We start from the raw sequence: 144,179 nt of genomic DNA, 5'->3' as shown, positions 1-144,179 counted from the left end.
AGCTTTATTTAAAGATAAGGACTTACATACTTTTTAAAGTCGAGATTCCTTACTATATTCTGTCCTATATACTTGCTGTTGTTGCTTGCTGAACTAATTTTCAAAAATAAATGTTTTTCAATTATTATGGGGATTTTAAGTTAAATATATCAACTCAAGAAATATTGCTAATCTAGAACAAGTAAGGTTCTCCATACTCAAGGTTCACAACCTTCCATTGAACCATGACAATAGCATGAAGTATCTCAAGATTTTTCTAATTCTTTGTTCTTGTTTTAAATTCATTCATTGTTTAATTAATGTTCTTTCACCATGTATTGCATGTTAAGCTCTGTACTAGGCCTTAGGGATGCAACAATGAACCAAACAAAACTCCTGCTCTAGTTTATGTCTAGTTCATTAAAGAGTTTTCCAATGATGACTCTGGTTAATTGAACCATTGTATAGAATGATAACAATTTGGTACCTGGCGCCTTAACCCCATGCCTTTACTGACATACTTCCTTTTGTTGTAATACAAGGGGCTGTCTGTCATACTGAGTGCCAAAGTTTCATCTCCTACAGTATTTGGTATACTGGCCTTCTCAGTGATTTAATTTATCTAGTTACTAGAGGTCTGATACATGAAATTTGCGCAAGAGTAGGTATTCCTTCTCCCAGCTGTCAGCACCGGCTTCCCTCTGGCATCTGGGACCTGGGCTTCCCTTGCAGCCTTGGCTTCATCTGGAAGGATGTTCAGTCTAATTAGCATATTAACTTTTATTATTATATATTAGTGTGTATTTCCTGTTATCTATTCCACTGGGTATGCTGATGAAACAGAATTGTGAATCCCCAGGCACAGCTAACCCAGAGTAGGTGGGTCTCTCCTCTAAAGGGAAGAGTATGTGCAAAGGTACAGGGTTAAGAAACCCTTTTGCAATTAAATAATAATAAGTGAAGACAAGAACAAGGAGGATGTTTTAAAGAAGACAATGATATGAACTAATTTACATGAAAAGTATTTCCTCTGCATGTCAGGTGAAGACAGATTGGAGGGCAGCCAGAAGTGGAGAGAAAAAACTAAATAACAAGATGCCCAGAAAAGAGAGGTCATGGGGAGACAAAGAAACAGCTAGCATATGAAAGAAAAACAGGCATCACCAGAAAAGGAAGTAAATGAAATGGAGGCAAGCAACCTGTCAGAGAAAAAATTCAGAGAAATGGTCATAAGGTGGCTGAAAGAATGGAAGACAAATTTGACAATATGAGTAAGAACCAAGAGAAAATGAAGAAGAACCAAGAAGAAATGAAAAATGACATTGCTGCTATAAAGAACTCAATAGAAAGCATCAAGAGTAGAATAGAAGAAGCAGAGGAACGCATCAGTGAGCTAGAAGACAAGTTAGGAAAAACACCCAAGTAGAGCAGCTTCTAGGAAAAAAAAAATTAAAAAGCAGGAGGAGAGCCTAAGGGAACTTTGAGACAACACAAAACAAAAACAGCACCCATATAATAGGGGTTCCAGAATGAGAGGAAAACTGAGCAAGGAATAGAAAACCTGTTTAAAGAAGTAATGACAGAAAACTTCCCTGATAGGGAAGAAAAAACTCATACAAATCCAAGTAGCTCACAGAGTCCCAAGCAAAATAAACTCCAAAAGACCAATGCCAAGGCATATTATAATTAAACTGGCAAACACCAATAACAAAATAAGAATCTTAAAAGCAGCCAGAGAGAGAGACAGAAAGTTACCTACAAAGGAACCCCCATCAGACTAGCAACTGATGTCTCAACAGAAACTCATCAGGCCAAAGGAAATGGAATGAAATACACAAAGTCATGCAAAGGAAGGGTCTGAATCCAAGAATACTGTACCCAGCAAGGCTATCAATCAAAAGTGAAGGTGAAATTAGGAGCTTCACAAACAAAAAAGGACTAAGGGAATTTATTACCATCAAATCAGCAATGCAAAATATATTAAAGGGTCTGCTGTAAAAAAAAAAAAAAAAAAAAGGAATAGGAAGCAAAAAAGGAACACAGGAGTAAATAATAAAAAATGGGGCAACAAACAAGTATCTATCAATAATAACTTTAAATGTAGATGGATCAAATGCCCCAATCAAAGACATAGGATAATGGATGGGATAAGACAATGGTTGGCAAACACATTAGTTAACAGAGCCAAATATCAACAGTACAACGATTTAAATTGCTTTTGAGAATCAAATTTTTTTAAACTTAAACTATATAGGTAGGTACATTTTTATTAACTTAATTAGGGTACTCCTAAGCAAGACTTTGCTAAAAATTCAAGGGGCCAAAGAGCTCCCTGTGGCTCACGAGCCGCAGTTTGCCAACCACTGGGATAAGAAAACATGACCCATATATCTGCTGTCTACAAGAAACCCACCTCAGGAAAAAAGATGCACACAGACTGAGGGTGAAGGTATGAAAAAAGGTTTTTAAGACAAATGGAAATTAAAAAAAGCTGGGGTAGCAATACTTATATCTGACAAATTAGATATCAAAGTGAAGGACATAAAAAGAGATAAGGAAAGCCATTTCATAATACTAAAGGGAGCAATCCAACAACAAGAAGAAATAACTCTGGTAAACATATATGCACCCAAAACAGGAGCACCCAAAACAGGAGCACCCAAATGCATTAAAAAAAACAAAAAACCTTTTGGAGGATATCAAGGGAAAGATTGACAGCAACACAATCATATTAGGAGACTTTAATACCCCACTATCACCATTGGACAAATCCTCTAAACAAAAATCAGCAAAGGAATATCAATCCTAAGTGACTCAATCGACATTTTCAGAACATTTCGCTCCAAAGCCACAGAATATATATTCTTCTCAAGTGCACATAGATAGACCATTTTCAAAGATAGACCATATACTGGGTCATAGGCAGAGTCTCTTCAAATTCAAGAAGAGAAGATAGAAATTGTATCAAGCATCTTCTCAGATCACAGTGGCATAAAACTGGAAATCACTACCATAAAAACAATCCAAAAACATTAAACACCTGGAGACTAAATAGCATTCTATTAAACAATGACTGGGTTACCAGAGAGATCAAAGAAGAAATAAAAAACATCATGGCAACAAAGAACAATGAAAACACAACAATCCGAAATATTTGTGACACAGTGAAAGCAGTCTTGAGAGGGAAGTACATAGTTCTACAACCTACTGCAAAAAAAAACAAGAAACAATGGTAATAAGTTACCTAACCCTACAACTCAGAGTTAGAAAGAGAACAACAAGAAAAGCCCAGTGTAAGCAGAAGGACAGAAATAATAAAGATCAGAGTGGAGATAAACAACATGGAAACCAAAGAAACAATACAAAAAAGATCAACAAAACCAAGAGCTGGTTCTTTGAAAGGATAAACAAAATTGATGAACCTCTATCCAGGTTCACCAAGATGCAAAGAGAGAGGACCCAAAGAAACAAAATCAGAAATGAAAGAGGTGTTGTAACAACTGACCCCACCAAAATACAAAGGATTGTTTTTAAAAAAACAAACAAAAAAACAAACAAACAAACAAACAAAACTATGAACAATTCTATTTCAACAAACTGGACAACATGGAGGAAATGGATATAGTCCTAGAAAAATAAAGCCTCCCAAAACTCTTATCAGGAAGAATCTAAATACCTCAATAGGCCAATAGCTATGGAAGAAATTGAAGCAGTCATCAAAATCTTCCAGCAAGAGGAAATCCAATATGGCGGCATAGGTAAACATCTAAACTGCTGCTGCGCACAACATTTTCAAAACTACAACTAAAAGACAAAACATCTATCACTCAGAACTATGGGAAAGCTGGCTGAGTGGAAGTTCTACAACTAGACAGAAAGATAAAAGAGTATTCAGGGCACAAGTGCTGAAAAACTGAGGTACAAGGGCACAAGCAATATGGGCTGGCAGCAGATCCTGGCTGGCGGCAAGCATTACTTTCTTCAACCTGAGCTCCCAATCTCTCTAAAATCCAGTTTCTGGGGAGAACCTGAACTGTCTGCCATAGGGTCGGAAAGTGAGGGTGGCTTGCTTCCAGAGCTGCACACAAGAATAATTGTTTGCTGTGCTGGGGCGCTAGTGTGGAGACACAGTGGGAGAGGCAGAGATGGCTCACTGCCAGCCATCACTCTTTGCCATGCCCTAGCCTAGTGATGCCCTGCACAATTTACAAACATGCTCAAGCTCCAAGCAGTGGATATTTGCATATGAATGGCCTTCTCTATTGCAGTTTAACCTAGCAAACTTGTAACCTAGTGCGGACAGTTCCAAAGCCTTCAAGTTCCAAGCAGGGAGAATAGGACTGTGATTCTCACTGTAGCTCCTGCAGGGAGGCCTCAGACAGTAGCTGAACTGTACCCCATTGGAGATCCAGAAGTCAGTACCTAGTGGTCAATGTGAGACACCAGATTTCAACTCCTCACATCCATAAGTGACACATTCGGAAGGTGGACTCAGTGAGCACCAAAGCCCCACTGAAATAAGGCCTACACCATAAGTGTGTCTCCAGCGCAGCAGTTCTCCCACTATAGACACATCCAGTCCTCACAGCCAATTGGCCTGGAGGTCAATTCCTCCTAGTGTACCAACAGCAATCAAGGCTTAACTACACCAAGACTTTGCACTCAGCCCACAAAAGGATGTATCAAGAGCAACCACCTTGGGTGATTGGGGAAGCTGAGCTACTGGCCTCTATAGGTCACCAACCACGCAAAGCCACTCTATCAACACAGGGAGGCAGCCAAAATGTGGAGACACAGAAACATCTCACGAATGGGAGAGCTGGAGGAAAGTAAACTACTAGATAACACAGTTCAGAACCACATTTATAAAGTTACTCAAGAGTCTTCTAAAAACCGCTGATAAACTTGAAGAGACCTTCAAAGATATTAATGAGAATGCCAAAAAAAAAGAAAAAAGAAAAAGAAAAGGACCAGTCAGAAATTAACCATACACTCTCTGAAATAAAGAATATACAGAAACTGAACTGTAGATCAAAGTACTCCAAGAGTCAAACCAAAGATCTGGAATATGAGGAAGCAAAAAACACCCAACCAGAGAAGGAGAAAGAAAGAAGAATCCAAAAGTGTGAGGATACTGTAAGGAGCCTCTGGGACAGCTTTAAGCATACCAACATCCAGATTTTGGGGGTACCAGAAGAAGAAGAGAGAGAATGATATCAAAAGCCTATTGGAAGAAATAATGACAGAAAACTTTCCCTACCTAGTGAAAGAAATAGACTAACAAGTTCAGTAAGTGCACAGAACCCCAAACAAGAGAAATCCAAAAAGGACCACACCAAGACACATCATAATTAAAATGCCAAGGGCAAAAGACAAAGAGAGAATATTAAAAAGCAGCAAGAGAAAAACAGTTAGTTAGTTACCTACAAGGGAGTACCCATACAACTGTCAGCTGATTTCTCAACAGAAACTATGCAGGCCAGAAGGGAGTGGCAAGAAATATTCAAAGTGATGAACAGCAAGAACCTACAACCAAGATTACTCTACCCAGCAAAGCTATCATTCAGAATTGAAGGTCAGATAAAGAGCTTCACAAATAAGAAAAAGCTAAAGAAGTTCATCACAACTAAACCAGTATTATATGAAATGCTGAAGGGTATTCTTTAAGAAGAGGAGGAAGAAGAAAAAGGTAAAGGTAAAAACTATGAACAACAAAAAGACATTAAATACATACCTACCAGCAAGTGAATCTAAAAATCAAGTGAATAAAAGAAATCTGAAGAACAGAATGGACTGGTGAATATAATAAAATCAGGGATATAGAAAGAGAGTGGACTGATAATTCTCACGGAGAAAGGGGTGTCAGGGAAGAGACTGGACAAAAATCATACACCTATGGATGAGGACAGGGTGATGGTCGTGGTGGTGGGGTAATGGCAGAGGGTGGAGTGGGAACCGGGTGGAGGGGAGCTATGGGAGGAAAAAGGAGAAACAATTGTAATAATCTAAACAATAAAGATTTATTAAATTAAAAAAGAAAGAAAGAATTCAGAGCCAAGACTCAAACTATAAGAGAACATTTATTTGGAGAATCATAGTGGGAGAAGAAGTGATTTTTAGAAGAAATGGGCTTAGGAAAGAAGTGATAGAGGTAAAGGAATGTCCCTTGGAGCTTAAGAGTGAAGAAGGTAATGGTAAGGTGCCTGGAGGCTCAGCCCATCTGAGATGGGGTGAGGGAAGGGGAATGCCTGGGGTGCTTTCAGGAGGGAGAGGGCATTGGGTCCTCTGTCCGAAGGTTTTTTAAGGGTGTAAGTGTTAGGTCCAGGGGAAGATCTCAATAGAATATTTACAGCTTTCTAGGTGTGCTCTTTCAGGGTTGGGGTCTCATGGATTGATTGGTCAGTGCTAGAGCAGGGGGTCATTATTGAATTCAGCTGGTTCTGAGGTCAGCCTTGTCACTTATTTGGTTTTGCTGTTGTTGTTTTTTCTGGCCCTGGAGCTGAGATACAACTGAGGCCTAGATGCTATCCCAAAGAGGAAAGGTCAGAGGGTCAAACCACATGACCAACAATATGCTAGGGGAGAAAAGGTCACCCTGACGGTGAGGTCTCACCCTACAATTGTCCTTTGCTAGGTACCCAGGGCTTTTGACCCTGGTGAACTTCTGTAACTGGCCCATTGTCCTTGCTGTGCTCATATGTGTCTAACTGCCTACTATAGAGGGATGGGGATGTGTTCAAGACAACCTCTGGGCAAGATATACTCCTTGTCTTGAAGACCACTGCTCAGGTTAATATAAGAAGATTCCTGTGTACCAATGTATTAATGTACATGGCAGTGACTGAGGATGGCAAGTCTTTGTAATCAGGGAATCCTTTAATGGAAGAAAATGGCAGGATGAGCTCAGCTGCAGAGGACTTTCAACATAAGGATCAGGTTCTATTATACTTAGAACAACAGACTCAAAAGGCAAAAAGAGATGGGCATTGGCATATCAATAATGGAAGCCACATTCTTCATGAGGGAAAAAGAAGAATGTGAGCTCAATGTTCTATAAATTCCTTCAAACCCTAACATCCTGAAGTCTTCATGTTGGTCATGGTCTTGTTTATGAATAGGACATGGTCTTGTTTATGGACACATTGCTACATGTTAGTCATCAAGCTTGCAAAACTTTTCCAGGCTTGTTAAACAAGTTACAGTATTTGGCAAATTTGGGTAATTCCTGTTACGGTAGTTCATTGTGCTAAGTAACAATATTATGTAGAGCTGGGGTACAACCCTTTAAAAAAAAAAAGCCAGCCGAGACCGGTTTGGCTCAATGGATAGAGCGTCGACTTGGGGACTGAAGGGTCCCGGGTTCGATTCCGGTCAGGGGCATGTGCCTTGGTTACGGGCACATCCCCAGTAGGGGCTGTGCGGGAGGCAGCTGATCGATGACTCTCTCTCATCGATGTTTCTAACTCTCTCTCTCCCTTCCTCTCTGTACAAAATCAATAAAATATATTAAAAAAAAAAAAGCCATAAAATGTTCTAGTTAGCAAGGATACTACACTCCTCAAATACGCAGAAGCCCTTATATTTATAGTAAGGTCCATATTTATGGAATGAAATGGGAAAGCTGTATCCTTGAGTTATTTAGAAAAATATTTGCCTTAACCCACTCATGGCTCAAACATTTTCTAGTTCAGACAATTATGGGTTATTATCAAAGATTACTCTAAGGTTATTATCGAATGCAGCTCTTTCTCTTTGACAACCAAACATGTAGCCTGGCAACAATTTTCTTGTTGACTTCATATCTTTTCTTTTAATTGTTTTGTAACTTCAGCAAAGCTTCCCAATTCTGTTCCTCCTGCACAGAATAAAGTCCTTTTATGCTCTTCAATTATCAGGCAGTAGATATGGTAACAGATTCATCAGGCTTAATTATAAGCTAGGAAGTCGACATTCACTGGCATTATTGCATTTCAACTTTGGTTTGAATTTGAAGCATTATGGGACAAATTTCCATTGACTTTAAAAAAAAAATACTACCTATGAGGTCTGTGGCAGAGCATGCATTTATACTGGGGGAAAGCAATGGTGACATTTCATGTTCAGGTTCAGGTTCATGTGCTTGCTGTAAGGAGTTTGGTCAGAACTGATTTTTTCTGAAGAGCAGGGGGGGAAAAAAGCAGCAAGGCATGTTTTATATTTCTAGCAGTTGTTAACATAAAAACATTAAAACCTGTAAAGAATTTTTGTGAGTTTATTTGAACCAAACTGTCAACTGTTGCCAGGAAGCAGAACCTCAATAGATTGGGATGATGCTCCAGAGCAGGGGTCCTCAAACTTTTTAAAGTGGGGGCCAGATCACGGTCCCTCAGAGAGCTGGAGGGCCGGACTATATGAACTACTAATCCCTACTGTAACAGCTTGGCTGCGCTCACTGCCCAAAAAACCTGGCGGGCAGGATCAGACTCCCCTGGGGGCTGCATGTGGCCCGCGGGCCGTAGTTTGAAGAGCCTGCTCCAGAGAATGGCAATTTCTCATTTATTTTTATACATTGCAATCAAAGGAGGGGACATAGGTGGAATACATGAAATCCACTGGTGATAGATTAGAAAGGCAGGAGAAAGCAAAGTGGTGAGGGGGTACGCCTGGGATTGGATAAAAAAGTAAAACGATAGACACGTAGTGAGGCTAGGTGGATGCAGGATAGTCAATAGTTAACAATTAACATGATAACAATAACAATGAAGGTCCAGAAAAGGGGAATTTACAAGTTACCCATACATTTCAAGGATATGTTATCCCTAGAGGTCCAGTGCACAAAATTTGTAGGGTCCTCAGCAGTTATCAGCTGCCAGCCAAGGCCTCCCTTCCCCAGCTGCAGGCTGCTGGCTGCCAGCCTGGGCCACCCTTCATTCTGTGCTGCCCCCTGGTGGTCAGCGCATGTCATAGCAAGTAATCAAACTCTTGGTTGAACTCCAGAGGGGACACTTTGCATATTAGGTTTTTGTATATATAGATAGATGCAAAAAGACAGATAGGCTCAGTTAAGGTAAAGGTTGACCTTCTCAGTGCAAATTCTGGGCCTAGGATATAATTACCCACCATAACTGCTTTTAGTTAAAATTTAATTTCAGACTATCCTTTGTGGTTACTTTAGGTCTCTGAGTTTGCAAGACTGCCAGGCAGGCCTCCCCTGAGCTTGTCAGGTTAGCATGTGACCCCTTTCGTCCACACAGTAAAAATCTTGGAAGATTCTTAACTAGCTGCAGTGCAAATTTGGAGGACCATGAGCACCTCCTGTACCTGAAACCAGGTTGGTCTGAGCCAGATAGAAATGCTGATTGTCGCCAAAAGCGGTTTGGCTCAATGGATAGAGTGTCGGCTTGGGGACTAAAGGGACCTGGGTTCGATTCCGGTCGAGGGCATGTACCTTGGTTGCGGGCATATCCCCGGTAGGGGGTGTGTGGGAGGCAGCTGATCGATGACTGTCTCTCATCGATGTTTCTAACTCTCTATCTCTCTCCCTTTCTCTCTGTACAAAATCAATAAAAGAAAAAAAAGAAAAAAAAAGAAATGCTGATTGTCTGCAGTGGCTCCTGAGGATACCAGCTCCATCTCCTCCAGAGACTCTTCATCTCCTGGCCAATGCTTGAAACTCCATGGCTAACCTACATCTAAGATTTAAAACTTTGTCTTCTTTAAAATAATCATGCTTACTCAGAATAATAGTCCTTAGTTATCATTTATATCTTAGTGAAGACCAGTCACTTGATCTTTGTAGGACTAATGATCTGAGAGCAAGACATGAGTGGAAGAAAGATTTTGAGATCCCTGGGCTCTGTAGAAATTACAAACAATGAGCCCTTAACACAGACTTGAAAAAAACACTGGCGGGAGGCTGGCCCTGACTATGGTACTTGGTCTGGTGACCTCCATAAATACCTGAATGCACAGACATCAGACAAGTGCAGATTTATTTTCATTCTTCCTTCTATATCACCAGCACTCTCATCCTCACTAACCACATAGTTGTAAAGAATTATAGATTCCCCCACCCCCAGATTCATTTCTGTTTATGCCCATAACAGATCAAAAGACATTGAGCAAAACTGATAAAACTGAAAGGAGAAAGAGATAAACCCACTATGATAGTTAGAAGTTTGAACATGAACCATTCAGTAAGTGATAGAACAGGTAGACAGAAGATCAGTGAGAATAACGCACTACCGTAAATCAGACCAACCTAATTGACCTTTGCAGGACATTCACCCAACAAGAGAATAGTCATTCCCCTCAAGAGACATGTTCTTTTATGGCCCCAACATAGGCCATATTTGGAACCATACAACAAATCTCAATATATTTAAAATGATATAATCAGACAAAGTTTTTTCTTCTGACTTCAATATAATTAAATTAATAAAATATCTGAAAAATCTTCAAATATTTAGAAAGTAAACAATGCACTTGAAAGTAACTCACCAGCTCTATAAATATAAAAAGGGAAATAAAGAAGTATGTTGAATTGGATTTTATTTATTTATTTTGGTAAATTTTATTTTTAAAATAAAAAATAACATTAAAATGTGTGGTGTGCAATTAAAATAGTGCTTAGATAGAAATTAAAAATAGAAAAAAAGTCTCAAATTGATGACCCAAGGAAGAAGAGGAATAGAAAATTAGCCCAAATTAAGCAAAAGAAAATAAATATGCTAAAATTAATAAAATAAAAAACAATAAATAGAGAAAATTAAAAGCCAAGAACTAGTTTTCTGAGATATAAATAAAATGGATAAACCTTGCCGAAACCGGTTTGGCTCAGTCAATAGAGCGTCGGCCTGTGGACTGAAAGGTCCCGGGTTCGATTCCGGTCAAGGGCATGTATGTACCTTGGTTGCAGGCACATCCCCAGTAGGGGTGTGCAAGAGGCAGCTGATCAATGATTCTCTCTCATCGATGTTTCTAACTCTCTATCCCTCTCTCTTCCTCTCTGTAAAAAATCAATAATATATATATATATATTTTTTTAAAAAGGATAAACCTCTAGCCAGACTGATCAGAATAAAAAGAAAATGTGCAAATTACAAATATCAAGAATGCGACAGAATATATCAAATAAACTCTACAGGTAATAAGAAAATATGAAAAACTTTAAATTAAAACATTCAGCAACTTTGATGAGATAAATATATTTATTGAAATACAAAACTAGTGAAGCTCATCAAGAATAACTTGATAACCTGATTATTCTATCTCAGTCACCGGAGTTGAATTTATAGTTAAACACCTTCCCATTGAGAAAACAGGTCCAGATAGCTTTCATTGTTGAAGTTTATCAAATACTTAAGGAAGAAATAATAGTAATTCTATACAAGCTCTTTCAGACAGCAAAACTACATAAAGATTGTTACTATTTTTGTTTGTTTGCTTATACTAAAGCAGAACCATTCATGCCTTTTCTCCCTTCTAGAATGCTGATATCTACTAGTACCATCTGTACCTGATGAAGTACCACTTAGCTTTCAAATCCTTTATCAAATATGCCTTCTCCACTTGAATAGATATTTTCTTTTTTTCAACAGCACTAGCTCTCACAGTGCAAACTTTGAGCCCTACTTGACCCCTCTGAGATATCCTGGAATTCGAATTGTTAGAGCTACTCAAGAAAAGCGATATTTTCATTTTGTATCTTTGACCTTCTATTGCGCTTTGCTCACACCTCCTTTAACAATTACCAGATACTTCTTTGTATTATCACTGGTGTCCCATTTTAAAGCTGCTAAGAGATGATAAACTCTTTGAGGGTGAAACCCAATTATTACTTATTTTTGTAGCTTCTTCAGATCCTAGTAATTTAAATAAAATATAAAACAGATCATGAAAAGTGTAGAGAGCACCCACAGCATTTGGACAGGTTTAAGCCTCGGACTGACTTGTGGAAAAGCCACATACAAGTCCCAGCTTGAAGGGCAAAGCCCTCCCGGCACAATTATAGCCAAAAGGCTATGGTTGTAAGCTTAACCTTATAGTCCTACCCTGAAGACCTAGGTAGCTAAGGGATGTGGCTTGCAGGGGGTGCAGCAAGTGCTGCCTAAACAAAGTTTGGTAGAGTTCAGAGAATGGCAACAACAAGAAAGAAGCAGATTTAAAAACTAGCAAGAACACTGTAAACATCTTGCCCTTGTTTTGCTTTGTGTTATCTGACTATAAAATAAAGACTCAGCTTGTGTCACTCTTTCCTCATTCAGGCACAGTGATCCACTTGGCCCCAACTGTATTTTCTTGTATGTTTTCTTTAATCCTTCACTGCTAGACACAGTTCAGAAAATTACTATAATACAAAGGATTCTGTACCAGCCCTTCTGGAATATAAAGAAAAAAAAAAAGATAAATTCTGATTAAGGGACTTCTCTTAGGAGATGGCATTGAACCAATCCTGACTGTTATGATTAAATATATTATCTCAGCAACTCTTTTACAATTACATGTGTGTACTTATTCTGACAACTTCACATTTTAATTATGTGTGTACTTATTCTGACAACTTCACATACAATTTTTTTTTTTTTACTGATTTTTATATTCTTGACACATACATTGAGTCTTTGTTAAATAAGTGAGGGAGGAAACAAAAGAATGAATGGATGAATAGATGGATGGATATATTTTAGAACCAGGCCTAGTGACCAAATTGATCTAAATTGAGATGTTGTATTGAGATATAGAGATTCTAAAATGACATGCTGATCTCCCACTTCAATTTCTACAATCAATTCAAAGGAAACTTCTTAGACCTTTTTCCAGTGAACTCAAAATCGCCAGAGAAAGTCTGAGGGAAGTACATTATGTCATGGGAATTTGATTAACTGCACAGCGTTTGCAGAAGTGTTAACTTTGTCTATAAATCACATAGTTAATGGATGAAGCCATTTACCAAGTAAAACTGTCCATAACCATAAGCTACTGTTATTTTTAGGGTGTTATTATATTTGTTTGTTTGCAGACAATGTTATAAAGATTATTAAATTAGGGAATAATGCTTACTAGGCATATTAATAGAAAACCTTATGAGTAAACATATCTCTATCAAAATTACTGTGATTTTTATCTTTTCCTTTCCCACCCTGGTTAAGTTCTGTCATATGAGCAGTGGGTGATACCTGATTACTATAGAAGCTGGATTCAGTGACTCAGTCCTATGATACTATCTGAGACAACATTGGCTATCTATAAGTGACCTAATCTTAATACTGGGACAGAGACAGTCACCCAGCACTAAGATTTACTTATTTGTGTTTTAGCAACACAAGGAAACAAACAGCCAGAAGTAAATCACAGAAGAAAAGTTTGGCACACCTGGCTTCACAGGTTAAAGAAAAAGTCACACCGAACTGTTCCCAGCACATTGAAACGTTGGCTACTTCTGGAAATTCCCAGGATTAGAAAGAAAAATCATTAGAAATGGGTATTTCACAGGGGTCTTTCAAGATTTATAATGGAATATCTTCTGTGTCCTAAGCATTTTTATAATAACAATTTTGACTCCCCCGAGCTACAAGTAAATGTAGCTCAGTTTTAGCAGTGAAGAGGCTGAAGTTCAGTGTGGAGATGATGAACCAGCACTCAAACCAGTCTTGACTCCAAACCCATGCTCTAGTTATAATCTCTCTGCACCCCTCAGTGAGCCACTGAGGTATCAGGAAGGGGACAGAGGACAGGCCCTCGGGGAAGAGGGACTGATGTTAAGAGAGGAGGAGCAGCCACCACTGGTCACTTTTTTTTTTATTTTTTATTTCATTGATTTTTTACAGAGAGGAAGAGAGAGGGATAGAGAGTTAGAAACATCGATGAGAGAAAATAATCGATCAACTCTCTCGTACACACCCATACTGGGGATGTGCCCACAACCAAGGTACATGCCCTTGACTAGAATTGAACCTGGGACCAATGCTCTATCCACTGAGCCAAACCAGTTTCAGCACCACTGGTCACTTTTGATAGAAATCTCAAAAAATTATGGAGTTTAAGGTTGTTCCAGCTGAGTTCTGCAGTTCTTGAAGACAAAGATCTTCTTTTTTGCCTATTATTGGCTTAAAAGGGTCCGTTTGTCTGCACACATAAAGGTCCAGTAAGACACAAACAGGAGTTTCCAGCAAAGGAGCTAAAGATTTATTTAAGGAAGTAGCACCAAACCTAGAGACATAGGTAAGCTGATGCTCTAAAAAAATCACCAAGGTTAATGACTTCCCCACTAGATAACCAGCTCCCTCCTGGAAGTTATCAGTAGAGGCCACCACCCAGCTCCCTTAATCACCAAGGTTAATGACTTCCCCACTAGATAACCAGCTCCCTCCTGGAAGTTGGTAGAGAGTAGTTAGTCACTGTATCAGGCCCTGAGGTTAGCCCTGGCATTGTTCTTAAGACTGCTTGATGCTGATCAGAATCGAACTTCAAGTTCTTGTGAAGTTACATGCCTGCATTGCAAAATAAATTTGGAGCTTTTCCAATAGGAAATCCCAAATCATCAATAAACAATGGTATGAGGTTTTGATAGCCTCCCTTCACCTGCCTTTATTCTCTACATTCAGGCTGCTCTGAAGTCACAGCTGAATAATGGCCTCCACGGGCCCTATCCTTAATCTAGCCCTTGCTATTTGTTAGTTATAACTCTTGGTTGCAAGTTATAGAAACTTGATTTAAACTGGGTTAAGTGGAAAGAAAGGGTAGGGTTACTGAAAGCTTGACACTACCACAGAAATGGTAGTGGGGTGGCTGGCCTCAAAACTCTTCACTAAGACCTCAGATAAGCCCAGGCTTTTCTCGCTGGTTTTCTTCCCAGGATCGACCTTATTTCATCAAGCTGGTTTTCTGCACAAAGCAGGAAACGCATTGTCACCATGGTCACCGTGACTAAGGAGGCTTGATCTCTGTTCCAGAAATGAACTCGTCCCAAGGATCAGAGTCTGAGGTGGGGCACCAAATAAAGCCGACTGGATGAAGTTTCCCTCCCAGCCCAGGACTGGGCCAAGCGGACTAGAGATAAACTTACAGCTCCCCCTGGCAACACACACTTAGAGTAGGAGGAACATAATGTCCCTGAAGAAAGGGGTTGTTGAAATGTGTACTCAAAAGTCTGAACATCCATTGTCACCATCTGAGCCATTCTCTGCAAGTTCATCCTGCACTGCGGGAGGGGAACATCCTTGGAGGTTCAGCCAGTGGCTCTCCTCACCCAAACATGGTTATGCAAGGACTGCAGTCTAGTAAAGGACTCTACATGAAGTTTATATAAAAAATGTCATTTATTTAGAAGTTATAATCACTAACTCACAAACCTATTTTTAAGTCTTAACAAATATTTATTTAAAGGGTTTTATTTTGTTGAAAAAAGGTAAAATGACATCTACCCAAATTTGGATATAAAGGAGGAAATCATTTGAAGAAAGTGGGATGAATTAACTTGAAGTTACAGTGACATCTGCTTTTAAAGTGAAAAACAGCTCCCACCCAACAGCAGGTTGAGAACTGGAAGAAAACATTCTGTCAGTTGGAGGCAGACAATGACTGAAGCACACACACACATTGGCTTTCAAGTGGGTAGCTGCTTGGTTTGTACAAATTAGAGTGAATTTATCCCTGGGTGCTCGCTTCCCTGGCCACCGATTGTCTTCTTGAGGCCCTTCAGCGTGTGCTGGCAGGGAGTTGTGCCACAGTGTGGTGCTCCTGTGAAGGGCCTCTGTGCTCTGCCCTGGCTGGGAGGCATGGGCCGAGGAGAGCAGAGGAGGAAAGGGAAGAGCAGTACTACTGAGGACACACTCATTCTTGGTCCTACCCTAAGGTTTCAGGGACAAGATTTACCTCTCTCTCCTCATCACTGGGACTACTCCCTTCTCTCCCACCCTCACCAATTTAGGGATTCTCAGGGGCTGTTTTCATCTAGAATTCAAACTCCTGGGAAAAGGAGCAAGGAAGGAGTAATGCAAGCTCTGGAAAGCTGTAGGAATGGATTTGATGTTGAGCTTCTGGGCCACAGAGCCACGGGCCAGCTCCCTCTTGCCATTCTTTTCCTCTGAAGCCTCATCTTCTCAGCACACCACCACTTATTGCTCCAACTGGACTCCCTGTGTGTCCTTGCAGACAGCATACTCCACCCCACCCTGCCTTGTGCAGCACATGGAATTGTCCCACACACTTCTTCCCTCTTCCAGGCCCCTCTCTGATCCTTCCTCAGAAATCCAGAGGGAATGGGAGGGCCAAAAGTAAGGAACATAGCAGACTGTGGACATACAAACAAGTGAGTTAGGTCAGATACTTCTCTGTTGAGAGACATCCAGCTTTGGGGTGTCCTGGACTTTCCTCACAGGAAGAGATTTGAAGCTCAGAAAGAGGGGGTGTGAGAAGAGAGTGGATTTGCTCTCTGGAGACCAGTTTTTGACTGGTGGTTGGAGGCCAGCACTGGGCAGGCAAAGGAGATGTTTGCCTCCTCCTCCTTGGTCTTTAGGACATCCAGTGCTGCCCTGGGACAGTGGGAAGACAAGCAAGTCTTCTAGGTGAGAGAGAAGGGAAGTCCCTGTGAGGGTCCTGAGACAAGAGAAGAATTGGGGAACCTGAGCAGCTGTTTCATAATACCTGTTACTGAACCACAACCCATTTCTCTAGCACCAAGTGTCCTAGAATAACAGAACTTTGGTTCTTAAAATTTATTGGGGATGCAAACCCCTCTAGACCTCATTAAAACCCCGATTCCTGGTTCAGTGGGCTGGGGCTTGGCCTCCCTGCTGCATCCCACAGCTCTGGGGGCTGCTGCTGCTGCTCGGCTGGGAACCCCACTGAGTACCCTGACTTAGAAGACAGAGCTGGTTGTCCTGCAGAATCCTAGGCAATTTGTTGTCCACCCCGGAGTCAGAAAACACTCCCACTTCATATGTTGTAACCAAACACAAAAGGTTCTTTTGCCTATGTTCATCAAAGCCCAATAAAATGTGAACAGGAGTTTGCAACAAAGAAAGTAGAGGGTTGTGGGGTTTTTTTTTTTTTTGTTTTGTTTTGTTTTGTGTGTGTGTTTTTAAAGGAAATGGTGCCAAGCCTGGAGACACAGGTGGGCTAGTGCTCTATAATAGGCTTCCAGGGGATGAGTTATTTAGGGGGAACTCATTAATCATGGTAACCAAGGGAGGTGGGATTGTGGGGTCTATTGATTGGTAGGGAGTATTTGATCAATGTATCACATCCTGTGTCAGCCATAGCATTGTTCTGTCTGGTTTCATGAGGGTGTGGTCTATAGTCATTTCACTTTCATGGACCTGGGCTGAAACACAGCTGAAGTCAAAATTGCTTTTTTAGCTTGACTGAAACTATGTTTCTGTGGTCAACAGACCCGAGGCTTTGTACTTGAGACTGATGCTGACCAGAATCTGGTATTTTGAGGGCTTAGTGATTAAGGAAGTGAGTGGACATGCAAGGAAGAGGCAGGCAGATGAATCATGGTGCTACTAGAGTGAACAAGGTCAGTTTAAATCCAGAGGAAAGAAAGGAACAAAGATCACATTAAAGAAATGAAACCACATGAAATAAATGAAGTTTTTGAGCGGTTACAATACATTGTGACTTGGGGAAAGTTTTGCAAAGATTTCCTAAGCCTGGATGTTGTAACACCTTCTGTAATCTCTTCCCAGTTCTGCACTTCATGTTGCTGTGTCTTTCATCAGACAGAAGAAATTAGAAAGGAGAACTGGCCTGGGGTGTTCTATCCTTTGATCTTTTGTGATTTCAACACCACCCCCAGTTTCCTGTCCCGGAATGGGGGCCTGGAGGCAGACAGGCTTGAGAGATCTGGCTAAAGTGGTCCCAGTCAAACAGGAACAAAGCGCAGGGGTAGTTTTAGTCGTGGCTGCCCAAGGCTGCCCTCCCTCAGGGCTGTAGGAAAAGGAAAAGAGGGAGGACTAACTGGTCAGTTTTCCATTGGAGTTCCTTTTACCCCTGTGTGACCATCAAGCAAGCTACTGAAAGAATCCGAGGTCCACACAATTAATTCTTCTAAAACTGCTAATATTTCTTAACACTTTCATATATAAATGGGGGAGGGGGGGAGAAAAAGATAGTCCCTTGCTTGGCACGGCGTTGGAGGGTTAATATTGTCACCTAGTTATCTTACTTAATTTTCATAAGAAACTTCCAGTGTAAAAGTGGGTGTGTCAGCCACTGTTATTCTAACTTTACAGCTGAAAAAAAAAAATTGAGGTCTGAACAAGTTAAAGTGGATTGCCAGAGGCTGAGCAATGGCTTTGTCTCAAATTGCAATTTCCCAACCTTGAAGAATATTACTGAATGACTCACCAGCAAAATAGGGAGTTTCCACCAAAACCGGTTTGGCTCAGTGGATAGAGTGTCACCTGCGGACTGAGGGGTCCCAGGTTTGATTCTGGTCAAGGACATGTACCTTGATTGTAGGCACATCCCCAGTAGGGGGTGTGCAAGAGGCAGCTGATGGATGATTCTCTCTCATCGATGTTTCTAACTCTCTATCTTCCTCTCTGTAAAAAATCAATAAAATATATATTTTTAAAAATAGGGAGTTTCCTTTAAGTGGTTTTATGATGTGAGTAATAACCATGTATCTTCAAACTGCAATTGAATTCTTAGAGATTATTATAATCCAACTTCCTTCAAGAGATAAGGAGAGTGATGCTTAGAGGGCCTATTTAAGCTTCTGGCACCCATCATAGAATTAAGCATGTAAATTATATAATTTTTACTCCATTACTATGTCATGAGAAGGCAAAGAAAACTGACTATACAATCAGGTTATTGTTTAAATAAAGGTACTGTAAACAGACCTGGACTCGGTTTTTATTGCAGAAGTAGACTATCCATGTCAAATCCTATACTACACAGCCATTCCACTCATCCCACAAAAGGAAGAGCAAGCCAGGCTGGAAAAATGATGTTAGGACAGGACTGATCCAATGCCCTGAACCCAGGGTAGGTCAGATTTGTACAAGTTGAGACTGGGAGATGTCTACTCTTAAATACCACAGTCTTCTCCAGCAAGTACTAGTAAAGTCAACTAAACAACTGCTGGCTGAAACTTCCAGGTGCCAGGCATTGTGAGGTTGACATGGGTATTATCACAAGTGCCCCCAGGGTTATAAATCTGTAAGATCTAATGAGAATCTGTGTACCATTAACGACCAGTGAAATGTGAGCAGAGGATGGTTAAGTGAATACTTCACATGTTTGACAGATCTTGGGGCAAGATAATGGAGGAAATGTTGGGTTCTAACCAGATACTTAGACCAGGCGAATAGTCGCATAAAACAGTTGAGCTGCCAGTTGCATAGCCTCACTGCACAGTGAGGAAACAGCCCACCCAGGGCTACCACAGGCTGCGGAGCAGAGGGGCACAGGGACTCTGGCTTCCTCAGAGCCCGCTTTACCCAGAGCACACCCTCCTGAGTAACCTTCCCGATGCACTTGTGTCTCAAGCCCCTGAGGTTCATGATGAGGTCTGAGCAGATTCTCCAGGCTCTTGGCTCAAGAATAGAGTTTTTGTTTTTGCTGGACTTGTTTGCTCTTACTGTGACAGTGAGGCAGTGGTTAGGCAGGTAGAGAATTGGCAGGCTGCAATACGGAGTTCGTATATTTCATTCCTCAGTAAGGAGCTAAGTGACCAAAAGGGGTATTTTCAATGGAGCTAGGAAGAAGCACCAAGATCAATTTACTCGGCAACCTCTTTCCTGGGGGTGCAGCCAGCCTGGGTGCCTTTGTGAGAATAAGAAAACATGCCTTTCCTCTGATTTCAGCAGACACGTCCCTGGGTATGCCGGGCTGGCACACATCAACATCCTGCTCCCCGATTGTCTTATCGGTCTCAAGTGTGGATGGCTTAATCCAGCTACATGCAGACAGAACTAGCGGCTGCTATTTGAGATGCCAAGGGATAAAAATGGGGCAAGAAAGGGAGGCAGGGCCAGGTAGCATGGGGACTTTGGATAGGCCTCGTGGCTTCATAAGTCACTGAATGTTCTTGCAGTGAGAAAGTAAAGATAAATAATGTACTTAGGCAGGGAGACAGTTGCAGGGAGTGGTGGGAGCAGGGGGAGAGGGGAAGTGGAGACATACTTTGCAGTTTCACCTGGGTGTGTTGTATCGCAAATCCGCTGGACAAGACGCCTAATGAGTCACTTAGGAGTCATCTTTATTACGCACAGGTTCAGAGCAGATAATCTCTGTCAAATGCTGAACAAACACAGGAGGGAGTATTTCCTTTTTATATCCTTCTAGTTCTCTGTGTAAGACAGCTTGTAACCTTGAATATATATTATATCTAATCAAACATTTGTAACCTTGGATGAACAAACACTTGGCAGAATATGTGAATTAATATAGTGTATCAGCCCCTTTAGATGGCTAGCTTGCAAGGTCAAACAGTTAAGTTTATCTTTTCTATTCAAGCAAAAAACAAAGTTATTTTACAGACTAAAAATAATAGAGTAAGAGACCGTCTAAGAATAACAGAGTAGTTCAAACAGCAGTTTTTCCAAAGGAGGGACCACTATGCTTCAGGTGCCACTGAAAACGTCTCTCTAGGGTGATGCTGACAGGCAGCCAGTGGCTCTCTGAGTGTGGTCTACACAGACCAGCAGCAGCCCCTGAGAACTCACAAATTCTGAGGTCCCATCACAGAATGACTGCTCTAGGAATTCTGGGGTTTTAATTCTGGGGCCTCCAGCTACCTCTGATGCACATGAGAGTCTGAGAACTGGGCAAGGTGGTGAGCAGGTCTGCGTGGGTCCAAGCCCAGCTCCGTGACTCTGGGGAAGTCATTTAGGCATTCTGAGTGCCAAAGTCCTCTTCTATATCTATAACAGATGAAACAACAGTACTAGTTCAGAGAGTCATTTTGGAAACTGAGAATATAACTGTTCTTTGTTGATAGGTAGAAGCAGCACACACATTTGCAATTATTTGATGCCATGCATGACTTAAGCATCAGGAATCCTTGGAAGACTGCATCCGCCCACTGTCCCAGGCAGACCTCAGAGAGCAAATGAGAGAGGATGCAGGCTTGTCATGCCTCTTGTACCACGGGAGGGAGGGACAGAGCAATAAACAGCCTGTAGCCCTGGGGAACCCCAGGTACACATGGAGCTCAGAGAAGAAGTGCATGGGTGGTGGGAGCAAATGCTGGGCTGGGTGCTTGGCTGGGTGGGGACCTAACTGGACCTGAGGGGGTCAGAGAAGGCTTCCCTAAGAAAGTGCTGTTTGGGTTGAGATCAGGAGAGTGAGTAATGGTCATGACTAACTCTTTAGGGACACTTCCTAGGTGCCAGGCATTACTTTCAGAGATTAGATATTTTAAATCAGGCAATCCCCATGGGATTAGGTAATATTTTGACTCCCATTCTTCAGATGGGTGGGTGGGGGTAGGAGATAATAACTCGATCAAGGCCGTGTGGTAGAGAAATGGCACAGGTAGGATTTGAATCCAAGCAGACAGATCCCTGGACCTAAGTGGCTCATTGTGCCTAGTTGACAGAAAGAGATGAAAGAAACATGGTGGGGATGGGGGGAGAGGATAGAGGGCTGAAGGCCAGGGAGGGAGGAGAGTGGAGTGAAATGATGCTAGAGAGGTGGTCGGGCCAGATCATGCGGGTCTCAGGACTAAACTATGGACTTCTGTTCTTACACTGAGAGCAGAATGGAAAACTCCACATGAGGAGTTTAAGCAGGGGAGGAGGGACTTCTGGTATAGGATCAGACAGTTGTCCAGGTAAGAGATAAAGATAATCCATACAGGGGCTGGAAAAGGAGACGGGAGAAGTCAGATCTCTTCCCTGTTTTTCTAACGGTTACTACATCCAGTTCTTAGGTATCCATCCACCTGTCATAACCTGTGTGAATGGCAAGCTGGTGTGCAGCACACAGAATCTGAGGCCCCCGCCCTCCCCCTCTAGTGGCTAAATCACACATTAAGAGACAAACTTTGGGATGTAAGAAATCTTGTGGAGTCATGAAAAAAAGCCAGCTGTAAAAGAGATAATGCATGTTTTCAATTTTCACATACACACATTAGAAAAATATACAAAGGACATATGTAAAAATGGTCAGTTATTACCTCTAAAAAAAAAATATTTGGCTGTGTGGCCATCTGTTTCAGTTAGAACCTCTGGGGAGACTTAACTAGTGGCTCATTCTGTCACGACTAAAGCCTGCCCCCTAATGGACAGAAGCAGCAAGGACAGACCCATTTTAAGACATCTAGTTACATAAATAACAATGCATGCTTATTTATTCACTCATTCCACTCATTTTGTCATTCAATGAATGATCACATTCTAAGCATAATGGAATATAAACACAAATTAATGTTTATAATACATTATGTTTATAATAAAATCATGTTTAGGAATATGGATGATTTCTACTTTGCCCAGGTTTTCTTTTGGTCTCAGTATGGTAATTTCTTCATGTAGGTCCTACTCCTCAGATAATAAGTTTAATTCTAGGCTGTTACTAAGAATGGGATTTTAAAAAATATTTTTAATTGATTTCAGAGAGAGTTAGAGAGGGGGATAGAACTTGAAACCCAAGCATATATCCTGATCTGGAATAAAACTCCTTGTTCATGGGTCGATGCTCAACCACTGAGATACACTAGCCAGGTGAGAATGGGATATTTTTTTGGGTACATTTTTCTGATTACAAGTAGTCCAGAAGCTACCAATTTTCATATTGTTTCCATCTGACTATTTTCCTGGGCTATATTATTACTTTTTATTATTACAAGGTTACTGGACATCATTAAGAAAGAATTTTGTTTCTCTTAAATTAGATATACCTCTTATTTCAAGAGATCTGGCCATACTATATATTCTTCACTTACTCCTTTGAATCTAGTTCTCCATTCTTCTTGACCTGCTCTTTAGCCAGGGAAGCTTATGTAGCTTCTGCCAATGGCAGGTACAAGATCAGAGGGGAAGAGAGAGGCAGGTAGAGACAGGTAGATTTCAAGCCATTTGTTTCCTTTCCTATGGCTTACTACTCCTGCCAAGTGTGCATTGGTTGCTGAGATCAGCCACCTGTACTTGAGTCCAGTTCTTGTCCAGTACTTGAGTCCACTCATCTATCGCAGTCCCCGAGTTCCCTCTCAGCTCCATCCCCTTTTCTCTCCAGGCCTTGAGGTGGAACTGCTTCCTGTGGTTGTGAGCTATTAATATCTGCATTATTTTAAATGAAGTATCTTAAACATTAGTATAGGTGATGGATTGAACCCACATCTAATTTCATCACCAACCAAGCTCCACCAAAACTACAGTAAAGCCATTAATGCTTAAGGTGGCGAGAACAAGTGATGTAACGGCAACACAATGTTGAAGATTGGGGAGGTGATAGGCATGTGGTAACTGACTTGGCAGATCCCAGTGGGGAAAGCCAAGAACCTGCCTGATCTATGTGGCAGACATCTCCAAGGCTGGGCCAAGGGCAGGTACCCTCTCCTATGCCAGCCTAGTGGAGGATCTCTGGCCCCAGTCAGAACTGGGGGCCTGGCACCATTTTGTAAGAAATCAAGGGGACACACTCACTGATTCCTGTATGCTGAGTGCCCTCCCTCCCTATGTGGCACCCAGGATGTGGGGAGCCAGGCGTAACTACTTGGCAGGAGAAGAGAAGTTTCTTCTGAGGCTCTCACCGCCCAAGAGGAAAGCCCTAAAATCATGGACTTGCAGGGTTTCCAACAAATGGCTCAGCAAGGATCTTAGTCCACCCCCAGACTCCCAGGCCCAGAGCTTCCACTTCGTTTTTCAGTTCTTTGTGCTTAAACACAGTCATGTCACCCAAGATTACTGGACATCTAAGGAATAAATGACATGTAAGGTAGAGACCAAAATAAATAGAAAAAACAATTAGAGGAAAGAAGAGTACATAGTGAGAAAATGAAAAACAAATGTATTGTCAGGGAGATAAGCAGTCACAAAATAAGTAAATAAACCCAAACAACAACAAAGGAAACATTAAGAGAAAAGTGAACTCTTGGGTTGAAACCGGTTTGGCTCAGCTGTAGAGCATTGGTCTACGGACTGAAAGGTCCCAGGTTCGATTCCGGTCAAGGGCATGTACGTTGGTTGCGGGCACATCCCCGGTAGGGTGTGTGCAAGAGGCAGCTGGTCGATGTTTCTCTCTCATCGACGTTTCTAGCTCTCTATCTCTCTCCCCTTCTCTCTGTAAAAAAAATCAATAAAATATATTAAAAAAAAAAAAAAAGTAAACTCTTGGAAATTAAAAACATGATGATGGCAAAATTAAGTAATGAAATATAATGTTGAGAAAATTTCCCAGGAAGTGGAACAAAAAGACAAAAGAATGGGAAACACATAGAGAGACCATTTGAGGGAGGGCCAACCTCAGTACTGTGAGTTACAAAAAGAAGGACCAAAGAGGTAAGAAGAATCCATAGGTGAGAATGTGGGCTCCACATTAGATGGCCTACCTTCACACCTCAGCTGGCTGGGCTATCCTGAGCAAAGAGTAAACCTTCCTGTGCCCCCATGTCCTTACCCTAAAAATGTAAATAATAGCATTTTGCTTATTAGGTTATTGAGGATTCAAATTCGTCCATGCCAAAGCTGTTACTTGTTACATTCTCAGTAAATGGCAGCCATCATTAAGTCCTCTTTCTCACACTACATACAATCTGTCACCAAATTTTACTGTATCAAACCATGTCTTACAATCTACACTACCAGCACTCGTCCTCCATCACCTCTCCCTCAATACAGCAAATTCTCATTTCCCATCTCCCACTTCTGCCCTCCCTACCATCTTATCTCGACATGGTAGCAATGTGATCTTTATAAAATTCAAGTCCCATTGTGGCACTCTTTTGCTAGAAATCATGAGTAAAAGCCAAACATTTCCCCAGGAAGAAAATGGTTCCACATAATCCGAACCCCCATCATCTCCTGACCCCCTTCCCATAACTCGACTCCTTACTGGACACTGTCTGCCAGGTACCTTCCTCTTAGGGCTTTGTGCTTGTTGCCCCCTTTGCCTGGAATGACCTAGATATCTGAATGGCACATTCATGTTTTCTAATTCTTGATTCAAATAACCACCTTCCTGATGAGGCCTGTCTAGGCTACTCGAATAAAACTGCAACCACGCCACCTCCTGACCCTTTCTATTGCCATCCTGATTATTTTCTCCTTAGCACTTAGTATTAACTGACATATTAAAATACTATTTATCCTATCAGTTGTTTCATGAGCATAGGATTTATCTCTTTTGTTCACTGATACATTCCCAACAAGAGTGAGCAGCATAAGGCAGGCACTTAATATTATTGAATTAAAAAGAATCTATCCACCTGGCTGGTAAGGCTCAGTGGTTGAGCATGAACTAGAAATCATGGTTGGATTCCCAGTCAGGGCACATGCTGGAGTTTCAGGTTTGATCCCCAGTTGGGGCATGCAGGAGGCAGCCAATCAATATTCTCTCTCATCATTGATGTTTTTACCCTCCCCCCCCCCTTCCTCCTCAAATCAATAAAAACATTTAAAAAGAAAAAGAAACTATCCTAGAACTAGATACGAATTTCCAGACTGCAAGGGCCTCTAAATGACCAGTAAAATTACTCCAAACTTTCCAAACATGAGGAACAGAGAGGATTCTACAAGCTTGCAGAGGTCATAAAACAGAATGTCATCTCACTTCTTAACAGCAATGTGGGGAAGAGACAGACAACTGACAAATAATTTCTGACCTAGAATTTATTCCCAAATTATCAGATGAGTCTGAAGATTTTGACAAAGTCTAAAAATATTTTGCCTTCCGTGCCTTAAAGCTGCTATAACGAAGGAAAGCATAGGACCCTGCAATCAGATATGGTACAGGTCGAACCAAAGGATATTTCCAAGATGACAGCAAAGGGACAAGTGGGTACTAAAGCATGGCCAGTCCAGACTGAAGAGGGAGGTTCACACACAGGGTCTGAGGAATGCCATTGCACTCCCCTCCAGCCTGGCATGCCCAGGAGGGATCACACCCAGGGCGGAAAACAGAACCCTATGGGTTAGTGATGGGGCCATCTCTGTGGAAATGTGTGCAAAATAGCTATTAAGGAGTTTAAAAAGAATTAGCAGTAGACACAAAGAAAACCAAGTTCTCTCTCTATGTCAGACATTAGGAACTTTAGGAAACACAAAAGTGAAATTCCCATATTATTTAGAAACACAGAATTGCAAGAAGAAACTGGAGGAAGCAGGGAGAAATGGAACAAATGACTGGATTTTTTTTTTCCAAATGACTGGATTTTTATAAGCAATTTAAAATTATATGTCTTCCTTTAAAGAAATTAAAATTTTCAAAAAAAAAAAAAAATACAAAGCTTTTCAATTTCACCTAGGATAATGTTTCTTTTATAGTATTTACCCACAATGTGATGGTAACCAGACATTGGAACTTAGGTATCCAAAGTGAGAAAAACAGGAGCGAACTGAAGACTACTTTGAAATAGTTTTATTGGCTCATAAGACCTTTGCATATAAAAAAAATACCCCAGAACACTATGCAATATTAAATCACAATTACATTTTTTTTTTTTTTTTACCAATTAAAACTACCCAGAATATATTGTACATTTTTTTAAAGGGGGAAAAATCCTACAGAACTAAATTCTGAAATGACATCATGATTTAAATACTATGACAAAATAGATAATTCCTTATAACATTAACTCATTGCACAAAGCTGCCAGACACTTCCATATGCTTAATCATTGCAGAGAGCAAATGAACACAATTCAACATTACACACTTAGCTGAAGTAGCTGTGCCTCCACTTAAGAAACTCTCAAATTTCTGGCACAAAAAGTTGGGCTGTTTTAACTTTTACCAGAAAACCAACTTCACAATCCACTTACTCTTTTTCTGGCCATTCCTATTTTAAAAAAGAAGAAGAAAGAAAAAAAAAAAAAAAAGTAACATCCTTCTGCTGCCATAGCCTCAAAGAGTCAGCATCGCCTCTGCTTGAAGAAATCCACTCCTCTCAATTCTTCGGGCAGGTATTCCTGGTCCACAGGCTCGCTGTACATGGGGTTGTATTTGTAGCCCTTGCCATAGCCCAGGTCCTTCATGAGCCTGGTTGGCGCATTCCTCAGGTGCAGTGGGACGGGAGGCAGAGGCCCCTGGTGGTTCCGCAGGCAGGCTTTGACGTTATTATAGGCGCTGTACACCTCAATAGACTTTGGGGCTCTGGCAAAATAGACTACACACTGGGCCAGAAGCACCTAGATGAAAAGGAAACATTTTGTTATGAAGGTACCAGAAAGTTTGTTTTGCAGAAGACTCATTATGCCTTTAGTTAATTCTGAGAGATTCCCACCACACTTTTATCACTCCTCTTTCTGCCTCTAGTCTGGACAACCACCTATGACAGAAAGAAGAAATTCTTACATGAGGAGAGAGGCTGAACCAGACTTGTGGTTTTCTTTTTTAAACTGAAGAATTTTTTATTAAGTTTTTCTTAAAACCCCAATACATAAGACATTAACTACGAAGCTGGTGTGTTTGTGGGTGAACTTGCACAGACTTCCTGTTCAGCTTCAACACTTCTACCCCCAGGAAACTCTGAGCACTTCCTCTGAACCTCAGGCGACAGGAAGTAGTTTGAAACCATGACCTGTCAATACCCATATAAGATGGGAGTTAAATAAGAAGTTCTTTAGTACGCCCACACATTAACTAATGGTGAAGGCAGAAGATAAAGGATGTCCCCTCAAAATGTATACACACTTTGGATGATTATAGAGTCAGTGTTTATTAACATACAATTCATTTTCAAAATTTAAAACAATCTATAGAAATGAAGATGCCTGTTTTCATACTGATGACTGCTGTGGTCCAGGCCCTGATGATAACATTAAGAATAATTTCGTTCAGTATTTGTGTACCCTCAATTTGTTGACTACTGCTGGTTTTATACTGTAAACTTAATATTTTATGTATCTCCATTAAAAAAAAAAAAAAATGTCTAGTGGCACTTTAGGATAACTTTTCTTTGTTCAAAGATTGGTCTGACTTCACCAATTATTTCAAAGCAGTTGAACCTACAAAGGAGTGAAAATTAAGTGAGTTATCAAGTGTTAAAGTGTGTATACATTTTTTGGGATACCCTATATATGGAAATCCACAAGGGGACACAATACAAGAAAAAGGAGCAGAGCTGAAGATGTTACCTCACATTCAGGCATGCCTATGAAGTGACAGCCCTGGTAGGCAGCCACTGCTTGTGGTAATGCGGATGGGTCTGCCAGACCTGCACACAGAGAGAAAGGGAGATGTAAGTCACAATGCACACCTTCCCTGACCTGTCTATGTGCTGCCGAGACCTGAGACTGTCACTGCTAGCAGACTGCTGACCAGAAAAATCCCACTTAGCAGAATGAACAGACTTTTCTCTGATCTCATTAGCTTATTCAAGACATAGTTACTGAATGGTTACTGTGTGGTGTCAAAAATTATTTCCTCACGGATAAAATTTCCATTCTATCTAGTAGGAAAAATAATACATAAGTAATACAAAATACATAAAAATAATATATAAGACCATGGAGATAGTCACAAGGATGGATACATTAAAAATAAAAGTTACACCCTAGCTGGTTTAGCTCAGTGAATAGAGAATCAACCCACAGACTGAAGGATCCGGGTTTGTTTCAGATCAAGGGCATATACCTCAGTTGCAGGCTCAATCCCCAGCTCTGGTTGGGGTGCGTGTTGGAGGCAACCAATCTAAGTGTCTCTCTCACATCAATGTTTCTGTCTCTTCCCCTCCCTTCAACTCTCTAAAAAAAAAAAGTCAATGGAAAAATATCCTTCCAGGATTAACAACAAAAAAAGTAAAATAAAACAAAACCTTTACTAACATCAAGGAAACATTTTTCTGATCTTTTCCTTTAAACAGTGCCCAGAATCTTCCGTTTCTATCTCAGAAGCAATCCAATAAAAACCTGAACACTTGCCGAAACCAGTTTGGCTCAGTGGATAGAGTGTCGGCTTACGGTCTGAAAGGTTCCAGGTTTGATTCCGGTCAAGGGCATGCACCTTAGTTGCGGGCACATCCCCAGTGGGGGGTGTACAGGAGGCAGCTGGTCGATGTTTCTCTCTCATCGATGTTTCTAACTATCTATTCTTCTCTCTTCCTCTCTGTAAAAAATCAGTAAAATATATTAAAAAACAAAAACAAAAAACTGAACACTTTCTGGAAAGCAAATTTAAAATATTTCTTAGATTTCAATACTCATGTAATGAAAATCACCACTGAAGAGGGAACAAAATGGTGACTTTAGGAAACAGACACTCAAAAGCTCAAATACATCAAGGAATAAACAGAGTTCATACTTCACTCTTTTCTTTTTATCTGTCCCACATGGTACAAACAGCAACCCACCCTGCCCTCATGGGCTCCAGGCTCTGGGCCCTCCTATCACACTCACCTATGTCTTCACTGGCAAACCTCACCAGCCTCCTTGCCACATACAGTGGATCCTCTCCTCCTTCAAGCATGCGTGCCAGCCAGTAGAGGGAGGCGCTAGGGTCTGAGCCCCGCATCGACTTATGAAGAGCAGAGATGCAGTTGTAGTGCTCTTCTCCTGGACACCACAGAAAGCACCTGCTCAGTTACTGGCAGAAAGAGGGATTCCTCAGGGTTCAGAGGAGGGTCCACCAAGCCCTTTATTGCTCTTACTGGATGACTTAGGAAAGCCTTAACTCCCACAGTGCCTCGGAAAGCTGAGGAGCATGTGTCATAGGCTGTTCCGCACTGCTCAGTGCGAGGGCACATGCCACTAATGTGGGAGCTGGAGCAGGCCTGTGCAGTAACCTGGCTAACCCAGCCCATCAGAGCAGGGGGCTGCGGACACCTGTGGTTGTTCACAATGAATGGGAGTCCACACTAAGTAAAGGCAGGGACATTCACTGTGAAAGGTGGTCCTCACAGACATTGGAGGATGTACCAGAGCCATGAAAGGGAAGAGGGCAATTGCGATGGTCTGGCTTCTTGTGTCCCACTGGCAACTGGAGGGGAATTGACCCTGGGCCTGGATGTAGCCCATAAAAAGAAGAGCCAACTGGCAAGAACAGCTGTTATAGACCATTTGCTCCTCAGTGTCATGTCCAGTTGCCTTTCTGATATCTGAAGCCTGTGGTCATTGAATCTGGTGTGGGACACATGTGCAAGTGGCAGGATCCCAGGGCTGACACAGGGACTAACAGCTCTCACCCTGAAAGCATGCAGCCCTTCTCCCTCACCACTTGGTCTTACCCATTTTTTTTTTTTTTTTAAACTAGGACAACAAGTCAGTCAATGTGCTTTAGAAAAACATATTTAAGAAGAGAAAATTATGACTAAACATTTAAACTACACACATTTCACTATTTTCTGACCTTCATCTCTTCCCTAAATTTGAGAAGAGGGCATGCTGCTCCTGAGAGAGAAGTGTTATTAGAAACAGTCCTTCCAGAGAAGTATCTGGTCTGTACTCCTCAAGCCAAGACCAACAAGATCATGACCTGCTGTATACAGCATCTGGGCCCAGGGAAGTCCGGGCCACGGACTCTGCTGATAAAGTGACAGCCTTCAGTTGAAGAGCACAGGACAATGAGAAAGATCTGTGAGGCCAAATGGAGGCTGAGGGGGGTGACCGAATCCCTCCTACTTTTCAGAGCACTGAGGCAGATCCATGTTTCAGCAGAGCTGCCAGACTTCTGTGGACAAACTGAGTTGTTGCCTGTTCCAGGGCTTCCTCAACTAGGTCACAGTGGCATGGAAACTGTCTGGAAAAGTGTCCTGGTGAAACCCACATGGTTCTGACCACCTTCTTCACAGTCCTGGACGCTGGCCCTGTGCTGAGCCCTTCTAGTGCTGAGCCTGGACACGGCAAGGGGCCAGACAGTGCATGACTCATGGACATGGAGAAGGCAGCAGCCACCTCTACTTCACTCCCTGTCAGATGTAAATAAGGAACCTCCTTGCCATGGGGGTTCTTCACTTTCTTATATTTTTACTGAGGGTCAGCAACAAAAGGCAAGATGGTTAAGACCTGGGCTCTGGAGCCAAGCTGCCTGAGTTTGAACACCAAATGTATTAGCTATGTAACTGGGCAAGTAATTGACCCTCTATAACCTCCTGGGGTTTCTCATCTGTAAAATGGGTATTATAAGTTGAGCTATCTACAGGGTTGTATTAAATAATGAATGCCTGGTATGGAGTAAGCACTATAGAAATATGTGTTAGATCATTATTCTATGCTAGCTTCATTTTTGCTTTTAGTGTGTATATATATATATATACACACACACACACACACACACACACAAAACACCATATTTTCCGGCGTATAAGACGACCCCCAAATTTTTACAGTTAAAACATAGGTTTAGGCCTATATTCGCTGTATAAGACTACCCCCCACTTCCGAGGCAACACCAGTTCTTTTTTAATAGACTGCCTCTCTGACTCTGGCCACTCCAAGCAGGCTTTTTATGCATGCAAATTATACATGTTTTGTACCCGAAGCTACACTGTGTTCTAGTAAAAAGCCTGCTAGGGCGGTGGTATAGTGCCATCCTAGATTTCCAAGTGAGGTGCTTTCTATCCATCCTCTTTTTTCTGTTCCCTCAGCTGAGACCTGAATTCAGACCATTGAAAAAGCCCGGTTGACTTTTTTTCATTTCAAAAGTCATCTTATACGCCAGAAAATACGGTGTATATATACTGCTTTATAAGTTAAAATTTCATATTACTTATGCAGAACTCTGACTTAATGCATGGCAGAGAATGTGTTCTCACTTGGAAATTTCTTCATTCTGATGCAAAATTATCTGAGCTAGTTATTGGGTCCAACAATAATAGAAGACAGTAAAAGAAATAATTAGGATCTTGGGGGTAAGAGTCTTTGTTTCACCCAAGTTACAAAAGACCCCAAAGTATAAGCTAGAAGACTTCCAGGGCAGTGCTTCAAACACCTTACCGATAGGGCAGCCTGATGCTCTAGGATCTGAATTGTGTAAGTCTCTGAATACACTTTGGAGCAGACAGACTATACACAGTGATTTCACATGAGGCAGGTTGGGATATAAGACTTGTGGACTGTGTGGGTTCTCAAGACGGGGCTCCAGTGGCTTCCATGGCTCCAGCTCTTCCTAGGTCAGCAAAGAGCTATAGAGAAGGTGATCCCCAAGGAGCAGGACCTGAGGACTGGACATGTCTGGATTCCATGAGTAGGAATGTGTGAATGTGCATGAGTGTGAGCAGCATGAGTGACCTGCTCCAGCAGAGATTGGTGACTGTGGGGAGGGGCTGACATGGAGGCAGCACCGCCAGTGGGGAAGTCACAGTCCTCCTAACCAGTCAGACCTGGAACTGAGGATGAATTTAAACAGTTGTTTTGTGAGTTCAGGCAAGTTTTGCCATCTGTAAAATGAGGATAGTATTAAGATCTCCTAAAGTTATTTTAAGAATTAAAACAAAGACAATGTATATAAAATACTGAGATTCAATATTAGATAATGTTATGTTAAATGGTAGCTTTCTGTTATTTTGGTAATGGACTGATAAAATATGAAAGAACAGTTCTAGTTGGTCTAATCAAAATGAAGTCGCTTTTATGACACCTCCAAGTAGAGAAAAAGACCACTGTTGCTGGGACTCCCAAGAAACAATGGAGAGTCCAGAATGTGGGACTATTTTTACCTCTTACAATTTTTAATTTTGTTCACATCTCCAATGTGAAATTCTACATCCAGAATGATTTACTTTTCAGATTTTCCAAGCATTCATGACATTCAAGGCCTTTGGAGACCTTCGGGACATGAGGGAATACCTGGTGAGAGGCACATTCACATCAGAAAGTAAAGAGGACTGTTTTTAAGGGCCTCTGATGTATCCTGCCTGCTTGTCAGCCACCCTATCCCCATTTCACCCCATTGTCCCCACTAGCTGAGGAGCTTCAGTCACTTCCCCAAGGTCACAGGTTGCTCACCAGGAGGCAGTGCCTAGAACCAAAGTCCTTTTTAAACTCCCCACCCTTCTCTAACAAATAAGAAGTCCTCTCCAACATCAAAAGGCATTTGGAAATACTACTAAAGATATGGTGCAGCCTCCATGATCTCTGGAATGTTCAATCATCAGCTCCCTTTCCAGCAGAGCTTTCCAAGGTGTGGAAATTCTATTCCTGCTACTGGAATATCCAGAATCACACAGATACTCAAGCCTGAAACATCCAGGCTAATCTACAGTGTGCTATCTTCCTCACCCACATCTTCTATAAAAAGATACAAATGTGCTGTGCTTATGATATTTAATATTGCCAACTCAAGGATTTAATAAGAGCTGGTATCAGAATTGATATCTGTAAATGTGGTTCTACAAAAACAGGTAACTGTACAAAGTAAAATTAAATTTTTCAAAAAGCTATTTCAAAATCAAAGCATCAAGATCCAAATAAAAATTAATGTTTAGTTCAAACATTAGAAATTAAAGAATTTTAATTCTCATTAAATAAAGTAAGTCATTTATTTCAAGAGTCCTGCTGTTATTTAATGCCATTATAAATTATCTCACGAATTACTGTTAATTGAATGTATGGGTTTTAAAAATGTTTGTCTTCTAAAAGGTGCCATCAGCGAACAATGGAAAAATAACTATAAGTTTGAAGCCTGCAATTTCAAACCCCAAAAGCCCTCTCACTTTCATCAGGACAGCTTCTGCTCTGCAACTCTCTTGAGAATGCTCAGGAAGCTGCATCTTTGAAATCAGACTCTGAGTGTGAGGTTTAGTTCTATGACCAACTTGGAGATCCTACTGAGAAACACATTCATGCTTTGGACTCAGATGAAGGTCAGAGGCCAGGAAGTGAGGGTGTGTGCACACAACTTATTTCATTCAAGTTTCATCTTTTCCACACTTCAGAGTTATTTACCTGCTCGGTCATATAAAATGTGAGACTTCTGGAGGCCCTCCTTCACATCATTCTCTGTGATCAGAACTCTACTGGGAGAACAGGCTTGCCCACTCTTCTTACAAAGCATCTTCTTGGAGCTTAACCTGGCCAGCACCGCCAGCTGCAGTCCATTCAGTCCAGTTCGGGCATCCCCATCACTGAGATAAGCCAGAGTGTCCACCGCTTTATCCTCTATGAATACGGAGGGCCTGCAATACAACCAGTGTTAGTTTTGGTCACACTGATATGACACAGCTTTAGCATTTCCTAGCAAACTCTTAGCAAGGTCACTAAAAACTATCTTATGTTCAAGATTCCTGCTCTATTTTGAACTTACATTGTTAACATGGTTAAATACTGTTGAGACTGAAAACTGACCTGACTTTGAGTCATGAAGGTAAGTCACTGGATAAGTACATACACAAAAGCATGTATAAAGACATAGAAGTTTTAGAAAGTTACCGTGGACATGTGGTCTCCATGGTTCTATCCTACAGAATAGCGAAAAATATAATACAAAAACACTAGTGCCTCATTATGATGTACAGAAAACATGCCGCACACGTAGGCCACATCCTGATAACATGGGTATGCTCAGATCACTCCCCACACAGGGGAGAGGTGGCAACACATCAGAAAGCTAGTTTTGAAAGGCTTCTCATCACAGCTTAATTCTCTCATTTCACAAAAAACAAACCAGGTATCCAGTTATGCTGGGCAGAGCAGCACCTTGGAAGCAGGTCTCTGGGATTCTGGCCTGGGGTGCACATCCAGGTGGGTATTAATCGCCTTAAGTGTGTATAGTAGTAGAGATCACAAAAGATTCTGCCAGGCCCTGACTGGTTTGGCTCAGTGGATAGAGCGTCGGCCTTCGGACTGAAAGGTCCCAGGTTTAATTCCAGTCAAGGGTCTGTACCTTGGTTTCGGGCACATTCCCAGTTGGGCGGTGTGTGTGTGTGTGTGTGTGTGTGTGTGTGTGTGTGTGTGTGTGTGCGCCTGCCTGCAGGAGGCAGCTGATCAATGTTTCTCTCTCATTGATGTTTCTAAAATAGATATTCAATATCTGCACAATAATGAATAGACTAATTTGCCCACAATTTCAGTGAAACATTTATTTCCTTTTAAATTATAATATAGAAAGTATAACTCCCCCCCTCAATATATTATCTCTTCCACCTAGAAATAACAATAGTTACTATGGCCTTTGTTGAATTTCATTTTTGATCCATCCACCCCTTCAACCATAAACCTTACATCTAATTTAAAATAAAATTGGGATCATACTACCCTGTTTCCCTGAAAATAAGACAGTGTCTTATATTAATTTTTGCTCCCAAAGATGCGCTAGATCTTATTTTCAGGGGGTGTCTTATTTTTCCATGCGCTATGTCTTATTTTCGGGGAAACACGGTATGTATAGTTTGTATCCTTAACAATTAAATACATTTTTGAAAAACAATGTACTCAGAACTCTAAATATTACTTATTTATAAAATGTACACTATATTAAACTAGAGGCCTGATGCATGAAGACTTCTGCAAAAATGTGCCTTCCTTCCTCTGGTTGCCAGCACCGCCTTTATTCCAGCTGGAGCCGCCTTTTTGCTCCTGCCTGCAGCTGCCTTTCCGCTTTACCACATTGCCCAGAGGCTTTGAGTGGCAGGGGCAGTGCATAATGCCTATGTTCCGCCCCACCCAGGCCACTCAGTGCCTGTGTATGCAAATTAACCCACCATCTTTGTTGGGTTAATTTGCATACTCACTGCTGATTGGCTGGTGGGCATTGCGAAGGTATGGTTAATTTGCACTTACTCTTTTATTAGTGTAGACCAGAGGCCCAGTGTATGAAATTTGTGCACAGGCAGGGGGGAGAGGTGTCCCTTAGCCCAGCCTGCACCCTCTCCAATCTAGGACATCCCTCTCACAATCCAGGACTGCTGGCTCTCAACCACTCACCTGCCTGCCTGCCTGATTGCCCTTAACCACTTCTGCCTGCCAGTCTAATCACCTCCTAACCACTTCTCTGCCAGCCTGATTACCCCCAACTCCCCTCCCCTGCTGGCTCCATCACCCCTAACTTCCCTTCCTGGCTAGCCTGGTCACCCCCAACTGCCCTCCCCTGCTGGCCTGGTCACCCCTACCTTCTCTCCCTTGCCAGTTTGGTCGCCTCTAAGTGCCTTCCCTGCCAGCCTGATTGCTCCAACTGCTTGCCTGCTTGCCCCTAACTACTTCTGCCTGCCAGTCTGATCAACCTCTAACCACCCCCCTGCCAGCCTGATCAATGTTTAACTGCCCTCCATTGCAGAACTGGTTCCCCCCAAATGCCCTCCCCTGCAGGCCTGGTTGCCTCCAACTGCCCTCCTTTGCTGGCCTGGTCCCTCCCAACTGCCCTCCCCTACCAGCCATCTTGTGTTGCAGTGATGGTCAATTTGCATATTACTCCCGGTGCATGAATTTGTGCACAAGTGGGGTCTGGCCCACCCACCCCAATTGGGGCAGATGGGACCGAAGGCTGAGGAGTGGGGGGGGGCAATCAGGGGCAGGGCCACTGAGGGGAGGGGCTGCTGGCAGTTGGCTGGCCAGCCCTGACCCCTGGTCAAATTTCCAGTTGAATGGTTGAGGACAATTTGCATATTAGCCTTTTATTATATAGGATTTTTAAAATAGGGGTAAAAGTCACTTATTGCTTATTACCTTAACATTAGTATTTTGGTAGAAATCTTTCTATGAATTTGTCCTTTGTATAGAGACAAGAATGCTCGGGGGACAGAGTAAAAGTGTGGGGCCTTTAATACTCTAGTGTCTACTATTCTGCCCAATTTCCATGGAATCCCCATATTTTAGAATCAATTTCCATTTTAGAATCCCCATATAGAATCAGTAAGCAGGCCCTTTTACTTATGAGAGAAGACAACTCATAGACTGTTTCATAGATTTATAGATAGCACACAGTGAATAAGCCTTTGAGAATGGGCATGTATTGTATGTGGCTGGAAAATAGGATCCTTCCTTCAATTTTTAAACTCTTAACCAAAGTCCAAGTTATTCCATCATTATCTTTGTGAATCATGGAGAATGAGAGTACTGCCACAATAAAGCCAGAGCTGAGTGCTTCCACCTAAGCTCTCACTCCATTCTTCCTCCCTCCAATATGAACCACACTCCAAATTTTGCCCAACATTCAAAATGAGTTAGTTTAAAAACAACACACCACACAAATGAATCTTTCAGTTCTGGTCAAATAATAAAAGCGATTACTGATGGCTCTCACAATGGTCAAATAAATCCCCAAGTGAAAATGTGCTACTAAGAACACTGTATAGGATGTTCAAAGGGTTCTACCTACCACTCAGTGTTTCCTGAGACCTAGTTCATACTAGCTGGGTTCTGAAAACACCTTGAGATTTTAGGAGAGGGAGCAGATGAGATGACCTGGGCCAAAAAGGATCAAATAAGGGATATTTGTATTTATATTTGCAAAACTTCTCAGCAAACAGTAATTACTGCACAAAATATCTTGAAAGAGTGTTCCTATTCCAGAGAATGTAACATGATTTTCAAATTTAAGCATAAATTTATAAAATGTTTTCCATTTGGAATGAACTTTTCAAAGTTACCATAGGATTAAATGGGGCACAATTTACTTTGGGCTAGAGTGCCTGCAATCCCATCGCAAAATACAATATAAAGAAAGAAACAAGATAGTAAATTATAGTTATAATGTGATTAAAAAACAAACAAACCTCACCAAATCCTCAACTGTTCCACAATAAGAAAAAAATAAATGCTTTGGAAAAGATCATATTTCTAGTTAATAAGACCTAGAAATAAAGATAGACTACTTTCTCTAACTGAAGTGAAGTGCTTTGGACTTAGCAGGAATATGGGAAGCATGCTGAACATGCTATAAAGACAGCTCTTTCGTTTCTTTTTTTCTTTCAAGGGTGTGAATCTTTCTGCCCATTGTTTTTCTGGTGAATAACATGGGATCTGAAGGCTTCTATTGAGATGGCTGGATATTTAAGTTGAAGGAGTGAGATTCTAAAAATGTATCTGTTGTTTCATGGCAAAACAAAAGACTCAGTTAAACTCTCCCTAAATTACAAAACAATATTCTGTGAATCTCTTTCACTAAAGAAAACATTCCATGGGTGGGGTAACAACTGCTATGCAGTGGTCCTCTACCAGGAACGTGCATCAGATTACAGAGAACTTTCCCAAGTACAGCCCGTGTATCTTACCCCACATGTACTGATGCTGAAATTTCCAGGGACAGACCCTGAACACATCTTGTCAAGATGCACCCCTGGTCATTATGATGTGTAGATCTGGTTAAGAGGCACTCTTGCTAAATTACAGCTGGAAATCTTGCAGTCTCTACTACTTTACAAATTAATACAGTGTTGTCCTTACACAAAGAAACAGAAAAAGAATATTAATACTAACTAGCAGCAGTTTTAACTTACATTAAATAGTAAGTAACCCTTTTAACTTTATACCTAGACCCCTTTTAACATCTGAGATAGTTTAGTAGTTAAACATGACTTCAAAAACTGGTTCTATTCTCTTCAAGCTGGATGACAAATGACAAATGTCTTCATAAAAAAACAGTAAAAGGAAGTATAATGGTACACAGAGAAGGCCATGTGAAGATGGAGGAAAAGATTGGAGCAATCCTGCCACAAACCCAGGAATGCCACAAATCACCAGAATTTCAAAGGAAGGACTCTCTCCTAGAGTTTCTGAAGGAAATGTGAACTTGCCAACAGCCTGATTTCAGATTTCAAGCCTCCCTAACCGTGAGAGAAGAAATTCAATTCTTTTAATGCAGAGTTTGTGATAATTTGGCACAGCAACCACAGGAAGAGAATACAAGGTCCCCGAGATCTCTTTCTATTGTAGTTGCCAGAGTTTTTATGTCATCATTTAATAATGTATATTAATGTAACATTTTTCTTTATATCAAAACATTTTTAAGAAAAATTATTAAAATCCACAACTCCTTCGGACTTCTATGCTTGTGTTGCTCTACTGTTCTTTCTATTCAATGTTAGAAAAGATTATTTTTAAAGGGCAGGTAGAATAGTTCAAACTTTTATTAAAAGCAAAAAGAACCAAAAACAATCTCACAGCCACCTTATTTTGGGCCACCTCATTTGGGATCTCCTCTCAAAATGATCAGAGAAAAGCCCCCATCTCAAAGTCAAGCCAGCACACCTTCCCTTCATGACAGAAGCCACTTCACCTCTTTCAACCAACTCTTGGAACTGTGCCTAGTTAGACAGTAATACGGCAATTAGACTTCCATATCACTCTCTTCATGCCCACAAATTTATGGGCTATTATCTGGCCTACAAACTTCTGTTTCTTTATGGATGTTTTTGAATATGCACATATCCTATGACCTGGAATTTACAATCCTTCAAAACAGCAAGTAACACGAGTTTACCTTTTCATTTTCAACAGTGCAAGCTCATCAGACAATAGACCATGGATTTTTTTCTTGGCCTCCAAACTAAACTCAAAGCACAGATAACATGCTTTACTGTACCAAATGACAAAAATGTTGAGAGAGCAAATACATGAAAACTGATAAACCAAAGGCACTATGGAATAGATAATTCAACATAAACTACCACTTACCTCCATCACTCTCTTCACAACCAAAACACAACTGAGTATACATAGAGTACTATTTTGCAGATGTCACACTAAAGCTGAAGGGTGAGAGGAAGTGATATGCTATTTTTTGGCCGCTCTTCTTTCCTGTTGTCTGGAGTGCAAATATAATAGCTAGATTTCCAGTAACCAGTAAGTTACCTTGGGGCTTGAGGTAGAAGCCCTGTGCTCAAATGGTAGAGCAGAAAGATAAGCCCATGTCCCTAAAAATACTGTGAAAGATAACTGGCTAGAAGCTGCACTTTTTATACCTTCATACTAAATATAGGCGGGAAACAGAAAAAAAGAACACTTTCATCTCATGCTGAGAATTGATATTATATAGGTATATACTGCATAAGAATTCACAATTCCTCAAGTAAAATCAAGAATGGGCCTGGCCAGCGTGGCTCAGTGTTTGAGTGTTGACCTATGAAGGAGGAGGTCATGGTTCAATTCCCAGTCAGGGCACAAGCCGGGTGGTGGGCTTGATCCCCAGTGGGGTAAGTGCAGGAGGCAGCCAATCAGGATTCTCATCATTGATGTTTCTATCTCTCTCTCTCTCTCCCTTCCTTTCTGAAATCAATCTACACTAATAAAAGAGTAAGATGCAAATTGTCCATACTGCGACGCCCACCAGCCAATCAGGAGTATGCAAACTAACCCAACAAAGCTGGTGAGTTAATTTGCATATGTAGGTGCTGACCGGCCAGGGCAGGGCGGGACACAGGAGTTCCTCACCACTCCAGCTGCTCCTGGCCTCTGGGCAGTGTGGGAAGGCGGAAAGGCAACTCTGGCAGGAGTGAAGGCAGTGCTGGCAGCTAGGGTAAGAAAGGCCCTTTCTTGCACGAATCTTTGTGCATCGGGCCTCTAGTCTATATACATAAAAGCCTAAGGAACTGGCCAATTAGTCAGTAGCTATGACATGCACTGACCACCGTGGAGATGCTCAATCAGGAACTGCTGAGCTGCCGTGACTTGAACCAAAGAAGAGGGAGCCTGATTCTAAGGGGCGTCACCCAAGAATCTCCCTCTCACAATCCAGGACCCCTTGGGGGATGTTGGAGAGCCGGTTTCCACAGGCCAAGCCGAGGGACCCCACCAGTGCACAAATCCGTGCAAAGGGCCTCTAGTAAAAATTTATTTTTAAATAAGGATGGTGTAAGAATCAGCTTGATTACTTTCCAGATTTGATTACCTGCTCACCTCCTCTCATACACAACCTTAAATAGTCTGGGATTTCTCTGAAAATGTTGTAGATGTTATCTAGAACACCAAAAATAAGAATACAAATGTACTCTCATAGCTTTCCAGAAATAAAGTAATTATTTAGGGTCAAAAGTCTTTTCTTCCTACTTGATTTTAGTGTAACCAAATCTAACTTATGTCTACAGTACTGCATATATAATGTCAGTTAGCAGGGATTTGAAAGTAAAATTTTACCTAAAACTGAAAGAGAACACAATCCACTATTAATGATCCATGGCAACTGGGGTGGCCAGGTACTTCTGTTAGGAACTCACTAGTAATGGAATAATTCTTCCTATGGCCTATGACATCTCCCAACTTAACTTGTCAGAATTTCTAACAAGCAGACCAATAAGTTAAGCTCAATAATCTTTAATTTCATTTTGCTTGCTGCTAGTTTGCTTGGACAGTAGTATTAAAGGGTTCTTGATACTTGGGCAATTATCCCTTATGCTGGATTACACAAAAAGCAACAACAAAAAAAACCCCATTAAACTATTTCTCTATGTCAAAAGGTATGATTTATTTATTCATTCAAAAACCATTTATTAAACATACTAGGCACCTGTTGCAGGAATATTCCTGTAAGACTTCTGGTGGGCTTCCCTCATGCCTCACCCATCCTGCCCGCCCCACCGTGCCTGTGGCCACCTCCGCCACTGTCTCAGTGGCTGCATGTGCTGCCACCCCCGCTGTGTGCCTTGCCCCACATGCCGGACCCATTGTGCCCACTGCCCGCTGCCGCTGCATACCTTGCTCGGCCCAGTGCTTTCCCTCCAGCATCTGCAGCCATCTTGCTTTCCACTTTCCCTCCCTCTTCCTTCTATGCTATCTTCAGTTTTCACTCCTCCCTCCCTCCACATGTGCAAATTAACTGCCATCTTTCTTTGGTTAATTTGCATACTCACTCTGATAGGCTGGTGGGCGTGGTTGGTGGGTGTGGTCTGGGTAGCAGAGTGATGGTTAATTTGCATATCACTCTATTATTAGGTTAGATATTACATGCTGTGCTGGGGATAATGAACAAGAAGAAAAAGTTCCTGTCTTCCTAGCCTTCTCAGGAAAGTAAAGGATATAAGAAAGTAAACAGAAGAATGAAAAGAAGTCATAATTAGGACCAATTCTAAATGAGTGGTAACAGAGTAGTAAATGATCTACTGGAGAGAGAAGGTGTTTTCCAACTGGAAGCAACTTTAACAGACTAAGATTCACTGGCTTGCCCAGCTGGTGTGACTTGGTAGTGGTAAACTGACCTATGAACCGGGAGGTCATGGTTTGTTTCCCAGGCAGGACACATGCCCAGGCTGCAGGGCTTGATCCCTAGGAGGAGTTGTGCAAGAGGCAGCCGATCATGATTCTCTTTCATTACTGATGTTTCTCTCTCCCTCTCCCTTCCTCTCTAAAATCAATAAAAAAAATATATTTTTTTAAGAAAAGGATCACCAGCTCACTTTTGTATACAGTTCTTAGTTTCACTTGCTCCTCTCAGATTTTAGTGTGCATGCAAGTGACGTGGGAATCCTGTTAAAAAGCAGAAATCCTTTTTAAGATGAGCTCCATGGCTTTTCTGTCCTCATTAAATATTGGCATGGTAGTGACTGGGAGTGGGAAAAACAAGTGCCCAGCATACAAAGGGCTCCTAAGTCTGCGTACACCTGACTGATATCAGCAATTCTATATATCTTCTTAGTCACAATTCTGATGGCTATCCCATCACAACTATACTCTAAAACAGGGGTCCTCAAACTTTTTAAAGTGGGGGCCAGATCACGGTCCCTCAGAAAGCTGGAGGGCCGGACTATATGAACTACTAATTCCTACTGTAACACCTCGGCTGCGCTCACTGCCCAAAAAACCTGGCGGGCCAGATCAGACTCCTCTGCGGGCCACATGTGGCCCGCGGGCCGTAGTTTGAAGACCCCTGCTCTAAAATTATGTCATTTTGTTCCAATTGGGGGTCCCTGGTCACATTTTATGTCTTTCATGAGATATAGCATAATTCCTCTTATATCTGAGATAGGAGCAAATGGGAGAGATCAGACATATAGGGAGAGACTGTTGAAACCTAAACCCTGAGCCTATGTCATGTACTTAATCCTCACAGAAGAGTGGCTCCAGAACTTGGCCCCAGGGCAGGCATCAGCAGCTGTGGGGTCCCCAGCATGAAGAGGCAGGCATTAGCCTCTCATCACACCAGATTAAGCTCCACTGCAATATTTCAACTGACACATGAATCAGGGACATCTGAAGAATACAGTCTAAAATTAAGAAATGAAAATCTGTAACTGAAGTAATCTAATTGATTATCCATGATATAGGACCTGTGAATTAAGAACCTCACGAAGCACTCATATACAACTATAGATTACCGAGAGGAAAGGAATAACCTCTAATGTGTCTTTTCAGTTAAAATCACTTTACTTCCATGAAATTGAGTCTGACTTTAAGAGAATGCAAAAATCATTCTAAAATGATTTAAGTGATTTTATGGTACCATTTACATTATTTTTTACTTAATATTTTTAAAAGAAGTAAACTGCAAGAAAAAAATGGAATCTGATTATAAATCTCTAAAGAATTATAAATTAAATCTATTCCATAAAAGAAAATAATAAGGCTTCCCATAGTTTTCCAAGACTTAAAAGAAGTGTGCTAAGTAAAGAACCAAATCTCTAACCACAAAAGCAAACACCCCAAAACTAAAATAATGGACAAAGCAATGTTAAAGCCAGAAGAATTATAGATACAGCCATTATAAACTACAAAACATCTAAAAAGGAAGAAAATATTTGCAGAGATATACTTGCACTCCCTTCTCCCTATATTCATCATTTGATCAACATTTCTTCTGTCCCCACTCTCTCCTTACTGCTGTCCAGCCCTTTCTGAACCCCTGCCAGGGGATTCTCTGGGAGGTGTGTTACTCCAGGATACGGCAGTCAACTTACTCAGAACTGCTGTTGCTGCTGTGGCTCAGAGGATCTGTGGGACGGCTGGAATCCAGGACGTGGATGCCCAGTGAGTTGATTGCTCGCATTAAAATAGTTACCATTGCCTCTACTGGAAGCTTCTCAAGAACAATAACCCTACAGCGACTCAGAAGAGCAGCATTGACTTGGAAAGAAGGGTTTTCCGTGGTCGCCCCAATTAGAGTGATTGTCCCACATTCCACGTGAGGAAGGAACGTATCCTAATCATGGGAGGAAAGCAGAAGACATTGATTCCAATCAGCGACAACCTGCGGAGTCCTATGTAAGTTGGCCAACTATTTCTTCCTTTTCCTAATTTTGATTTCAGAAATAGGAGCTTTATAGTCATTGAATATTGAATATGGATGCAATAGCAAAAGAACACAACTAATGCTTTTTTAAGCCTAAAACACATCTTCTGGAATGCCAATGCCCAAGTTCAGTCTCTTGCTGATAGAATTAACAGCTCAAAGTAGATTTCTACTCTAGTTTCAATATAAATGATTTATTTACTTAGAAAAGTATCTTCTATCCCAAGGCCAAACTGAAATAACTTAAATATAGCAGCTATGAAATTACAGAAGTCTAAGAGAACACAAAAACAGTATTTCCAAATCTTCTTCCACTGCAAGTACTCAAGACATATTGTTATTCTTCCTAATAAACTTAGTAAATATACATATTTTATATATTAGTGAATATGTAACCACCAGATGCTGCTAATGAGAAATGCTAAGTCAATGATCCAATATAAAATCTGTAGTGCTAACATCCAGTTATAACTCTAAGGGTCTAATTAGTGATAGAGTCAAATCAGGTAAAAAAGTTTAGCTAAAGAGATGGATTGGCAACCCGTGCTTCTTTGTAGACAATAATAACAACAGTTGCTAACATCTGTACAGTGCTTAATGTTTTCAAAGTGATCTCACATACTTTACATTCTATTTAATGTTTACAATGACCAAAGAAAAGTTAATATACCTGCTGAGATTTATTGAACCGATGAATCTCATCGATAAAAAGTATGGTTTTCCTTTTGAAAAAGCTCTTTTCATTTTGAGCTTGTTTTATGACATCTCGTACATCATTTGTCTTGGCATTTGTTGCAGATAATGTCACAAATCTTATGCTATGTTTCTTGCTGTTGTTGGCTATGATGTGAGCCAACGTGGTCTAGAAAAGATGACACACACAGTTTGAAAAGCTGATCAGACACAGAGAAAAAAACACCCATGGGTACAAGCACAATCAACATAAGCATATACCAAGCAACTTGACCTCTGAAAAATGCTTAGCAGCATAGACACAATCTGAAATTCCATAGCATATTATCAGAAATTTAAAAAGTCATGAATCAAACAGGAAAGTAGCTAAACCTTAGGCTAATCCTGATTTTTTCTCTTTTGAACCTACCCCCATTTGATTTCTTTTTTTTGTGGGGAGGCGGGGGAGTGTAAGATCTTTGGAATCCTAGTAAAAAGAACAGCTGTTTTGATTTAGTAGAGCCTGGGTGACAGCTGTGATCTCTTCCAGCCAAGAAAACATTACTGCTGAAGGACTAGGTGTGTGACTCAAGTGTAGGGACCACAGACTCCATAAATTCCACACTTGGAACCTTTTACAGCTTAGGAGAGAGAAGTTAGCTTTTCATTGAGAGACGAATGACAACTAGCTAGCATTTAATATGACTGCATAATACTTCTGAATGTCTACATTGGAAGGAGGTGAAACAGCACTCCGAGTATGTCAGTACTTCCCAGAAAACAATGAAGATCCAAGGAAAATACTGCTTAGTGCCAGGCACTTAACGGTGCTCTACAAATCTGCATATGCTAATTAACATTATTGTTAGCAATATAGTAATATGGATGGGAATAAAGCAAGAGAGAAGATTGTTTAACCTGAGAGTCAAATTTGTCCCTAAATGGAAAGGTGGCATTTTAATTTCTAAGTATAGCACCAATAGACACGAGGCTGCTTCTTCAGCAAATTCCTGCCTATTGGCTCCCAAGCCACTATGTTGAGGATTATAGCCTGCTACATCTTTTGTCCAGCATCTTCTGAGTTCATCCTACTCATCATCTCCCTAGGGACTTTTCTTGTCATATGAGACCATCAACAGCTTATCAGCCATTCTCATGATGTTAAGACTCATGGACAATTAATAAAACTACTACTGCTCAATTCCCTAAATGGAATAACAACTAAATACACTCAATGGTAATACATTATTTGGGTTACATCTAATTTATACCTGGCCAAAGGGAAAGTATGACTGCAAACAAGGCAACAAAAGAAACATGCATTTCAGGAACTGGGGTAAAGGGAGATGCAATTAAGTTGTGGGAGATGAAGCTGGAAAGAAAAAGTGGAGAAAAATCATAAAAGTTCTGGTGTACTAAGGAGTCTGAACATGAAAGCTCTGCGCCCCTTTACTCTGAACCTAAATGTTGCCTTTCATTCACTGGTGCTCATTCCTCTCCCTTTTCCTATGGATTTTTTTTTTTTTTTAATCACATATTTAAACACCCCAGCCTACTCACCCCCCGTCCCCCAGTCTTAACACTCCACTATTTTTCAAGCACTCTTCCAATGACATGTTTTCTAGACATCAATATCTTAACTGTCCTCCTTTGGACTTGTGGTAATTGCTAACAAGGTATATAGAACTGGACACCAAAATACAGCACAGTTTTGTTTTTTTTTCTCTCTAAATACATGGCATTATGAAGGCAGTTATAGAAATTCTAGATGAAAATGACTTGCACAGGGCAAAGTGTCCGTACTAGTTTTGTTAAATAGTTTCAAAGATAAATACAAATCAGTCTGAGAAAATAAATTAACAGCTAGATGGAAGAGAAAGAAGGAAGCACAGTAGAAATTAAAATTTTTAAACACTGATGCCATATACCTACAAATGTAACATACAAATGATCCTCTGCAATTTGAAGCATGCTGTTTCCTTAAGAATTTGGTCATTAATGTGGTGTTGGAACACAAAAGTAGATTAAATCTAACTGTCCATATATTCTTGTAAATTTATGAATTCACCCAATTCTCATTTTGAAAACGACAGAACATGTGTCTTAGGAATCTGGGTGGGTGTGCCTTTTCCACATCCATCACAACACCTGCGGGGCAGGCACCGCCCGGGCTGAGGCTACCAGACGCCCTGCGCTCTTAGGCCTCGGTGTCCAGAGCCGGGCGGTTCTTCGGGGCTCTCAGGCCGGCAGATCCATGCCCGTCGCGGAGATCCAGGCTCGAAGCCTTTCCGGCCAGGCAGCACTCACCTTACCGCAGCCCGGGGGCCCCCACAGGATGAGCGAGGGGATTTCATTCGTCTCCAAGAGGGACCTGAGCAGGGTCTCCTGCCCCACAGCTCTGCTCTGCCCGATGTAGTCCTGCAGCGTGTCGGGGCGCATCTTGTCGGCCAGCGGCTTGCCCTCCAGCATCTGCCGGATCTCCTCGGCCGCCAGCGCCCGGGAGTGCGCGCGGACCGCGCCGCTGGCCCCGAAGGCGGCGGCGGCGGCGGCTTCCCAGTGGCCCGGGTCGTCCTCGCCTTCGGCGTCCGCATCACCATCACCCACCGCTTCTTCCTCCTCCGGCGCCTCCGCCTCGTCCCAGCTCCGCGGAGACGCGCTGCCCGCCACGGCGGCCGCGGCGGCCGGCCTCTTCCCAGAGCCCTTCCTCGCCGGGCTGCTGGAGCGGGCCACCGGGAAGTCGGGGATGAGGCGGGCGCCGCTGGGCGTGGGCGGCGCGTCGTAGCTCTCCCGGCTCTCGGTCTCGCCGCCGTCGTCGCCCTCCTCGCCCTCGCCCTCGCTGCTCTCGGCCGCCGTCGGGGTGGCCGGCTGCTTCAGCGCCGAGCTCTCGGAGAGCCGCCGCCTCTTGGTGCGGGGAGGCGAGAGCCCCTTGGGCCGCTCCCCGGGCCCGGGCGGCCCGGCCGCAGGCTCCGCGTGCCCCGCGGGGTTGAGCAGCAGACAGCGGTCCAGGTGTGAGTTGATGTGCGCGGCGGGCATCATTTGCTGGCACACGGGGCACTGCACCTGGTGCAGCTGCGACAGGAAAGGGTCGTCTTCCGGCCCGCTCACCTCCATGGCGGCTGCTGTCCTCGCTGGCGCGCTCGCAGCGCCCCTACGCACGCCCAGGGCTCGCGATGCCCGCCCCTAGGCCCCACACCGCGCGACCCAAGCTCCGGGAGGCGGCAGGGAGCGAGTGGGCCGGGGGAGGGCGCCGCTCATGCTTCGAGCCCGAAGTTGCTCGGGGCGGCCCGCCCTCAGCCGGCCTCCGGCGGCGTGTCGCGCTACGCCTCGCGGAGAGTATTCCGCGCCGTTTTTCCGGCGCTGCCAGCGGGATATGTGTCCCGTTGCTTGTCGGGAATTGTAGTCTGCGCACCCTCTCTGGCCGGCCTGCGAGCCTCCTGAGGTCAACGAGGCCAGCGGACTGCGCGGGCGCACGAGCGCGTGGTGGACAAATGGGCACCTGAGGCCCATGATACCTGAGCGGTGTCCCTTGAAATGCCCTTAGGTCGCGCCCTGGAAAGCGGTTTTCTACACCCGGAGCTGAACTGATGTGTGGGGTGGGCGGAGGGATGAGAAGAGCCCAGAGCTTGTAATTAAAGGGAAAGGGGTTCCCTTTTCTCCACATCCTCGCCAACACTTGTCATTTGTTGATGGTAGCCATTCTGACAGGTGTGAGATAGTACCTCACTTTCGTTTTGCAGGAAGGTAAATATATAAGGAAACTAAGGAAAGATACAGGCTAGTTTGTTATGTAGATTCCTCTGGGTTAAAAGGATTTGGAGTTTTTTCTGGCCTTTCTGGTAGAGAGGGGAGTGGGAGTGGGCACCTTTACAGTGTATGTCCTGCTTTTAAGTAAATTGGGAGAGAGTAGAGAACTGTATCTGCGGCTTCTCAACTGCCTTCAATTCACAATAACCCTTATACTAAAGTGGCATTTTGGTGTGGCCTATTCCACTGTCCTTTACGTTCTAAGGCTGCTCTCAGATTGTGAAAGAAAGTATTACTAAATATGGAAATGTAATATACATTATTTTAAACATTAATAGAAATATATTGACATTTGGTCATCATGAACATAAGCAAATACGTTAAAGTGATGACAATAACTGAGACAATTGTGAAATTTGTTGAATGTCTTGTCTCGTAATAAATAAAAAGCTTACATTTTTTTCTTTAGAAATGATACATGCTTATGGAAAATCTACTCAGAGACCATCATTGTTAATATTTTAGCACCCTATTTCAGTCTTTTTAAATGCATTTCAATATAATACTGTGTACTTACATATATAAATATGATTCTATGTTTTTATTGTTACCTAATATGTATTTTCAATAATATACATACTACTAGTGCCCCAGTGCATGGATTCGTGCACATTGAAAGGAAATTGGGAGCCAGCATCCGCGTGTTGGGGGAGTTTCCACACTCCCTGAGCTGCTGAGAGGTTGTGTGGGAGTCTGTCCTCCTCTCTGCAGTTTCCTGAAAAAATATTTCCAAATGTCCCTTCTGGACCAGGGTTGCACCTTGCCACCTGGGAGGTCCCCAGTGAACACCTTGGGCCGGGCTGAATGCTTTCCGCTGCTTGCTCAGAGTCAGGTAAGAGATGCTCAGAAGTGAACAATACAAAGTTGGGGATCTTGGAGTGAGGGGGTGCTCTCTCTCCCAGGCCAGGCCCTTCAGATCCCTCTCTCTGATTTTTACACTAATTTTTAGACGCCACCTTGTGGCCATTTTTAAATTGCTGCCTCCCTCTGTAGTGCTGGGGCAATCTGTAAGGGATGAGATTTTATCTGTATGCTCAAAGCAGAGTTCCAGGAGCCTGGCAGTATTATCAGGCTCATCCTGGTTACTCTGAGTGTCCGCGCTTCATCTGTTCCCCAGTGATTGTACCTGTAGGCTTGCCTCTCAGCAAGTTCTGGCTGAGCAGTGGGCATCCCTGGGCGGGGTACCAGCACCGCGAGAGTGAGGGGGGCAGGAGGGGCAGGGGGCGAGGTATCCATCCACACCACAGGAGCTGTAGACCTGCCCGCCCACAGGAGTCACTGGGGATCTGTGGGGAACGTGGGAGCCCAGATGCAGGCCAGGCGGGGGAAGGGTGCAATGGACTCCATTGCGGACACTCGTGCGAGATCCGCTCATTAGATTGGGCTTTTCTCACTTTTTCCAGGACTCTCTTTGGAGCGGAGGTGGGGACTAGTCCGGCTTGGAAGTGGCACCTGAGGGTGGTAGGAAGTAAGGAGGGAGAGGTGGATCGCGGTTCCTGGTATAAGGCTCATTCTTAATATTTCAGTTTCACATCCGAAGGAACATGGCAACAGCTAAAGGGTAGGAAATGGCCCTGGTGCCTGAGGGGGAATTCCAGGGGGCCAGTGTCATTATCAAGGTCATCCCAGTCTTGTGCAAATGTTTCATGCTGCATTTGTTCGCAGTAGATTTTACCAGTAGAGTATAGGGGGATGATTTTTCCATGCAACTCCCAGCCCAAGTGTGGGGATGCCTGAATCAAGCAGGTCAGGCCAGCACCTACCAGTGCCCTTCCACCCACCGGAGCTGGCCAACACTCTGCAGAGGTCCAGGAGCGGGTATCTGGTGCCAGGTCGCGGACCTTTCCGGGAGATGGGGCCGGGTGGTAGTCTACCTGCAGACTCGCGTGGGTGTTGATCATTGGGCTGGACTTCACCAGCATTTGCTCTTGAGATGGGGGCCGGTCCAAGCAGTATGTTTGTGAAGCACTTCTGTGGGTTTTTCCCGAGCCTGCATCCGGAGACCCAGAGGGTAATAGATAAGGGGTGCAGTGCAGCCACAGGGTCTGAAGGGAGAGTTCTAGGGGCGGGGAAGGCCGCTCTGTGGTTATTCGGGCTACACCCCCACCACCCAGGCATTGGGACTGCAGTCTGTTTGCTGGAGATTGTGCCTGCCACAGGCAGGAGAGGCTCCAGCACCCTGCTTTTGACTGAGTGGCTCTCCTACTGTGGGAGCAAACTGACCACCAGGGGGCAACTCCTGCATTGAGCGTCTACCTACTGGTGTCTGCTCAACCAGTCTTTCTGGTGTTATGCTGGCTATGTACACGAAATTCATGCACATTAAAAGGGAATTAATTAGAAGAAAATATTTTAATATTGCTATTTGACCTTTCTCTATAATAGAAGTGTCTGAGATGAAAGAAAATTAGTAAAATGTATATGAAAGTCTTCCTCCTGTCAGAGTCTGGGGTGCACCATGGGAACCAGAGTCAAGTCCCCACCCCCACATGTGCGCCTCAAAATCATGTGAGACCCAGACCCAGCCGACCCTACACTCATTGGGCTAGATCCAGACCTGGCTGGCCCCACCCCCATCAAGCACTGCCTAGTGGGGGGCATGGCCTCAGGTCACTTGGCCTGGTGCCCGGGAGGGGGGCACGGCCTGAGGTACCCTATCAAGCCCTGCAGGGCGGGGGGCACAACCTAAGGTTCCTCAGCCTGGCGCTGGGGGAGGGGGTGTTGCCTGAGGTCCCCTGCCAAGCCCCACCAGGTGGGGAGTACAGCCTCAGGTCCCCTGCCCTGGCCCAGTGCCATGCAGCCTCAGGTCCCTGCTGATTGCTCGTTAAGGCTGGTTACAGGAACTGGGCTTCTGCTGTGGCCACAACCATCTTGTAATACGGGATCCCCTCCTCTGCTGTGGGCCCAGCTACCTTAATATGGTGTGATAGTGAATTTGCATATTCCTTCTTTATTAGAGAGGATGAGATCAAAATGGCACTAGGCTTGGACTTAAAGAATCTGGGTTTGAGTTGGCTACAAAGAGACCTTGGGCAAAACTCTTAACTCTTTAGGCTCAATTTTCAAATCTAAAAAAGGAAATTAAATGACCTTATAAATGCAAATGCTTTGGTATAGTGCCCTTGATTATCATTTTATTTGCGAGTCCTAGATCATTTTGCCTATAGTTCAAAGTTCTCTCCACTAGACGGTGATGGTAGAAAAAAAAAAAATCATATCAGCCTATCTAACCAAATTTAAGCTCCTTTTCAAATGAGCAAATACAAATAAACTTAAAATCCATTATAAGGTTACAGGAAATTAGGTCAATGTAAAGCAGTAAAACCTGCTTAAATTTTCTCCTTTAAGACCTCACTGCTTAATTGTTTTCAGCTGACCTTGGCAGTTTGTTTTGGGTGGTGTAACCATCTTCTCTGTTATCCTTCCCTAGACTCAGAATAGGGATGATGTATTCAGTGGGAGTCTCAATAAGCCCTTTATTCAGTGGCTACAATAAAAGTCTCAGTCTGACTTCAGTGCTTATGTGCAGATATGTGGCAGTTAGATAGACATGAGTTGAGCTGAGCAAGGACCATCAGCCAGGTACAGAAAATCACCAGGGTAGAAAGTCCCAGGTACATAGTAATGGGCAAAACTGGGCTGGGACCTTGCTCCCAAGGTGACATTTCCTACCCTAGCCCCTAATCTTTCATATCACTGGCCCTGCAGTTCAGACCCTCCCCGGATCTTTCCTCCCCTGGTATGCTGCTAGTCCTGGGGGTTGGAACCCCTTAGATGGGAAAGAACAAGGGGGCCAGATAATTAAGTCCTTAAGCATTAAGCCCCCAGGACAATGCCCCACTTCCCCAGGCACGATTTCCTTACCTTTTACATGCACCTAGGCCTCAGTTGTTTCAGCTCCAGGCCCAGAAAAGCAACAAAACCAGACAAGTGAAGGCATGGCTACCTCAGGACCAGCTGCAATGCCTAATGAGCCCCCTGATGCTGACTAATCAACAGAGATCCTGACCCTGAAAGAAAGCTGATGGATATTCTATTGGGATCCTCCCCTGAGATCTATAAATAAATACCCTCAAGAGGAAGGACCCTGTGTAGCGCTCACTATGGAACACACCCACAATTTTCCCCAGGCATGTTTTCCTTGCCTTTCTTTCTCCTAACTCCAAGGGCCCTCTCTTGCCTTGTAACTTGTTTCCTGAGCCTACGGTATTTCTTCTAAGGCTTATTTCTTCTACCTCTGTGACATTAAAAATAAACTTTTTCTAGTTTGAGTTTTGGCTCTGAATTCATTCTTAGAACTCAAGTACCCAGGTTGTTGAACCAAGGTCTGTCTACCTCCACTAGTAACACATGGTGCCAACGGGTATATAATTTCTTCTGGGATTATCAAACTTCCAGGCATCATCTTGTACCCTAATATTCATACCCAAGGTATGTTGGAATATATTAGAAAATTTGAGTCCAGTTAGTCCCACCATAATGCACATCCCTGACATGTTTAGTCACCATTGTAAAAGTTAGCCTTATGATCATCTGTTCTTCCTGCTTTGTGATTTCTCTCTCCTAACCCAACCTCCTGCTTCTTTCTCTTCCTGACTTCCCCCTGTGTCCTTTGGAATCTGTGGCACATTATTCTAGTAAACTGTATACATTTCCTTGTTATTCTAATAAGACCTCTTAATTGTTCTAATTTCTTACTGATTTTATTGATTTTATTGGTTTAAAAGAAATGCATTGATTTTTATTAATCTACACTAATAAAAGAGAAGCATGCAAATTGATCATCCCTCTGCTAGGCCCATCAGCCAATCAGGAGTGAGTATGCAAAATAACACAACAAAGATGGCAGCGGCCATGGAGCTTGAGCGAGCAGGATGCTTGGGTTGCTCCTGGCGATGGAGGAAGCCAAGCTTCCCACCCACCCTGGCTGCTGCTGAAGGAGGGGCTGGGAGCCTGGGTCACCAGGGGACATGGCCAACCTGCAAACAGCCATCAGCCCCTCAACCAGTCTGGCGAGGCACCCCAGCTGTAACCCCCACACTAAAGGAGGTGTGGCCAGCTTGAAACAGCCCTCAGCTCCTCACCCAGGCTGGCCATACCCCCCCAATGGGGACCCTCAACTCATGGGGGTGTGGCCATCCTGAAAACCACCATAGGCCACCCCACACCCCAAGGGAACCCCCACCCTCATTTGGGACACCCTTCAGGGCAAACCAGCAAGCCCCCACCCATGCACCAGGCCTCTATACTAATAAAAGGGTAATATGCTAATTAGACTGGGAGATCTTCCGGATGTTCTTCCGGTAAAAGCCATGGTGGTGGGGCCGAGGTAGAGGCAATTAGAGGCCAAGAGGGAAAGGCAGTTGTGGGTGATCAGGCTGTTGGGGGGGGGGGGGCCGTTGGGGGTTATCAGGCTTGTGGTGGGGGGCAGTTGGGGGTGAGCAGGCCATCAGTGGGGGTGATATGGGTGTGATCAAGACAGCAGAAGGGGCAGTTTGGACTGAGCAGGCCAGCTAGGGGGTAGTTGGGGGAAAGCAGGCCAGTGGGGAGGGATGGTGGGGGCAAGCAGGCCAGCAGGGGGGGAGGGCAGTTGGGAGCGAGCAATCTGGCAGGAGGGGCAGTTGGGGGTGATTAGCCTGGCGGGAAGGCATTTGATGGTGAGCAGGCTGGTGGTGGTGGTGGGGGCAATTGGGGGTAAGCAGGCTGGCAGGCAGAGTGATTAGGGGCAATCAGGCAGGCAGGCAGGTGAGTGATTAGCAGCCAGCAGTCTCGGATTGCATGAGAGATGTCCAGCTACAGATTTAGGCCCAATCCCTGTACACTGGCAGTAGACACCCTTTGAGGGGTCCCATATTGGAGAGGGTGCAGGCTGAGCTGAGGGACACCTCCCCGCCTCGTGCACAAATCTTATGCATCGGGCCACTAGTTTTTTTAATATTTCACCTTTTTGGGAACACTTTTAATAGTTTTAGGTGATTTTCAATTGATACCTGTTGTATAAAAAGAACTTTTCTCTGGTTCTTGACACAGAGTTAAGAACCCTTGGAATTTTCTGAGTAATAGAAGAGTCTTTGTTATGCCAATGAGGTTACTCCTCGTTAGTCCCTGGATAGCTTCAGAATGGGGGCTGATCACCAGAAAGAACAACCACATAATTAGAGGGTTGGAATATCAGGCCAACCATCTCTGGGGAGTGAAAAAGAGGGTTGAAGTTTGAGTTCCATTACATATCCAGTAATTTAACCAATCTGCCTACTTAGTGAAACCCCAATAAAAACACTAAGCTCAGTGAAGCTTCTTGGTTGGTGAACACATGTGTGAAGGGAGAGTGATTAGCTTTGTCTTCAGGGCAGAGGGCTTGGCAGCTCTGTGTCTGGGACCCTCCCAGATGTTATGTGCATCTATTATTTAAAAACTAAAAAATAATGTGCTTTCAGTGATTTCTGTGATTAATTCCAGTGAATTATCAAACTTTAGGAGATTGCAGGAACCCCCAAATTTGTAGGCAGTTGATCAGGAATGCAGCTGGTCTCTAAGACTTGTGGCTGGTGTCTGATGTGAGGGTAGTCTTATGAGGGACTTTGCCCTCAATCTGTGAAGTATGACACTAACTTCAGTTAGTTAATGTCAGAAATGAATTAAGTTGCAGGCCACTCACTTGGTGTCAGAACACTTTTGTCTTTTCCTCTTAATTCCTTTATTATTTTTGCCAGAGCTGACCAGCAGTCCCTGAACAACAGATGAACAAATTACTCCGACACAGTTTCACTATGGGGGAGAGGACAGGCAGCCTCAACTGCCTGCCTCATTGGGCTTTTATTGGGATTTTTTAACTTTAAATACATAAGTGTTTACATTGTCCTCTAGGCAAGGGCATCCAAGAATTAAGCATTAGGATACCAGTAAACACCAGGGATCTGCATGTGCACAGATTTGTTGGGAAAGGTCAAGGGATAATTAGGGGCACTGCCTTCGACACTCCCCTAAGTCAGAATTCTGATAGACAGGTTGGCGGCCTTCCACACACTCCCATTTTCTCAGAATGTCCACCTTAGAACTTTCCAATCAAGTCCCGTGTGCTCCCAACATCTTCCCCTTTTTTGTTTTGCTGAATGTAGAAGACAGAGGAGGTGAACTTTCTGCTTTGGAATGTCGGGGTCTGCAAAGCACATATTCTGTTCCAGTTCTGATTTTATAGACCATAAGAAAAACAAAAAGAGCAATGGTTACTTATCTGGAATGCGTGGAATGCTAGTATGCTCAAATGATTGGTCAGCCTCTGCCATCAGCTTCATCATCATTCCCCAGGTTATTTCGGGGGTCATCTGGGTCCAGGGAAGGTGCAATGTTCTGTGCTACAGAATCCCCAGGCTCAGATTCTTCATTTCTGGAAGAGGGTTGGTCCCATGCCATGATAGGGTTCAATCTGGTGATCTGGAACCCATAATGGCCCTGTAGGGGTAGAAACACATACATACCTCTCCCTCATGTTAATAACTCATTGGGTCCCATCCAGTTATTAATTAGTGTCCTCAAAACTTGTGGTTTCTGAGGTGGGGTTATTGAGGTAAATAACTGTTCTACAGATGATTAAAAATGACCATTCAGATTTTTAAAATTAAGGATAAAGTGTGCTTTAGATAGTATTATAGAAGAATCCTTGAGTCCCACATTCCACACCCCCTCCCCCCTTTTTTGCTTTACTAGCATACCCTTCAGGGTAGCAGTGTTGTATGATGGCCTGCCTTTGTGGATTGTAAGGGATCCCCATGGAATGATAGATGGACCAAGTTCTGCAAAATGTGGTAAAGCCATGTCTGCTATAAGCAGGCATATTATCAGTTTATCTTGGTTAATATATCTATAATTGGCAATAGATCTTACTGAATTCATGAAAAAAAGTATTGCCACTTATTGAGAATTGCCAAATACTGGAGGGACAGGTGGGGAGAATATATATGATTTACCAAATTTGCATTAAAAATGCTTCCTGAAAATTTAAAAATCAGCAATACTTGCAAATGACATGGAATCTTGTCTTTTTTTGCAAAACACAACTTTCCAGAATAACAATTAGAGCTATAAATAAAAGCATAATATGGTTATTATAATTTGACAATGTTTCCCATGTACCTTAAGCAGAAAATTTTCCTTCATGAAAGAGAAAACAAATACTTGAGGCATTCCATCTAGAGTAGAATGATCTAAAGTCAATTTTAGATGAAGAAAAAGTTTCTTAAGATTCAAACTCTGGAAGGATTGTCAAACTTATTTTGCCAAAAGATGATATATCAAAGAGTATTAGACACAAACATGAGCTAGTAAACTTCAATTCCATGATTAGAAGATTTTTTTTGGTAAAACATACCTGATTAATATGAAACATAAACATTTTAATAATTTATAGAACTTTTGCTTCCTGGGTAGAAAAACAGGAAAGATCTTTTCCCTTTTAATAGACTAGAAAAGGACTAATAAAAATGAGGTTTATTCTCTAACTGACTTTGTCCTTGGATGTGGTCAGTAAATGACACTAATTGGATTTTTGCTATCAGTCTCCCTGATTACATTGATGTAAGCTATTTATCATCTAGTTATACCCTCTGATTAGGGAGGCAAAATACAAATCATTTACTCATAAGTGTCCTTGGTTTAGGGAAGATAGGATTTACTAGATGCCTCCAAATTGCTGTTTACTAAGTAGAGACATGTATTTTTATTTTATATAGAATACATTATTCATATGAATTAAAGATAAGAATTTTGTTTTTCTTTTTTGAAAAGCAAGAGAGCACCAGGGGTTGGTGTTAAAGTGGGGAGTGGAGGAATCAGCAAAGGCTCCAAAAAAAAAGAGCTGAAAATCACCAGGACCTTGAGAAAATATAGGATTATCTGTATTTCTAGTTGTATTTTCTAAGCAATCCAGGTTTTAAATAAAGCTAGGAATTCACTACTGTTAAAATCAGACTGGCAGGTTTATTTGGCTGGATTTTCTTTTCTTGGCCTTTGATGGAAAACTTGGGGGAAATGCATGGTATTGCCTGTTGCTGTTTTTTGTAACTCCCTGGATGCCTGCACTTTCAACCTTTCCCTAGAGTTGCAAACATTTGGAGACATTGCAAATAAGTTTAAGGATTAAAAAATTAAAACTGGCTAAGTGCTTTCCGAAGATCTCTCCTATTCTAGTTGGACATGTTCACAGGATAAGATGGGTAAACAAAGGTGTCTGTGGGATTCTCCTGGCTGAGAATGAGCAGTTATATAATCATGAGTTTAAAAGAGGCAGAATATCTGGACGTATGATCATCAAAGACAAATGCAGTTTTATAATTCTGAGCATGTTGCCACACTGATGACAGGGAAAGGTGAAGGTGATATTTTATCCACTGCTCCCAGTCCTTTCCTTACCTGAACTCTGAAATAGAGCCATTGGCCTTAAAAAGCCTGGTGACTAAAATTAATATACTTCCCCATCTGACTAAGAAGGCAACAGCTGAGTAACATGAGATCAACAGGGGCTCAAAGTGGCATTTGAGAGAGAGGATACTTATTTTCATGGTGGAGGCTGTCTTTTTGGAAGGTTTATGCTGACTGACAGTAAAGGCTTATACCAGAAAACCATGTAGTCATTTTGAACTCGGCAAAACTTCCCTTTACCTGCCGGAACTCAGACTCTGCACTTGGAGTGCTCAAAACCCTAGATATATTCCTATAAATGGTAATTACTCTTTTAAAAAAATTATTACAGAAGGTACTTCAAAATTTTCTCTGTCATTTTCCCAAAAGTCAAATAAGTGAATAAGTGAGGAGAACTCTGTTTCCTTTCTTTGCAGTCAGGAGGAAGGTGCAATCAAAAGTCACAACTGCATCTTGATTTACAAATCAGGGACAGAGGGAGATGAGCACAACACTCCAGACAGTCACTTCATCGGACTCACCACCAAGATGTTAAAAGTGAAGAGGCTGGAGGAAATCACCACTTGTTACAACAGCAACAGCCTGGAGAAAGCGACCTTTTTTCAGTGCATGGAAAAGGTTGAGAAGATGAAGTATTTTCTAGAAGAAAGTTGTAATGAACAGAATTCAAGATCTGGAAATAATGAGGTAATTGTGTGCTAATTTAGTCTCCTGAAAAGTCTTAGTACTACCTTATCTTTTCTTACATATATCAATAAAGATAGCCATTCATCAGACCTCTTTCAAATTCTATTTTGTCATTTGTGTGTAGAATTAGAGAACATTTATAAGTAGGAAAGCTTTAATTTTGTTTTACTGAGGGCTATGCATTTGTAAATTAAACAACTGAGTTTGGGCAGTACTTGGGAGGCCCTTGATTATGCATCTCTACCCCCAGGCTACATTATAGTTAATGGCTTTGAAGTTACAAATAAGAATTTATGGAAACACACATTTCTTAGTATGAAAACACACATTTCTTAAGAAGGATCATTTAAAAGCACGAAGTTGGACATGAAATTTTGAGAAGCTCTGCAAAGGGTACAATTGCTGTGCAGAAGTTGCCAATTTCCTCAAGACATTAATCTCCCAAGATAGGTGGTAAAGCTGCTGACACTGGTGGTCAGCGGCAGGGATAAGCAGGCCTTGCCCAATGGCACACTGTGTCCTCATCTGTGCAGTACATGGGCCCTGGGCCCATTGTGGCTGCTTGATCTTCCGCAAGTTACTAAACTCTACCTGGGTAATGGGATAATAGTGGTTGTGGAAATTAAGTGTGATAATGGGTAAAAGCACTTAGCATATTATCTGCCACCATGCTAAGCATTTACTACATGGTAGCTAGCAACAATCCCATCACCTAGCTTAGCTCAGTTAGTTCCCAGTCATCCATCCATAGACAGGCAGTTCCTGTGCTGCCTGTGCCTTTATTCCAGCACAAACAATTGTTCTGAATGTGTTTGTCATCTTTCTCTAGTGTCACTCCTCAAGGTAGGGAACTCATATCACTTTGCTTCTCAAGTGCTTTCCCAGTAACTGGCAGATAATAGGCACCAAAAATGTTCGTGGGAGGAACAGCTCTATTTAAGTGCAATCCGCTTTTTGGCTGAGGCTAGAAGTTATTGTTCTTAAAAATCAGAGCAACTGACTCTTATTAAGCAGCTACTTTCTGCAAAACACTCTTCAGACAGGAAGGGCATTTTTAATGAGCAACAGAATGAAATAGATCTGTTAGGTGTAAAGGGCAGAGGAGTCTTAACTGTAAGTGAATACAGAATGGTAAAATGTACTGAAGAGAAGTGAATGAAGTCAAAACTTAGGTTTTCTGAGATCTCTACTTGACCTATGAGCTCATGTCTTGTTCAGTATACACCAAGAAAAAATTTCCACAGGTGAAATTTCAGTCAAATGTGAAGGACTTCCTCGTGAGGGCTGTTTATAGCCAAACAAACAGAAGGATTTCTTTCTCTGTTCATTCATTTCTGTAGACAGAGAAGACAAAATATTCTTCTCAGATAACTTTGAAATTACCAACTGTCTTAGTAATTTATATGAATTTAATTACTTTTACAGTACTTTTTTCCCCCCACATTCTGATAAAATTTCTATGAGTAGGCAATGTCTTCAGAGGGAGATGGTGCTAAGTTAAAACATGGACATTTTAAGGAAGAATTGTTTTATGATGAAATTCTTCATAATATTAGAAATCAAATGATTTGGTAGTCAAATACTTCAAATATACATATTTACTCCTCACTCAAGGGCATAATTTTATTGACTTGAGAGAGAGGAAGGGAGAGAGAGAAAACATTGATATGATAGAGAAACATTGATTGGTTGCCTCCCGAATGCTCCCTAACTGGGAATCAAACCTGCAATCTAGGTATGTGTCCTGAGTGGACACCTGCCACCTTTTGGTGCATAGGACAATGCTCCAACCAACTAAGCCACCTGGCTAGGGCTATGATATTTTTGAGGGAAAGACTGAGAATGTCATTCCTCAGAAACCCTAAGAGAACATCCTTCACAATTAATCTGATGTCCTTTGTGTAACCTGGGCCTCCTGGCTGGGTCCTGCAGTCAGTGCTATGCAGAAGGTGTGGAGGAATGGCGAATAGCTCCATATGTCCCATTCAGCTTCTTTGTAAATGGCAAGGGGCCCAGAAATGTCAGCAGGAAATTTCCCTGTCTCTCTTGCCTGATGGAGAACAGAAGGGCACACGAATGTGAGGCTCAGAGCTTTTCTTTCTGTGGCTGCCAAGGCCCCTGTACTGGAGGCTCCTGCCTCCTGAGCCAGTGGGTGCCAGGGTAGCCAGGGGCCTTGGCTGTGGGTGGATGGAGAAGGGCATTCCAGCAGCTCAGATGTCTTTGGGTATGCAGGCAGAGCTAGATTGACATGTTTTCTGCTGGGGTCACAGTAAAGAACACTCTTTTCTCTCCAGGGATTATGTTTTTTTAAGCCATAATTTTCTCCACTTATTCTCCTTTCTCTTTTATCCCTTCTCTCTTTGAGAAGATTAGCACTGCTAATCATAGTAAAAATCTTCACCGTGGTGCACTGGAAAGAATGTACTCTGGCTTTCAGACACTGTGATGTGGAAGCTGTGCTTTGGAAAGTTTGGAGTACAATTCTTTCTAGAAAAGACTTTACTCTCCAGTCTCAATAGAGCAAATTATCAGTAAATTTAACAACATATATTTGTTAACATGGTTTGGTAAAGTTCAGATTATTTTTCTTTCCCTGATCTTAAACAGTTTTTTTCTATTCCATTTATATTTCCTCCACTGGGTTTATTTTAAACTATTTTCTTTCAAGTTCTCTATGTTTTGTTGAATTTATTAAATACTACATATTCAACTTTATAGCATGTTTTGTTCATTTTATTTTTCTATGTTCCTTTTTATCCTGTTTTCTAATGACTTTTCTCATTCTATGATATTTAAAAGATGTTCAAAAATCACCTAAATAGTGTAGAATTTTAAAAGCTTTTAACAGATATGCCATAATAAATTAGATCTAAATGTACTATCAAGTAAAACCTAAAGGAAATTAATCTGCCACATATGAGTGATGAGTTTCATAGCTGTGTGTATATATACCATGAATTCATAAATGATAAATGACTCATAATGCTAATTAGTATTACTTTTGTACAATCAAACCCAGGGTTTCTCCTTCTCTTACTTCTCTATTTCTTGTATAAATAGCCCCATTCTGCATTTTCCTCAGATTTAATTTACTGTTTAATACAAATACAGGCACATACTATTCTATTAGGTCTAGTAATAATTAATGCCGTTTTCTAATACCTTTTTTAAATCGAATTTATTTAAACAATACAACAAAATTTAATCAACAATATAGTTGCCGTTGTTTTCTACTACTTGTGCCCAACGCTCAGGAAGCATTTTAATCCCTCTGTTGTAAAATTCTTGTGATTTTGATGCAAAAAATTCGGTCAATGCATTTTTGAGGCATTCTTCATTATTAAATTTTTTTCCAAGAAGAAAGTTTTGCAAAGAACGAAACAAATGGTAATCGGAAGGGGCAATATCAGGAGAATATGCAGGTTGAGGGAGAACTTCCCATTCCAACTGGCGCAGTTTTTCAGCAGTGATTCTTGCAGTATGCGGTCGTGCGTTATCGTGGTGAAGAATTACGCCCTTCCGATTAATCAGCGCGGGTTCTTTTTCTCTTAAAGCTTGGGCTAACCTTTCCAATTGGGCACTATACACTGCACTTGTAATGGTTTGGGTAGATGGTAAAAGTTCATAATGAAGAATTCCTTTAAAATTCCACCAAACACACAACATCACTTTTTTTCGCATGCAAGTCAGGTTTTGGCGTGGGCTGCGGAGCCTCATTTTTGTCCAACCATTGAGGCCGCCTTTTCAAATTAACATACAGCACCCATTCTTCATCTCCGGTAACAATTTGCTCTAAAAACGGCAAACGGTTTTGACGAGAGAGGAGCGAACTGCAAATTGTGACTCTTTGATTACGGTTGTTGTCGGTCAACCCATGAGGAACCCATTTTCCAAACTTTTGGACTTTGCCAAGTGCACGCAATTGATTGGAAATTGTTTTTTGTGAACAATTTAAAGTTGTCGCAAGCTCTTGTTGGGTAATTTGAGGATTTTGCACCAAAAGAGCTTGAAGAGCTTCTTGATCAAAATTGGACACACGGCCTCGACCACTCTTGTCATCTAACGAAAAATTTCCCTCGCGAAATTTCTCAAACCAACGCTGGCATTTTCTGGCGCTAACTGCATCTTGACCAAGAGCACTACAGATGTTTTTTGCAGCCTCACTTGCTTTTCTTCCTAATTGGAACTCGTAAAGCATGTAGTGCCGAATATGCTCTTCATCCGCCATCTTCTTAGCCCTAGTTCTGCAACAAAAACCAAACCAAACACAAACTTTTTCAAGCAAAACTTGTTAATTGCACTTCACACGTTCTGTAGATACCAATACAAGTCAACGCCAAGCAAGATTTTAAACGAATGTTGAAAAACGACATTAATTATTAGTGTCTGGTTGTCTGGTCATCCATTCAACCAATCAAAGCATAATCCTATATAATAAATCCTATATAATATAATAAGAAGCCAGTATACAAATTGCCCAAACAGTGGAATGACTGGTTGCTATGATGTGCACTGACCATCAGGGGCAGACTCTCAATGCAGGAGCTTCCCTCTGGTGGTCAGTGTGCTCCAGCAGAGGGAGCACTGCTCAGCCAGAAGCCAGGTTCACAGCTGGTGGGCGCAGCGGTTGCCCCTACCACGAGAATATCCAGCAGTCAGACATCCCCCAAGGGCTCCCGAACCACATGTGAGAGGGTGCAGGCTGGTCTGAGGGGACGCTCCTCCCCCTCCCCAAAGCCTGCAAGCACAGGAATTTTATGCACTGGACCTCTAGTATGCTAATATTATGCTAAGGCTGCTCAACCGCTCGCTATAACATCTACTGACCACTAGGGAGCAGTTGACCAGTTGCTATCATGTGCACTGACCACCAGGGGGCAGACATTCCGACTTGTAGGTTAGCTCTTGCTGCTGGGGTCTGGCCAATCGGGACTGAGCAAGACAGGCCGGACACTCCCTGGATCCCTCTGGGTCCCTCTCCAGCTAGCCAACTTCCTGCATCCCTCCCTGGCCCCATTCATGCACCTGTAGGGTCCCTTGGCCTGGCCTGCACCCTCTCAAATTTGGGACCCCTTGGGGGATGGTGGAGGGCTCCAAAAACTGTGAGAGGGCAGAAGCCAGGCTGAGGGACCCCCTCCCTCACCCCCAAGTGCACAAATTTCATGCACTGGGCCTCTAGTTTGCTTAATAAAAGACAAAAGAGCCAAATTATTTTTTTAGGCAACCAGAGTTCCATTTTCCCATTGAGTTCTGTCTGCTTCCCCTGTTTGCTATACATACCCCTACATTTTATGCCCAAGGCTATCCACACTCACCTCCTCGTTCTTTGATTTCTCCCACCTTCCTGTACACCCCTAGTTACTTATCCTCCACCTAAATGGCATGGTCCTGATCAGGAAAGTAAGGTATTGGGGGGTGGGGGGTGGTGGCGGTGGGAGCATGAAATAAGGATGACCCTAACAGAGGTAGGCTGTCACAGCCTTGGGAATATTTAAATGCCTGGTACAAATGCTCCAAAGATCAAACAGAAAAAAACATTTATTAACAGAATGTGAATAGGATAGAGTGGGTTGGAGCAAAACCTGGATCTGCCTATTTGGGTTGCAGTTGGTGCTTTTAATAGTAGGTGGCATTTCCTGACTAACTGCTATGAAAATGTACCATCAGTGGCATTCATAAAGATTAAAACTTAGATCTCAAGTAATGTCAATGAGGGTGGAAGTTTTATAATTTTTCAAAGTTACATTTCTCCACCCCACTTCTTTACTTCTCACCTACGGGGCAGGAGGAAGCTGCATGGGGGTGGCCGAGACATCCAGGCGAATTCCAGTTTCTGCCTTGCTAATCTCTTTGAACTGGGCACAAGCTCCTTCTCCTTGGTATCAGTTGCCACTACAGGTCTCTCTCTGACCCTGCACCTGTTTCAGATCTGTTACACAGACCATCATATTTTTCCTTTTAAAGAGGCGATTATCTGTGGATTGTGTAACTGGAACATCTATTGCAGGGCCCTGCAAGCACTCTCTGTGATCTCACACTGACTGCCTACTCCTCAGAACAGAGCGCTAACAAACCAGTGCTGGGACATGTGCTGGTGTTAGAGTGGGAAAGGGAAGAAACATATAAGCCAAGTGACTTCTTTATAGCCACTCCCAGAGAATGGACCTACCACTTAGAAGGAAAGACGTCTGGATTGTAGGTAGTGTGTGCCTCATCTCATCTCCCTTACTCTGGCGTGTGCTGCGGTCCGGGATGACACAGGGAGGTCACAGACAGGCTCCTGCTCCTGAGGACACACAGGTAGTATTGCCACTTTCAACTAAGACAGATCCGTTTTTCTCTTGTCTAAATGTTTTCAATCAGGGAGCGGTGCTTGCCAGAGGGGAAGGAGTGCATGCCCCAGACTGCCCTCTTAGTGATACCGTAATAGAGGCAGGTGCTACATTTCAAAGTTTCCAACACTTGCACCGCCTTTTGGGAACCTCAAAGCAGCTATTCCTGGGGCATGTTAAAGTTGGCGACCTGTTTTTGCCTGTGGGAGCTAAAAATTAAGACAGCATTTCTTCATTCTCCTACTTATATGGCAATTAGAAAATAAAATGACACAAAAGCAAAACTCCCTTTCCCTTGTTAAGAAGTCTCTGGCAAAAGCAGTCTCTAAAGAGTGACCGCTGTGCTGAGGACGCTCTTCAGCACTGCCTTCTGTGCTATTCCCTTGAACCTTGGCCCCATGATGCCTTTCATTTGATACCATAGCAATTCCAGGAATGGAATCCAGCCAGGAAAAGAGTAGGACTTGGAAAAAAGAAAAATAACTCAGATTCTAAGGATATTAGCACTTTCCAAGAGATGGTATTGCATCTGGAAAAGCAGCCCTTTCCACATATTTAATTCATTTTAATCAGTTAACACAGAATAAGTTATTTTTAGAACAATGTAAGAGTTTAGAAGATGCTACAGAAGACAGTCGGAATCACTGTTCCTACATGAAGTGAATTTATAGTGGTGGTCCTGAGCTTTTCCCATTGTCATATACCTCACATCCAGAGAGTTTTGGCTTTTTCCCCTAATCAAACGCTTTCTATGAAATCTTAATACCATAGATAGACTGTATATCTGTTAGGTTTTAAAGATATATCTGTGTTTTATATATAAAAAGAATACATTTTTTTTTTTTTTACCTCTTGGGGGGTGATGTTACCCCCACTGAGAATGCATGATTTAATTAAAAAATTTTCCCTCCCCCAAGCAGTTGAGTAATATTTTCCTATGACTATATAGGGGGGCAAAAGTAGATTTACAGTTATGAGTATGGGAAACACAGAGTTTATTCTTGTAATTTTACTTACTAATTATTGTATTTTTTCTATGTAAACTTTTTGCTCCTTCTTGTATATAAATGCTTTACTTACATCTTATTTAACAAGAAACTACTAACTCAGCATCTTGGTGGTGTTTAGAGGACTGAGGGCCCTGGATTCAGGCTTTCCGGATGCCTCAGATTTGCAGGGGACCCTGACACAGTAAGCATTTCTGGGATCCTATGTACACTTTCAGGAGAAATGCCAAACCTTGGGATGGTTTGTCAACTGGTCTGTTGTCCTTGGGGACAAAGTAAGAGAGATGGGAAAATAATGGATAGACATGAATGGATTTCTTTTATTTAAATAAGACATCATAAAACATTGTAAATCTCTTTAGATCTGACCTAACATCATGATTAGGATTGTGTTTTCAGACTTGGTCACTGGTGTCCAAGCAGTCATAATTTTTGGCTGTTTAACATATCTCCTGTGGGAAATGCTAGAATGTTATTCACCTAAGCTATGAGAATGTAGCCCTCAAACTATTTTCCAGTGAAAAGGTTGGCAAGATATATGGCCTAGTTAGGAGTGTTGTTGGTGTGGATTTTTAAAAGTTTTGGAAAATTTTAACTGTAAAAAAATGTCTTTGTAATCAGATTCTACAACATATCCTTGCACTTTTCCCCTTTGCTAACAATTATTCAGAAATGCGGACTTAGAAATTTCTATAAGCATAGCAGTTTTAAAAAGTTGTTTATAGGGCCATCAGAGAATCCTCTTTGTAATATTAATGTGCTCTGTATCCGTTTAGAACACGAAACAGCTGAAAGGTTTATTCAATATACTGGGTAAGATCCCTGCCCGTGTCATCTGGGTGTGCTGTCCCAAACACGGCAATAAGTCATATTTATATTTGTGTCAATTCAGGTTCTCAGAATAATTAAAATTCTTGCTAGTTCTGTTATTTGGGGGTAATATAAGAAAACATATCTTATTTACTCTTTCTACAAGTTAAAGCGTTATAATACAAAATATAAAATATTGCAAATCAAGTCTATGTTTCTAAATAGGAAAATGTATAATATACGTGAGAACAAAGTTCCCGAATGTCCCTATTGGCTTACCTAAACACGATGGCTGTAAAGAGCACATTCATCTCTAAGTGTTTCCCAGACTTTCATTTTTCACATACCACCTCCATGACTTTTGCTAATCTGCGTACCCATTTTACTGCTATTGATTATTTTCATATACCAAGTCATTAAAAAATGAGCAGAATCAATAACAGAGTGAAGCCATGGTTTTGATATGCTTATTCTAAATGTTCAAATATGCAATAACACGTGAATTTTAAAAATGGTGTGTGAGTTAACCCTGGATCCCTAGCAATGAGGTTTTCCCAAGTTAGCTTGTGGAAGCAGTTTCCAGGTCTCTGCCCTGTGTGTGCCATTTGGCACTTCCAGCTTCGTTTCTCATTTTCTGCCTGCCCTGTAGCGACAATAACAAAGACCAGAGAAATTGAGAAGCAGTCAGCAGCGGAGAGAAGAGAGAACTGAAGTCTTGCTTCTAAATAGCAGACATTTAGAAAATCAAGAGCAGGTAAAGTTTGTTTAGTGCTTTTTATGTGCTTGGACCAGAGTTCTCCATGTGGTCTTGAGATCCCATCAGAAAGCAGAGCTGAGACAAGAGCATGTATTGTCGATGTATCATTTTGGGAATTGACTTTAGGGCATAGAGTGGGGGCCTGAGGAGTGTGAAGTAGGGAAGGAGAGAAGTTCCAGTGAGGTCACATTGCCAAGCTGACCACTGCTGGCTGGTGACCTCAGAGCTGTTCACCCATTGGGGTTCTGATCCAGCTGGCACCATCCCCACTGGTTGAGGGCTGTCCCTGGGAATTTTCAGTGGTTTATGGGTAAGTGCTGGCTCCCATTGGGGTCCCAGTAGTACTTACACCTCATTTACGACTTTTAATTAGGGAAGAATATTTGATTTGCCATCCACTGATTGTGTAAAAATGACAGGTGCTCATTTGGATACTAGCACAAACTAGCTTATAATCCATGGCTCGTGGCTTCATGCAGCCAGAGATTCTCATGGGCACGGCTGTTGTGGTATTTCCATAATGAGTGGACACCACCAGCCTGTGCTCTGCATGTAGGCTGTGACTCAAAGGTCAGGTACGTTAAGAGCACAGCCTTGAGAGACTGTAGAGGTCAATTTAGCCAAATTCTTTTCTGTAGGGGGGACTTAAAGGCCAAGAGAGATCAAAGGGACTTGCTCACTATTTGTGTCATCAAGGGACTATCCTAAAATGAGAATTGTCTTCCAACCATATTTTCTGATGCTCTTTCCATGTTTTCTTTGGTTAGAGCCAGGCTCCTTCACAAAGGGGTTGGCAGTACTTGGCCTGGTCACTGCCAAGGTTCCCCACTGGCCTTTCCCATGGGGGCCCAGCACAGATCAGGCAGACTCCAGACCAGCCAGCCCACCTTGCAGGGTGGCTGACCACCAGCCAGGCCTGTTGACCTCCTGCATTGGCACCACCTCTTTCTAGGTATGAACATCCTATTTCTTCACTGGACCCAGGCTCCTCTTCTAAGAATAATTTCCCCAAGGCTTCATTCTGGGAGCTGGCAAGGCTCATGTTTAATGCTCTTGTCAGTGACCAGGTGTCAGGAAACCTAAAAAAAGGCAGTGAGCAGGCTAGAAATGAGAGGTGTGAGAGCCAAGCCTCTGGCTTATCTAGTTGACCTGTAGCCTCTAGTTTTTGCATTCCAAATGTGAGCAGTGAACAAGGATGTAAAGTTCTGTTCTTACACTTTTTATACAATTCAATGCTTATCTGAGCTAACTTAGGATAAAGGGTAACTATAAGAATTAGTTATAAATATAAGATTTTAATTCATAATGCATTTGTGTGTGTGTGTCTGTGTGTGTTCTTGGGAAAGAACTTTACCTTCTGTATAATATAAATGTTGGATAATAGCACTCTCTTGCCTGGCCAGCATGGTTCAGTGGTTGACCTGAACCAGGTGACCTATGAATCAGGTGGTCATGGGTTCAATTCCCCATCGGGGCACATGCTTGGGTTTCATGGGTTTTGGGCTTAATCTCCAGTAGGGGGAAGTGCAGGAGGCAGCTACTCAATGGTTCTCTCATGTCATTATTGTTTCTCTCTCTCTTAATTTCCTTTCCTTTCTGAAATCAATAAAAAGATCTATAAAAATTAGCATCCTCTCACTGCCAGCCATATAATATATGTGGAACTTTTGCTCCATTGTTTTTTGGTATGCCAGGGTCCATACCCTTGGTACTTTCCTTTTTTTTTTTTTTTCATTCTCCCTTGAGGATATATTTATTGATTTTGTATGTGCCCTGACCGGGAATGGAACCCAAAATCTTTGAGTGCACTGGACAACACTCAACCAGCTGAGCCACCCAGCCAGGGCTACCCCTAGAACTTTGACTGCCCTGTGCCGATAGCTAGTGTTCCATCACAGGGCCCTGTTCCAGAGCACCAGTCAGTTCTAGCTTGGATAACTTTGAGTCTGGAGTATCTTTAGTCTTCCGGATGCTCCCAGAACACATAGGGGGTGAAGGAAGAAGAAACAGCAGAGGTGAAGATTTGGTTTGGAGCTTCTAAATCTCACAGAATCTGCCAAAGACCTTAGCACTGCTCTGAATCACTCCAACTCCTTCAGTTCTCTGGAGAGAGCTTCAGAGTTTCACAAGTATGGCCTCAGAAAGTGTCGTCACCCACTCTAGCCTGAACCCAAGGAACTCCAGCTCTTAGTGTTTTCCCAAATTGCCCAAGGGAGTAGAAGCTGGAACAGGCAGGTGCAACACTTGGTGAATCTACATTGGCCAGGGGTGTCTTTACTGAGACATCATCCACTAGACCAGCAGTTCTCAAAGTGAGGTCCCTGGATCCCCGGGGGAGTAAGATGTAAGGCTCTTTCAAATGTCTGCAAGATTAAAACTATTTTAAAATAATTCTAAAATTTTGGCCTTTTTTTCCTGCCTTAACATTTGTACTAATGAAGAATAGGCAGTAGTAGGTAAAACTGCTAGCACCTCAGCACAAAGTATAGCAACAGCACCAAAGTGCAGTTATCTTAGCAATTTTTCACCAGTAGACACTCAAAGTATTTGTTTTTAAAAAGCCAGACTTGCTTAAGAATGTCTTTGATGAAGCAGGAACAAAAATGTACTTAATTAGACTATATCAGTATAAATATTCATTTTGATCTTTGTGCCTAGATTCTGGGTTAATTTACTCAATAAAGAATTGCTGAGCCCCCTGCTGCACAAAGCACAGCATTGGCCCTGCTGGGGTTCTCCCATAATTACTGCGAAATATAACACAGGTTTGCAGGGCAGATGCTTGGAACTCAAAGATGCAAAGCATTTCATTTACAAAGGTCACTGACAGTCTCAAAAAGAGGTAGAATCTGATAAAACGTGATCATTTGCTTAAAGGATAAGCATAGAAGATACATTTGGATTGCAAAAGGCTCTTTCAGTCTGAAGCTCAATGTATTTATAGAGGTGTTTTATGTTAAGGTCTTTCTTTAAACTCCTTGGAAGATTCTTGTTGCTTAACAATTTAAAAATGGATAATTACAAGTGTTAGGTCTCACTTCTTCCCAACCTTCTAGAATGAGCATGTTGAATTGATATTATGATATGAGTAAGTTTCTACATTCTTAAGGCTGTTTTTGCATTTTACCTATTTATGATTTAAACAGAGATCTATTTACTTATTTAGCAAACACGTAAATGGTTTTTGCTGTGTGCCAGATCCTGTACTAAGCATTTTACAAATGTGAACTCGTCTAAACCTTGCAGGCACTACCCTGCTGGGCTCTGTAGATAATACAAACAATTTCTGACATTTATGTTGTGTTGCTTGTGTTCCAGGCACTGTGACAAGCACTTTGCACACAGCAAGCACTTCAGTTAATCCTCATAATGGCCCCATTAATTCGGTATAATCATCACCTCTTTTTTTTTTTATAGATAAGTAAACTGAGGCTTAGTGATGTCAGGAACTTGCCCAAAGTTATGCAATTATATACTGTTATTTCTTTTGAATGGATTAGTTTGCCCAACACTATTTTGAATTATGATACAGATAATTCAGCTTCTCTATAGAAGATTTAACTAGAATGTATTTTTTAAAACAAGATGTTTTAAATTCAAATTTGATGACAAATTATCTCTGATGAATTTTCTAAGGACAGTTTGTATTATCTTCACGTGATCTGAAACATAGTTCACATTTGATGATTGTTTTGGCTTTTTGTTTCAATTCTTTATCGGGTAATTTAATAGATACTACAGGCACAAAGATGTAAATACAGGCAGACCAATGGGTAACAGGAGCTAGTTCATTTTTCAAGGCAAACGGACAAACCGGAGCTTGGCTCTGGGACCACGAGGTAACAGTGACCTCTAGTGGGCAAAAGTTACAAAAGTTTCTGCAGCCCCATGGAGAAATCGAAGCACTTCAGAGAACCTAATTGTTGGAATCAGTGTCATGGATCTGCAGTCAGCACCCTCTTTCAGCTGTTGGTTCATGAACACAGGAAGAATACACTGGGACTGATGATTATTTAAAACATATAATACATTTGGGAGATTATAAACTAAATTCTGTTTGTCAGCATGCTCAAAAAAACTTACTTTTTTTTTGTTATACAGCTTTTATATTTCCCATACTTTATTAACCATAATTATGTCTTGATTATTAAATGGAATTGCCTTTTCACTAAAGTTAGATCATATGTTTGGGTGGTTTGCATAATAATTAGAAGTTACAACATGAGACATTGTTTACTTTCTGGTATGTTCAGTGTGAGACTACAAATTGAATTTCATTTCTGCCTCCTGCTATCTTTAGGACACTGAGCACAGTATCGAGCCTCTCTCAACCCTTTCCCTCATCTGGGTTTAATGATACCGACGCCATAGGATTGTTGGATAATCCAGTTAACATCGTGCTTGGCATGGAGAAAGTGCTCCGTAAACCAAATAGGAAGCTTTCTTGACACTGGGCATCTTTTGGTGCCCTGCTGTGTGTCCCACAGGTCTAGTTTCCTGAAGGACTCTTCTCCTTTAACATCTTTCCACCCTGAATTTCCTCCCCTATTTTACAGCGACTAGACTGGAAACTTCTGTGATCTTGGCACTTGGCCATCCTGCAATATTGACCCTTTGTGTTCCCTGTCACATCCTATTGGACATCAGACAGAAATTCTGTATGTGGCACCTTGAAAGTTTTCTCAGGTGTCTCCTTTTCATTCCCACTGGGATGATGGCAAAATGGGTTTGTTTCTCCCACTGGCACTTAAGGATGTGTACAGATAAGATGAGTTATCTTCTCTTCAGAGGGAGAAAGGCACTGCATCCAGTTCAGCACCAATGCTCATTCAAGATGTACAACTACATACAAGATAATGGGAACATAACTTTAAAAATAAAAAGGTTGAAATGCTTAATGGTGGGATCATCTTATTTAACATACAGAGGATTTGGCCACATGATCTTAGTAGAACACGAGAGAAGGCAGAGACTATTATTTTATTGAACACATTACCCAACATGCCATGGGAATTGGACAATGAGTGGTTTGTTCAAGCGTGGTGCAGCTTACAAAGATTTATAAACTCACAAATTGCAACAATTGCTATCACTGTCATGACAAAGCGGGTGGGAGAAATTCCACTGGTGTTCTTCCCAGATACTTTGTCTCAGTACTTCAAGTGGTGGACAATCAGAACTGACTTTCCCAGCTGTTGGATACCACAGGAGAAGCTACATTCCCACCTCCAACTTCCTGTCCTCATTCCCTGAGAATCATTCCTAGATCTGAGCTCAAATGGCCACACACAATTTATTACAGAATTGTATATTCGAATAAAATTAACTGGGGATAAAGGAAAGAATGGGAAGTTACCAGGCATAATGTCTAACACTTAAGCTTGCCCACCAGAAGATAATGACTTATAGTTGAAACTTATTGATCCATTTCTAATTATTCTACTTTAATATCATGTGCTTGCATGATCAGCAACATCTTATATGGGATTATTAATATTATTGTTCAACACATAATATTGGAAATTCTCAATGCATGTTAAAATATTAAAAGCTATGCCCTGTCGTGTGTGGCTCAGTTGGTTGGAACATTGTCCTGCACACTGAAAGGCTGTGGGTTTGATTCCTGGTCAGGGCACATACCTAGGTTTCAGGTTTGATCCTTGGTCAGGGGAATATATGGGAAGCAACCAATCAATGTTTCTCTCACATCAGAGTCTCTCTCTCTCTCTCTCTCTCTCTCTCTCTCTCTCTCTCTCTCTCTCTCAAAAGTCAATAAAAATATTTTAAAAAATTAAAGGCTCTGAGAGGTCCCCCTGTTCAAGTGACAAAAGCAAAACCATTTTAAACCACACACATGAGAAACATTTAATAAATGTTAACTTATTACATTTACTTGAAAAATTGTTATCATTGGTATTTATCATAAGAACTTTCAAAATTTATTTGACCACTGAACTCTTCTGTTTCCTGATTTATATTCACATCTTAGGGTGCCTACGATATGCCCTGGGGAATGCTGGTTTGTTGATAGATGACCAGTTATTGACTTTGGTATCAAACAGACCCAGATTCAAGTCTCTGTAGGAGCCATTACCAGCTGTGTGGCCTTCATCATTTAACCTGAGCCTCAGTATTGTGTTCACAAAAATGGTGTAAAAGTGCAACCTTTCAGGATAATTGGGAAGATTGAATTAGTTGACCTATCTGTTAGAAAATAGTTGTGACCCCAAATTTAATTTCTGTTCCCCCCTTTTACTTTTCACCACCCTTGTCCTCACTCTTGCTCCAGTTCTATGCCTTTAGAAATCCTTTCTATTCTTCAAGGTCAATTTCAAATCCCTCCACAGTTGATCCTAATCTGACATCTGAGTTTGAATTGACTACTCAGTGTTTCCCAACCTTCTCTCATGATGAGAATCACCTGGTGGAGTTGTTAAAACAAAGATTCCTGAATCCCAACTAAGAAGTGCTAAACTAGAATTTTTGAGAACATATAGGTAAAATTGCATACCTAACTTAGTGCTCTGTATATAAAATCTGTCTTAGAGCACTAGAGTGCTCTGTATATAAAATCTGTCTTAGAGCACTAGTTAAGTATACAATTTTACCTATATGTTCTCAAAAATTCTAGTTTAGCACTTCTTAGTTGGGATTCAGGAATCTGTGTTTTAACAACTCCACCAGGTGATTCTCATCATGAGAGAAGGTTGGGAAACACTGGACTACATCATCCTTTAAGTACCCTGTTTAAATACCATGTACCATTTGTAGGGATGGATTTGGTGTTCTTATTTCATGGTTGGGCCTCCCCCTAAAAAGCTGAGGATCATTGCCTGTGTCCTTTGTATCCTTGTAACAACTGTGCTATGAAAGTAAATTTTCATGTGTGTTCTAGTTATTACTAACATATCTCATATTTTAGTCTTAGAAGTGAACATAATTATTAACATACTTGTTTCAAATATTTAAACAAAGTAATGAGTAGGGCCAATCTCCAAATAAGTTATTTGGAGTAATATTAGTGTTGAACATTTTCCCCCAGAGTTCCAGGAGGCTGACTTGAATGAAATCGTAATCATTTCTAGACTGGCAGAATCAATTTAAAGAGGTTGATGTGATCTGGTGTTCAGCATCTTTCTCAATTTACCCACAGATTAAATTGTTCTCAATAAGAGATACCTGCATGTAGTTCTGGGTGCTTTCTGCTCCCTTCTGAAGAACAAGGCGAGCTGCTACCTCTTTCTTTCAAGTCAAAATTTGCCTATCAACTTGCACTCTGAAATGGCTCTAATAAAATTGAATGAATAGCCAAGGGGCATTCATAGATTCTGAAGTCCCTTTTTGAAATGAGTTATCCAAGAAAGAATGAGATAATTTTAACACAGTTTTTATATGTCTGCTTGCTTTTTTTATGTTCTAATCTTTTACAGTTGCTATTTTATGTGTGATGATGGTGGTCATTCACTAACAATAAGAATCTCTTACACTGAGAGTGGTCAATGACTCATCAGCACCACCTGGTCTCACTGAGATCTACAGAATAGGAACCTGCATTTTCATAATATTCCTGGATAGTTAATGAGCACATTAAGGTTTGAGAAACACTAGAATATTCGTTATCTTCTGCAATTGAAAGATGAAGGTCAATTAAAGCTTGCTATAAAAAAATTGCTGAAAGAGAACTAGACATTTACTACTACAATTGTGAATGTTTACCTAAGTATGTGTGTGTGTGTGTGTATAGCCATATCCAGTATATATATATATATATATATATATATATATATATATATATATATGTGTGTGTGTGTGTGTGTGTGTGTGTGTGTGTGTGTATTCTCCCATGGGTCTCTCAGGCTGATCCTTGGGAACCAGACAATATCCCAAATCCTTTCTTGAACATTTTCAGAGCATATTTTCCTTGATAAAATAAATATGTCTAATAATAGTTCTTTCCATTAGATTTCCCAGGCAGACAAAATGCAGAACTTGCATTGTGGCCAGTGAGATAAGAAGGGTGAGAGAACACGTGAAAAGCCGGACATGACCTGCCTTCCTTGTGAGGGCCACATTGATTCTCAGAGATATGTTGGCCATGCAGATTCTCACCCATCTGAAGGTGGTGGCCCTGTGTTGAGATGCTATGTCATAGAAATTCCTTGGTCTGCTCTTGTTGACAAGGCAGAAGGCAGTTCATATGAAAACCACATATGTACTGAGTAAAGGAATATAGTATGTAAGAATCTAACTTGCAACTCAGTTACTTCTTCAGGTGCTTTCTAGTATGTAAAAATGAGAACATACCTTGCAGAGTGACTGAATCCTTTGCATTCTACTCTTGCTAGTTTTAGGATTACTTTAAATTCAGAAGGTCCCAGGGTCAAGTGGGAAGATCACTGGTACCTGTGAGTTTGCCACTCACATTGGTTAAATGACCTTGACTTTGTATGTGACTCTGATCTTTGTTTATCTGGGATGGGAACTACTGTGCTAAGGCGGTGTTTCTCAAACTCTCCTGAAGTTGAGAATCATGAAGGGAGGCCCAGTAGACCCAATAAACTATGAAAGCAGAATCTCCATGAATGGAGCCCAGGAATCTGTTTTTAATAACCTCCAGGGGATTCACTAAAAAAATTTTCTTTTATTTTTCAATTACAGTTGACATACAATATTATATTAGTTTCAGAAATACAACATAGTCATTAAATATTAATAATGTCATTAGATATTAATATAGTCATTAGATATTAATAATCATTACATAAGTCTAATAACCATCCAAAATCATATGCAGTACAATATAGGGTGGGGCAAAAGTAGGTTTTTAGTTATTTGTATGGAAAATAATACAAAAATTAATAACTATCAACATAAGAATAAACTGTTTCATATACTCACAACTGTAAACCTACTTTTGCCTTACCATGTATTATTGACTAAATTTCCTATGTTGTACTTTGCATCTCTGTAACTGTTTTTATAATTGGAAATTTGTATATCTTAATCCTTTCCTCTTTTCATTCATCCCCCCAAGTCTCCTCTTACCTGGCAACCACCAAAATGTTCTCTGTATCTAAGAGTTTATTTCTTTTTTGTTTGTTTCACTTATTTCCTTTATTTTTTTGGGGAGGATTAATGATAGCTTTTATTTTATTGTTCTTTTTAATTTTATTTTTCATGTTTCAATTAAAGTTGACATTCAATATTATATTAGTTCAGGTGCATAGCATAGTGGTTAGACATTTTATAACTTATGAAGTAATCCTCCAATAAGTTTTACACCTTCCTGACATCACACATAGTTATTACAACGTTATTGACTACTAGAGGCCTGATACACAAATTCTTGCACCAGTGGGGGTCCCTCAAGCCTGGACTGCAGGATTGGGCCCACACCGACTCTCCAACATCCCCTGAGGAGTCCCAGATTGCAAGAGGGTGCAGGCCAGGTCAGGGGACTCATTGGTCTACAATCTGGACTGGAGAGGGACACGGGAGGTTGGCCAGCTGGGGAGGGACTGTGGGAGGGCTCCAGTGCAAGTCTGGCCTGTCTTGCTCAGTCTCAATCAGCTGGACCCCAGCAGCAAGCTAACCTGCTGGTTGGAGTGTCTGCCCCTGGTGGTTAGTGCATCTCATAGCTAGTGGCTGAGTGGCCTTAGCATACCCTTAGCATATTAAGCTTTGATTAGTTGAATGGATGATCAGACACTTAGCATATTAGGCTTTTATTATATAAGATTTGTCCTAAGATTTGTACTTTACATCCCCATGACTATTTTGTAATTAACAATTAGTACTTATTAACGCCTTCATCTTTTTCACCCAGCTCTCTACTTACCTCCCATCTGGTAACCATCAGTTTGTTCTCTATATCTATGAGTCTGTTTCTGTTTCATTTATTTGTTTATTCCGTATTTTTAGATTCCACATATAAGTGAAATTATATGGCATTTGTCTTTCTCTGTGTGACTTATTTCACTTAGCTCAATACCTTTTGTGTTCACCCATGCTGTTGCAAATGGTAAGATTTCATTCTTTTTTAGGAGCAAGTAGTATTCCATTGTATGTATGTACCACTTCTTTACCCATTTGTCTTTTGATTGGAATATTTAACCCATTTACATTTAAAGTAATCATTGGTAGATAGATAGATCTTGCCATTTTATTAATTGCTTTCTGGTTGTTTTTGAGGTTGTTTCTTATTCATTATACTCTTGCTCTCTTCTCTTGTATGTTGATGACTTTCTGTAATGTTGAGTTTGAATTCCTTTCTCTTTATTTCTTGTAGATTTTTTGTTTATGGTTGCCATGTGCTTTATATTTACCAAGCTATGGTTTTGCAGTCTTTTAAAGCAGATGGTCTCTTAGATTGAACACATTCTAGAATCATTACCATTTTACCACTCCCTCCACATTTATGTTTTTGTTGTTATTTTTTATTTCTTTTTGTCTGTGTGTATCCCTTAATTTACTGTTGCAATTACACATGATCTTCATATTTTTGCCTTTTAACCTTTGACTAGTTACAGTGTTAGTGTATCCACTGCTTCTATTCTGTGTCGGCCTTTTGTCAGTGAGAATTTTTTTTTGCAATATTTTCTTATTCATATTTTTGAACATTTTTTAAAAAGTCCTTTTGACATTTCTTATAATAGCGGTTTGGTGGTGATGAACTCCTTTAGCTTTTTCTTGTCTGGGAAGGCTTTAATCTCTCCTTTGATTCTAAATGCTTGTCTTTCTGGGTATAGTAATCTTAATGGTAAGTCCTTACTTACCATCAGTCAATCCCTTCTGGCCTGCAAAGTTTCTGCTAAGAAATTATCAGACAGTCTTCTGGGAGCTCCCTTATAGGTAAGAAACTGCTTTTCTCTTATTGCTTTTAAGATTTTATCTTTGTCTTTAATCTTTGGCATTTTAATTATTATGTGTCTTGCTGTGGGCTTTTTGGGTTCATCTCGTTTGGGACTCTCTGTGCTTCCTGGGACTTCTATCATATGTGTATGTCCTTGGCCAGGTTAGGGAAATTTTCTGTATTTTTTCAAATAGGTTTTCAATCCTTCGTTCTCTTTCTTTTCCTTCTGACACCCCTATGATATGAGTGTTGTTATGCTTGATGCTATCCCAGAGGTCCTTTAAACTATCCTAATTTTTAAAATTAGTTTTTCTTTTTGCTGTTCAAAATGAGTGTTTTATGCTACCTTGTATTTCAAACCACTGATTAGATCCTCTGTTTGTTATGCTTAAACTTTCCTATCTGTTTGTTGAAGTTCTCATAAAGATCATCTACTCTTCCTCTAAATTTATTGAGCATCCTTTTAAGCAGTGTTTTGAACTCTGCATTTAAGTACTTGTTTGTCTCAGTTATGTTTAGTTCTTTTTCTTTAGCTTTGTCCTAGTCTTTTATTTGGGATATGTGTCTTTGTCTCTTCATTTTGGTTGTGTATGTTTCTATATATTATGTAAATCTGTATGTCTCCCCATCTTGGCAGCATAGTTATCCAGTGGGTCCCAGTGGTACAGTCTCCCTGGTCACCTAAACTGAGTCCTCTCTTGTGTTTCTTGTGTGGGTTGTATGTGCCTTCTGGTTGTAGTTGAGCCTTGATTCCTATTGTAATGTCATGTGAGAGATTGACTCTCAGTCTGACTGGTTATGAGAAGTAGCCTTGACTACAGAGAACGAGCTGTTGTGCAGAGGTTGGTCTTGCTCAGCAGGATTTATTTTAGTGCTGCTCTGGTGCTTGCTGACTCTATCCTTTGGGTATATTGTTTGTAGTGTTGGTTGGGTGGTGCTCTAGTTTAGTCTGAAGCTAGCCACTAGATATGTTGGTTCTGGGGCTTCTTGGGTGGTATTCTGGTACTGATCAAATTAGGTTGCTGCCTTTGCCTGGCCTGGAGCCACCTGGTAGGAGCTACAGAATGATCTGCAGATAGAAGTCACCTGTGCTAGGCGTGGGGGCATCAGGTAGAGGCCAGACTGGGAACCGAGGCTGGCTGTCACTAGTGCCTGGGTTGGGGCCACTTAGGAAGAGCTATGGGGCTGCTTATTTGGGGTTTGTGAACCTTTGAGGAAAATTAGCAGCATGAGTCCAGGCAGGTCATAGTAGGAGGTGAGCACAGTGTTTACCTACTCTGCCATCTTGACTGCCAGTCCCAGGGGATTCTCATCAGAAGTGTGGTTAGCACTGTTCTAATAAAGCCATTTGATTACTATCCAGCTCATTTTCCTTCTTCTGTCCTTAAATATGCTCATATAAGGAGATGAAAATTGGCAACTAAGAATGTGATGTTAATAACAGTGCTGGGGGTTGGTTAGAGTAGACTATTAAAAAAATACACGAAAATTTGAAATATTTGCTTTCTTTAGAGGATGAATATCAGTATCCCTGATAGTTAAGTTAGTAAGTTTGTCTTGTGGCCACTTGGGGTTTCTTGTCTATACAATAAAGCTGATAATAACACACACATATTAGCTGATATAATAACACACACATATTGTTTTGTGTCACTGCTACATGAATCAACTGATATTATTGAGTTTATTTTCTCTTCTGTTGCTTGTTTTGTCATTGATGTTTCTTTGATCTTTAGAGATTGGGGGAGCCTAATTAGGGGGAACTTACTCACTCCTCAAGTAAGTCATGTAAAATGGTGGTAACTATAGTTTTTATGTGTATACTTCATTTTCTGCCATAACTCTTTTATTTTTGCATCAGTTGCATCAAGATTAAAATAAAAAAATTCTTTGTGGAATTTAATATTTGTTCTCTCATACTTGGTAGAGTCAAAAAACTTTCCCAAAGAGAAGGCTGACTTCTTTCACACTTTGGTAGAAGAGATGTGATATGTTAGTTGAAGTAGCCAAAGAGGATTTATGCAGAATAAAATAAGTAGCTTTAAATACTTTTAAAAGAAGTAGGACAGAGTACAGAGATTCAAAGAAGAATTGAGCTGAGCATCGTTTTGCAAGCCCAAAGTAGAAGGATCTGCCTCTGTCTGAACAATTATAGTAAAGTAAACCTTCCTTGAATCTACTTGTGAAATTGATTGAAATCCAACCCCAGTGTTCTTAGCTCTAAATATTTCCACAAATAGTTGGGGACAGAAGGTCAAGGAAGGTTGGACGTGAAAGAATGTTTTGGAGGAACAGCCAAGAGTAGGTGGAGTGGAGCCCAAAATTCTCTGCAATGTGAGTTGCTCTCAGCATAGATGAGGCACCAGCATGGTCCCTTTGGCCATTCTTGCAAAATCTTGTAGAGTTTCAGTTTTACTGTATTCGCAAGAGACTCAGCTAACCTCCCAGAATGCTGATCTCATACTCTCCCTAGTCTGCAGTGGCTTCAGGGTTTACTCAGCAAGGCCTGGCACAGCACAGCATTCCTGGGATCACTCTGGCGAGATCAGGGTCCGGGTCAGAGACTTGGGCTGTCCATGTGGGCCAAGGTGAGAACTGTGGTGACTAGAAATACAAGGACTTGCATCATTCTGCTCAGGCCAAATGGAAAGGATTTATTAGGTTCTTTCTGAATGCCCAGGTATCTGATAGGATATATAGATGTGGCCAAAGAAATGGAATTTATAGTGCCTGTCATGATTAGCTGTAGGACCTACATCAATTCCTGTGGCTTGCTAAAAAGGTATTTGAAAGATGGGATGCATAATATCACTGACATGTGGGCTGCAGTACAGAATCCATAGAGACTATATATCAAATGCTTAGCACTACTCTTAGTACAAAGTAAGGACTCAATAAACAGGAGCTACCATTAGCAGTAAATGATTGCTACTGTTTCTCTAGAGCAGTGGTTCTCAACCTTTCTAATGCCATGACCCTTTAATACAGTTCCTCATGTTGTGGTGACCCCCCCAACCATAAAATTATTTTCGTTGCTACTTTATAACTGTAATTTTGCTACTGTTATTAATCATAATGTCTGTTATGAATTGTAATGTAAATATCTGTGTTTTCTGATGATCTTAGGCTATCCTACTAAGGTTGAGAACTGCTAGCAGTGTTGCCTAAGACCATCAGAAAACACAGATATTTACATTATGATTCCTTGAGCACCCAATGGGTGTGTAGGAGAGGTTGGATATAGTGATGAATAAAAGAAACAGCAACCCCCCCCCCACCCCGCCCCATCTTACAGAGAAGCCAGGCAATGCAAAAGAGTGCCGAAGGTTAAGAGAAGAACAGATGCAGGGGTGCACCTAATGTGTAGGGATTAAGAAGGGCCTCTTTGAACCAGTGATGTTTCTGTTTGCACCTGAAGGATGAGCAGGAATAGAGTCAGAGCAGCAGAGGGGGCACATGCTCAATGAGGTTTCATCACCAGGGCAGTGAAGGAGGGGCAAGGCAGAGAGAGAGGGCCAGAGCAGCCAGGGGCCATGGCTTAGAGATTGCGTGCCCTTTCAGACTTGTCTGGCTACAAATGAAGAGAGTGGCACCTCATAGCTGCCCCTGAGTGGAGATATGGAAGGGCAGCCTGCTTCCATCGCTTTGACAGGTCTGATTTCTTGCTAATATTCCTACCTTTATTTTGTCACCCCTAAAAGTTGATTCTGGTAGTTCCAGAATCAGTGCCATTTCTAAGACGTCCCAGGAATAAGTTCCTGGGACGTCTTAGAAATGGCACTGTTTCCTTTCCTTCTGAAATTACTATTGCTATATTTTTAGTATGTTTTGGGAGAGCAAAAAGCATTACTTACCTCTAGTTTTCATATAACTAGTTTTCATATAACCACTTCTGATGACTACCCCTTTTAAATACTGGTGTGTGTGTGTGTGTGTGTGTGTGTGTGTGTGTGTGTGTGTTTCTTTTCCAAGCTATCCAGCCTGATTTAACTTTTCTGTAAGAAAAGGCCTTTCATGGGTTATAAATTTTAATGCAGGATGCTAACTGCCAAGGTATTTTTGGACTACGACCAGGACTTTAACCAGCCTCCTTTCACATATGAAGCGAGGCCAGCCGACCCCGCACCTGGACACAGAGGCCCTTTCATTGCTCACTTCCAAAGTCACGACACCTCCTGGTTTAACCTCAGGACGTCAAGAATTTTCTTTTAAAACCTGTTTCCTGGAAATAGGTCTTTGCTGTGCTAATGAATAATTTTTCACTTTATATTTTTTTAAGGTACATAAATTCTATTTTTTTTCTTCTTGCAAATAAAATAAAAAGCACCCTGGGTGCGGGGGTCATGGTAAGCATCTTTTCTGTACAAGAGGTACAGGACATCCCAGTCCCAGATTTCTAAATATTTAATTAGCAGCAAGGGGTTCTTACACTGCCCCCATTCATTCCCTCTCTCTCTTCAGACACTGGACTGATTATTTTGACTTAAAGTGCTGAGTAAGAGAATGTAGCCTGAAAATTAGTCTCCTAAGTGAACCCAGAGCCTTTACCCACACAGGGACCTGCTCTGGTGGCTATTTAGAGCTCTTTATTCAATGCTGCAGTTAAGGAAAACTGGGTTTTGAGACTTAACTCTTGGCTCTGTTTCCCCATCCTTTCTTCCCATGGACAATCCTCCTAGGATGAGAGGGTCTCTCTAAGCTGGCAAGGTAGCTTTGCGCACGGTTTACAAAGGCGTCCTCTCTAGGGCCGTGGGTTCGTGGGGACATCCTTCTGAATGCCCTTTGGGCTGACATCCTGACTGCTCCGAGGGGAAGAAAACAACATCCCTTCCTTGGGTTGGTCCAGGGAGCACAAGTGGCTTGCGGCCTATTTGCCCCTGGAAGAGCTTCTGCATTCAGTGTGTGGGCCATACCCCAAATGTGGGCGTCTTGTGGGAATGCAGACCCTTTTCCTTAGGGAGCTGCCATTTCTCCTTGTCAAACTGCTGACATCGGTTAAGAAGACTCCAGATAATGCATTTGTAGCAGAAGAGCAGTGGGTTTTTGAGTGAGGTGGTACTTTAGAGAGGAGAAAAGCTAGCATTTGCAGACTGCTAACTGTACATCCCTCTAGGTCTAGGCGGAGGTAAAAAGTGGTCTTGAGCCCAGTGTTTCTGCTGAGAGAAATTGCTCCATTGACCCTTTTGGGTTACATACATGAAAAATATCACAGAAACTGCTTCTAGGATCTAATTTTTAACATGATCCTGTATTTTGTTGAAAACTCCTTTCACAACAGTTTTGCTATGTAAATGTTGAAAAATGCCCTTGAGGAGGAGCCTTCTGGAAAGAAAAAAAATGAGGCCTTTACTTTCTCCCCAGTGAGGTTCAATGACATTAAATGAATCTATGAGCTGAAGTCTGGTCTGGAAATCACCGCCAGAGGCCCAAGGTGTCTGCCCTGGTTGCAGGGGGGCAGGCATGGGAAGAGCTGCCAAGTGAAATGTGAATTGCAGATAAACAATGGATCATTTTTAGTATAAATATGTTCATGTAATACTTGGGATATTACTCATTGCTTTTTTTAAAAAAATATATATTTTATTGATTTTTTACAGAGAGGAAGAGAGAGAGATAGAGAGTTAGAAAGATCGATGAGAGAGAGCCATCGATCAGCTGCCTCTTTCACACCCCCTACTGGGGATGTGCCCACAACCAATGTACATGCCCTTGACCGGAATCGAACCCGGAATCTTTCAGTCCGCAGACCGACGCTCTACCACTGAGCCAAACCGGCTTTGGTGTACTCATTGCTTTTTGATATTCAAATTTTACTGGGCAACCTGCGTTTTTGTTGTTGTTGTTTGTTTTATTTTTAATATATTTTTATTGATTTCAGAGAGGAAGAGAGGGAGAGAGATAGAAACATCAATGCTGAGAGAGAATCTTTGATTGGCTGTCTCCTGCACGCGCCACACTGGGAACTGAGAGCACAACCTAGGCATGTGCCCTTGACCCGAATCAAACCTGGGACCTTCACTCTTCAGGCAGATGCTCCATCCACTAAACCAAACAGGCTAAGGCTGTCCTGCATTTTTATTTGTGCAGAAACAGTAAGTGGCCTGTGAGTTACTGCCCAGAAGGTGTTTTGTGGCTGGGGTTATGAGCTAGAAAGTGGGGAGGCAGGTGTGAGTGCAGTCGGGCTATTCCACAGAAGGGAGTGGGAGCACAAGTGACCCATTGCTTGAGCACACCAGTAAAGTCCTGCAAAGATGTCCTTGTAGTGCCAGGCACTGTAGGGGCCCACTGGGGAGGAAGCAGCAGAGGGCAGAGCAGCAGAAACCTGAGACCACAGATAGTGGGCACTGTCCAGCTTCCTCTTCTCGGTGGAGGAAGTGGGATCTGATTGGGAGGTGAGGGTGTGAGGAGTTAATTTGAAAACCAGGTGAAAGCAGACATGAATTGACCGTATTTCTGCATTGGCAAAGAGAAACTTGCCAGGTACAGAGGACTTTTGGCCATGGTGATAACCACAACAGAAGAGAAATGCATTCTGTGGACCCTGAGTTGGTTCCCAGCCTGAGCCTCAGCTGGAGTCTTAGTAGAACCAGGCCTGAGTCTCAGTAGAACCAGACAGTGAGGAAGCCAATGGCGTGGGGGCAGTGAGGAAAATCACAACTAGAAGAGAGTGCACTGGTGAGCAGAGCCCAGCAGGCAGAAGTAAAAGGGAAGTGGCAGAAGGATGGAGCAGCCGGGACCGGTTTAGCTCAATGGATAGAGCGTCGGCTTGGGGATTGAAGGGACCCGGGTTCGATTCCGGTCAAGGGCATGTACCTTGGTTGTGGGCATATCCCCAGTAGGGGGTGTGCAAGAGGCAACTGATCGATGACTCTCTCTCATCGATGTTTCTAGCTCTCTATCTCTCTCCCTTCCTCTCTGTACAAAATCAATAAAATATATTTAAAAAAAAAAAAAAAAAGAAGGATGGAGCAGTAGTTAGGCTCAAGGCCACCACAAGGCCAATAGAAGAGGTGGAATCTCCTGAAGGTGGGGCAGTATCAAACAAAACAACAACAACAAAAACTATTTCTTCAAGGAATACATAATAGTTAGACCACAGAAGTGGTCCCTCCAGAGGGTGAGGTGCCAACGTCTTGCTCTGCAGAAACAGTAAGTTTTCACTACCCCAACTGTTTTGCTACCCAGTGTCTGACTTTTTGGGATTTTGTTTTGCAAACTGTGGAAACATGGGTCACCTTTACAAATTGAGATATCTGCTCTGTCACTTACTATTCAAGTGACCTTGGACTTATAATTCTTTTTTTCCCCCAATATATTTTATTGATTTTTTTTTTTTTTTTTTTTTTACAGAGAGGAAGGGAGAGGGATAGAGAGCTAGAAACATTGATGAGGGAGAACCATTAATCAGCTGCCTCCTGCACACACCTACTGGGGATATGCCCACAACCAAGGTACATGCCCTTGACCGGAATCAAACCTAGGACCCTTTAGTCCACAGGCCGACGCTGTATCCACTGAGCCAAACCGGTTAGGGTTGGACTCATTTCTTAACCTTTCAACGCCTTGATTTACTTGTGTGTAGAATGAAGGGAAAATGAACCTTTCTAAGGTGGAGGATTAAATAAGGGTAGTGCCAGGCCATTCTAAGTCCTCAGAAAGTGCTAGATGATAATAATAATAATAATAATAATAATAATAATAATAGTAACAATAATAATAATAGTAATAATAATAAATAACAACAACAACAACAATGACAACAACAGATATGAACCAACCATGCTACTATTTATTTGACTTCTGAGCTACCTCCAGACCCATTAGATCAAATTTATGATCCTCAGGTTTAAATACAACCTCCAGTGATTCTTAGGCTTTCTGAAATTTTGGAAGCACGGACTTTAGCTTTCCTAGAACGACCATTCTTGGGGGACTTCCTGCCCACTTATGAGGAGAGGTTGTACCGCTGAGACCCCGGGAGGTTCCTTTTCTCCCTCTGCCTGACCTGCCTCCACCCTTCTAAAAATCCTCTTTTACCCTGAAATTCCAGTGTCTCTCTTCTTCCTTGCGGATGGAATCTTAGAGTAGAAGCAGCCAAAGTTTTGTGTTTGAGGAAGGGAGGAGTTCTATTCTGTTTTAAAGGGTAGCTGCTTTTGACTTTGATTTAGTTCATGGAGCCAGTTCTTTAAGATTCGTGAAGACAATGAGATCAGAAAAAAAGCAAATTTCCCATGCCTGCATCATTTCTGCTCAACTACCTGCATCTGTATTCTCTGACACCCCATGGTTAACTTTCCTATGACCACCTTTTAAATAATAACAGAATCTGACATACCACAAAGCCAGTCTTTTCCTGCTGTAAGGTAATCACCCAGAAATTTGTTTGAGCCTGAGTATCACATGGTTAATTGTACAGTAACTCAGCCAGGGAATTGGAGGCTGTTTGGTCTGGGCCTTCTCTGAACTACTCCTACTCTTCCCTGTGCATTCTCCTTTCTTGTGATGGTTTTGATGATTCTCTCTCATCATTGATGTTTCTATCTCTCCCTCCCTCTTCTTTCCTTTTTCTGCAATCAATAGAAACCTATGAAAAATACTAGTATAAATGAATTGTGATGGCCTAGCAACTCGGAACATGGCTTTTCGGCTTCCGTCTCCTCTGACTTTAGGAGAGTAATGGCTAAGAGAAGAGTGCATCAAGGATAGGATTTACTTAAGCAGATACCTCACACTGAGATCTGGTTTCATGCAAACCACTCACCTACATTCTCAAAACATAAAACCTTTCTAAGGTGGAGGATTAAATAAGGGTAGTGCCCATTTCCTGGCAAATGGGTAGGCTTTGTGTGCCCAGAATTCCTTCCTTTCTCTCACCTACTACATCTTCTCTGCTCTTTATTACAAGAGTGAGTCTGTAACTTGACACAGTTTACTTTTTTTTTTAATTCTGCAGACAGAGTTGTAGCACAATTTTTTGACTTGCAAACAGTATTCATTCCATAAATTCATTGATGATGCTGATTATTTCCTAGCATTTTTAGAAATGGTTTAGAAATGGCTTCTTAATAGCATGAGACATTTGGTAATGTGCGCAACTGAAAATGAGAGAAGACTGCCAAGGGAAGAGACAGCTCAGTGCTAGTGGCCACCCCTTGCTCCTTGGTAAACTCCTCAAAGTCAGCATCTTAAAGATAAGGGACCAGGAGCACTAACATTGGTAAATAAGAACAGACCTTCCTAATACTTGCAGTCATCAGCTTGAAGCTGGGTGACCACTTGTCAGGATATCATACATGGGTTTGAAGGAGATGAACTCCTGGGACTCTACAAACTTGATTTTTTAAATGCTTGAGTCCTGGTGTATGCTGAATTCTGAGGCACATTCCCCCAGTATCTTTGAGGTTATTTTTAACAATGCTCTGCATATCAAGATTTAATTTTAAAGGTGTTAAGTCCAACTTCCCACTTAGCTACACAACATATTCTTGATTATGTATTGTTTTAGTGAGCTTGAGTTGTTTGCTTTAGGAGCTTTCATGGAGAAATTTTTTTCTTGAGTTAATAGAACATGAGGATCTCCTTAAGGTTCCCCCAGTCAGATGTTCTTTATCATCATAAAGGCATTTTCAGCTTTTCATCTGTGTGGTGCTGTGCTGCCCACAGTGCCAGACCCACCAGGCTGTGCTCTCCATGTTCACCATCACAATGGAACAGACTCCCCCAGATACCCAGGAAACAATGAGCTGTAGGTTCAAATGTTTTGGACTATTTAGCAACTGACTATAAAGTTCTAAAAGGTGAATTTTCATAGTGTTGTTTTCACTTGGCAAAAAGAAAAAAAAAAAAGGCTGTATTCTTTTCTTTCCTTCTCTATTTCCCCCACAGCTCTCACTGACCCTCCACACTTTCATTCCCTTAGACAGGGGGACAAGGAGTCTCTACATGCCTGTCTTTCTGCTTGAATTAAGGCATGGCTTCTCAGCTTGACCAAAGTTGGGGCACCCCTTTCATAGCTCCTATGGATCTGAACCCTCCAGGATTCCTGTTGTTTTTTCCCTAATATTCCCCCACTGAGAACACATCCCTGAGTGACCCTCAGAAGCAGGAACAGCAGGGTCCAGGGTCTTGGTGATGATGACTAAGCAGCCACTGGAATGTCCTTTATGCGTCTAGCTCATGCAAATAGGTTCTGGGCATTCTTGGCTACAGGGAGACTGAAGAAGGACAAGGGCATCTGCAAAATGATTAGTCATAGAGCCAGTATGAAGGGTATCAGAAACCAACAAAATAACTCTGTGTAGGGGACAACCAAGTTGTCTCAGAGCCTGGAAATGATAAGGCTGCTGTAAGTGCTAACATGTCTAGCCAGGAATGCCTGGAGCCCGAGCAACCCACAGCCCAACCACTTCCATCTGAGCTTTTACTGAGGATGCAAAAGCCAAAACCATAACTTTATGAGGAGCTCAATTTTTAGCATTTTTCATGCTAAAAATTGGGGCAGTCAATTAACTGATAATTAAATCATTTTATATATAAAACTAGTGGCCTGGTGCACAAAATTCATGCACAGGGCAGAGGGATCTCTCAGCCCAGCCTGTACCCCCTCCAATCTGGGACCCCAGGGGAGGACAGTTGGGACCCCCAAATTGGAGAGGGCAAAAGTGAAGAGGAAAAACATGGAAAATGGATTCGAAATGAAAGGGCAAATGCAGACCATGAGGTGCCAGTGAGCTCTAGAGAGTTTCAGAGAGGCCAGTATGAGGGCAGTTGGTTGTTTTTTGATAGACCTTTGCATCTTGTGTACTTCCAAATACTTGAGTGATGAACTGCTTGAGCATATTTGTTTCAACTTTAAGCTTTTAAAATCAGCTTTCTGATATTCCATTGGGGTGGGAAAGGTTACATTTAAAACTTCATCTTAATCATTATCAGAGCTCCACCTAACTTTCAATTAAAACAGTGAAAATATGAGAGAGTGTATCACTGACAATGTGATTTTTTAAATGTAAAGTGAATCATTTATTTATTTATTTATTTATTTATTTATTTATTTTTTTCTAATCATAAGAGTAAATTTATTACTGATTTTCTCCCTATTGTTTCTTTCTTGGCTTAGCCAAATCCTCAGATTTCTGATTCTCAGTAAAAAAAAAGTCATTGACATTCAAGGTCACTAAATTTTGTCTAGGTAAGGAAAACCATAAAATTAAACTTAAGTGTTATACCCTAGGACCGTGGTCGGTAAACCGCAGCTTGAGAGCCACATGCGGCTCTTTGGCTCCTTGAGTGTGATTTTTTTTTTTTAAATAAGTTTTTATTGTTCATATTATTACAAATGTTCCCCCCCCCCGCCCCACCATTGCTCTCCTCCACCAGGTTCCCACCCCACCCTCTGCCCTTTCCCCACTCCCCATTGTCCTCATCCATAGGTGCACAGTTTATGTTCAGTCTCTTCCCACATCCCCCTCTCCCCTTTTCCCCAAGAATTGTCAGTTCACTCCCCTTTCATACCTCTGATTCTATTATATTCAACAGTTAATATTGTTCATCAGATTTTTTTTTAATTTCCTTGCTTTTTAGATTCACTTGTTGATAGTTACGTATTTGTTGTTCATAATTTTTATCTTTATTTACTTTCTCTTCCAAAAGAACCCCCTTCAGCAATTCATATAATTCTGGTTTGGTGTTGATGAACTCCTTTAGCTTTTTTTTATTAGTGAAGCTCTTTATCTGACCTTCGATTCTGAGTGATAGCTTTGCTGGATAGATTATCGTTGGCTGTAGGTTCTTACTATTCATCACCTTGAATATTTCTTGCCATTCCCTTCTGGCCTGCATGGTTTCTGTTGAGAAGTCAGCTGACAACCGTATAGGTGCTCCTTTATAGGTAACTACCTTCTTTGCTCTTGCTGCTTTTAATATTTTCTCTTTGTCTTTTGCTCTTGGAATTTTACTTATGATTTGTCTTGGTGTGATCCTCTTTGGATTCCTTTTGTTTGGAGTTCTGTGCGCTTCCTGGACTTGTAAGTCTAATTCTTTCACCAGGTGGGGGAAGTTTTCTGTCACTATTTCTTTCAGTATGTTTTCGATATCTTGCTCTCTCTCATCTTCTGGGACCCCCCTAATTCTGATGTTGGTTCGCTTGAAGTTGTCCCAGAGGTTTCTTACATTATCTTCAATTTTCTGGATTCTCTTGTCTTCTAGCTTTTGAAGAGGAGTGTCTTCTGGCTCTTTATGTCCCAAATCTTTGACTTGATTCTTGCGATCTTCCATTCTGTTTTTAGGACTCTGTTTAATAGTTTTTATTTCAGAGAATGTATTCTTTATTATTGTAGATCCCTTATCATTTCTTGTTGATCCCTTATAATTTATTGTTGATTCCTTATTAATTCTAGTTGATCTCTTTTCATATCCTCATAGGTCTTATCGATCTTTTCTAGGAAATTCTTGAAAAACCTTATAAGCGTAGATTTGAACTCTATATCCAGTCGCTTTTTGTCCTCCATTTCTTTCGTTTGTGATCTATTTCGTTGTCGCATTTTGCAGCTACAGATGGGGCGGGGTTTCAGGATGGAGCCTACAGCCTTGGCTTCCGTCAGCCCCACCCTATGCGGGTCCTTCAGTACTCGCTGCCAGCACCTCTGAGAGAAAGGTGCCCTCGATTTTTGCCTGCTACCAAACAGTCTATGCTCTCCCCCAATGAGCCCGGTATTGGGGTTTAGTTCAGTTGGAAGTGGAGTTGGAGGTGGTGTTCAGAGCAGTCTGGAGCCCCTGTCTCCTTCCCTCCAGGGCAATTCCTTGGCACAGCCGACCACAATGTGCACACTGCTGGGACCTCCTTTTGCCGCTCCCCCGGGGTTCCGCCTTACAGCCCAGCTCCTGCTGTGTGAGCTTGGGTCCCCGGGGTCTGGCCTAGAACTGGGGTTCAGAGCAGTCAGAACTGGGGCCCAATACAGTCGGAGCGTTTATCTCCTTCCCCCTAGGGAATGCCAGCCAGGCACTCAGCCGCCCTCCTCTCCGGCTCCGTCCTCTCTGTGCGTGCCGCGTGTCTCCGTACCTTAGTCTTTTCCAGCTCCTCCTCGTTTCCTTCTGGTTTTCTCCTTGCTTCTCGTTGTAGAATTTCCAGTCAGTCAACTTTCCTGTAGTTCTGGGTAATCTCCATTTTATATTTTAGTTGTATTTTATTGAAATTGTTGTGTGCGCTGCGGCTAGGTGTTTACCTGGGTGCAGCCATCTTGGATCCTTTAAAGTGAATCATTAAGGAGATATAAAAAGGTCTCAAATTGTCATGCTAAAAATTGGGGCAGTCAATTAACTGATAATTAAACCATTATATATATAAAACTAATGGCCTGGTGCACAAAATTCATGCATGGGGTGGTGGGGGTGGTGGTCCCTCAGCCTGGCCTGTACCCTCTCCAATCTGGGACATCCCTCTCACAATCTGGGACCACTGGCTCCTAACTACTCACCTGCCTGCTTGCCTGATTGCCCCTAACCACTTCTGCCTGCCAGTCTGATCATCCCCAACTGCCCTCCCCTGCTGCGACTCATCTCCTTCGCTGGGACTTTCTCCTTTTTTTGACCCTGCATGTGCGTGCTTGTGTGTTTGTGTGTACCTGGCCATTTCATAAGTCTCTCTATAGTTATTTTTAATGGGCTTTACAGAAAGAGCAGAGTGGAGAGTGGAGAGTGCAAATAGGTAAGAAAGGATACTTTGAGGAGGTGAGTTTTGAACTTAAAGGGTCCTATTGACCTACAAACAAATATCAGCAATAATTTTGACTTTATTCAAAAAGAACAATTTAAATTTTCTTTAAATATGAAAACACTAGCATCCTGGTTATTTAAAAAGTAAAACCTCATGTAGTCAAGCTTCCCTAATTTATAATTATTTTACTAAATAATAATTATCAATAATAGTATTTTTTTTTAAAGATAACTATTTATTTATTTATTTATTTATTTATTTTTTATTGCTTTTTCACAGAGAGTCAGAAACATCAATGAGAGAGAAACATTGATCAGCTGCCTCCTGCATACCCCCTATTGGGGATGTGTCCACAACCAAGGTACATGCCCTTGACCGGAATCAAACCCAGGACCCTTCAGCCTGCAGGCCGATGCTATATCCATTGAGCCAAACCGGTTTCGGCAGCAATAATAGTATTTTTAAAGGTTTATCGTTGTTCTATTTGGCAGGGAGAGGATTCAATTAAAAATACTAGTGTAGCTCAGTTGGTGTGGCTCAGTGGTTGAAGGTCAACTCATGAGCCAGGAGGTCACAGTTTGATTCTCTATCCAGGCACATGCCTGGGTTGTGGGCTCTCTCCCTAGTAGGGGTCCTGCAGGAGGCAGCTGATTGATGATTCTCTCTCATCATTGATGTTTCTATCTCTCCCTCCCTCTTCTTTCCTTTTTCTGAAATTAATAGAAACCTATGAAAAATACTAGTATAAACGAAATTTTAGATTGGTAACCTGAATAAAAAAAGAAAATATTCAAGGATATTATAGAGCTTATATGTAGTAGAACAAACTAGTCCTTCAGATTACAAATGCTGCTTCTTTAAATGAATTTGATATAACACACACTTGAACCTCACTTTATTAGCTATTAATTTGTATTTCTGAATTAACAAAACTGGAATAAAAGTTGTGCTTTTTTTTTTTTTTTTTTTTTTTTTTAGCAAATTCCATATATATATTTTACAGACTTGCCATCTATCTGAACTTGAAATTGTTGAGGGCTTACCCTAATGAAAATAACAGAAAGACAAACTGTGAAATATAACATGTCATTTATAATTAATAAATCATTAAACACAAGCAAAAAATTCAAGGCCTATAAAATGCCATGTATTTTCACAGTCAATTAATACTAAATTATTTGAACATTCAATTCTGTGGCTAGGTGAGAAATTACTATATTTAATTGCTTTCAAATTTACAATTTTACCTGTGAAATGGACGGTCCTTTCCAGTCTCAGGGAAAATTATAAAACATGAGGGAAATTTTGCCTCAGACTTCTAGTTTATAGACGTGTTGTTGGTTTGTCTCTTTTGATTACACCCATTACTCTTCCCTCCCTCCCTCCCTTCCTCCCTCCCTTCCTTCCCTCCTTTCCTCCCTTCGCCCCTCCCTCCCTCCCTCCCTCTTTCCTTCCTTCCTTCCTTCTTTCCTTCCTTCCTTCCTTCCTTCCTTCCTTCCTTCCTTCCTTCCTTCCTTCCTTCCTTCCTTCTTTTTCTCCCTCTATTCCCTCCTTCCCTCATCTCCCCCCCCCCCACCCCTGCTTTCCTTCTCCCATCATAGATAAACATTCAATATGCTGGTCTTTATGCATGAAGTTGACTGAAGTGTTTTCTCCAATGTGTGACTGTGACTGGATATAACTCAAGGATGTACCCCAAGCTTTAGCCGCTCAGTCTGCACTTTGAAGCATTTGGTTTTTGGGAAGAATGCTGACTTTCATTAAGAAAAGCCCCCCAGTTTTGATCAGTCCTTGCTAGAGGGTCTGTCTGCAACAGCAGTCCAACAAAATGTCAGCTGGATGCTAGCAAGAGAACTACATCACGAGACCAGAGAACTCACCTGAAGAAGTCACTTTAAGGATTAAATTAGACTAGTGACTTCCAGCCTTATTAAGTACCCGCCCGCCCCCCCAAGAAGCAAAAACAAACATCCACACTCCTTTATATTAGCAGCTACACTGCTGTCACTTCCTGTTGAGAAAATATATAACTAAAAGTTATCATTTTTTTAAAATCCTCACCCAAGGATATTTTCCAATTGATTTTTAGAGAGAGTGGAAGAGTGAGGGAAAATCGGAGAGAAATATCTTTGTGAGAGAAATAAATAAATTTGTTCCATCCTACATGTGCTCCAATCAGGGCCTGGGCTAGGGATGAACCTGCAACCCAAGGTATGTGTCTTTGACCAGAACTGAATCTGGGACCCTTAGGTCCACAGGCCAATTCTCTAACCACTGAGCAAAACAGCTAGGACTAAAAGCTATTTTTATTCAACAACTTTTTCAAGTAAGTTTTTTTTTTTTCCTTTTTGTTAAAACATTGTTTAATGACAGGGAAAACATGTTCCAAGATCAGAGAAGCAAGTTGGATACTGATTACATATATACTTCAGTGCCAATCAGTTGGCGTTTTTCAAATAAGTTTTTGAAAAATATATTTTAATTGATTTCAGAGAGGAAGGGAGAGGGAGAGAGATAGAAACATCAATGATGAGAATCACTGATCAGCTGCCTCCTGCATGACCCCTTCTCCCCCCATCCCTGGGGATTGAGCCCGTAACCTGGGCATGCATCCTGACCAAGAGTCAAACCATGACTTCCTGGTTCATAGGTCAATGCTCAACCACTGAGCAACACTGGCTGGGCTCTTTCAAATAAGTATGAAGTTGACTAACTACACCAGGATAAATAATAATTTGAACAGCACATGCTAATGTCCAGCAAGTGCATCACTCAGAGTTGTCTAGAAACAGAATTCCAGTTCTGGTGGTTTAAATGCATAAAGGTTTAAGAGAAAGAAATTCGAGGTGCTGGTGGATAGCCAAGATCTCTGAAACTGTTTCACCTTTTCCTCGTGGTCCCACAGTGGTTGCTGGAACTGCTCTTTCCTGGCAGCTTGAAGAGGGGAGGGCGATGGAAAGGCAAGGAGTTTTCCTTAAAGTTATATTCTTTTATTATTATGTCTCAGAGGCCACCTCATCTGTGAAGGAGGTGAAGAATATGATTTTCAGCAGAGCACATGATCCAGGTGTGTGTTAGAAGAGAAGGAGGGAGAAGGGCATTGGATAGCAGTCTCCAGCATGGGCCACCTGTAGATGATGCTGAGAGTGTATTTGGAATCACGGGCAATGAGTTTGTGGTTTGGAGACGGCAGGGCTAGACATTCAGGATTTCTTACATCTCTAACACGCTATTGTTTTATGACACTGACATCTTGGGTGCTGTAAGGCATTTCCCAGAGGAGTCAGCATGTAACAGTGAAAAAAGAGTATCACACGTGTAGTTAGAAGACATGATATAAATCCTGGACTATTGGTCAGGAACTTGGGAAAATTGCTTAACTTCTCAGAATCTAAATCTCCACCCCCCCCCCCCTCAAGGAGGAAGTAATGTCTACCCATAGGTTCCTGGTGAGAACTGGATGAGATGAGGTTCGCAAAAGCCTCTGAGTGCAGAGTCTCAAAACACATGATTGTTTCCTCAATGCGACTTTAAGTTGGGGAACCCAAGATCATGGTCAACCTTAAATGTGGGGACAGCCAAAGAACTGTGGGTGCTGATGGATCTGTCATAAAGTCATCTCTTGATGCCAAGCAGCATATTGTAAATAACTAAACTCCAGCATATTGTAAATAACTTAACACCAGAAGCAGGTGTAAATTGGATTGCAGGACCAGCTCCATGCTGCGTGTCTGTGCTCTGAAGGTCTGCATAGGTATCTGTTTTATATTTTAGGATTTAATTTTTTAATACTAGCTTATTTATAGATGTTTGATCAGGTGTGAACTTCTAACAAGAAGACTATAAAAAGCAATTTAACAAGTGAGTCTGAAATGCCATATGAAGGGTCAGACTTCATACAAATTATGTACTGGACTTTAAAAAATGTACAAAGTTGCCCTTTCTTTTTCACTTTCTTGACACACTCCTGGAAGGAAAGTTCAGGAGTTCACATTGCCTGTTTTGGGCTGCTGTCCAGAAAGTCCTATCTCCCTGCCTTTTCTTGTACGTTTCTGTTTCCCTAAATGCCCCTTTCCTCCTATTCATCTGGCAAAAACCTATTTATCTTGAAGGTCTGGCTTAAGGAACATCTCCACTTCAAAGCCTTGTTAACCCAGGACCCAGGCAGAAGAAATAAATCTCTCTTTTTTCTATGCTGTTATAATACCTTTCTTGTATCTTTACTGTAATAATATCACACACTTATTGAGAACTTACTATGTACCAGACACTGTTCTAAGTGCTTTACATCTGCTTATTCATCCTCATTTTACAGATGAAAATTGAGGCACAAAGAGGTTAAGCATTTTGCCCAAGATTACACAGCTAGAAAGTGGCCAAGTCAGTATTTGAACCCAAGTTCTTAAACAATTACAGAAAATATAAATTATTTTAATGATGTACTTATCAGTTTTCCTTACTAGATTGTGAGGACATTTCTGTCATCTGCTTTGTCTTATTTCTCTGAGTGTCCCCAGAATTTTATCTTGAATGAGTGGATGAATGAATGAATGTGTACATACATACTAGTGTGGGGTAGCAAATTTAAATTGTGCAGAAACTCTAAAAGGAGAGATTATTCAATGGTACTAATTCATGTTTCTTTCTTCACAGTAAGCAGTGTCAATCCTCTTGTGGTTTAACCTAGAAGTTTTTATGCACATACCAGCATATATGTACATGCTTTGCAGGATTTGTCCAAATAGGGTCTCACTTAAACACACTATGTCCCTTGCTAGTACATTGTTTTTCTGACCTTAAAAACTGTGCTCATTTAAAATCATATAGTTCCAGTTCTAAGTTTTAAAAGGTTCTAACAACATGGCAGTCACCTCAATCCGTTGGGAATGAGGGAAAGAAGAAAAGAGATAATTATTTATCTTATATTTATTTACTTTTTAGCCAAGGTGCTAGTCAGCATCGCTCGCTCAGAATCTTTTTGTTTTATACAGAAGTCCTCACTAATTTTTTAAAAAGGAGCTGGAGCAGAGGGCTCTGAGCAGAGCTAGAAGGCTCTAAAATCCACGCGCGACAGGCTTGGGCGCCTGCCTGCGCAGTAGGGGTGCATCACCGACCACGCCCCCAACCAGCACAGAAAGGCTCCAGGAGCCTTGGACTTTCCAAGGGACTTTAGTTTCACACATGTTCCGAGTTCTACTATCCATACACTTCATCTCCTTCTCCAGCAGGGAAAACACCTTTATTTTTTTTACATGAGACAAATATGTACTTCGCTCAGAGAGAGCAAGAATTTCTGCAAAGATGAGCACGAGAGGAACATATTATTTCATGGTTTTGATTGTCAGCCACAGACCAAACATTTAAGCATGACTAGCTTATTCGTGGAAGTCAGCAGAGAGCTCTGATTCAGGGGCTACCAGGGACACACGCCTTCCCCTTGGTAAGTGAAACTCCGGTGATGTAGCCAGGAACCTCAGCGCAGCATGCTCTCTGCCCACCATTGTCTGCGTCAGCACACTCTCTGCTCAGACACTTTACAAAAAACAAAACATATGAAACTAGCTTTTATTACTCCTTAAAAATTGTGGTAAAATGTACATAACATTTACCATCCTCACTATTTTTTCATGAGAAAATTTGAAAGCAACTGGTAGCTAACAATTTTTAGGTTATAGAACCATCTGGGGGTAAAGTTAAGGGGCTTCTAACACATCAAAAGCACTAACAAAACTGTGTAACTTGCATTCATCCAGAAAATGTCATGCTACAGTCATTGCTCCCCCTCTTCTCCTGGGTTACTAAACTAGTTGATGTGGGAATGCCATGATTTAGATTAATTACTGCACCTGATTTTCTTACCAGGTCTTGTGGGAAATTCAGAGGCATGTAAACTGGATAACAGATGAGCTTGGTGAAGTTATGGTTAATTAAAGAGCCATATTCAATATGTGGAATGGATGGATTAATATGAACCTAGACCTGTAGGCTTCAACACATTTTCTGTGTGGCTCCATTGGATGGTGAGTTTTAATCCTAGACTCGTGTCAATGGTTGTATGCAGAGTTATGCACAGTCTAGCAGACTGGCCAAGGTCCATTCTGTTTCTTTCACTCGAGAAAACACACCTGGACGTGAGTTAGTGCAAGAGACATCAGGAGAATAAACTTACCACTGTGATTTGGAAAATGAAAGGCTTGCAAATTTTGGTGCCTTGGACATTATTATTAACAAATATTTTGTGACACTATAAGATATAGCTGTGACTCAGCCCTTTGTCGCTCAGTCTCACCTGTTCAACATTTTAAAAACCAACTTTAAAGAGCACTGAAAACTGTGCTTCAAATCTCCTAAGAAACCTTGTGGCTTAAGAGCTTCTAACTCCGAAGCAGAAAGCAGCCTCAGAGCAAGGAAGGCACTTTCAGAACTGGAGGTGCATTTTAGTGCCAGAAAACCTCTAGACTAGGGAAGCCGTAACCAGTATTTAAAAGTTAATTTTCTAAGAATGTACTCTGGATATCTCCATTTAAAGAGGTTTTATTTCTCTAAGTCTTGTTCCAAATGACCATCTCTTATAAACAAAAATATCAACATGATCAATTACTGTTTAGGTAAATAGTTTAGTTAACTTATTTCTTATTTTAATAAAATATATGTTCAACTATGGAAGATATTATTATTATTATTTAAATCCTCACCCGAGGATGTTTTTTCCTTTGATTTCTAGAGAGAGTGGAAGGTAGGGAGGAAGGGAGAGAGAGAGAGATAAACATCAACATGAGAGAGTCACACCAATTGTCTGCCTCCTGCATGTGCCCCTACAAGGGCCCAGGAACCTGCAACTGAGGTACGTGCCCTTGACCAGGAATCAAGCCTACAGTCCTTGGGCCGACATTCTAACCACTCAGAAAAACTGGCCAAGGCAGGAAGATTTTATTTGATTTCATCTTTAGACTTAGTTTCTAGAGGACAGGAAAAATCTTGTTTATTTCTTTGTTGTCAAATCCTAATGTGTCTTCAGCACATACTATTAAATTTTGGTGAACTAAACCTTAGTAAACCAAATCTGAAAGAGGGGTCTTGACTGGGGCAATAGAATTCACTTTTCACTTAAGATAAATTGCAAATTAGAGGGATGGTACCTTAGCCAGCCAACCCTGGGGCACAGGCACCAGTTAAAATGAAATTTGAGATAAATAATGAATGGCCCATATATTGTATGGGTATGTTTATACTAAAAAAGTATTTGTTGCTTATCTAAAACTTAAACTTAGTTGGGCACTGTTGCTTGCTGTGGCTTCAGGTGAGTGAACCCCATTTGTAAATTATGCCCGATGGGAAGATAAGAACTCTAGTGAGAGGCCCAGACCTTCCTGTCTTGCTTTGGATGGGATCCTGTGCTCCATGGGAAGATCTACAAATAGACACAAGCATCATGGCTCCAGACAAAATCTGGAGCAACAGAAAGGCAAGCCAGTGGGGGTGTAAGATGTTGCGTTTTATTTTAGATGTGTTCAAAATTCTTATAGTATGACTGTATGTTAAGATCTAGTCATCATTGGAATTATGAAAATAAAGACAGAATTTTTAGTTCATTTGTACAGAGTTTAGTTGAAAGGGTTGCTAAGCTCTCTAAATGGAATAAATCTTGACTCAGTGTTCATAGATGTCAAATACATAGTAAATGAGGAAGCTGGTAGAATGTTATTATGGCCAAAGAGGAAGAAATGTCACACAGCTATCAGTTTCTGATTATGCATAAATAATGACTACCACTATTGGGATTAGGTCTAAGCTGAAGACATCAAAGGATCTTTTAAGAGAATGAGACCATCTGAAATCTGATAGGTACATGGATTATAAAGGGAGGTCAAACATTTTTGGTATTTCTAAAAGTGCCATATGAGAGTTGCTCATTTAGAAAGAAACCAGATAGTGTTTTTAAGGATATGACTTGTGTTGGAAAATATACTAAGGTATAGAAGCCAGAAGATGAACCCAGGCTTTCCTTTTGCACCGAGTGTAAGACTTTTGCACCGAGGAGCCATGTAGGCAGGAGACCAGAATTTAGTTATGAGTTGAAGTACAAAGTAATAAGCCAAAGGATTAAGTGGACTAGAACATATAGTCCTGGATATAAGCACAACAACAACTCTTATGAGAAGATGAGAGCTGACAGAATCTCTAGCGTATTAGTAATAGTCAATTTACTCCTGGGTTATCTAAGACTTATGAGATTAATGGCTTAAGTCAAAGCAAATACAGTTTTTGAGATTGAACAATTCCTTCTGTTTTGTTAGCAGAGAAAATAGAAAGGTAAGCCATAATTTTTCCCCCAAAGCCAAAATTCATGATAATGATGACATCATATGGCAAATTTGTGAAGTTAAACTTTGATAAATAAAGATCAGTTCTTTGGTATTTTCTACAAAAATAATTCACAAAACCATTGAAGGAGAATATGACATATAATGCTTAATGGCAATTTTTAAAAAATGGAGTTTCCATGAAAAGAATATAAGCACACATTTCTATTATTTCTACATACAGATATGTAAATAGGTTCACAGTCACTTTTCCAACTTTTATTTTGGAGCTGGTGGTCTGTTTTAAAAAAAATTAACTGTATTTTCCAATTACAGTGTACATACAACATTGTACAAGTTTCAGGTGTACAATCTAGTGATTAGACATTTATATGCCTTCTAAGTGATCACTCTGATAAGTCTAGTCTCCATCTGAAACCAATTATTGTATTTACAATATTATTGACTATATTTCTTATGCTGTACTTTATACCTCTGTGACTAATTTTTTAAATAATTAATTAATTCATTAATTAAATTTATTGGGGTAACATTGGTCAATAAACATATAGGTTTCAGGTGTGGCACTATGACTGCTTTTATAACCAGAAATTTGTATTTTTTTAATCCCTGAGCTGGTGTTTTTATTAGAACTTGAATTTTGTGAGGAAACTTATTATATTAAGTTAATTTTTAAAATAAAATTGTTTAGAGCAAGTATATTTAGATATAAGATTGTGATTAATTTTATAAAAATTCATATTTTTAAATTTATTAAAGCTATTAGATCACCAAGGTAAAAAATATACAGTCTGAAGACATGGATTTGGTTAAATTAGCAATGATGGGGCATTATTGAATAAAATATGGATGGTTATAAAATATGTCTGAATAGTTTGCCATGTCATTAAAAATATACACCTATGTTATATAATAAACTAGTCTCAGTTATTTAATTACTTGAAGAAAAATACAGAATTAAGGATTTTTAGGTGAGGAATTTTTGCAGCTGGAGTCTCATTTTATAGAATGTGACTTTTCATAGAAGTTGTAATCCTCATCTGGTTAATTTGCCTTAAAATTCAAAAGAAAAACTGCATGGGACTTTGATACTTAGTGTAACAACCTTTAGTAGAGAAAAATTTTAGGTGATTATAACTAAAGTAGAATTCATAATATGTACTTAACACTTTTTATAACATCTACCTGAAAACTGAACTATTTTTAAATAACACTAGTTCTCTATTAGATGGGAAAATTTTTGCAATATGCGTAATTTTGTGGGAATGAATAGAAAATGAGCAACAGCAAAGTACACGAAGAACTTTTCATGTTCAGATTTGACTGATGTTGCTATATAGTAAATTTTATATTTGTGTAAACGTACTCCACCAATAATGAGGTCAGTTTGAAAAATATATTGCTTATGACTGAATTAAATCAAAATGAAAAAATGTTATAGTGATTGTTAAGTGCCAAATTGAACTGATTTCATTAAATACAAAATTCAAGTATATTTAGCCTACTGCCTACATTTTAATACATGAAAATAATGAGATATGACCAGAATAATTGAAAAAGTTGCATCTGCATCTCTCTCTCTCTCTCTCTCTCTCTCTCTCTCTCTCTCTCTCTCTCTCGCAGTTTCTCAATTCATGGTTTAGATTTTTTTATTTTATTTTTTATTTTTTTGGAATCTAATGAAATAGCTTAGTACATGAATATGAGGTCTCAGTTAACAGAATAAAAGGAAACATATATCATCCTATGTTGCTTTACACAAGTATTTTGCTCAAAATATTTACTTAAGGGTGCTACCTTTGTGTGTAGGTCAGCATTCACAAAAAAGGGAAAGTTCATTAAGCACTCCGGGAGAGGCGCAGCTGCACGTGGTAAACACAGATGGAGCAGTTTTATAGGAGGCTCCTAACTGAAAACAGGCTTTAATACTGCTCTTGGAATACCCATATTGTAGACATTTCATTTATTGCTATTCTGGCTGTAGGCTAGCAAAGTTTCCAGAAAGGCAGAAGAGCAAGTCTGCACTATTTTTGCTTCCTATGGAAATGAACGCATGTCATGCATGGCATTGCTTCCTTTCTTCCCACAGGGAATTCCAAATGGAGCTCTCCACGAGCCAAGGAAAGCATGCCCACCCCTCCTAGTTCTCAGTGCCTTCCAGCCTAAGAGTACAGATTCATGTTCAATACTTACTGCAGGTGCTAATGGTTTACTTAATCCTGTCTATTATCTCTTATTTCAGAAGGATATTGTTTTTTCTTCAAATAAAAATAGTGACTTTAAAGTTTACTTGGCTTAACTATGTACTCTACACTATAGCAATCCAATGTTTATACCAATCCCTAATATAAATCAATCTATGGTTGTCTACTTTTTCTAAACATTGTAGAAAACTGAGGCATAATGAGAAATGGCATGCTGAAAACTATGTGTACATTTGAAAGCTGCATTGTGGTTGGTGGAGGTCTGATGAGAGAAAAGAAAGACTGAGACTGTCTGCCACAATGTATTACTACATTTTTAAAGATGAAGGTGTTTTGGGGAAAATTACCAGTGTTTTGAGTAACCATTCCTTTTAGTGAAACATTTTAAGAATTACTAAAATCTCCTATAATTAGGTAAAATTGGGTAGAATATCATTTGTTATCTCCAGCTGAGCTGACTAGGCTACATACTCTTTTTTTAAAAAAATATATATATTTTATTGATTTTGTACAGAGAGGAAGGGAGAGAGAGAGAGAGTTAGAAACATCGATGAGAGAGAGTCATCAATCAGCTGCCTCTTGCACACCCTCTACTGGGGATATGCCCGCAACCAAGGTACATGCCCTTGACCGGAATCAAACCCGGGACCCTTCAGTCCCCAAGCCTACGCTCTATCCATTGAGCCAAACCAGTCTTGGCAAGGCTACATACTCTTTAAGGTCTCTTCAATTCAAAATAGATTTTACGATTTAGAAAGGGTTTGATTTGAACCTTTAGAATATTGTGTTCTTTGGGGGTAAATTGTATAGTTGAGAATACAGAACACTTACATATATAACCCACTGGATTGTGAGGCAAACTTATACCATTGTTCATTTCTTTCTAAAATCCATTTGAAATCTGTGATGTTAATCTAAGCTGATATTTTAGATTTTTTTTTCTTATTCTGTCTTCAGCCAATCCTATCTAATAAAAGGGTACTATCCAAATTAACCATCACTCCATTACAAAGATGGCAGCACCTATAGCCACAAGATAGTGATGCCCAGTCCTCTCAGCCCTGCTGGAGTTCCCCAGTCTGAGGGGGAGGGCAGCTGCTAAAAGTGGACAGCGTGAGCCACTTGGCAGAATGCCTCTGGGCTGCGGAGAGCCTCTGGGCAGTGGGTGAAAAGTGGCCAGGTCCCCAGAGAGCTACCAGTGCACAGATTCTGCCGGGGTTCCTGTGGCCCCACAGGGGTCCTGGCATCTGTTTTGTGCAGTTTCTGCTGGGGCTTCCATGACCCTATTTGCCCAGAGGCAGGGCATTGGGGTGGCATTCCAGGACTCAGGGCTGTCCTGCACTACACAGGCCAAACGGGCCACATTGGGGTGGCATTCCAGAACTCAGACCCGAGTGGCAGAGCCTGGAACCATGGGAAGGAGCCCAGGTGCTGGCCCGGTGGGTGGGGCATAGCCTTGGCCTAGCCAGGAGATTGCCATAGGGGTAAACTCAGGCACAGGAATTACTAGAATTAAAAGCAGGAACATGGGCACAAGGGACAGAGGTGGAGTCAGCAGAACGAGGTGAACACCGATAGAGAGGAGGGACCACAGAATAGTGTACTCAAGGACATACCCTGAATGTGAGAGTGCACCCGCCCATAGGGAGTAGCTTTGCTGCCTTAGAGGCATCGCAGAGAAAGTCCTAAAAGGAGGTTTGAACCCAGGCAGAGGGCAGGGGTAGGGCCTAGTTATTGCACAGGCACTCCAGATTGTGGAAGAGGCTCTGAGCAAAGCTGAGGTGCCCTTAGGGAGTGTGGCCAGGGTGTGGTTTAAGGCGTTGTTGGGTAGACTGGAAGGAGGGGGGCGAGGGGAGGGAGATAATTCACCTTGTCTTGGAGAATAATCTTGGAGATTGTTATTTCTATTTGAATCAACAAATGAAGCTCCCTGTTTCAACAGGGAGGTAGGGTTCTTTGCCATGGCTGTCTGAAACCAGGGGTTGAGAAAGAAGCTGGAGGAACACACCTTGGAAGCCCATCCCCAGACCACTGGGAGCTGCCCCTGAGCAGTGTTTGAGAAGAAATATTAGAAGATCCCCAGGGCTACTCCCATCACACTCCCTTCTCTGCAGAAGGAGGCAAATGGGAAACTTTGTTGACAACGTCCCCCAGAGACCTCCTTCCTCTTTGACAGGGAAAAATGCAGTAGGGAGACCATAATGATTGTATTGAAGCAAAGTCCTTGCCTGCTGAGAAGTGGTAAATAAACAGCACGGAATGAAACAAACAAACACACCACTTCTTCCTAAGATCTGCCATAGAGATGTTTGTACTTAGGCATCTGGTTACTACTAAGTCATCACCACAATAGAAGATTGATTCCGGGGGAAGCTACTTGGAAAAGCACATGAGAGGTGGTTTCTTGCTGGCATACAAAGCCTCACAGCATGCTCTTTAATGGTGCCAAGCATTCTTCTGGATTCTGTGGCATCATAGAACTTAGAGCTGAAGGAAAATTAAGTAATGAATGTGATGTATGGTGAGACTGACTGCTTAATCACTGTTAGGAATACTGTAAAGGACGTTACCAGTTAAATGCAAAGACATTTATTTAGTACCTGTTTTAGGTGATGTACCAAATAAGTTTAATCAGACTTTTTAAGGAGATAGCTACTGCTTGTTCTTGCCTTTTGTCAAAATTAAGTTCCAGAATCATGATAAAGTAAAATGTGGTAGTGAGAAAACCTAACTCAACTTCTAATTTTTCATCATCAAAAGTATTCATTAAGTATCTCTCCATGCTAATATGTTAAAGCATGTTAAAGAAGGTATGATCAATGCAGATATATGAATGGAAGATCTTAAATATGTACATTAAGCAAATGAATGTTCCTAGTATATGTTCTGATTTTCACTAAGTGTAAGACATGTTGAGAAGGTGGTCAAGTGCTAAATTACTTCAGTAATTCATGCTGAATGTTACTGGGGACACAAACTTTTTAAAAAAATGTATCATCAATTTTTTACAGAGAGGAAGGGAGAGGGAGAGAATCAGAAACATTGATCAGCTGCCTCCTGCACACCCCTAACTGGGGATGTGCCCACAACCAAGGTACATGCCCTTGAACGGAATCGAACCTGTGTCCTTTCAGTCCACAGGCCGACACTCTATCCACTGAGCCAAACCAGTCAGGGCAACACAAACATTTGAATTATGAAAAGGTCTCAGAAGACAATGGGCTTTTTCCTAGGCCAGACCAACAAATTGCTGTTCATAACAATGAGGACTCTTAGGTGCCACAGAAGCCAGGAATCTAGCTATCAAGGCTGATATTGAAGAGGATATAGTAAAGGGCACACTATGACATCATTTAAGAAAATATTTTATACTAGAGGCCCTATGCATGAAATCCTCAGCCAAGCCTGCATCTTCTCCAATCCAAGACCCCTTGGCTGATGTCTGACTGCCGGACATCCCTCTCACAATCTGGGACTGCTGGGTCCTAACTGCTCACCTGCCTGCCTGCCTGATTGCCCCTAACTGTCCCACTCCCACTAGCCTTATCACCTCTAACTGCCCTGCCTGCTAGCCTGATTGCCCTTAACTCTCCCCCTTCTCCCTCCCCCGCGCGCCCCCCCCCGCTTCCCTGATTGCCCCCAATTGCCCCCCTTGCTGGCCTGGTCACCCCCACCTGCTCCCCTCTGCTGGTCTGGTTTCTCCCAACTGCCCCCCTCTGCTGGACTGGTCTCCCCTAACTGCCCTCCCCTGCCAGCCTGGTCAATTCCAACTATACATACCCCTTGCCAACCTTGTCACCCCCAACTGACCCCCTGCTGGCCTGGTCACTCACACAGCCTGCCATTCAATCATTTGGTCATCTGTCACTAACACCCCCTTCCAGCCTGGTTGCCCCATGCAGCCTGCTGTTCAGTTGTTTGGTTGTCCCTCACTAACCCCCTGCTGGCCTTTTCACCCCACGCAGCTTGCTGTTCAGTCATCCATCTGGTTGTTTTGGTTGTGATGGCCCTGGCTTTTTATATGTGAGGATCGATGGTTAAAATGCTCAGTAAATTCTGCCTGGCATCAGCTTCCTCGAATCCTCACTTACTCACTCACTCACTCAATCAATCAATCAATCAGTGTTTGTGTAGGAGGGTCAAACATGCAAACAAATGATTCCAACCCATTATGAAAACTACCTGGCAGATGAATGGTTAAGGAAGGTGGAGGAAAGATTGATTGCTCTTTTGGTATAAGAATGGGGGTGGTAGGGAGTGTTCCAAGGAAGAATTCATGTAGAAAAAATTCTTAAGTAGGTTCTTGTATAATGAGTAGGAATTCCATACATTTTGTCAATGTAAGATCCTAGGACTACCTACATCGTGACTACTTCCAGAACTTGTGAAAAAAGTTCTTGGGCTCAGACTAAGACCTACTGATTAAGTCTCTGAGGCAAGATAAACTTCAGGACCATTGTCCTAAGTCTAAGAAGGCGAAGGCTGGTAGTAACTCCCTGCCTCTTTTCCATTCATCAGCCATGGCTCTCTCTTTGACTGTGAAGATATATTTTCCAATTTCTTGCTCATAATTACATCATAAGGATAGTATAAGTAAAATAAAAGGATTTTAAGCAAATGTTAAAAACTACTCAGCCAGGAGCCTAACATTGTGGCCAGGAACATTCACGTTATATTAATGTTCCCTGGTACAGTACAGAATTCAATAGCTGGGTATCCACAGTCACTCACCTATCAGAATGGACTGAGTTGGAGCAGGGTCCTGGGGCCCCCACCAAGCTAGCCACTGGCCCTTTAGTTACTGAATCTAATGAAGGTCCTTAGGCTGGACAGGGTGGCTAGGTCAGGGGTTGGAAATGAGGCTCCTGGAAGTTTGAGGACACCTACTACTTACCAGCAGTATGAAGTACTTCTCTATTTTGATAATTGGTATAGGACCAGTGTACCAGCTGAATATTTTCCTGTATGTACACAATAAAATAGAAGACTATGAGACAGAAATACAAAGAGTTCAGTAGACGTTTATGTTCTCCATTAACTAAGGATTTAACAATATCTTAAGAAAAAAAGCACAGACAACTATAAGGTGTCCCAAAAATGTATACATACTTTTGTACAAATGTTTGTACTTTGGCATTAGAGGTTTACTTTAAAATTTTTGGTTCATAAGAACTGGACTAAATAAAAATACTTTTGTTCCCTTTAAAGTTGATAGTCACCTTTATAGCAACCATGTTATAGCACTTATATTAATAATATGAACTGTATTCTTTGATTTTGGCATTGATCAGAATTTATTTCTAATTCTCTAGAGCTTACTGTTGGCACAGTTTTGTTGTTGTTGTTTGATCCTCACCCAAGGATATTTTTCCACTGATTTTTAGGGATAGTGGAAGAGAGAGGGAAAGACAGAAACATGGACCCTCTACTTGGGCAAATGCCTCAACTGGATCAGGCTCGAAACCTGGGCATGTGCCTGACCAGAATGGAACCCGCGATCTTTTGGTGTAGGGGAGGATGCCCCACCAGCTGAGCGACCTGGCCAGGGCTCAATTCCTAGATTTGACCAGGAAGCAAAGCCAAGGAGTTAAGGCTGAGCCAAGCTGGCTCTTTGATTGGCTTACTCTCCCTGGATGCCCTTGAGATCCCTTAGAAGGGAGGCATGTGTTTTAGGGCAATATACCAGTGTATCCCAGATTCATTCCACATAGGTGTCCCTGTGTGATGGTGAGGAAGAGGCAGTGGTTAATCCATCTGGGAGAGGATTAAAGACCCTTGCTGGTTGGGGGGAGGGGAGCAGGGATTAAGAGAAACACGGAGTCTCTAATGTTAGCACTACCATTTAAAACTGTGGCCCACAGAGCAGCCTGGGTGGTAAGGACTCAAAAAAAAAGAAAAAGAAAAAAAAAAGAGTGATAGAAACTGTAGCTGACAGGGGCAGTGGCTCTCAAACCTTGCAGCACATTGGAGTCAGTAGGGTGTTTGTGCAGGGCTTTGGGGGGAGAGGGGGAGGGAGTAAAAATACCAGAGTCCAGCCCACCCTATCTTTAAGGGAAGGACTCAGGCATCACCAGTTCTCGGCTGCCTCCCAGGTGGCCAAGAACCCTGAATTGGAGCAAAGGAGAGTCTGAGGGAAGGTAGGTGCCTGGCGCACAAGCCTGCAGGCCAAGCAGTTACATTGGCAGCTTGAGTGGGAAAATGAAGGGTTACACAGCAGAGGGCTCAGAGTTGTTGGTTTTTTTTTTTTTTTTTTTTTTTTTTTTGAGGAAGATAGGAAAGGTGTTAGTGAGAAGGAAATTAAAAAAATATATATATATGAATCCATTAGTAGATGTCTGATGTAAGCTCATCCAATGAGCATAGGATGAGAAAAAAATAAGACCTGTATGATAAAAGGACCTAATGTGACTAAATATTTAGGTGAAGATTCTTAATTGGTTCCAAGTTATTTCTAACTTGTTATTTTAAAATCAACAAAGATAGGCTTGATAGAAGAATGGAGGAGAACATGTATTGTAAATATTTGTAGTTCTGCTCCACAGCCTGTCCCCTGATGGTGGCAGGCAGACATTAGGATCCTGTCACTCCCATAACTCTCAGCTCGCACACACCTCCTCAGAACAGAACCTGTAGCCTGAATGGTCTAGGTTATAACAGGAGGCTATCGGGACAAGAAAACCCAAACATGTATTTAAATGAAGAAACGTTTGTAGTCAGTTAGAAATAACCTGATAGAGTCCATTTGACCAGAACTGCTTTCCCAGTGTTTTTTGTTTGTTTGTTTGTTTGTCTGTTTGTTTTGGTTTTGCTAGGGGAGGCTTTGTTCATGGTACTGTTCAATACTTCTTATAATCAAATAAAAGTAAAATTATCCATGTGTCTGCACTTGGCAGATTGTCAAATTAGGCTCTTCTGAACCAATACCTTCAGTTTCAGGCCCTTCCTTGATGTGCTGTCTCCTTAAGGAATCCCATTTTCCTGGTACATGAATGAACTGTCTGGGTCAGTAATTGGCAAACTGTGGCTCTCAAGCCATATTCAAACTGTGGATCTTTGGCCCCTTGAGTGTGGCTCTTCCACAAAATACCACGGCCTGAACGAGTCTATTTTGAAGAAGTGGTGTTAGAAGAAGTTTAAGTTTAAAAAATTTGGCTCTCAAAAGAAATTTCAGGCCAATTGGCTTGGAGATCAACGCTTCCCAGTGATACCAACAACAAGCAAGGCTTAACAACAAGACTGCACACACAGCCCACAAAGGGCTACACCAAGACTGTCCACCTCAGGTAACTGGGAGGCTGAATCACTGAAACATATAGGACACCTTAGCACACAAAGCCACCCTACCAACTAAGGGAAGCTGTGAAAATGCCAAGACAAGGAAATAGAGCACAAACAAAAGAAATTGAGGAAAAGAAGAGACTGGATATAGAGTTCAAAACCACGCTTATAAGGTTTTTCAAGAATTTCCTAGAAAAGGTCGACAAGATCTATGAGGAGATGAAAAGGGATCAACAAGAACTAATAAGGGATCAACAAGAACTAATAAGGGATCAACAAGAAATAAAGAATATATTGTCTGAAGTAAAAAATATTATACAGAGTCCTAAAAACAGAATGGGAGATTGCAAGAATCAAGTCAAAGATTTGGAACATAAAGAGCCAGAAGACACTCCTCCGCAGAAGCAAGAAGGCAAGAGAATCCAGAAAGTGGAAGATAATGTAAGAAACCTCTGGGACAACTTCAAGCGAACCAACATCAGAATTAGGGGGGTCCCAGAAGATGAGAGAGAGCAAGATATCGAAAACATACTGAAAGAAATAGTGACAGAAAACTTCCCCCACCTGGTGAAGGAATTAGACTTACAAGTCCAGGAAGCATACAGAACTCCTAACAAAAGAAATCCAAAGAAGACCACACCAAGACACATCATAATTAAAATTCCAAGAGCAAAAGACTAAGAGAGAATATTAAAAGCAGCAAGAGCAAAGCAGGTAGTTACCTATAAAGGAGCACCCATACGATTGTCAGCTGATTTCTCAACAGAAACCATGCAGGCCAGACGGGAATGGCAAGAAATATTCAAGGTGATGAATAGCAAGAACCTACAGCCAAAACTAATCTACCCAGCAAAGCTATCACTCAGAATCGAAGGCCAGATAAAGAGCTTCACTAATAAAAAAAAGCTGAAGGAGTTCATCACCACCAAACCAGAATTATATGAATTGCTGAAGGGGGTTCTTTCGGAAGAGAAAGTAAATAAAGATAAAAACTATGAACAACAAATACGTAACTATCAACAAGTGAATCTAAAAACCAAGGGAATTAAAAAAAAAATCTGATGAACAATATTAACTGGTGAATATTATAGAATCAGAGAAAATATGTGATGAAGATTCAAATATGAAGGACAATATTCTAGAAATGCTCCAAACAGGTAAAATTTATTTCACAGACCCTGGGGATAAGAAACCTATTCAATATCCCCATGAAAATAAATTTTACATAATAATGTAAACAACTAATTAAATTGTATCTCTTAAGAAGCTATCTTTAAAAAAAAATTACCTAATGTGAATATTTCTTCAAATGGTAAGAATATTTCTGAATGACTTGATTCTTACATTTTAAGAGAACAATGATGAAAAAAAAGTAATAAAATGGAATGATCAAATTAAAAAAAAAAGAAAGAAAGAAAAAAGAAATTTCAATCGTTGTGCTGTTGATATTTGGTTCTGTTGACTAATGAGTTTGCCAACCACTGGTCTGGGTCATAGTGGGGGCATCCAAAGCTTTCATTTGCCTCCCAGGGTTATTTTCCTAAAATGGCTGTTTGATTATTCTCTGCTTTCAGCAGCTGGGGAGGGTCCACTTACTGAGGTCGGAGGTCAAGGTTAACCCTGTCCCTTTCTGGATTCAGCCAGGCGGTTCCTGTCCTGCCTCTTTCCAAGCCAGTCCCCACAGGCCAAAGCACAGCTTATGCTGCGTGAGAATTGCTTTCCTCAGAAAGGGACTGACACAGAATTGAGTGTGTCCTGAAGATTAAGAGACATAGGTTTTTATTTTATAAGTGAGCTCTAAAATTATCTTTCCTGCTCAGGCAAGGAAATGTAGTTTTAATATTTCTTATGAAAATTCCTCTTTGCATTGTTTTAGGCTCTATGCTTTCCTCTTCCCCATGAGAAGCCTAATCAAAGTTGAACAAACTCATTATAAAATGTTACAATTGTGTTCATACTTATAGACATTAGGCTGAAATAGCCAAGAGGTGATCATCTTGGCATCCTCATAAACAGTCACATGGAAAGACCTCTGCTCAGGGTAGGTAGTTACTTTAATCAAGTCCCATTCTGATGTCAAGAAAACATTTTCTGCAGCAACTAGAATCCCACAATGAAGAGATGTGGCTACAAAGAATGTGAGCGCTGGTGACGGTGACAGGGATGCATGTCTGATGGTGCCTGGGTAGCCCTGCTTTTCCAATGCAGCTTTTCTGTGATGCAGCTGCTGAAAGGTGCTCTCATAATGAGGGCACCACTTGGAAAGCACTTCTCCCCTTCTTGGGTTCAGCAAGCATTTCAGAACTCTGAGCCCCTGTGTGGAGCTGGTGGGGTAAAGGTGAAGAGAAGTTTTCAAACATTTCCTTCACACTCCCTAAAGCCGACCTGGAACACTCTGTCTACATATAGCCCACTGAGAATCCCAGTCTAAGGAACTGCATAGACTGCAAGGAGCAGAACTGTATTTCAAATACTTGGGCATTTGGGCCAAGTCACCTTTCCATGTCATTCTAAATTCACTGATTATTCAAATAGTAAGACATATGTAAGAGGAATGGGTCAATGGTTACAAAAGGAATCCATATGCAAATCTATTATATTTGTGATGACTGAGTGAATAATGAGTGAGTTTAGTGAACTGTGATCCTCCTGCTGGTCTGGGTTATCAGTGTGAACTTAACAGAGGAAACTGAGTCTGACGTGGTTTTTATCATTGAACAGAGGCTGGCAGAAACATCATGTTTAATGGCATCATCCTGTCCTCTGCAATCAGTAGAAAATAGGTTCAATTTTTGACAACTAACAAGATGGATCCACAGATGTGCTTCCTATTTTAGCGACTTCCACATCTAACTGGGAAACACAAAGTAAAAACTCTTCATATTGAAGTTGTTTTCCAGAGACAGAAAAGGAGAAATGCAGCCTGTTTTTGTGGATTCTTTTCAGTTGAAAGTTCCTCTAGATGTCAGTATTACATAGGGAAATGAAAGTATAATAGGCCGAGGCAATGGATAAAGACCTTACATTATTCAAATGGTAAAACACATGTGATATATAATTGGTGGAAAAACCAACCTCATTTGGAAGTTGGTTGCTTATATTCCTCAGGATTGAATGTCAGGTTCTCCTGTGACTCGAGTCAGGCTGCTGGACCCCAAGAATGCTAGCCCAGTTTGTGGACATTTGCCACGGACACAGTAGACAGCCTCAGAAGCGAACACTGATCTCTCATCACTCTGGTCTTACAAACAAATTCTAAATTTTACACATGAATGGATCAAAAGGAACTGAAACACAACGGTTGTCATTAGAGTCCACTTAGGCATTGGCCATCATGTGCCTGCCATCCAGAACAAACCCAGAAGCACAAGGCCTGTCCACCAGGAGTTTTCAATTTGAAAGAGAAGCATTTGAAGGCAAAGTTATAAAGTAGCTTAAGAGAAAATTTTTTTAAACTATCCATTTTTACTAATTTGGACATATTTTCAAAATTAGACTTAAATTCTCTCTCTCTTGCCTCTCTTCCATGTTAATTCTAATCATTTGACCAATTTTTCTTCACTCTACTAATTTGTTTTTATTTGTACCCTTCTCTCTTAATCTTCTTTTTTTTTTATCTCCAGTAGTGTTGGCTGTGTGGTGGATATTCAATAAATATTAACGGTATCTACCTTGACAATTTAGTAGTTGAGAACACAGATTGAGTAGATAACTGAGTTAGAACCCTGGTTATACCACTTCTGAACTATATGACCCTGGGGAATTACCTAACTTAATTATGCAATAGAGTTAATAGTATCTATCCCAAAGGTTTCTATGAGGACCAAGTAAATAATTTAATAAGTGTAAAAAAGCACATGTTATGCAGTCATTGCTTATATTAGTCACCACTAGCATCATTATTATCACTATGTTTCAATCTCTGGGGTAAACATCAGGAATTCAAAGATACACCAGTCTTTTTGCCCATTTGAGTCAAAAAGGAAAAAAAAAGTTTAATAAAATGCTGCAAGAGATACTAGACTTGGGGGCCTAGGGAGGGAGGGGGGTGCTGAGTGCTGTGCAAGCTGAAGGGCATTTTTTGTGCAAAGAAAGAAATATGCGTCTATCATCTCTACACTTTGACTTAAAAGAGAAACTTACAATTTAGGCTGAAATGTCTAATTTTGTTTTAGAATAGATTTACTAAGCACGTCTCTGTGTTTCAATGTCCCTGTCAGAAAGATGGAGGTGCTCGACCTATGGAGTTGCCCTTTGGGTTGTTTAAAAGCGCATTTGCAGTTTGTCTTGATGTCTGTGAACTGCACTTACATGGCGTTTCGTGCATTCAATTCACCCTGAGGCAAAGCTTGTTCTCTTCCCAAAGGAAAAAGACTGGTTCTTTGGATATCTGTACAACTTCATTAATTTATAATGTATAACTTTAGAATTTGGGATAATTTGGATGGATTGGTTTACCTTTTATGTGGTATTTAAAAAGGGTTTGCTAAGCTAATTCAGAGAAGCCAGGACTGTGAGAAGAATGTTTATCTGCTTAGGAAAAGGGCCATCTGTTCTAAGCAATGTAAAAGGTCCATTTATAAAAGCTTACTTTAGTCTTCTACTTTCTGGTTTACAAAACCAATCACATAGGACCTCTCATTTTTTATTTGATTGAAATATGAACCACATCAAGACAATATAAACAGAGGTCGAGGGTGACTTGAATATTATCAATATCCTTTAATCTGTTCACAAAAATTGGCCTTCTTCTATAAACAGTGCTAGAGTTTTACAGGATTTCTTTTAAAATAGGGAGTTCATTAGTCTTCTAACACTACAGTCTAGATAGAGTTTCATTAATTCAGACTGTTCTGCCCTCTAAATACTATTAATTTTTTTCCTGTGTTTTAATCACATAATATATGGTACTCAATCAGGTGATTTCACCCCCAGGTATATTTATCAATTTTTAAAGACATTTTGAATGTTGAAACTGGGAGGAAGGATACTATGAGCATGTGGTGTAGAAGCCAGAGATGCTGCTGAATGTCCTCCAATGCTCATGGCATTACCCACAATGAATTATTCAGCCCACATGTCAGTACTGCTGAGGCTGAGAAACCCTGATGTGATGTGTAATCTCAATTACTCAATTGTGTACCCACAGGCTAAGGAGAAGGTGTGGTCATATCCCAACCTGAAAGAAATGGCACCTGTCAAAGGCAAGAGGACATTGGTCCCCACAGGTAACAGCTTCAGAAGACCAGATATCTATGGATAAAGAAAGTTCTGTTATAAAAGTCAGGTTGCTGTTGTTCTTATTCAGAGGAAGTTACACATTCATAAAGCCACATGTAGGAGAAGTGCAATTGAATACCTTTATTTGATTGGCTTTGGGTACTAGCTACCAACTAGAAAATCTTGGGGAACCCAATGGTTACTCAGTTGGTCATGGTCACGTATACTTTTGCTTTTCAAAAACTCTTATCTGCTGATAAAGACAAAGCTGAATAGAGATGCCATTATAGGAAGACAAATTGATGCTGATCATACACATCCTCCATTAAAGTATTTGTGTCCTGTGGTGGCTTTTAGAAAGATCTTCTCAGAAGAGCCAGCCTTCCTCTGACAAAGAAAAGGTTAATAAACCCCACAAAGAAAATGCTGAGAAGTTTGTCCACATTTCATGCAAAAAGACCACAAGACAAGATAGAAGAGTTTGCTCTAAGCAAGTCCATAGAACCAAGAGAAAATACAGGTGGAAGAGACATTTTATACACAGAGAGATTGTGTCGACAAGCAAAGAACAGTGCTGGAGGTGATAAGCAAGCCCCTGTGAATAAAAGTGAATGTCTAGTGTTCAAAAGGGAGGAAAATGAAATTTATTATAAGAAAGAGACTAATGAAAGAGACCCTGAGAAAAAAAGGGGGATCATCTATTGCAAGTGAGACAGTGATGGACAAGTGTTCAAATAAAAAGCCAAGTGTTGACAAAACTAATAGTGATCAGTTCTGTGAAAGGTAGGGGTAAAAACATTATACATCTATTCTGATGTTCTTTGTAGATACATGTGCCATTGTAAATTATGGCCATAGCAAAAGGATAGCTGAAATAAGTTTAAAGCAATGGTTTAAAAACCAGTATTCACCTATGTAGATTTTTTTTTTTTTGCCACTTTTTTTGCCATTTATCTTTCTTCATGACTGTGATATGTTCATGCATTGTGTTATTTTCCAAGTCTCCTGCCAATGGAAAGACAAAATAATGATTAATAGCACTCACATCAATCAATATCTTTTAAAGTTCAAGTAAAATTTTCTTATTTTTAGCAATATAGAGCACATCCTTCCTAAGATTAAGAATTGAATAAAGATCAGATTTATTTGTAAGTTAAATCTAATTCTCAAAAAGTTTACCTAGTCATTTACATCTGAGAAGTTGCTATTTTCCTCCAAATATTATGAGGATTGAGTAATAAATAAGATTACTGAATCACTCTTCAACTGCAAAGTTTTGCAAATAAATGCAGGTCACTATGTAGCCAACTACAATTAATTATCCTATCCTATCTAACAAAAGATAATATACAAATTGACCATCACTCCAATACACAAGATGGTCGCCCCAGTGTGGTGAAAGATGGCTGCCCCCGTGTAGATACAAGATGGTCACCACAAGATGGCCTTCAGGGGAGGGCAGTTGTGGGCAATCAGGCCAGCAGGGGAGGGCAGTTAGGGGTGACCATGTCAGCAGAGGAGGGCAGTTGTGGGGGACCAAGCCTACAGGGGAGGGCAGTTAGGGGTAACCAGGCTGGCAGGGGAGGGCAGTTTAGGGGCAATGGGGCCAGCAAGGGAGCAGTTAGATGTTGATCGGGCTGGCAGGGAGTGGTTAGGGGGTGATCAGTCTGGCAGGCAGAAGTGGTTAGGGGCAATTAGGCACTAGGCAGGTGAGCAGTTGAGAGCCAGCAGTCCTGGATTGTGAGAGGGATGTCCAACTGCCCAGAAGGATCGGGCCTAAACAGGCAGTTGGACATCCCCTCAAGGGGTCCCAGATTGGAGAGAGTGCAGGCTGGGCTGAGGGACACCCCCCCGCCCATGCACGAATTTTGTGCACTAGGCCTCTAGTGTTATAATCACCCACAGAATCTATTTGGAACAAAAAGAATCCAAACATCTGTGGTCTTTTTTTTAAAAAATTGGTTTAAAATATAATTCTTATTTTATTTTAAACACTGTATTTGAAATCTAATCATGGAGAAGTCTAATTTTCCAAGAATTAAACATAAATAGTTATGTTTACTAAGAAAGTCCATTGCTGGGAAGGTGTGCTTCCTAAGATCTGGAACTGTTGCAAATAGAAATTGGGTCAATTTCTTCACCATAAAAGGCTTACTCTCATTGCTGTGAATGTCCACAAAGATTATTATTTATTTTATTATGCTTCAATTCAGTCATTTCTCTCTTTTATAAAAGAAGGAAGTGAAAAAATAAAGATCAAGTTAGTTACATATTCATGAAATGACTGATTTTGTAAAGGTTCAATGGAATAAGTTGGGGTCCCAATAATTGGGGAGGTTCTCTGGGATCCTAGTTGCCTAAATCTATCATCCTGGCACCCAGATACGATGGAGAAGCACATTGCTCCATTTTAACCCCCAAAACTGACATCACAGCCTATCTGTCACAAAGCTTAGGTCTCTTCACCAAAACACCACTCTGAGGAAGCTTTAGTTCTAAGAAATTTGACTACCTAAAAATTTCCTTCCCAAAACTTTGAGAGTTGCAGTTAAGTTTTATTTTCCAAATGTGTCAGCAGTGTAAAAGCCATTTCCACAGCACAAATCCTCAAAAAATCTAGGACCTGTTTTTCAGAGTGCTGAGCAGACAGAGCACAGTGGCAGTAGTAAGCAGAGAGTGGTGGAGGAGCACGTCAGCGAAGAGGACAACAAAAAGAGCAGAGTAGATGTAGTGGGTCAGGTGAAGGATACACACTGAGAAGGACACAGGAAATGAGACCAGTCCAGGGGAACTTGGAGTCCCCTGGATTTAAGACCTCCACATAGCAAGATCTGGTGACTCCACTCAGTATGAAACGGCTTTTGTTTCAACCTCTAAACTTTCTTAAACCTTTTTAGCAAGCATTTCCGAATAAATTTAATTTAGCCCAACATCCTGAAGGAGACATTAGGCTGTGTTGATGCCATTTATGTTTGTAACTCTATCACTTTTTCTAGTCTGAAGAGAAGAATGCCATTGAGATAATTTTTCATGACTTTTTCTGCATATTTATGGTGTGAGAGATAAATGTCCATTTCAAATCAAAGTCCCAGACTTATATTATCTCAATTAAAATATTAATACTTGGAAAAGTGCCTAACACAAGATAAATACTTAAGAATTATTTGTTGAGACATGTAAATATTTGAAAGCAAAGTTATTATCTATTTACCTCTTTTGTATATTTTGTATGCATGTAAGCATGTAAGTGCAGTAGATAAATAAATGAGGAAATGAATAGGTTTGTAGCAAGAAAGCTTTAACAGCAGCAATCATGGAAAAGTGAAAAGAATATTGGGAAAATATAATTTTGTATTTCAGAATCAATCCTGAGGTGGACTAGAGTTTAAACCCTTAGGCTAGAAGTTAGAAAGCAGGAGAAATTTGAGAGCTGTGGAATATATACTTAGCCAGTTTTACTGGGCATTTTATTTCCAGCCAGAAAAAACTCATATTTGTGCCTTAAGTATCTTAAGTAAAGGCTAAAATATTTTGGAAAGTAATATGTAATAATCTCAAATATTTTAATGATATGAAGAAACTTTTCACTTTTTCCCCTCCCTGCTATAATTAAAATAAATTTGTGGTACTAAAAAAAAAAAATGGAACAAACAATATCTCATGTTTGAACTTAAATGACCATAGGCTTGGAAGTCTAACCTATTTGGACTGTCTTGGGATTGGAGATTTACAACTATGTTCATATTTCTAAAAGTTGTCCTGAAGATGGTTTGAACCAGAGGTTAGTGGTCCTGACATTCTTTCTCAAAGATGTCAGGTGTCACCTTCATGAATCACAGATCATAATATGAAATGAAAAGTTGTACTCCCTGGGTCATTAGGAATAAAACAGATGGCCTGCTGTATTTTATTATTAAATGAGCAAAATTTCACTCTGAGGCCCAATGCTTGGTGCTATAAAGAGTCTGACTGCTTAACAGATGGCCCTCCTTTCCCTCTCACCTTCTAGATGACGGCCCGGCTCCTCCCGCACCCTTTCATCACCGGATTGTAACAGCCAAACAGACAGCAGTCAATAGTCTCTATACTGTGAGCAGAACAGAAATTTTAGGAGGGTAAGTCATGCTCTATCTTAACACACTTTCGACAAAAAAGAGAACTTTCAAAGATCCGGAGGGTTTCTAAATATTTGCCAGTCTTGACCTGAGAATCAGAAATGTCATCAACAAACATTTTAAGAGATTTTAAGCATCACGGATGCCAGAAATTGATGTGGGGATTAAATTCCACATCAATTATCCACTTTGCTTCCCATATTGCATTGTCTGAGAGGAGAGAGAGCCACTGTGAGTCACCAGAAGATTGAGAAGCTGTCCAAAGTGTGAAAACTGAGAAACAAATGGTGAAAATGAGTGAACACTGTATTTCTTAACAATGTGTGTTAAATCGTTTTGATGCTTGCTGTTGCTCTTCCATTTATGCTTGCTGTTGGTTTTCCACTCTTCTCCATTTCAATCAATTACTTTCTTCACTGAATAACTTGTTGGAAGGACATCTAAATGCACAGTCTTTCCCTGAAGAAGGTAGAGTGGAGTCCATCAGGGACCCGAGGTCATTATTCTTTCCTTCCTCTTCTACTTCAGTCACAATCCCCTATGGTATCTTGTTATTTAAAGCCTAAATTCTAAAATTTAATATCATTAACATATCTATATAAAATAGGAAAAGGAAAACAGAAAATGTGTGCAAATACATACAAAATTTACTTAACAGCACACTGGAAAATAACTATAGCTACTGTAATTTATGTTTCTGTGACTGGCCATTGGAGGTATTGTTGACATTTGTAAAGCCGCTTCTTTCTCTTCCCATTCTGTTTTTTTTTTTTCCCCTCTACTACACGAAACCACCTGAACTTTCCTCCTCAGCAACCTGATCCTGGAGAACTCCCCTCGGGACTGTGAGGATGGGCTGAGGGAGGAGCAGGGGTTCTGAAACACGAGTAGGTGTTTTGGAGCCTGCAGCAGCTTGCCTGGGTCTTTAGCAGCAAGCTAGCAACTGCTTCTCTAAAGGAGAGGAGTTATTGGGCAGAAGAGGCTTTGAAACAATCCCCAGGGCCATGTTTCTGGTGAAGGCTGTCAATGGCTCCTTGATAAGTTCATTGGATCTTCTTGGTTTCTGCAATCTACACCAGCTGCTGGTCACCTACTGTCTGGGCTTCACTCAAAACTGGCTGTCAGATCTCACTTGGCAAATAAGTTAGAGGACCACAGTCAGTTGTATATTGTTGTCTCAAAGTGCAGAGATAATCAATGGCTGTATCTCCTTTTTGGTAATTAAAGGTTCCAGATGCAGATATTTATTTATTTTTCACCTTTAGTAGAGGATCACTGAATCCCACCCCCACCCACTATGCTGGTGGTGGCAGGCCCCTGAATTTTCCTGGGGTTTATCTCCAAATATAAGAGTATTTATAATTACAATTTAGCATATTCAGCTAGCATGAGTTTATCAGTGTGGTGGGCCAGCAGGAGTACTTGAAGGCAGCCTCACCATTCAAGGCACTTGCAGAGTAAATCATGTGAAAGTTGAAGTAGTTCTGAGGTTAAAAGTGATGTGGCACATCAGCTAAGCCAGGCAGTCCTGGGGGCTTTTGTTAATCTAGGGAAGGAGAAATTTTTTTTTTTTTAATAATCAGCAGCCACTTAGAATTCAAGTTATCACTTCGCTGTTTATGGACCCCTAAGCTTCTGCCAGGGTTGTGTAGCTGAGTTGCATGAGGTGTGGTGGTAGTCATCACCCTCCCTCTTTTGGTTGTTGCCAAGACTCTCACCTCTGCAGGCCTCTAAGAGTGCAGTGACGTTAGGCTCCCGATGCTGTAAGGCACATGTGTCAAACACAAGGCCCGCGGGCCAAATCCAGCCCACCAGGCCTTGCAATGTGGCCTGCACCGCGCTGTCATCATTGCACTCCGCTGTCAGTTTATGACATTGTCAGTTTATGACTGTTCAGTAAACCATTCGGCCCGCAATTTAGACTGGATTTTAGATTTTGGCCCCTTCTCTGATTGAGTTCGACACCCCTACTAAGGGAAGCTTCCTTGTGGCCCTGCTGTGAGAGCCATCATTGCAGAGGCAGGCACTGGGGTTCTGTCTGTTTTACTAAATCAGGAATCACAGCAAACAAGTCAGACTAGAAAATTATTCATGAGGGTACATTGCTGTCTGTTATTACCTTTGTAAGAAGCTGTCTTACAAAGTATATATATTTATATCCAAGCTAAAGTGTCAAAAAGCTCAGAGATGCTGCTCTGGCTGGCATGGCTCAGTGGTTGAGCATCAACCTATGAACCAGGAGATCACGGTTTGATTGCTGATCAGGGCACATGCCTAGGTTGTGTGCTTGATCATCCCCAGTAGGGGGCATGCAGGAAGCAATCAATCAATGATTCTCTCTCATCATTGATGTTTCTATCTCTCTCCCTCTCTCTTCCTCTATAAAATAACTGAAAAATATATTTTAAAAAAGCTCAGAAACAAGTATGTATATGTATATGTGTTTATATGTAATATTGTTATTACTTCTTTTTTATTTATATGCATTTCCAAAAACAACAACAGTGATGTGCCTGTTCATAACTTGTATTGTTCACATTCTTACAAAGCCTAGCTTATTATATTTCTATGAATTCAGAACAATTCTAATTTCTCTATAACAGAGGTTCTCAAATTTTAGGGTGCGTATGAATTACCCATGAAATGTGAAATGCAGATCCTGGGGCCTCATCTCAAATTCCTGTCTCAGTAGGTCTGGGGTAGAGCTGTGAAACATATTTCTACCCCCAGAAGATTCTGATCCAGTGACCCACAAACCACCCCTTGACACTGTTGTAGAAGTTTGTTGGCTACTAAAGATGCACTAACAGGTTTGCTCATTCAACTCAAAAGGAGAAATGCTTGGGGCAACTGCCTCATCTTGTTGGCAGTGACAAAAGCCAGGTTCTGGTGGGGACAGAGCCTCAACCTTGTCCTCTTCTTTGGCAGGGGGCGCTTTGGCCAGGTTCACAAGTGTGAAGAGAAAGCAACAGGTTTAAAGCTGGCGGCCAAGATAATCAAGACTAGAGGCCTGAAGGATAAGGTAAAGGCTGTGCCATGTGGGTGTTTCCTTACTGTTATCCTCACTTCACTGAGAGCCTGTCCTTCTTCTCAGGATGAAGTGAAGAATGAGATCACTGTCATGAACCAGCTGGATCATGTGAACCTCATTCAGCTCTACGATGCCTTCGAGTCTAAGAATGACATCGTCCTGGTCATGGAGTAGTATGTGTTCCCTTCTGCTTCCTCTTCCATTCCCCTGGAAAGCTGTGCACCCTGTGGAGAGAGACCCGCAACACCTGTGACCATGGTGCTCTGTCCTATTGCTGAAGTTTCCAGATCTATGCTTGGTGCTTAGTGTACCACTAGTTCTGATAATCTCATCGGTTTCAGAAAGGACATTAATTGGAAATAGCTATTTCCATATATGATTTAATTAATAAGAAGTAGAAAAGCAACATAGATCTAACTTTATATGCAAGCTATACTGTAAAAAATCCAGCTTAAATATTATTCTGGTTGACCTGGAGAATAGTGATGTTTGAACTACACTTTACTGTCCATGTAAAACACTTAATAATTAGGGCTAATAAACTTCCATTTAAAATCAGCTTTCTAAAACTTAGTGTTTAGTTAGAAAGTGAATCGGTATTGTTCATGAATCATTCTTCACTTCATTTTCTCCTCATTTGAAATTTTCTTTATCATTGTTTAATAAGAAATTTTGAATACTAAATATTTATCATCAGCCACATAAAAGCACTTTATCACTGAAATTAATCTGAGGAGACCCTATCATACCCTCAGTTGGTGTTTATAATTTCACTCCCTGCCTTCTTTGAGGCCTCTTTATTTTCCATGTTTGTTAGAAAATGGTAGATGTAGACTTATTCCAGAGTGGCAGCCACTGCATGAAAGGGACTTTGCAACTTTGTTTTTCTTTTTTTTTTTTTTTAAACTGAGGTGGGGAAAATCATCCCATCTCCTTTATTTTATTTATTTATTTATTTTTAATATATTTTATTGATTTTGTACAGAGAGGAAGGGAGAGAGATAGAAAGCTAGAAACATCGATGAGAGAGAGTCATCGATCAGCTGCCTCCTGCACACCCCCTACTGGGGATATGCCCGCAACCAAGGTACATGCCCTTGACCGGAATCGAACCCGGGTCCCTTCAGTCCCCAAGCCGACGCTCTATCCACTGAGCCAAACCGGTCTCGGTGGGACTTTGCAACTTTGTAAAACAGGTAAGACAAAGTCCTTCAACCTAAGAGTCATCTAACTGAGATAGCAAAGAAGGCAAAGAAAGAACTGTGTGTGCACCTTTATTGAAAGAGCTATAGGAGTGTATGCACCAACCTGCTGCAAGAAAAACATGTTCATGAAGGAATTAAGACTCAGGACTTCCTTCCTCTCCCTTCTGCAGTGTGGACGGAGGGGAGCTGTTTGATAGGATCATTGACAACAACTACAATCTGACTGAGTTGGACACCATCCTGTTCATCAAGCAGATATGTGAGGGAATACGACACATGCATCAGATGTACATTCTTCATCTGGACCTGAAGGTAGAACATGTTTTGTATCCTGACCTTTCCTCTTGTGTGAATCAGAGGGCCCCGTCAGACACTATATACCAGCTTGGGACTCTGAGACTGTCACTAAGTATATATTAAGTAATTAATAAAAATTCAGATTCTTAACCTTACCTTTCCATTTCCAACTTCTGTCACCCACTAATATTTGCATTCTCATTCTTTAGAGACTACTATTTAGATTCTTGCAACTTATCTGTGTTAAAGAAATCCACATGGAGATCATTTTCTTAAAAGTTTAGAATTAAAACCACCACCATCATCACCAACATGGTGCCCTTGTTGTGTTCCTGACATTATGTGCTAAGTAGGTGGGAGGATTTTATTAGGTCAACATACCCTTGTAGTAGCCAAGTCTTTCAGCTCTACAAGAGTCTCTAGCATTCTTTTGAAATTCACTCAGGCAGCTCTTGACTTTAGGGCTTTGTTTTTTGACGGGCATGCTAGGGCACTGAAAGAGAAGCCAATGGCAGGATGGTATACGGGCAGCCAGAAGAATAGTGAGAAAATGCTGAAAATGGTGGAAAGTTTCTGTAAGCAGTGGGAATCTAAGATACCTCCCTTACTTCTCTTATTCAATGACCCCTCCATTTTTGTTTTTGTTTTCTTAATATGTTTTTACTGATTTCAGAGAGAGGAAGCAAAAAGGAGAGAGAGAGAGAAATATCAATGATGAGAGAGAATCATTGATCGGCTGCCTCCTGCATGTGGCCTGACTGGGAATCTCCTGGTTCATAGATTGATGCTCAACCATTGAGCAACACTGTCCAGACAATGAACTTTCCCTTTTGATTTCTCTCCCATTATGAAGTCCCTAGGTTGTAACTAGTTACAACCAATGAAAGACCCAGGGCCAATAATTGGCCAGCTCTAATATTCCAACTGAACATCATGAAATGTATCTTCTGTGAGGCACATTTTTCTCATTGCCCTGTTTACACAGCTTAGCAGTGAGATAAAGTATTCTATATAACATGCCATTTATGGTAAGTCACCAGGCATGTTGAAGTAAATACACTTAAGTTGCTTAAATAGTTTCCCATGGGCCTCTCTCCTATAACTTGTCTTCCCTCGGTGTTTTGATTTATGTGCTCTACCTCTCCCATTCACAGGGCAGAAGTAAGTGGCATATAAAAATGGGAAAGTCAAAGGTTAAAAATCATTAACAAAGCCCTCAGTTATGAGCTGAGTTTGAGAATGTGTATTTTCACGGAGCATTTCATTGAGTAGGATATTCTGCAGATATCCATAAAGGGATTTGATTGGCAACTGGAACTAGAACCCGACGTATCATAAGCGGCTTCATATGTGGCTCCATAATGTTGACTGAGGACTTGCAGTGAATAATTTAGTCTACGACTTGTACGTAAAGATATAATAAAGGCAGCAGCTGGACAGGCCATTAAAGACCAGTCATCCGTTCAAAAAGCTCCTTGGAAGGAAAAAGGCCAAAAATATTGAGAGCTTATCATGTGTAGAAGAGTTTGGAGGTGACTTAAAAATGCTCTCCTTTATATTTTTATAAATCTGTTTTACAAATATTAGTTAATGAATATGCTTTAATTCTATAATTAGAAAAAAATAACTTTTGAACTGACGTTGAAACTGCTTCTTTACATTCTGCAACAATTTTGTGTGTGGTGTCATAGTAGGCTGACAACTAGATAGCTTTATACATGATTGATCAGTTATTTAAGCATAAAACCAAATGTTCTTATATGGCACCCACTTCTCGAAAGTTTTTTTCTCAGAAACATCTGTTTTAGAGATATGTTAGAAAAGATCTTCCAAAGACATTGTTATTGGAATGTCTATGGACTATGTTATTTTATAAAGTGTTTTCTGAGTTTCTGATCTCATCTGAATCTCCTCTCCACCAAGACAGAATTCCTCCTAAAGGATTGGACATGGGATCTTAAGTATTCAATTATTCAGCTCATGCTCCCCTCCTCCCACCCCCAGCAATAAGGGAAGAGTTGGGATGGATTAGAACTTGAGAATCCAGGCAATTTGTTGAAAAATTTCTCTTTTATGGATAACCTTAACTTTAAATTAGATCTCTCATATTTCTCTGACCTAAGCTTTTCTGTCCTAACATGTGTAAGACATTCTGTAAACCATTACAGTGCTACTATCTATGTTTCTCCCTCTTCACCCTAAGACTGTTGGATTAGCAGGGCTAAGTGTTCCCAGAATCAAACTCCAAGGGAACACTTAGTCAAAGGTGTTAGGCATTGAGACCCAACTCAGCAAAACGTTGGAATTACAGAGAATGAAGAATGAAATGGGGGAAGCCTTCCTTTGACACATGACTTTCTCATAGACCAAAGCATAAAGGAAAATCTGGAGGTTGGAGGATTCATATTCTATTGCATATTCAGGGGGGTTGTTTAAATGAATCAGGCCATTTCTCTTAGAATTCATAAATCCTTGGGTAAAATATTCCTCCAAGAAGGGAAATTCATACTTCATAATTTTAGGGGGGGCAGATGTCAGGTCTGAGACAGCCCCCATAGTACATTTGGAAAGTACTGAAGCAGTCCCCTTTTTCCTTCCCTCATGGAGGCCTCCTGCCTGACCTCACACATCATGGTAAACTGCAGGAGCAGGGGGGAGAACAGGCGGGGTAATGCAAGTTTGGCATGGCACCCAAAACCTCGTCTACCACATAATTAAAGGAGAAAATACCCACACAGACAAGCCAGCCCCAAAGTGAAAGGCCTGCTATGTTTTTCCTGAGCATCGTTGTATTTTTAGTCGTGGTTCAAGGACAATTTGAGTGAATGATGGTTGTTTTCATTGCTAATGTGTCTCTTTCTCCTGGCAGCCTGAGAATATCCTGTGTGTGAATCGGGATACTAAACAAATAAAAATTATTGATTTTGGATTGGCCAGAAGGTACGTCTATTTGAACATAGGTGTATGAATGGAGTTAGGGAGCACGATGAGTGCTCTTTCTTTGTAAAGACAAATCTGATAGATACATCCCTTAGCTTCATACCCTTATTTAAATTTACCTTAACAAAAATTATGTTTCAGTTTTACCTTGCTGACTTTGGGATTTGAATGTTTAGAACTTTCTACAGTGCATGCAAGAAAAAGATAAACAATTAAAACCCAATACAGGCAGTCCTCGGGTTAAGTCGGACATGACGTACATTGTTTTGTGGTTACATCGCCATCTCCCATTTATTTATGTAAAAGAAAAGTTCCATCATTTCGACATATGTACACATGTGCTTTATGTTTTTATTATTTACTTACCACAAGTAAAGGTCATAAATTGACCTGGAGCCTTTCCATTGTCCCTTTCCTTTTTTAAAAAAATATATATATATATATATATATATATATATATATATTATTGATTTTTTATAGAGAGGAAGGGAGAGGGACAGAGAGTTAGAAACATCGATGAGAGAGAAACATCGAGCAGCTGCCTCTTGAACACCCCCTACTGGGGATGTGCCCACAACCCAGGTACATGCCCTTGACAGGAATCGAACGTGGGACCTTTCAGTCCACAGGCTTATGCTCTATCCACTGAGCCAAACCGGTTTCGGCTTGTTACCTTTCTTTTAAGTTTTATTTTACTGTTTCACTTCATTACTGCTGTGCATGTGCTCCATGCAGCGATGTAGATGCTTATGGAGGTGGGATCCGACTTACAGTGAAACTCGCATTACATCGCACCATAGGAACATCTCCGATGTAACCTGAGGACCTCCTGTACAGTGAAGTTATTAAATTTAAAAACATTAATTCAGAATTTGTAAGAGTTTGTCTTTTATATTTGTTCCATCTGTAATGAGATTTACTTTTAAAAAATATTTGTAGTATAAACAAGATAGCAAGGTTCTGGAACATCTAAGGTTCTGAAGGGAACAAAGAATTTACATGCACTTCAACACATTAACAAAGAAATAAAATAGATGTTGTAAATTATTGCAATTAATGTATTCTATATAATAAAACCCTAATATGTTAAGTGTCCGATCATCTAATCATCTGTTCAACCAATAAAAGTGTAATATGCTAAAGATATGCTAAGGCCACTCAACTGCTCACTATGATATGCACTGACCACCAAGGGGCTTCGACCAGTAGATTAGTTTGCTGCTGGGGTCTGGCCAATCAGGACTGAGTGAGATGGGCTGTACGTGCCCTGGAGCCTTTCCATTGTCCCTTCCTGGCCCTGTTTGTGCACTGGTGGGGTCCCTTGGCCTCGCCTGTGTCCTCTTGCAATTCAGGACCCCTCAGGGGATGTCTGAGAGCCAGCTTCAGCCTGATCCTGCAGGCCAGGCTGAGGGACCCCACTGGTGCATGAATTTGTGAACCTGGCTTCTAATTAATTAATAAGGGTTTATTGAATCCATCTACATGTCAAGAATCACATAAGTTTTTATTTGGTCACTAGACGCCTGGTGCACAAATTTGTGCATGGGTGGCATCTGGCCAGCCAGGCCCCAATGGAGGCCAATCAAGGCCGGGCCCACCACAGGAGGTTGGCCATCCCTGCCCCCAATCGGAAGGGGGCTGATCAGGGATGGAGCTGGCTGGGAGAGGGGCCACAGGAGGTTGGGGAAGCCAATTGGGTGCCCCAGTTGGGCTGGTTGGCTGCTGCAGTGCACATCATAGCAACCAGTCATTCAGTCATTCTGGCGCTCCTGTTGGGGTATATATATATATATATATATATATATATATACCCCATAGTCAACTACTTTCTAGGCTCTGTTGAATGCTGTGGGTGAAAAAAGTAAATTCCTTCCCTGATATATATATATATTTTCTATAATTCAGGTGTTCTAATTATTCTAGTAGCTTTTCTCATAACTGTTTTAGATTATTAGATTATTAAAGTTTTATTGTATGAATTATGACTTAAAGCTCTTAGAACTTCTTCACAAGTTTTTGACACTTTAAAGTGATTTCCTTTAAAATCTGTTTATTCTAAATTTGTTGTGTGGCTGAAGTAATTTTGTTTATAGACTGTGTGTTTTCAATTTCCATGATCTTTGATTGCCACTCACCATCTCTCCACTTGTCTTCTAAATTTCAGATACAAACCCAGAGATAAGCTGAAGGTGAACTTTGGAACCCCAGAGTTTCTTGCCCCTGAAGTCGTGAACTATGATTTTGTTTCCTTTCCCACTGACATGTGGAGTGTGGGGGTCATTGCCTATATGCTGTAAGCAGACCACTAATCTCCCTGACACTTATTCTCAATCATTATGCATATTCTATGAGGTTTTGCTATTTTGAATGAAAGCTCTAATTTAGCTATCTTAAGAATAAATAACACCATGCCATAGTCAACTACTTTCTAGACTCTGTTGAATGCTGTGGGTGAAAAAAGTAAATTCCTTCCCTGACCATCATCTGAAAAAGTAATGGTGTCTTCTTTGCTGGTCATTTCAACTCCTCAGACACCACCCAATGCCTTAAAAATAATTTTAAAAACTATCTTTACTCCCTAGAGGTGACACTCCCCGTGTTTGCCATGTGACAGACCATCTCAGCCATAAGTGCTGTAAGAGGAGGTTGTGCTGGTCTGTGAGATGCACAGTCAGGTGCGGCTGCCACTTGGGTCCCTGCAGTTCTTTAACAGAAATGGGTTGGGGGAGGTAAAATGTATATTTTTAGGTTTAAATTATGTTTAAATATTAGTTTGTTTGCTTTCTTTCATTTTTTTAAATGAGAGAACCATGAAAAGCAACTTATTTATGAGGAGTTTGAAGCAGTTGAAAAAAATACTCACTCTGGACCCTGTGTCTTGTAGACTTAGTGGCTTGTCCCCCTTCCTGGGTGATAATGATGCTGAGACCCTGAACAACATCCTGGCCTGCAGGTGGGACTTAGAGGAGGAAGAATTTCAAAACATCTCAGAAGAGGCCAAGGAGTTCATCTCTAAGCTTCTCATTAAGGAGAAAAGGTAACCCCAGCTCATCGAGGGTTCTGGAAGAAGTTGGGGCTATAGAGGAGCAGTATGGCTCCAGGACTATTAGAATTAATGACAGATAAAAATATATCTAGGCTCTGTTGCATGCTGTGGGTGAAAGAAGTAAATTCAAATATTTACCGATGCTTGCACCAAGTTGTAAATAGGAAGAGTTGATGCTCTTGACCCAATTTACTGATATATATGACTGCTTTGGTCATGAGGTTTGAATGGAGCTGCAAAATCTTCAGTCTTTGTCTTTTGCAATGAGGCTCTTGCACTAAAAGGTTCTCATTGGACCTCAGTGACTCACCCTCCAAATGAAGGCTTTGGGATGAGTTATTTCCATGACACCTTTCACATTTATGAAGCACAAATACAGCTCTGTGTAGATGAACACTTAACTATTATTTCATTTAAGAACCTATAATGGGCCAGACTGTGCCAGGGCATTATCTCTTTCAACCCCCACTCAGTTCCATGAAGTGGAAATTATCATTACTGTTTTATGGATAAGACTCTCAGGAGTTTTCCCAAGATCATACAGCTAGTGTGGTAGAATTTATAATCAAACACAAGCTTACCTTACCCCAAGGCCAGACACTTAACCATTGTACTCCATAGCCTTCTATTTCCTGCCATGTTGAGACAACATTCGTGTAAGTTTCAGTTTGTGAAGAAGAGGAGGCTGGCCCATTATAGGTTCTCAAATGAATGATGGACAGGGGAAGGACATTGTCATTACCCTGCACACACAGTTTTAAATGGTTTTATATCTAAAACACAGTACAGTGGGTAGTTTTTAAGATTCTCAGGGCCAACAATACTTGCTTTATTATTTCATTTTAGTTTTGGCTTTTAAGTTATTAATAAGCATGACTATGAACCAATACAGAGGAGGGAGCAGTGGAGGGGCTGGTAACACACAACATGGGAAAGGGTCTGGTACAATGCCTGCCACACAGAAGGCTCTTTTTCTGAAACAAGTAGGGAATTGCCTATAGTCTGCCAGGGAATGTTTCTTGGGCATTGAGGGCAGATGTATAAAGCCCAGCCCCTGCCTTTAGGTAACTAATGATCTAGTAGAAGAGATACCGTAGGTATTTTTAAAAAAAATAATGGATGTGACTAATGCAAAGATAGAGTGTATTGACAAGGGCCAGAGCTAAGTCCTAAAGGGGAGGAGGACTTGGCCAGGCTGGGGTCTCAGTCTGAGAGGAGAGGTAATGAATAGTCACTGGTCATATGCCCTATCTTGAATGGAAAGGCACATTCATGAAAAGCTGATGTTATTATCATTATTTATAACACTGAATGCCAAGCAGTAAACAAAGGGAAAACATAAACTCTATTAAATCTTTGATAGATGAGAAATACAAATTTACTGAAAACCTATTTAGAGATATAGTAAGTCTTCACTTAATGTTGTTCATAGAAAACTTGGACACTTGGAAACTTGACTTTAAGTCGAATGACATATACCAAAACCAATTTTACCATGGGCTAATTGATAAAAGCAAGATATATCATTGCTTTTATCAATTAAAAATGGCATATTTCTGGTCACAAAAGCACCAGCAAACTTCTAAATAATGACCAAAACACCAAAAAAAATGAAGGTGAGCTAATATACATTAAGAAAGATTAATTAAAAACAAGGACATGCCCTACTTATTTTAGTTAAGGCTTGAAAGTGGCTCAGGGCAAAGGTGGAACCCATGCTGGTCAGGATGCCCTTCCATTGCAGGGCACACTATAGGACAGTGCAGACACTCCAATGCATGCATGTGAATATCTCTGGGTTGTGGGAGGAAACTGGAGTGTCCAGAGGAAACCCTTGCAGAAAGGACAGAGTACACATGCAAAAACAGTGTACCCAGCTAAAACTGAATTTTTCCCTCATCAACGTATAAGGAAATGACATTGAACTAAATGACATTATTCGAGGACCTGTTGTATCCATTTACCTGTTCTCTGGTTTGATCACATGGAGATCCTGAGGTGTGTGGCTATCATCACCATCATATTATTACTGGGAGCAGTGAAGCAGTCAGGGCTCCTCAGGGCAGATTCTGAGCCGGGCCTTTTGCACTTCAGCCCCGTTTCTGCTGCTCCCTTTGTCTGCTGGTTTCTTTAACACTGAAGGAGCAGCAGATACACATTTGGGCAAAATGACAACTAGTTAAGTATTCATGTCAATACCTGATGAAACCTAGTATCATGACAGAATATAAAATACTCTCTTTTAATACTTACATTAACTTTTCACTTATTTTTCTACTTAACTCTTTGAAACTTTTTAATTAAAAAGTTAGTAATGCATATAATTAAAGTTTTAATATATCAATTGCTTTTGCAAGAATCAAGAATCATTGTAGCATTTTGTCCTTACAATAATAAACATATGTTTATTCTTCAATTGACTAAGAGCACAGTTTATGAAGCTCAGACAGTACATCAAGAATATAATATCCTCTCTCTATATAAAAGCCTAATATGCTAAGTGTCCTCTCAGGAGTTTGATTGTTCACTATGACATGCACTGACCACCAGAGGGCAGCACAAAATAAAGGGAGTTCCCGGCTGGCAGCTGCTAGGGACTCTACCTGTGCACAAATTTCATGCATTGGTCTTCTAGTGTATAATAAAAGGCTAATATACAAATTGTCCTCTGGACCAAGAGCTTGATAAGGGGTGGAGCTGGCTAGTCAACTGTCTGTGGCCCCTCCCCCCAGCTGGTCCCACCCGATTGGCCCCTATTGGGGCAGGCTGGCAGGACTCCACTTATGCACCAATTCATGCACCGGGCCTCTAACCTACTATTTGAAAGTAGATGTCTGGTTATTAATAAGACATTGGAATTGTTGCCTTGCTTTGTCTTACCCATGTTATTACCCTGGTTGAATTAGATGGTAACTTACATGACACTGACATTTTCAGAGCAGTCAGAATGGCCTGGGAACTTCACCACCTGCATTGGTCTCCCAAAGGCAGTGGCTAGAGATGAGCTTGAATGGCAGGTTCAGGCCTCATCGGGCATGTTCCCTCTAATAACCTTCTGAATTTCCCTTTAGTTGGCGAATAAGTGCAAGTGAGGCTCTCAAGCACCCTTGGTTATCAGACCACAAGCTCCACTCAAGACTCAAAACACAGGTAACCAAGGCTCTTCTTTGTATAGCCTCATTTTTTTGATGATCAGATGCTTGAAGAATTTTAGCCTTAAGAGAGGTTCTATTTAATTCCTTTTCTCATAGCCTTCAAATCTATGCTAGTGTTAAATTGCTTAAAATGCTTTTATTGAGCAGTTTTTGATTTTAAAATAAATGTTGTGTTATGTTTATTATTAAATCTTTGTATCTATTATAAACTATGCTATGCATATGTACTTATGCATACTTTACACAAACACACATATAGTGTAGGTCAAATGAACATATAAAGTTTGGGAGACTATATCAATGTGTGTTATGTCTCCTTAAAACAGAACTCAATTTCTAACTTCTATGCTTACCTGGTTTAGTCTTCTTTGGCACCAAAAACTATTATACTCATCTTGGTGCATTTATTAATGTAAATATATGTAAAGGATACTCTTACCAGAGACAAAATGAAGATGACAGAAGGATTTAGTGTGAATAATTTAGCCCACTCCCTTATTAATAAATAAGTAATAATTAAGTCATAAATTCCTTATCTACTCTTATGGCCTTAATTATCATTTATATTCTGACTCACCCATCTGTCTCTTCAGCACAGATTTGTTTCCTGAACTTCAGGTACACAATCCACATGTGTACTGACATTTCCACTTGGATCTTCTCCTAAATTGAACTCATCTCCCCCCACCTCACCCCATCCCCAACCCCTCCCAGAGTGACTTCACTTAATGACCTTAAAGGACATCTTCATTTTCCCCTCTTTCTTTCTCAATTCCCTCATTTCATGCTTAATTTATCCCCAAGTTCTGCACATTATTTCCCTAGTTACTTCTGGAATCTGTCTCCTCTCCAACCACATAGTTATTCTGGTCCAGGTCAACCCTCATCTGAACGACCATGATAGTCTCCTCTAGATTATCTCCATTCAAGTCAATGACATGGAAGCAGATGTGTAGCATTTAAATAAATTTACTAAACATTTAGAATTTTTAACTGAACAAGATACATTCAGAGCAATCAGCAGTCTAAGTCTTCGGGCTCACTGAGGGTTGGTGTGACGTGAGCATCTGGCCCCTGGGTAGCATGACTCTGACACACTTTCACTTCTTCCATCTCTGCTCCTCATCCTACCCACTCCATGGGGTTCAGAATGGAGCTTTTCCACTGACCAGCAAACCTTGGGATGACTATGCTTCAGGTATTCATTTTTTCCACATTCAGTTTGTATTGAAATTAGCTTTGCTTCTAAATTCAGCATCAGTACTCAATTTTATTTGTGTCTGAATATACCTTTCCTTGATAATTGGTACTGATGGCAAGCAAAAATAGACATATTACCTATTCTGTACCTTACTCAGTCCACATAAACTGCTTATTAGGGTTACCAACCTATTTTGGGCCAATTTTCCACCAATGTATTTTTATCCAAGCTTATTGGTGTCTAAATACACTTTGACATGGTAGGACAATATGGAAACCACAGTGGATAATTAATGACATTATACAATTTGGAAAGTGTTTAAAAATATTTTTTAAATGATGTAACAGCAACAAAATCAACTTTTTGTTATTCTATCTGCTGGTACCTAAAGTGGGTAGATATTTCATGAATGGTGAGGATTAAAAAAATTCCATTGATAAAGCTAGTTCATTATTATAAAAATTATAGTTATTGGCACTCTTCTAATTGCTATACAAATATTAACTCATTTAATCCTCACACCAATCCTCTGGAACAGGCACTGTTCTCCTTAGTCTGTGGATGAGGAAGCTGAAGAGATGGCATAAGCTTTTCTTATGACCCAACCATCTATATATAACCCATCCTGCATCAGACATCACGGAGCTAATAAAACAACCCATGAGCCGATATTCAACCTCCATTGGCTCTCTTCGCTAATTCACCAATCATAATTTCTTTAATTACAACTCTGATCATATTACTCTGATCAAATAGTTTCAGGTGCTTCCCATTGTGCACAGCAGGCACAGCCAACAGTCCAGGTCTCTTCCAAGATGCCCTGACCTCGGTCGGGTCCAGTCTTGTTTCCACTCATTCCTTCAGATCAGCCCAAATCATGGCAATTGTCTAAGGCCTATTTTAAATGCCACCTCCTTTAAGATGGCTCTTCTCAACCCCCAATTGGAGATGCTTTCTCTGTTTTCCTGAGCCTCTCTTGTAGCACTTGACTCTTGTCCGCTGGATTTGAAAACTTTTGGATGAAGCAGTTTCTGTGTCCAGCGCATCTTTGTAGTCACTGCAACCCAAGTCTCAGTTCTGACTCTTGTGTTTTGTCTAAGTGAATGTCCAAGGAAGTTTTGGCAGCACACACATGTGTGAAATTTAGGTGTTGTTAGGTGCCGAGTTCTTTGACCCTGACTCTGAGGGAGGGTAGTGATGAAAGGAGCTCCAGGGCAGAGTAGGGTTGTGCCTGAGCTGGACTCATTATATCTGTCAGAGGATCATTAGCATCAAGGTTTCAAGAACTTTCTACTCAGTAGAAAATAATTGACTCAAGTGTTTTCATAAGTCAGGAACTGATGTAAAAAAGTTCTTATCCTTCCCCAAATGTCTTCTGGTTTTCCTAGGAGAAAAATTGCCGCTCTGATGCTCAAGACCTTGTGACCCAATAGTCTCCAGAAGAGGCCCATTTGAAAGGTTGGTCTCAATGCTGAGCTGTGTGTAGTCCTTTTCCTGAAAAGCTGTGTGCAGTCCTTAAGATAAATCCAGTGTTTGTTCCATTATGTGGGAAGCAGAGTGGTGGTTTTGGCTGAGGTGGGCTGGGAGACAAAGATTGCAGTATTTGCACCTGGACTCTGCCATTTTCTAGCTGAGAAACCTCAGTTTCCTGGTTTGGAGTTTGGGAGAGTCTTACTTCCTAAGTTTCTAAAAGGCTCAACTGAGATAATTCAAACAACATCTCGAGACCAGTGCCTGGCACATAGTAGGTACTCAATAGGTGCCTGTAATGGAACAGAAACTGCCTCTGGTGGTCCTTACGACAGCTGTGTTAGATCAGAGGAAGTAATATATTTTTTTTTGCCTAGACAGGTAAACTAAGCCTTAGAGACTCAAAGACTCAGTAACTCACCCAAAGCCGAACAGCTGGTCAGTAGTAGAATGTCATCCTCTTAGGGTCTCTGAATCTAAAACTCACATTGTTTTTCTCTCCTAAGCAGCTTCCTGGTCTTCACCCAATCTTGGACCCCATGGACTCTACCCTGCTTAGAATTTTGTTGGAATTCTTAAGAGATAGTTTTACACATGAATATCTTCTGTTATATCAGTAAGCTAGCCCAATTTGTGCCCTAAAGGAGAAGCCCAAGCAAGAGTACTTTATATTATAGAAGGCTCATAGAAACCCCAATATTTATGTTCTTGTTGGGGGATAAGTTCTAGGGCAATGAGTCCAAGGTATTTTTGTAGCTAAATTTAAATAACTATGTAGGACTTAAAATTTGTGAACCTGCATTATTGCTGCCTTCTGGTATTAATCTTTTATCCTGTAAACAAATGTGGCTGTCCTGTCCTTGGGATTTCCAGCAATTAGCAAATTGTGGGGTGTGCAGAAGATTGCAAGTGCTTCGGATTGGCCTGGGGTTGGGAATTCAGTGACTACCAAGGCCAGCCTGGCAGATGCCCTGGAGCTTTGGGACCCAGCACCTCACACGCTCCCAAAGTGGCCCAAGGCCTGCCCCACTCCTCCCAGGCTGCTGGCAACTGCTCCAGTCCAAAGAGATCCATAGGCTCTTAATCTTTTATTCAGATTTGTATTTATTCTGCTCTTGAGGTTTTTGTTCGTCTATTGGACTGTGTATATTCTTGTAAGCTGACTTGAATCTTTTATAGAGTAAGACCGAGTAGAAATAAATCAATATGCCATAATAAAATTCACAAAACAGTGTTAGAAATGTCTTTGGCCTTTGATGTAAATGTCACTTACTTAGCAGTCTACCACTTATCCTGAAATCTGTGAACAGTCACAGGGACAAAGACTAAAGCACTGAACCGGTCACACTGTCGCAGTTATGTAGAACCATCTTTGCTGGAACAGCTCGAGGAGCCCTCTCCCTGTACTTGGTCTTGTCTACTTCCTGACAGTCACGTGGGCTGTCCATCATCCCTTCCTGGGTCCCGCCGCTCTGTCTGGCCACAGACAGAGGTGCAGGACGAGTGTGTCAGGTCCACACAATGTGGTCACTTCCAAGTTTATTTTTTTACTTTTTGTTTTCAGATTAAAATGTAAGCTTAAGATATGGACTCTGGGAGCAGCCTCATGTTTTTTAAAAAATAGCTCATTCTTCACAGTATTTCCTGCTAGACTAAGATGGGGTTTTTGGCAAGATCTATTATGAGTAAAACCAACTTTGAGATAATATTGATTTTAGAAATCTGGTGGTTGGAGATTATTTCTGTGGAAAAAGTATGACTTCCAGGCCCTATGAATAAGGCATAATCCACAACGTAAATTGTGGCATATAAATCTCCTGCAATTTGTTAGAGGTTTTTTGATGCATTGAGGAAACACCCTAAAAATCTCCCTAGAAACAGCGGCATTTCACTGTTCCCACTGCATTCTTTGGAGCCGTGAGACATAAATTTGGGACACCCCAGGTCTATAGGAATGATGGAGGGCAGCAAACGGTGTGTGGGCCAGGTCAGACGCAGGCCTAGAGTGAGTGGAGGTCTCCCTACTAGCAACCCGCAGTCTCACTTTGATGCCAGATTGAGCTGATAGAGTGGACGATGGCAGCAGCCTTGGGAGCTGGCTGTGCTTCTGAAGGAACAAAGAGGCCTTGTCCTTCTATATGGCACATAGTACTGAAATATCTTGCATAAACTGAAAAAAAAAAAAAAACACACACACACAAAAAAAAAACCTAACCCCACTCTGGTAAGCATTTGGACTCCTTCAAAGGGTTCCTTTTTTCCCCTCTCACATACACACATACATTATAAAAAATCGTGTGTGGTTTTCCTAAGGGCACAACCAACTAATTACAATTTTAAAGCTCTGTTGAATTAACAAGAGTCATATTTTGTTTGCTTTGCAGGAAAACTGCTGGGGTTGCTGCTGCTTTGAGATTTTTTGAAAAATCAACAGTTCTGATACCTTGACACCTATGATGACTGGCGGCCTTGGGGACGTGGGGGCCACCGCATTTGAACTCAGAGCCTCTGGTTCCAGGGGCCTCCCAGCACTCTGGCCCAGGGGGCACAGGCAAGCCTCATACTCCTCTCTCGCTTCCCCATGCCCCTTGGTAGTGCACACTTGGGAAGCTATTTCCCTGTTATCTGGAATTTTTTATGTTTTATTTTTATTTCTTGATTTTAGTCATGGACTAAATGCATTATGTCTGCTCCTTATCAATTTACTGACACCATCATACTAGAGATTTCTTTTAAAACCTGGAGGATGAATTTAGAGGAATAAAACTGCTTCCAATCATTAAATGATGCCTTTCAAAGGGATGATCATATGGCCAGGAAAAAATGCAAAGTCTCTTGTGCCCTTGAACACTTAGTTTCTTATTATTTTGATTTGTTCTGAAATCAGGTGAATGCAATTGATAAATAGTTTGCATTTTGGAACATAAGCTTTCTTTGAGTCCTGCAGCACGAGGCCTCAGACATCCTATCTTCTGTTTAATTTGCATTTCCCCCAATTGCATCAGTTTCTCCCAAGTAGCTGATTCTATTTCAAATGAGTGACACACAATTTCCTAGTGCATTCCCCGCTTTCCTCTGATTGAACATTCATCTGCGTGCAGCCCGCCGGTTTTGAGAGGTGGTGAAGGAGACATCTGTTTATGGGTGGTCCTTACAAACCTTTGGAATGTTGTCAACAGTGATGAGAGCTCTTCTCATGCTGCACTTGTCAACAAGGAGAGATAGGTCTTGGGAAGCCTGTGGAAGAACAATGCTGTGCTTTGCCATGTTGAAGAGACTGAGAAATGGTATTCAAGTAACACAAACACTTTCAAAGCCTCATGATCTCACTTACATGGAGTCTCACAAGGCTCAGTGGTTGGGAAGAAAAAGCATTCAGAAGTCAAAAGTCCTCATTTTTTGGACACGAGAATGATTTCCAGTGGACGCTTCTTGTTCCTGAGCTCCTGCACCATTTCATCATGGATGCTGAATAAGGGTCATGAGACCAACTGCCTTCAGCACAGAAAGGCCCACGGCCTCTCAGGAATGAGCTGGCGCAGTTTCATCATGAAGAAGAGGCGGTGCGGAGCCACACTAACTCTTGTTACACACCCAACCCCGAGCTCACCATCGGCTTCTTACACTTTCCTCACACTTTCCATGTCCAAATATTTGCTCTGCTGAGATTAGCTAGGAAAATGTCTTCATTGTTGGCTGTAAATTGTTCTAGGCATTTGCTGTCACAAAAGCAATGGAATGAACTAAGAATAACTTGATGGCCGCATCACTGAGGGCAGTTTTAACTTGCATTGGTTTTTCTCCATTATTTCTCATATCCACCCAGTGAATCCTTATAGCATGCCAAGAATGACTATTTGAGCAATGCCCTTGTTTTCACATATAAGGTAATGAGGAAGTAGAGAAAGAAGAAAATGTTTAATTTAGTTAAGGCCACATGACAATTTAGTGGTTGTACTAGAAAATGAACCTTCCCTACCCATGGCTCCTACATCACGCTGCATTTCTTCTTTCCTTTGGCCCATGCATTTACCCAAGGTTGGCTTCTCCAGTTCCTGATATGTGACTATGCTTAAAATGTTTAATTTAGTTTCCTTAGAAAAAAAGCCCCGTGACTGAAGTGTTATATTGCTGTGCTATCTTTAGCTGATGGTATTCATAGAGTCTGGAAAAATACAAGCCAGTGCACGCATTAATACTCAGACCACAGAGAGCTGGCCTTTACTCAAATGCTAAATAAGACACAAGGGTCTGATTTGAAAGCCTGCATGGAAGGCTTTTCTGTCCTGTAGTGTGTGTTCTGTCCCAGGCAGAGCAGAGGTCTTCTGCATGATGCACAGTTTGCATTCACTCCCTGCCTTGCGTTGGCAGATAAACTTTCCCCAGGCCCTACCACACATGCAAGAGCACGCGTAGGCCAAATTTCTTTGCAAAATTAATCCACTGATGACCCTGCACTTAGTGAGTATGATTTTTTCCCCCAGAAAAGGTTTAGAGAGGGTAATCTCCTTTGAAACTGGATCTCCTTTGAATTTGTAATTAAATTTCCACATTTGCATGAGGAAGCCTCCACATGCCAGCAGGCACCTTTCACAGGAGAGCTGAGGGCAGTTTGCATGGTCCAATTGATGATCACAGTCTAGAGTTACATGAAAGGGGAGCATTTCAGCCCCCTGCTCATCCTGTTGCCTTCCTCCGCACCCCTGTGAGGCTGTTCCAGCCAGAGCCCTGAAGGGCAGATTGCCGATTGGAAAAGAGGCTTTGTACAGCGAAGGAGTCAACCAGCATGACCCGTGGAAGCTAAGTCTGGCTAGACTGCGGCTATTGTGATAGATTTTTCCAAGAAGCCATTAGGACTTGAGAGCCTGTATTTCTTCTCCACCCTCTTAATGACGTGATATGGCTTTGCTCACTTGAATTAGGCAGTTGCCATTCCTTTAGTAAATGGAGGAAATTAAGCATGGATGTGGCCCTTCCCACTGCCTAGAGAGAAATAAATCTCACAAACTGTTAAGGAAAAAGCATGTCCACATTTGTAATTTATAAGATACCATCACTTACACAGAACCTGTTGCTATTTAAAAATCAGGGAGAACGAGCTCATGCTCCAGTTTGTAGCACAAAAATCCCTGAAATGGATTTTCACCTGAGCTAATCTGGGGAATAGATTTCTAGATTAAAATCAGATTAATTCTCATGTTTGTTGAGTACCATGGGTTTCTTTTTAGTTGTTTATTTTTTTGTCTGACTGTATTATTTTGCTTTCTTTCCTCAAAGATGTAACTAGGCATGCTGCCATTGTCACCACATACTTTGATGTGAGCGTGTTTTGAAAGATGTGTGAATACTTATATTTTCACCATTTTTATAAAAATCAATAAATATAGCATTTTTTTTCTTGTTTTAGAATAAAAATATGGATTTGATATTAGAGAAATGAGGGTCTTGTTCTATATTTCATTCTTTTCTTATCTCGCCTGCCCCACTACCCTACCACAGCGATTAGGCAAGGAAGCCAGCATGCATCCACGTGCTTGTTCAGTTGGTTGGAGGCCAGGTGAGGGAGCCTCATTTGGACCTGGTCCGTAGACTCAGTCCAGCTCTCTGGCAATCCAGTCTTGGGTTTAGGGCACATCACCACACGTCTCAGTTCTCCGAGTCACAATGCTCCTAGCCTTGCTTTTGCTCTTTTTTATTTTTTCACTTCTTTCTTTTTTTTCTTAATTTAGTGTTAAAGTCCTTCTTCTCATCCATCATCATGCTCCGCTAAAAGCCTTTTTAGGATAAAAATTATACTTCCCACAGGCAAGTTAATTTCTGTACTAAAGAAAACTTTCTGCTGGGCTTACTAGATGTTCAATGTCTAGGCTAATATACTTCCTTGCATAGCATGAGTCTGAAGTTTCTCATACTAAAAGTTCTAGATATTTCTCCTAGCTCCATTTTAGTAGGGTAGTGTTTTTTACAATAAGTTTTTATAAAGGCAATTTCACCGTCCATGAAGGCTTATAACTCAACTACTACTTATTCAGAAGAGCAGGAAATGTCAGATATCTGAGTGTTCATATGCTGACTACATGTGTTTGTAGTTGTCTCCGCTGGTAGATGTCAGTGAGTCCTGAGGTGCACCTAGGTAGAGAACAAATAAAAATGGATTCATAATGTGGTGATTATGTGTATCATGTGTATTTTTATTTCTGAATATCATTTCATTCAGCTCTATTTCATTGTCTTATAAAATATATCACAGTCATATACATGTCTTATATTGAAGAATAAACATGGACCTTATTTGTCCTTTTGTTAATGAGCTCAATTATTCAAATAAGTGGTCTTGGCAAATGCAACACAAATTCTCTCCTTTATGACAAATTCTGACATATTAAAGCTGATGCCATTAAGAACCCTACATACCGCCTAAGCTGGTTTGGCTCAGTGGTAGAGCGTCGGTCTGTGGACTGAAAGGTCCCAGGTTCGATTCCGGTCAAGGGCATGTACCTTGGTTGCGGGCACATCCCCGGTAGGGGGTGTGCAAGAGGCAGCTGGTCGATGTTTCTCATCAACGTTTCTAGCTCTCTATCTCTCTCCCTTTCTCTCTGTTAAAAATCAATAAAATATATTAAAAAAAAAAAAAAAAGAACGCTACATACCTTAAGAGAACAATGTCACATAAGAGAACAATGTCACACTCACAGGAGCTCCAGGACCATTGCAGGAACATGGGCTGGTCCCACACAGGAAAACAACCTCTCTATTTGAACACAGTGTGCCAACACAGGTTTAAGGGTTTGTTGCTATTCATACAAAATTACTGAGATATAAAATGTATAGTATCAAAGCAGTGTCTAATAAATTATTAAGGCAGTGATTAGTAGTTCAACCGCTTTAATAATGTAACTTAGTGAATATTTCTCAGACCCAACAAATTATTTGCTTCAGAAAATCTATCACTAAAACCTCCAGTGTGAAGTGACTGACCAGTAGGTATTGGCAGCTACGTTGCTTCCGGTTGGAAACATTGCTTTGACTGGTCATCTCCAAGGCCTACATACCTATCTGAAGATGATGTCTGAGTCCATGAGAACATTCACTTTTCAGCACAGCAGTGACTGACTCTCTCAGTGTCAGCAAAGTCCCCCAACCCCACCTGGTGAGACAACCCCACTGAATTTTCCATTGTCTCAAATGCAAGCAAAAGTGGAGCCTTCGTGTTCTCATGTAGCAATCCTGTCCCTCTCATTTGAACCCCAGTCTTTTCCCACTTGAACCCTCAGGTGAGGCAGGCATTGTGACTTCTTCCCCAAAGTGAGGAAAACTTACTTATGCTCTGAGATACTGTGATTTAATAAGAACTATATGTTCCTGGCACATAACTCCTAAATCCCTTCTAATTTCCTAAGTGGTAGAGGAGAAAGGAACGTTTGTTGTTCATGACCAGCCCCTTTTAATCATACCCGAGTTTCCCCAACCAAAGTGATCCTCAAAGGGTGGGGCTGGTTGCCAGAAAAACCAACCCATGTGTTTAGTGGGTTGAAGCTTTCAACTTCACCCTCCACCTTTAGAGAGGGGAATGGAGCTGGGGATTGAGTTAATCAATAATGGTCAATGATTTTATCAATCATGCCTATGTAGCAGAACCGTTATGAAAAGCCTACACAAAGGGGTGTGGGGAGTTTCTGGGTTTGTGACCAGGACACATCCACATGCTAGAGAGTGGCTCACCCCAGACTCCACGGGGACAAAGCTCCTGGGCTCAGGCCCCTCCCAGGACCTCACCTATGTACCTTATCCTCTGGCTGGTCATTTGTGTTCTTTATTACATCCTTTGTAATAAACTGGTGATAGTAAAGTTTATCTGTGGGTTCTATCAGTAGTTATAGCAATGATTGAGCCTTAGGATGGGGTTGTAGGAAGCCCAGATGTATAGTCAAGTCAGAGTGTGGATAACCTGGGTACTCACCACTTGTGATTGGTGTCCAAAGTGGGGACACTCTTGTGGAACTGAGCCCTTAACCTGTGGGGTCTGTGCTAACTCCAAGAGGTTAGTGTCAACATTGTTTAATGGGAGAACCCCCCCTCCCCCATCCATTTGGTATCAGAAATGTTATGAAAAGAGAATTCGTTTTCCTTTACCCTCAAATGTTGGCACCACATAGATCCCAATGGACAACTCCACCTTTTCCCAGATTCTCAAGACTAGAGCTTCAGGGTAGTCATCTTCCTCTCTGGCCTTCTCCTGGGGAAGAGTGGAGTGGGGTGACCTCCCTCAGCATCCCCACAAAGGGAGGGCTCTGAAACCCAACTCGTCACTTCCTCTGAGCATTCCCTGTTCTGAAAGGGGCACCAACCCTGGCTCAGGACCCAGATCCATTAGGAAGATATGTGCTTCTCGAGGCTCCTCCCCCAGTAACTTGTTTTCTATTGCTCCTCACACAGGACTCAGCTAGGAGCTTGTAACCTATGTTCCCAGACACTGCTTCAG

The 144,179-nt window shown here is 41.2% G+C and overlaps 2 protein-coding genes across 7 annotated transcripts; one reads left to right on the top strand and one right to left on the bottom strand.

The window, feature by feature from the left end:
* Nucleotides 1–26,478: 26,478 nt before the first annotated feature.
* Nucleotides 26,479–48,205, bottom strand: WRNIP1 (WRN helicase interacting protein 1). The gene is made up of 7 exons (XM_084873139.1): nucleotides 47,142–48,205; nucleotides 44,833–45,024; nucleotides 43,831–44,072; nucleotides 33,956–34,185; nucleotides 29,471–29,626; nucleotides 28,211–28,290; nucleotides 26,479–27,262 (listed from the first exon to the last, which is right to left on the bottom strand). The coding sequence occupies exons 1-7, from the start codon at nucleotides 47,943–47,945 to the stop codon at nucleotides 26,987–26,989; spliced, it is 1,980 nt and encodes a 659-aa protein (XP_084729265.1). The 5' UTR covers nucleotides 47,946–48,205; the 3' UTR covers nucleotides 26,479–26,986.
* MYLK4 (myosin light chain kinase family member 4) lies at nucleotides 44,025–141,864 on the top strand. Of its 6 annotated transcripts, none has more exons than XM_084873154.1 (13): nucleotides 44,025–44,134; nucleotides 58,472–58,742; nucleotides 115,167–115,245; nucleotides 119,247–119,352; nucleotides 122,281–122,374; nucleotides 122,447–122,556; nucleotides 123,759–123,900; nucleotides 126,755–126,825; nucleotides 128,990–129,118; nucleotides 129,710–129,862; nucleotides 132,943–133,021; nucleotides 135,616–135,685; nucleotides 138,082–141,864. In XM_084873154.1, exons 1-12 carry the CDS (start codon nucleotides 44,079–44,081, stop codon nucleotides 135,658–135,660), a joined length of 1,335 nt encoding a protein of 444 aa, XP_084729280.1. In that variant the 5' UTR covers nucleotides 44,025–44,078; the 3' UTR covers nucleotides 135,661–135,685; nucleotides 138,082–141,864. The 6 variants fall into 6 exon arrangements, with proteins under 6 accessions (XP_084729280.1, XP_084729281.1, XP_084729282.1 ...); XM_084873155.1 differs by lacking the exon at nucleotides 138,082–141,864 and adding an exon at nucleotides 136,207–138,004; XM_084873156.1 differs by lacking the exon at nucleotides 138,082–141,864 and adding an exon at nucleotides 136,204–138,004.
* Nucleotides 141,865–144,179: the final 2,315 nt, after the last annotated feature.

This window comes from Pipistrellus hanaki (assembly GCF_964339955.1).
Source record: "Pipistrellus hanaki genome assembly, chromosome: 2".
NCBI lineage: Eukaryota > Metazoa > Chordata > Mammalia > Chiroptera > Vespertilionidae > Pipistrellus > Pipistrellus hanaki.
Note: the sequence above shows the minus strand (reverse complement) of the source record. Positions and strands in the feature narration are given on the sequence as shown.

What these genes read in the sequence shown, in the direction of transcription:
- MYLK4 (XM_084873154.1), top strand. Translation starts at nt 44,079, where the DNA reads ATGGGAGGAAAGCAGAAGACATTGATTCCAATCAGCGACAACCTGCGG. An exon ending in AGAACAGAAATTTTAGGAGG is followed by an intron (nt 119,353 to 122,280) that starts GTAAGTCATGCT and finishes CTTCTTTGGCAG; the next exon opens with GGGGCGCTTTGGCCAGGTTC. An exon ending in GGGGTCATTGCCTATATGCT is followed by an intron (nt 129,119 to 129,709) that starts GTAAGCAGACCA and finishes TGTGTCTTGTAG; the next exon opens with ACTTAGTGGCTTGTCCCCCT.
- WRNIP1 (XM_084873139.1), bottom strand. Translation starts at nt 47,945, where the DNA reads ATGGAGGTGAGCGGGCCGGAAGACGACCCTTTCCTGTCGCAGCTGCAC. An exon ending in CATTTTATATGACCGAGCAG is followed by an intron (nt 29,627 to 33,955) that starts GTAAATAACTCT and finishes TGTGGTGTCCAG; the next exon opens with GAGAAGAGCACTACAACTGC. An exon ending in GTTTGCCAGTGAAGACATAG is followed by an intron (nt 28,291 to 29,470) that starts GTGAGTGTGATA and finishes CTCTGTGTGCAG; the next exon opens with GTCTGGCAGACCCATCCGCA.